This window comes from Myotis daubentonii, chromosome 15, assembly GCF_963259705.1.
Source record: "Myotis daubentonii chromosome 15, mMyoDau2.1, whole genome shotgun sequence".
Lineage (NCBI taxonomy): Eukaryota > Metazoa > Chordata > Mammalia > Chiroptera > Vespertilionidae > Myotis > Myotis daubentonii.
In genome coordinates, this window is record NC_081854.1 from 35,878,145 (window position 1) to 35,997,164 (window position 119,020).

General features: G+C 43.6%; 2 protein-coding genes across 2 annotated transcripts; both read left to right on the forward strand.

The window, feature by feature from the left end:
* Positions 1-10,632: 10,632 nt before the first annotated feature.
* On the forward strand, positions 10,633-86,198 carry LOC132216267 (polycystin-1-like protein 2). Its single transcript, XM_059665438.1, is given in 37 exon segments — positions 10,633-10,933; positions 13,214-13,378; positions 15,876-16,061; positions 17,282-17,392; positions 19,485-19,640; positions 31,689-31,827; positions 34,032-34,143; positions 36,053-36,108; positions 36,110-36,534; positions 38,438-38,487; positions 40,446-40,483; positions 40,485-40,564; positions 42,723-42,932; positions 43,027-43,203; positions 43,727-43,730; positions 44,278-44,397; positions 45,020-45,146; positions 45,844-45,975; positions 46,963-47,053; positions 47,056-47,184; positions 47,691-47,884; positions 60,259-60,489; positions 62,526-62,644; positions 64,984-65,206; positions 67,291-67,387; positions 70,242-70,379; positions 71,892-71,974; positions 71,976-72,072; positions 72,975-73,138; positions 73,140-73,306; positions 75,050-75,187; positions 77,283-77,409; positions 78,449-78,609; positions 81,874-82,084; positions 83,934-84,035; positions 84,575-84,706; positions 86,037-86,198. Coding segments are annotated over 37 exon segments (5,355 nt in total).
* Positions 86,199-94,971: 8,773 nt separating this feature from the next.
* GCSH (glycine cleavage system protein H) lies at positions 94,972-113,706 on the forward strand. Its single transcript, XM_059667310.1, has 5 exons — positions 94,972-95,267; positions 99,252-99,331; positions 100,540-100,603; positions 111,369-111,500; positions 113,069-113,706. The coding sequence occupies exons 1-5, from the start codon at positions 95,120-95,122 to the stop codon at positions 113,164-113,166; spliced, it is 522 nt and encodes a 173-aa protein (XP_059523293.1). The 5' UTR covers positions 94,972-95,119; the 3' UTR covers positions 113,167-113,706.
* The last annotated feature ends 5,314 nt before the right edge of the window (positions 113,707-119,020 follow it).

Here is a 119,020-nt window from a genome sequence, read left to right on the forward strand (position 1 = left end):
TCTCTCTTTCTCGTTCTCTCTCTCTCTCTCTCTCTCTCTCTCTCTCTCTCTCTCTCTCTCTCTCTCAGAAATCAACAAAAATATATTTTAAAAGAAAAGAAGAAGACCAGTCAGATTGGATGAGGGCCCAACCTAATGGACTCACTTTAACTTAATTACCCCTTTAAAAATGCTATCAGCCCTGGCCGGGTAGCTCAGTTGGTTAGAGCATCATCCTGATATGTCAAAGTTGCAGGTTGGGTCCCCAGTTAAGGCACATATAAGAACCAACCAATGAATGCTCATTCTTTAAAAAAAATCAATATTTAAAAATAAAGTGCTATCAGTCACATTCTGAGGTACTAGGGGTTTGGGCTTTAACATATGAATTTGGGGGTACACAATTCAGCCCATAACAATATCATGAAGGCTCAACAAGCTAATGGAAGATGCTTTGGCTGAAATTAACAAGAATATCTGCTGAACTCCTGAAAATGTGCATTCATCCTGGACATTATTTCATCTGTTGGGTCCTGGTAGCTCAGCAGCTCACCTGAGTCATCTCGTCAGGATCCATTCCATCCGACACATTGCCATCTTCAGAGAGGTGGTTTCTCATCCATGGGCTTGCTCGGTTTTGCTTATGAATGACTGCCTTCACTCCAGGAATCGTCCTGGCATATGCAAAAGCAGGGACATACCAGAAGGTGGGGACAAAAGAGGCATGTTCTCTTCACATCTCTCACCTTTAAAGCTAAAGGAAAATCTTTCCCAGAATCCCTGACTTTTTTCTTAGTCTCATTGACTGAACTGTGTCACATGATCATCCCAGGCCAATCCCTGGGGAGGAGGAACTGGAGTGCACTGATTTCCTTAAATCAGGAGTCTCTTCTGGGGCAGCAGGTTGTCACATGAATGATATCAGGATGTCATTACCAAGGAAAAAAGGAGGGAATGGCTAGAGATAGGCAACCTACAGGCAGTACAGCATTCATGCATTCTCACATTCATTCACATTCAACATATATTTACTGAGCATCTACTACATGCTATAAATACAGCAGCGAATAAAACACTAATTCTGTGCCTTCTTAGAATTCACACCGACTACACGCCAAGTTCTAGGGATACAGAGGTGATCTGTGAGACTCGATCTCTGCCTTTTTGGGCTCCCGTTAGGTTCTTTTTGTTTGGGGTCGAGTTTGCATATCCCAAAGGACATGAATTTCCCAGAGGGGTTAGGGACTGTCTTCATGTTGACCCTCCATCCTTCCTCTTTATAAACAGAGATAACAAGCAGCAGCTGCTCTTCCCCAAGAAGCTCTGGCATTGCTCTGAGCCTGAGGAAGCCTGATCACTGCTCTGAGGTGTTTACTAACATGGGAAGAGCAGGACTTGTTAGTCTCCTGGCCCATCCTCCAGCCTCTGACAAATGCCATTCACTGGACACTTGACACATGCCAAGTACTATGCTAAGCGTCTTATTAGCAGTCTTTTCTCTAATCCCTACCCATCCCTGAAAGGGAATCATTAGCAATTTTACTTTTATAGACTCAGAGATGCGGAGGGTCAAGGTCAACAGCTGGTCAATGCATAGTCTTTCCCACTACACAGTAGTGCCTCCCACCTTTTGAAGATCCTGGTTGAGGAGATATGAGAGCAAAAGCGGATGTTCCACAGACAATGTTTTTAGAATGTATTTGCTGCCTCAAATGGGATGAAAACTGGCCAGTGCATAAGAGAACACAGCAATGGGCACGTGAAGGGAGGTAACTCATCTTATAGATGGTTTCAGTCGGCCTTTGGAGAGTCTGAGTTGCTCACAGGGTGAGCCGGAAGGCTTTGTCTCCTCCCTTCAGGAGGGAGAAGGAAGGGTGTTCACCCCGCTCTGGATTTGCACACACCGTATCTTCTAATCCTGGCACAGGCCTGGCAGGCAATTATTAACCCCTTTGTATTGAGGAAGCAACTGGAGCTTGGTGAGGTTGTGCCCCTAGGCCAGAGATCACACGACATGTGGCGGGTAGAAGATTTGAAATGTGTCATCCTCTTACTTCATAAATTGGGGGGAGGATTCCAGAGGAGGAGGCTACCCTTCCCTGAGGCCACTTATTCCACGTATGTGTGATGTCCATAAAACAGTCATGAGGTGAAAAAGTGAAAGCTGAATTCAAAAAGAAACATTTTTGTGCTATAAAAAACAGCAGTCTTAGTTTGCAATTCTGTAGCTCCTATTACAAAGTTATTGCCTGAAGTGAGTTAATATTTCCCTTTCAGAGGTAATGTTATCATATCTAAATTACTTTGCAGTTTTCCAATTAAGTTAACTTCTAAATGGTACCTTTAATTAGCCAGGGTGATGAGCTGAGCAGATAATGTGGAAATCTTAGATAACAAGGTTCAAGGTGGCAGGCAAAGTCCCAGCAGAGGTGCAGCCACCTCCCTGAGGGAGAAGCACTGGAGGTGAGCTCCGGAAAACCCCAGTTCTCCGCAGGCCTGTGCAGGAGGGAGGGAGTGGTGGGAGAGCCGCCCTGGGACTCCTGGAGTGAACACTTCACCACTAAAGGAAAGACCACACATTAGGCAATTAACACTAAGAGCACTCATTAATTCCACAAAGTCCTACTGGACAGCAGAGACTAGTGTCATATTGGGTATTAGAGATTAAACAAAAGCGGGGGTAGGGGGGGAATCATAGCTCCTGACTTCAATGAACTCAGAGACTAACAAGGGAGAAAGGAATACAAATAGTAGTAGTAGTAATAATAATAATAATAATAAGCCACTCTTGGGAGGTAGAATTGATCAGATTGAAATACAATGGGTATTGCTGTTAGAAAAAGAAGTGCCTTCTAATGAATGAGCTGGAAGACCTACATTTTCCACTGTGTGCTCAGGCCCAATCAGTGAGGCTGGACAAAAAATTCAATTTAAATAATAACTCCTAGGTTATAGCCTGGATTGTAGTTCTGACATTTCTACTTCCTAAATAACCTTTCGGATTCTTTCTCTCTCCTCCAGCTCTCCAGCCACTGTCCTCACTACCGTGTGCCTCTTGGGAACAGCCTCCTCACGGTCTCCCTGACTTCAGTCCCAACCCCTCTAATCAACCTTCCTTGCTGTCACCAGGTGACCTAGCTGAAATCCACACCCAACCCTGTCACTCTCCTATTTAAAATCCAGAGTTGAGCACAATGCCTGGCACCTGGCCTCACTGTGCTATATCATGTTGCAGCGTGTCCTGGGGCTGCCTTAACAAAGAATCACAAACTCAGTGGGAACAGACCTGTCCAAGAATGGGCTCTCCCAGAAGCTGACCCCAAGGCAAGGATTCAAATGTAAGTGGTTTATTCGGGAGGTGAACCCGGGAAAGGCCAGCAGCAGATGGGGGAGTAAAACAGGGAGGGAAGACACTAGGTACATTGTCGTTGCCATCACGGACACTGAAGCTGTCTGGCTGGGGGACTCGGAGATGCTGTGAACCTACCATAGAGTGATTTTGAGGGACATGGGGGACTGGCCCACCAGTGCCAGTCAGTCAAGGGTGAGAGTTTCCCATGAGAGGTGTTAACTTCCATGCACTTCCATCCTGTCCCTCATATGCAGAGGAAGGCAAAGAGCCATGGGTGCAAAGAGCATTTAGAAGCCTTACATGGTAAGTGTGATGGGTTAAGGTGGAACATTGACAGTGTCTACGACAACCCTCAGGAGAGAACTCAGCCCAGGCTAAAGGGTAAATGCAAAAAGATGTCCAGTGTTGACTAGAATAGCAAAACTGAACACATGGTAAACAAATGATGAAAACCACACAAAATATCTAGCAATGTGGGGATGGTTTAGTGATGTCCATTTAAATAAAGGAGGCACAGCTACCACCATGCTGCTTTCAAAGCCCTTGAGCAGCATAGAAAAGACTCACCATCAAATGCTAAGTGGGAAGTGCAGGATGCAATGTGAACTAGTGATACATATACTATGGTTGTGTGTAGGTAAATATCTATCTTCAAGCAAGAAGCATTCAAGGGAACCACAAAGAATTGAAAATGTATGAAGGTGATGGGACCAGGAGAATTCTTTTGCTAAGTTGTCTTTTGAGCCGAGTGGAGAGCAAAGGTTTACTATGACTAATTAAAAACTCCAATTCACAAGAGAAACCAAGATGGCGGCATAGGAAAACACCTGAAATTGCTGCCTCGCACAACCACTTCAAAATTACAACTAAAAGACAAAACGGACATCATCCAGAACCATAGGAAGGCTGGCTGAGTGGAAATTCTACAACTAGAAGGAAAGAGAAAAGCACACTGAGACTCAGAGGAGGTGTGGAAGTAAAGTGCAGAGGTACCGAGGCGCACGTGGAAAGGGCTGGCAACTGAGGGCATGGTTGTCTTTTTCAATCGGGAGGGAGTCTCAAGCTCCCGACTGCTCTAAACTCCAGTTCTGGGCGAGTCTCTGGGGACCCAGACTCATACAGGGAGAAACTGGACTGTCTGGCATCGGTTAGAACTTGAGGGCGGCTTTCTCTCAGAGGTGCTTGTAGGGATTACCGCGGGACACTGAGATGCGGGGCCTCGTAGGGCAGGGCTGAGGATCAGCCATAGCTGTTTGCTCCACCCTGTTGATTTGCTGAGACCTAGCCTCACCCAAACTGTGTGCAGAGGCTTTTGCATATGAATGGCCTGGCCTTTTGCAATCTAAAATTACCTAACAAACTGCAGCTGGGTCAGACAGACCCAGAACATCCAAAAGAAAGCCCAAAGCCCCACAGCAGCTTGCATTGCTTCACAGCTGGGCCTCATCTGGGCACCTCCAAACCCCAAACAAAGAAGCAGATTCTGCAGATCTCTCCGTAGCTCCTGCTGGGTAGCCTCAGGCAGAGGATAAATTAGCACCTCCTTAGAGATCTAAGAGCCAGTGTACCCAGTGGTCAGAGTGGGACCACCCAGATTACAACTACTCAGATCCATAAGGGACACACTCAGGGGGCAGACTCAGTGAGCACCAAAGCCCCACTGAAGCAAGTCTTGCCCCATAAGGGTGTTTCCAGCACAGAAGTAGTTCTCCCACCATAGACACAGCTGATTCTCACAGCCAATTGGCCTGGAGGTCAATTCCTCCCAGTGATACCTACAACAATCAAGGCTTAACTACAACAATACTGTGCACACAGCCCACAAAGGGGTGCACCAAGAGTGTCCACCTCAGGTAATTGGAGAGGCTGAGCCACTGGGCCCTATAAGACACCTAGTACACAAAGCCAATCTATCAACACAGGGAAGCAGCCAAAATGCAGAGACAAAGAAACAGGTCACAAATGACAGAAATGGAGGAAAGCAAACTACTGGATATAGAGTTCAAAACCATGGTTATAAGGTTTTTCAAGAGTTTTCTAGAAACCACCGATAAATTTAGTGAGACACTCGATAAATCTAGTGAAACCCTCAAGGATATGAAAAAGGACCAACTAGAAATTAAGCATACACTGACTGAAATAAAGAATATTATATGTAGATCCAACAGCAGACTAGAGGATCGCAAGAATCAAGTCAAAGATTTGAAATATGAAGAAATAAAAATCACCCAACTGGAAAAGCAACAAGAAAAAAGAATCAAAAAATATGAAGATAGTGTAAGGAGCCTCTGGGACAACTTCAAGCATACCAATATCCGAATTATGGGGGTGCCAGAAGAAGAGAGAGAGCAAGATACTGAAAACCTATTTGAAGAAAGAATGACAGAAAACTTTCCCTACCTGGTGAAAGAAATAGACTTACAAGTCCAGGAAGCACAGAGAACCCCAAACAAAAGGAATCCAAAGAGGACCACATCAAGACACATCATAATTAAAAAGCCAAGGGCAAAAGACAAAGAGAGAATCTTAAAAGCAGCAAGAGAAAAACAGTTAGTTACCTACAAGGGAGTACCCATACGACTGTCAGCTGATTTCTCAACAGAAACCATACAGGCCAGAAGGGAGTGGCAAGAAATATTGAAAGTGATGAATAGCAAGAACCTACAACCAAGATTACTCTACCCAGCAAAGCTATCATTTAGAATTGAAGGTCAGATAAAGAGCTTCACAGGTAAGAAAAAGCTAACGGAGTTCATCACTGCCAAACCAGTAATATATGAAATGCTGAAAGGTATTCTTTAAGAAGAGGAAGAAGAAGAAAAATGTAAAGATAAAAATTATGAACAACAAAGTGACAACAAATACATATCTATCAACAAGTGAATCTAAAAATCAAGTGAATAAAAAATCTGATGAACAGAATAAACTGGTGAATAGAATCGAATCAGGGGCATAGAAAGGGAGTGGACTGACAATTCTCAGGGGGAAGGGGGTGTGGGGGTGTGGGAAGAGACTGGACAAAAATCGTACACCTATGGATGAGCTCACTGGGGGCAGTGGGGGTAAGGGGAGAGGGTGGGGTGGGAACCGGGTGGAGGGGAGCTATGGGGGGAAAAAAGAGGAACAACTGTAATGATCTGAACAATAAAGATTTAATTCAAAAATAAATAAAATAAAAACACCAATTCACATAGATCAATGTACTCCACACCCCCCTGCCACTGTTTCCTACTGGTGCTTGAATTCTTGTCTCAGTTAGCTTTTGGGGGAACCCAAACTCAAATTGGTCTATTCCCAGGACTGGGGTGTCTGGGCCACAGGGCATGAACATCTTTATGGTTCTTTTCATGGTTCAATTTAAACCAAACGCCTCTTTCTGTTTTCATTTGCTGATCCCCAAAATCAGCATCTGGCGGCTTAGACAGCTGCTTCAGATCATTGGAAACATGTTCACACGTGTCCAGCCATGTCCTGCTTCCTTTCTTCATGTACACAGAGGCTGAGGAACTTTGGGAGTTGACATCATCAAGACAGATTCTGTGCCCAGGAGCCTGCAATTTATCAGAATGTAAAGAATGTGAAAATGGAATTTAGCCTGCAGATTGTGTTCCTTATCAAATGTCTCCAAGCACGTTCCACCAGCGGCACAAATTAAGCCTTTACCCAGAAGATACATTATCTCTGTGTGAGGCCTTCCACATAGTTTTCTAATGGAAGTCATTAGAAGCTTGGCTCCCACAGATAAGAGACCAATTCTGCCCATCCTGTGAGTCAGCAATGACATCGAATCCTGCCTTGGGCTCTGTCTGGCAGGGATACTCCGGAGGGCTTGTAAGGGCTTCTGGGAAATCAAAGGGGGACAAGAGTCAGCCCCAGGGACCTGGGTGACAAATGTTCATTGAGTCCTACTATGTACCAGCCATGGGATAGATAGAGAGTTTAAGAGACATTATTTCTTCCCCTCAAAAAATTCACAGAATAAGACAACTCAAATGTCCATCAATGGATGAATGGATGAACAAAATGTGGTTTACTCATATGATAGGATATTATCCAGTCATAAAAAGGAATGAAGCACTGACACAGGCTACAAGATTGGATGAACTTTGAAGACACTGTGCTAAAGTGAAAGAAGTGGGTCACAAAAAGGTCATCATCATATTGTATGATGATGCCACGTATATGAAATGTCTGGAATAGGCAAATCCAGAGACAGAAAGTAGACGAGTGGTTCTCTGATGCTTGGGGAAGGAGGAAATGGGGTGAAAATGCTAATATATTTCCTTTTGGTGGGATAAAAATGTTCTAACACAACCTCGTGAATATACTAAAAAACATCGACTTGCCTTAGCCGGGTGCTCAGTGGTTAGAGCATCATTCCATGGACTGAAGGGTCGAGGGTTCGATTCCAGTCAAGGGAACATAATTCTGTTGCAGGCTCAATCCTTGTGTATGTGGGAAGCAACCAATTGGTGTGACTCTCTCACATCAATGTTTCTCTCTCTCTGTCTCTCCCCCTCCCTTCCAGTCTCTCTAAAAAAAAAAAAAAAAATCAATGGAAAAAATATCCTTAGGTGAGGATTAACAAAAAATATAAAACATTGACTTGTAAAGTTTAAATGGGTGAATTGTATAGCATGTGAATTATATCTCAGTAAAGCTTTTATTGAAAAAAGAGAAAAACATTCAGAGAAGAGAAGCATATTAGATGAAGCAAGTTCTACAAAGTTCACAAACGAAGTGAGATTTGAGCTGAATCTTGAAGGTGATCAGGGAAGGACTAGGAAGAAAGTGGCTCCAGACAGAGGGGACAGCACAGGAGCACCCAGTGTGAGGAAAGGTCTCCAGCAATCGATGAAGATAGAAAGAGCTGTGACTTTGAGCTTGTGGAGGATGGGGTGGAGGATATTTTTCCATTGATTTTTAGGGAGAGTGGAAAAGAGAGAAAAGACAGAGAGAAACATCGATGTGAGAGAAATACATCAATTGGTTGCTTCCCGCACGTGCCCCAACCACGGTCCAGGCCAGGGAGGAGCCTACAACCGAGGTATGTGCCCTTGACCGGAATCAAACCCTTGACTAGAATTGAACACAGGACCCTTTGGTCCGGAGGCCTACACTCTATCCACTGAGCCAAACCAGCTAGGACCATATATGTTTTTATATAAATGCATTCCAGTGGTTCTCAATCTTCTGGCCCTTTAAAGCAGTTCCTCATGTTGTGACCCCCAACCATAAAATTATTTTCGTTGCTACTTCATAACTGTAATTTTTCTACTGTTATGAATCGTAATGTAAATATCTGATATGCAGGATGGTCTTAGGCGACCCCTGTGAAAGGGTCGTTCGACCGCCAAAGGGGTCGTGACCCACAGGTTGAGAACCGCTGCATTAGACCATCAACAATGTCTCATACTTTGCTCTTAATATTAACAAAAATATTAGATATCCTTCCAAATTTGTATGCAATGAATTTGTTCATTTTTTAATGGGTATGTAGGATGTACCACATTTTGATAAACCAATTTCCTATCAATGGACATTTAGGTTGTTTCCAATTTTTCCTTCTTAAAAAATCTGCAATAAATAATCTTATACATAGTACATTTCACATATGTATGAATTTATCTGTAGGTGAAATTCCTAGAAGTGGAATTGCTACATTACAGTGCTTGTGCTTTTTAATTTTGTTTTCAGAGTTCAACTTTCTATTGAACGCGTTACAAAAGAAGTTTAGTCCAAAAGACCAAGGCCTGTGTCATCATCAGACTCCAAAGATTCTTCTTTCTTTGCCTCCACTTTCTTCTTCTCAGCTGGGGCAGCAGTGGAGGGGGCAGGACCATTGGTTGGTACAGCACCAGCTACTGGAGCAGGTCTGCCAGCCCCTACATTCCAGATGAGGCTCTTGATGTTGACGTTGGATAGAGTTTTGCAAACAAGCTGGACCAGAAGGGTTCAACTTTTACACCAGCTACTTTAATGAGGGCACTGATCTTATCCTCTGTGACCATCACCTCATCGTTTTGCAGGATAAGGTCTGAGCTGGTGTGGGTGGGCACTGGGTGAGTGCTGCCAGCCATGGTGCTAGTCGCTGGATGGAGTGAGGGCCTCACCCCAACTCGGCCTTAGCTTCATAGGAAGAAACCAGCATCTTACCAGCAGCTGGGGAGAGGGACTTAAATTTTGACAGATATTGTAACACTGATCACAATAGAGGTTGTGCCAATTTATTCTTCCATTGGCAATGGGTAAAAGAGCCTGGTTCCCCACCTTTTGGGGAATATGTTTGGAAATATTGTCAATTACCAGTTCATGGAGAGCCTTGTATACTATGCAAAGAAGTTTGAACTTGATCCACAGACCATGGACACCCACCGGAGGGTTTAAACACTGGATGAGGATGGATAGGTTTGAAGTTTTTTGTTTTGTTTTTTTAATTATTATTTTCTAAATATATTTTATTGATTTTTCACAGAGAGGAAGGAAGAGGGACAGAGAGCCAGAAACATTGATGAGAGAGAAACATCAATCAGCTGCCTCCTGCACACCTTTTACTGGGGATGTGCCCGCAACCAAGGCACATGCCCCTAGCCAGAATCGAACCTGGGACCCTTCAGTCCATAGGCCGATGCTCCATCCACTGAGCCAAACCGGCCAGGGCAGGTTTGAAGTTTTTAAAGCTTATTTGCATGATAACATCAAATTAATGTTGTAGGAAATTTTTATTCTCTAACAGACAATGAGTGGTAATGTGATGAATCAGAGAGGGTGAGGGGGAATCTCCATTAGGATTTAAGCCATGCTGGAGAAAATGTGATTATCTTTTAGGTACAGCAGCCATTCTAGATAATAAGATTGGATATGAGTGCAATCTGTTTTTTTTACAATCCCATAACTCTAACTTTCCTGCCACTTTTCTTTTATCACATCCTTCCCACATGCTGATGGCTTCTAATGAAGCATTTGGCCTTTAAGGGTGACGACATAAAACCAATAGCCAGGAATTTTTATCGGAAGCTAACAGTTGAGCAAACGACAAGAGGGCAGGTGAGATAGCTCCTTTATCTTTCTCTCGAAGAACATTCTGCAAATTAATTGTATTTAGAACTGGCATTAAACAAAGAGCTGGGGAAAACAAAACAGCAGACACATTCATCCTGAGTCATTGTTTCTTAAACAGGAGGTGCTCGCTGTTATTTGATGCAAAGAGAAAAGGAAGATGGATGGCAGATGGCTGTGAAGGCAACAGCATATGAAGGACGGACAGCCAGCTCCATCCAGACTCTCCAGCTGGTTCAAGGATGAGCGTAGCAGGCTTGGTCCTCCTGGGGCTTGCTCTGAGGTTGATGGCCACTCCTGCTAAGCCAGAGGAGAGCAGCGTTTGCTCTAAGAACCAAGTGGCTTTCAGAGACTCTTGCTACGAATTTGTGCCTTTCGGCCGCTCTTTCTATGGTGCCCAGAACTGGTGTGAGGAGCGAGGAGGCCATTTGGTCTTTATTCACGATGAAGGCACTCAGCAGTTTCTGCAAAAGCACATCTCTCAGGACAGGGAATGGTGGATTGGACTCACAGGGAACTCGGCTCAGAATGGAACTGCAGAAGGTAGGTGCTGTGATAACCATGTTTTATGGGAGCTAGTGGCTGCAATTCTCCCATTGCTTTCTACCCAGAGCTCCATAAAACAAATTAATATGCCCCGTTCTCATGGTAAGCAAACCCTCCTCTTTGGTTGTTTTGTGGATAAAATAATTCATGCACAGTATTTAGCACAGTGCCCGGCACAGAGCTGACACCAGAAACGTGCATTGCTTTGCATATGCCTCATATTCATAATATCTATGAATTCTTTGGTTCTTGTTAGAATAGTGTCCAGCACTATCCTGAGTGCGTCATGTCCATTATCATGTTGAATCCTCACAATAACTGATAATATAATTATTATTGTTGTCTCTATTTTCCAGGTGAGAAAACTGAGCCTCGGGAAATAATTACTAAGCTATTTTCAAAGCATTTCCACATGTCTTCCTCCCTATGAGACTGAAGCAGGTCAAGTGCTTAGCGTGGTTCAGTTCACATGGGATAGTCTCATGTTAATGATTCTCCCAGGAATTCTCACTTAGCCTTTCTCTGGGAGGGCTCCTTCCTCCAACCCCAGCACAACCAGTTGAGTCCTTCTCTATGTACCTGTAGGACCCTTTTGACATGACTTTAGTTATTTAGGTGTCTTCCCCCATAGACAATAAGCTCTCTAAGGGAAGGAACCATATTCTGGCCAGTCCCTCCCACCCCCAGTGTCCATACATATCCACGAATGGACACGTAAACCTTTGTATTTAATCCTTACACCGGCCCCACGAGGTAGGCTTTGCTACTCTTATTTTATGGGGGAGGAAAGTGGAGTCCAGAGAGGAACTGCCTTGCTCAAGAAAACACATCTAGGGAAGGGCAGTGAGGTCTTGAGCCAGTGTCCCGCCCTCTCAAACTGCTCTGTGGAAGATACTGGGTTTTAAAAAATAAAAGCTTGGTCTGCGCTAAGTACCTAGAGAAATATACCAGAGTGGATGGAAATGCTTTAATAAAGGGGCAGATGGGAAGCTCATTTGAGGAAGCTCACAGCCAAAGGGATGCAATTTCTACAGTGTGTCTTCAGCCAATATCTCTTGAATGGTTTTTTGCTTTGTAGATGCAGCAATTTGTGGATTTCCATTCATATGCATTTAAAGGAGTCGGGTCTATTTAAAGTATTCAGGGGATACTGCATGGCTTTACAGAAAATGAAGTAGATCTGAGTAGGCTGATATGTAACAGCTTTCAATAAGTAATGTTATTTGACGGTGCTGTGAGCAATATGATGGCACTTGTGATTCAGGTACTCACAGGTGCTGCTACATAGATAAAATGCAACATGGAACAACACGCAAGAAACAACAATAATGGGAGTGGTCCATAGGTTGGGAAAGGGAAGATGCTTTCATTTCATTCTCTTTTTACTCTTTAAAAAATTTTAACCATTTGTATGGATTTCTTTTCTTTAAAAAATTAATAAATAGCCCAACCAGCATAGCTCAGTGGTTGAGCACTGGCCTATGAACCAGGAGGTCACTGGTTCGATTCTGGGTAAGGGCACATGTCCAGGTTGCAGACTCAATCCCCAGTAGGGGGTGTGCAGAAGGCAGCCGATCAATGATTCTCTCTCATTGATGGATGTCTCTCTCTCTCTCTCTCTTTCACTCCCTACCTCCCTTCCTCTCTGAAATAAAAAATATACATTTTTTAAAAATCAATAAATACATTTTTGAGTCTTTACAGCAAATATTTTCTATGTAGTGTTTTCTAGATCTCTAGTGTCCTTGAAATGCCTCTGTATCTCCCTCCCTCCCTCCCTCTGTCTCTCTCTGTCACGCTCTTTCTCTCTCTCTCTCTCTCTCTCTCTCTCACACACACACACACACACACGCACACACACACGTAACATTCTTGGGTTCAAGGCTCTGAAGAGTCCTGAAGTAAGGAAAACTGTGTCTGCAGTAGCCCAGCAGTGCCCATTTCTATTTGTCAAGGGCCCCCTTTCTATGTGAAATACCTTTTAACTCCCCAGAGCACACTCTGTGCTCTTCTTTAGGTTACGGTTAGATAGAGCTGAAAGCATCATTTATTTAGTCAAGCCAACTTCTACAGGCTCTCCAACTTGGGTTCCCGGTGTTTAGGTCGAGTTCTTGTGTTTGAGTGTTGAAAGATAATGGGTAGGAAATGCTCCATTGCTGGCATGGGAGAGGCCTTCAGCACTGATTGAGCACCTACTGCTCACAAGGAGCTGAGCTGGGACAAGCCTTGTACATAAAAAGGATCAGAAAAAGTCCTGGTGGTTGTGTTCCCTCCCAGGACCGGGGATCTGGCTGGACACCTCAAATGTGAACTATAGCCACTGGCGCGGAGGGCAGGCCTCTCCTGCTCCCGACACCTGCGGTTACATCGGGAGAGACCCTTCTGCCAGGTGGGCTGCCTCAGACAACTGCGCACAGCTGTTCGCCTTCATCTGCGAGTTTGGTGAGCCTCTGTTGTAGAGTCTACTTCCTTTGCCCCATCTCTTTCTGTCTCTGTTTCCTTGTTTTCCTGTGTGTCTCTCTACTTCTATCTCTGTCTCTCTGAGTGTCTCTCTAAATGCCTACTTGTCTCTGTGTGATGCTCCATGTCTCTGTCTCTGTCTCTCTGTTTCTATCTCTGTTTCTCTCTAAATGCCCACCTACCTCTGTCTATGTGCTCAGTCTCTCTGTGTGTCCCTCCATCTCCCTAGCTCACATCCTTGCTCTCCCTGTCCATTTACCTGCCTATTAGTCTTGCTTGTCTCTCTCTGTCTTTCTTCCTCATATATCTGCATCTAGGGGGAAATGCCCACTCACCCTTAACTCCTGCTCCCTGGCCAGCCTGAGTCTGAGCCCCCATGCCCACATCCCACCAGCTCCCAACTGTTCTTCTCTTGTGCCCTTTCTAGCTGCTACCCATGCCCGACTCCCAATGTAGATGCTGGGGACTGTGTATAAGAGACCCTGCCGGAGTGGGATGTAGCCGTATACCAGGTCCTACCCACCAGGGGGGGACTGGGATTGGGGCCTGGCCTTAGAGCTGAGCCTCCTGGTCCCCTGACCCACAAGCCAGGCTTGATGGAACCTTCTGGGCTTTCTGGGTACAGTCCCCTCCCTGGCTCTAAGCTCCTGGTTCCCAGGCCCTGTCCTGGGTTGAACATTCACAGGAGCTCCTGCTCCATTCTTCTCCTCCCCTAGCTTTAAATAGATGCACTTTGCCCTGCCTGACTACTTCTGAAAAGGTGGAAGCGCCTGTGAAGCCCTCCCTGGTCTGTGCATTATGCAACTTCCCTCTTTCTATCACAGCCTCCCCAAGTCCCTGTCCCCTCCGCCACCCCAACTTCAAGCCTGTCTCTCAGACTCTGTCACTCCCAGGGCCTTGGAGCCGTGGCATGAGGTCACACTATGAAGAACTAATGAGTATCGAGCAAAAGTTCCAGCACTGAGCCAGACACTCCATGTACATTTATTCACCATAATAGAGGTCTGTCCACCATTCTATTGTAGGCCTATTAGAAAGCTAAAAAAAGTGAGACTCAGAAAGGATAAGTTCCTTGTCCAAGGCCAGAGAGCTGGGAAGTGACAGAGATGAGACCTAAAGCAGTTTAGCCTATGGAGAGAGAAAGAGAGAGAGAGGGAGAGGGAGAGGGAGAGGGAGAGGGAGAGGGAGAGGGAGAGAGAGAGAGAGAGAGAGAGAGAGAGACTGGCTTTGGAGATGGAAGAGGGGTCCACAATCCAAGGAATGCTGACAGCCTGTATAAACTGGACAAGGCAGGAAACAGATTCTCCCCTAGAGCCTTCAGAAAGAACCTTGATATCAGTGTAGTGATACCCATTTGTGGACTTCTGACCTTCATAACTATAATATTATAAATTTGTTACAGCAGCCATAAGAAAATGAACACAGATTTGGTCTCTCCTACTCTGTGGACTTCCCACCAGGCAAACAGGCCTGAGTGTGAATTCAGCATTTCCCACTTTCTGGCTGTGCATACCTGATCCAGGTCATTCTTTTGCAACAAATGTTTACTGAGTAGGTGCCAGGAAGCAGGGTTTGTGTGGGGCTCTGGCACAGTGACCCCACTGAGCCCCATGTTCCTAATGGCGAGAATAATAGCTCAGCTCATAGAATTGGTATAAAGACTCATTGAAATCACTCATTCATTCAACAAAAGCTTGTTTGGCATCTATCATGTACCGGACATTGTTTTCAAATAAGGCTCAAGGAAGGTACTTGAAATAGATAGAATAGTAATTGCTACTTGAATAGCCCATATTCTGAGTGTACAAACTCGTTTAATCCTCCTAATGACCATATGGAGTATGGGGTAGACTCCCCCCTATACAAAGGAGGCACAGAGAAGCTAAGTAATTTGCAGAGGTCACACAGCCACTGGGTGGCTAGGCTGGATCTGCCCTTGGGCAGTCTGGCTCCAGAGTTACTCTCATCCCTGCTGAGTCTGCTTCTGCTGTGTCCTTGCATCTCACAGTCCTGACCCCTTCCCATCAACCAGGCCAGTGGTCGGCAAACTCATTAGTCAACAGAGCAAAATATCAACAGTACAACGATTGAAATTTCTTTTGAGAGCCAAATTTTTTAAAATTTAAACTCTATAGGTAGGTACATTGTTATTAACTTAATTAGGGTGCTCCTAAGCTGGCCTTTGCTAAAAATGTCCTCAATCTGAGGGGTCGACCACAGCGAACGTACCCCCACTTCTTCTAACACCATTTCTTCAAAGTAGACTCGCCCAGGCCGAAAACCGACTTCTGCGCATGGGCCACGAAGTTTCAATTGCACTGTATGTGCACGCCCACACGTGGTATTTTGTGGAAGAGCCACACTCAAGGGGCTAAAGAGCTGCATGTGGCTCGCGAGCCGCGGATTGCTGACCACTGACCCAGGCACTTGCCCACCCATGACCATAGGCCTCCTATACATACACCTTACCTTTGTACAGGTGTCGGCCAGAGTCTGGCCTGCGGGGGCCATGATGCCACCATGCACTGTGGTTCCGGGGAGGTCATTCAGATCCGGGATGCTTTCTACGGGCGCCAGACTCCCCATTATTGCACCCAGGACACTGGGAGCCCCTTGGACCTGGAGCAGCAATGCAGCTGGGTCAGCGTCAAGGACGAAGTGGCAGGTAGGGCCCAAGGGCTCCACAGCTCTGGCTGTGAGCTCAGGACAGTTCCTGGTGTCCTGTGCCCAGCAACAGGTTCTGGAAGGCTCCACTAATCCTCACATATGACCTTGAGCCTCCAACATTGGGAAAACTAGCCAGTCTCCGCCACAGCACTGAGCTGGGAAGCAAGGGAGCTACAGCTCACTCCTTCACTTTTGCTCCCCACCCAACTTGGATGCAAGAAACATCACTTTCTTTTTTTAACTTAATTTAAAAAAAATTAAATACTTGAAATACATAGACAAGAATAAAAAATACTTCAATGAACTCCCATAGACCCACTACCCAACATTGTCAAATCATATTTGCTTAAAATTCCCTCATGAAGGAATCAAACACAGCATTGGATATACAGCCGACACTCCTGTGAAGCCCTCCCTGGTCTGCTCCTGCCATAAAGTCAGCGCTTGTTAATCGCATGGGTGGTTTTGTATTGCTGCCTTCTATGTATGCAAGAAGTATTGCTTTGCAGGTTTTTAGTGTTTATAAAAATTGTATCATATTGTATGTCATTCTGCAATGTGCTTTTTTTCTCTTTTCCTTCTTTATTTTATTTTTTGCTCAAAGTATTATCCATCTTGACACATGCTGTGTTAGCTTATCTGTTTCATCTATTGTATGTGCCAGAATTTGTCTCTTCCTCTGTTAAGAGTGTATGGGTAGGGTCTTAATCCTTGGTATTGTGAATAATGCTAAACAAATGTTTCTGGTGGCATCTCTTGTTCACATGGGAGAATTTCTCTAGGACCTGTTTTTCAAAATTAGATTAAATCTGCCTCTGAGCTGCCTTTGCCCCCTGGGAATGATTCGCTTTAGGCCATTTGACTAGATGCCACTGGACCAGTGTTTCTTAAAGTGGGGTTCCTGGGCCAGCAGTGTTAACATTACCTGGGAGCTTGTTAGAAGGAAATTCTCAAGCTGCCCTCCACATTGAGTCACAAGCCCTCCAGGGAATTCTAGCACAATCCACAGTTTGAGAACCAGTGGGATGAACTCTGAACTACTTGGGGATAGGAACCCTACTTCTCTCTCCCCCTGTACCTAGCACAGTGCCTGGTCTCCACCAACTGGTATTTGTTGGGCGGATGGTGGGTAAATGAATGAACGTGAGGTTATTCATCTGTGTGAACCTATGTCCTTCACACCGTTTCTGCTTCTGCTGGGATTCGGGTGCTTCCCAGAACAGTGCCAGGGGCTGCAGGCATGCCAGGTGGCCGCAAATGGGACCTTCTCTGGAGACCTGTGCCCCACCCAGGGCAGCTACCTCTGGGTGCAGTACCAGTTTCAGGAAGGTGAGTACCCAGCTTGCCTTGGCGTGGGAATTCCCTTCTTATTTTCACAACAGGCTCAGCAGAGAGAGCAGCTACCCTGGGGATTAATCTACTTGTGTACTAAGAGGAACTGACAAGCCAGAAATGTGTGTGTGTGTGTGTGTGTGTGTGTGTGTGTGTGTGTGTGTGTGTATATATATATATATATATATATATATATATATCATCTCTCCAAGTCACTAGCTTATTCTTTTAATAACTGTATAACATCCCAGTATAAGATTATGTCAAAATGTATTTAATCAGTTCCCCTGCCTGTTGATAAACATTTAAGTTGCTTCGGTCTTTTGTTGTTACATATCACTCTGCAGTGCTTTCTTGTACATTCTCGTGCATATATCTTGACATGTACCTGAGATTATTTTTAAAGGAACGATTCCTGGTAGTGGAAATGCTGGGTCACAGGGTCTGCATTTTATTTTAAATTTACCTTTCTTGTTAAAAGTATTACCGAAGACCCCCCTTACCCCCCCCCCCCATTGACCCCCTCTACCCTTCTACCCACTCCCCAGGCCTTCACCGCACTATTGTCTGTGTCCATGGGGAGTCTGTGCACTTTAAATGTTAACAGGTACTGCCCAATTACCCTTCAAAATTGCTGTATCGATTTATATTTCCACTAACAGTGCATGAGGGCGCCAGTGTCTCCTACGGCTGTGAAACCACATTATGCCATTTTCCAACACATTAATCGGTCAGAACAGCTACTCCGATTGAGGGCGTGTGTAATGATGCAAGGAGCTCTGAAGGGGAAAGATAAGTCAGTGAATGTTGGGATTCCCAGGGGCCATCCAGGAGAGCAGGGTCAGTGGGTATAGGAAAAGGGAGGACCACATGGAGGAGAGGGTACAGAAATGGGAGGGTGGCATGGAAGACACGTTCTACCAGGGACAGTAGTCTGCTGAGCACGCTTGGGTAGAAAAACAGTGAGCAAGGGGTCGCAATTCTGTTTTCTGGGAAGAGGAGGCCACATGTTTTGGCAACACATTCCATTTAGTGGTTTAGAGTGCCCTTTGATCTGCCAGGCCCGGTGCTGCTGTCATTGGGCAAAAGTGTAGCTCAGAGCAAGGGGCATGCTGGATTTAGCAACTACATGGTCCAGATTTTTTGCCCCAACTTTGTTTCAAATATCCTGTCCCCTTGTGAATCAGTGTGTTCTGATCACAATCAGGTTCTGATTTGTGAAAAGGGGAACTTTATCCAGACATCCCACCCCGACTGTGCCCAGAAGCGCCTGGTTGCATGTGACTTTCCTCAGGTAGCTGGGAATCTGACCTCCTGAAAGTCCTTTTTATTTGCAGTCAGCCTCTTTCCTCTTCCCATTTGTGCTCAGAAACAAAGATTATGCTGCACAAATTAGCCCAGAGCTGTGTGAAGACCCAGAAAATTCTGCCCTTCACCCCAACCTCCATGCCAACTTTTGAAGCTCAAGGTTTTGTAAAATTTAATGTGCATTAAATAGCTTACAATGAATCATCGGCCACCTTAGCCAAGTAGATTTTCTTAAAGGTGTTTAGCCTTTTGTCTTTTTAAACATTATAAAATGCATTTGGACAATCAATAGAATCCTGGCAAATAAATTATGGTACATTGTGTAGTTATTAAAAAGAACAGGGAAGCTCTAACTGAATTTATATAGAACAATATCCAAGATATACTAAGTGAAAAAAATGGAAGGTGTCAATTAATGAATATAGTATGCACCATTTGCATAAATAGAAAAGTACGTATGGGTTGTGGATATCTCTAGAAGGTGAAACGGGATATTGATAACAGTGGTTGCCTCTGGAAAGCAGAACGGGGGCGGGGGGGGGGGGGAGGCGGGGGGCTGAGGTTTGGCAGTGGGAGGGGGTGTACATTTCAAATTATTGGTCATATATTACCTATGAACAAAAAATAAAATTCAAAAGAACTTTAAAAAGTAAAACTAAAATTTTGAAAACTTTAAAAGTCCCACCTAAAGATGCAGGACAGGTGGATAGAAGGGAGTCAGTTTTTAACATGCAGTTTTGCTCTGCAAATGGCACACGGCCCTCTGTGTTTTCACCTGCAGGCCTGCAGCTGACAGTGTCCAATGAGAGCTTCGTCTTCGATAACATCACCATCTCCCTGGTGTGGCTCCTCTCTCCCTACACTGGAAACCTGTCCTGTATCATTATCACGGGGGATGGCCACACTTTTGATCCCTACTACCCCCCCACCCCCGCAGGTAAGAGGAATCTCTGAGCCTTGATTCAGGACGTTATCAAGTCAATTTTTGCTGCATAACAAAACATCCCAAAACTTATAATAGTATTTATTATTTGGCATGTGTCCAGTGGTCAGCTTATTTTCAGGGAGGGGCATGTGTTGCTCATCACCCAATAGGCCAGCTCAGGCTCACTCGAGTGGTGGCAGAAGAGTTTCTAGCAGCAAGTGAGAGCAAGGCCCAATGTGCAGGCATATTTCAAATCTACTTGGGTCACATTTTTTAATGACCCATTGGCCAAAGCGAGTTTCATGACCACGCCCAGATTCAACAGGTAGAGAAACAGACTATACCTGTTGATGGAAGAAATAGCAGAGCCATAGCACAAAGGGGCACGCATATGGGAATGGGAGAAATGGATGCTCACCTGTTTCTCATTATGGAAGCCACACAAACGGGCATGGAGAGCTGGTCCTTTTGGCTTGGCGCTGTGTAGAGTCTCTCCAGGGTCACTGTCTGAGGAGTCGGTAATGGGGTAAAGAAGATGCTCACCTGGGAGTGCTTTTCATTGGTAAGGATTATAAAAGTAATAGTAACAATATTCATAATAGTCCAGCCGGGCAGCTTCACACATAATCTCACTAGAGCTGTGCTGTCTAATGTAACAGCCACTCACCATGTGAGCTACTGAGCATGTGACATGTGGCTGTTCTCGGTTAAGATGGGCTGTAAATGTAAAGTACACGTGGGATTTTCAAGACTGAGTTCCCCCATCTGCCCAAAATGAATGTAAATATCTCACTAACAATTTTTTTCTCACTAATCATTTTTATATTGATTACACATTGAAATGATAGTACTTTGGATGTATTGGGTTAAAGAAAATAAATTAAAATTAACTTCACCTGTTTCTTACTTTTTTCAGTGTGGCTATTAGAAAATTTAAAATTACACATGTGGCTCCTACTATTTGTATTGGATGGTGCTGAGCTAGATAATCTTTATCTTGTTTTCATAAAGGTACAGTGGTGTTGCCCAAGCCACACAACGCTGTGATGCAGTCAGGACTGTCTAGCCTTGAAGGGAGCTCAGGCTCTGAGGTCCCTGGTGGATTATACAGCGCATTGTATCTGGGCCTGAGAGCACTGCCCCCACCAACTCCCCCCCTCCCCCAACACACACACACATCCTCCAGGAAACAGTTACCTCTCCAACCTGAGAGTAGCTAAACCCAATTCATAGTATTTCAAAGTCCTACCTGGGCCTGGATAAGCTCCGATGGCCCAGCAGAAGGGTGCCCCAGACTGTTTCAGAAAATCTAGGTCCTCTTTGGATTCTGAGGCTCCTTATAGGGACCCCCAGTTCAACATGGATTCCCTGGGAAAGCACAGAGGCCCAAAAGCCTCTCTTTGAATCCCCAGATACCTCCAGTTCTTCCCTGTGGGAGCTAGAGGTTCTGGCCCTGTGGGTGCCAGCATTCCCAATAGCACTGGTTGCAAATAGGGGGTCAGCCCTGTCCACAGCCCAAAGCTGCTCCAGTGAGTGCAGGTCTCAAATTCAACAGTGCTTTGAGGTCTCAGGCATTGTGCCAAACACACTGTGTCCCAGGCTGGGGTTCTAATCCCAGGCACTGCTAATGTGTCAGACCCAGAAACAATCCCTGGCCTTGGGTTTCTGTTTCCTTCACTGTCATATATATACACTAGAGGCCCAGTGCATGAAATTCATGCATAGGTAGGGTCCCTAGGCCTGGCTGGTGATCAGGGCCAACCGGGGCCTTCTGGCTGCTGGCCAAGTCAAGGCTTTCCTTCCCCAGCTGCTGGCTGCCAGCTGGGGCCTTCCTTCATTCCACACCACCCCCTGGTGGTCAGCACACGTCATAGTGAGTGATTGAACTCCCTAGGGGACACTTTGCATATTAGCCTTTTATATATACAGATGTCTATATATATATATATATATATATATATATATATATATATATATATATATAAAGCCAGCGACTGGAACACTGAAACAACCAGAATGACTGGAACAACTGGTCACTATGACGCCTACTGCAGCTGGCCAACCTCCTGCAGCCCCTCTCCCTGGCTGGCCCTCTCCCTGATCGGCTCTACCCACCCCAATCGGGGGTGTGGCCAGCTGGCCAACATCCTGCAGTCCCCCCCCCCCCCACCGCCAGCCCGGCCCCCATCAGGCCAGCTGGACCCCCCAACCGTGCAGGAATTCGTGCACCGGGCCTCTAGTGTATGTATATGACAGAAAAAGGAACAAATCAAAATAACAATAAAAATGGGTGGTATAAAAAGAACACAGGTTGTAAAACCAGAAAAATCTGAATTTGAATTCCTGCTTCATTGCATACCCACTGTACAACCGTCCACTCACACTCACTCTTACAATATCTATTTCCAAACCCATATAAAAATGTTTGCACTATCCACAAGATAGATAAGGGTGCATGAAGTTAAATAGCTCCAAATCGCATAGTAATATTATAGCCAGGAGGGGGATTAGATTGGTTTTACTATAAAGTCTATGCTCTTTCCATTACTCTAAAGCTACAATGAATAAAGCAGCAAAAAAGGAAATGTTTACATGAAAAATACACAAATCTAAGTGGACCCTACAGATCACCTGGACACTGTTCAAAGTGTCCAGGTATTTACCTTTTGTTTCACTCTCTAACCATTTATTGGACAACTACTATAATCCAAACATTGTGTCCAATAGTAATAGGTGACTGTCTATGGTGGCATCCCAGGACTGTCTGGCCTTGAACGGAGCTCAGCTACATGAAAGAAAGGAAGGAATCCAGGATCAGTTTTGTTTTGTTTTGTTTTGTTTTAAGGGTGGTCACAGAAATAGCACCTAAAAAGGAATGCCCACTCTGAGATTAGAGGTGATGGCACTGGAAATGAAGACTTCAATAAAGAAAGGTTGTGTCACATTTATATTGATGGCTGCCTTGATTGGAATAAAACGAGAAATTACACGTGAAGATGCTTAGGGAAAAAATGTTTAAGTAATACAAATATCATGGTATTTTCTGTAGGTTTCTTTACATTTGCTCCTATTTCATCAATAAAACAACAAATGCTAAGTTACATAATCCTAACCCCCACATTTTATAGAACTTGAATTTGGCATAAGTCAAAATGCAGTCTGTAGCCCTGCTAAGTCTTTCAGTTACATAAGGACCTTCTAGCAATAAACAAACAGTAGTTAAAAACTGGAGCAAATGGGACAAAATGCAAATATCTGTCAACTCTGGATGGTGAGTCCAAGGGTGTTTGTCATACTACTCTCTCTTTTTTTAAAAATATATTTTATTGATTTTTTACAGAGAGGAAGGGAGAGAGACAGAGAGTTAGAAACATCGATGAGAGAGAAACATCGATCAGCTGCCTCCTGCACATCTCCCATTGGGGATGTGCCCACAACCCAGGTACATGCCCTTGACCAGAATCGAACCTGGGACCCTTGAGTCCGCAGGCCGACGCTCTATCCACTGAGCAAAAACGGCTTTGGCCATACTACTCTCTGAATTCTGCATGTGATTAAATTTTTTCATAATCTGAGTCAAACAACAATAAATGATGCTTTACATTTGCAATTCCTTGGGCATTTGCTCTAAGTGAAAGCGACTGTCATTTTTTTTCTCTTTCAAAAGAAATAGATGGTGATATCCTCTGCCATCGCCCCACCTGAATACTCAAATTTCCTCTTCTTTAAAGACTTGTTAGACCTTGAAACTACTCACCCACCTTCTTCTATTATTTTTATTAAGATTGGGAAATATATTTCTGGTGCTTTCTAATCAGTCTTAGCAGCCTCAGAACTCAATTTACAATGAAAAAATAGCATGAATTTTAAGTCGAATATTTTGTGCAGATGTGACTGTGTTTTTCTTTTATTGTGTTCGTACAGACTCCTACTTCTGCTTAAAAACGGAGGCTCCATTTCCATCGTAGAGAAATAACATGAGCTAATGGGGAGAATCCAGCCTCCATTAGGAAAGGCATAATGAAAGTCAAACAATATCTCCTTGAGAAGTTCTTTCTCGCCTTGCACTCCCCATGTCTTGTGCACATTTGCATGGCAGGCTGTTTTGTTTCTCTGCTATGGAAAACTTTCTACATTTCTGAAATCATGGAACAATTTGCATAAGGTGAAATTTGTCCAAGTCTAGCATTAGGTAACTTAGCGCCACCTACTGACAGATCTAGGGATTGCTGTTATTCTTAGTCTATTCAGAGCCACACAGCCAAGTCTGGAGGTGGACGTCTCTGGAAATGGATCATTCAGAAGCCAGGATAAGCCTTAGAGTGACTGAGATGTACACAGGCTGTTGGGAAGCGCAGAAGAGAGAACTCTGTGAAAGCCAGGTCAGAAAAGACTGTAGAGCCAAAGTCCCTGGTGGGGGACCAGAAATAGGAGGCAGGAGCAGAGAATGTAGAGCAAGGGAAGTCATGGATTTGGAGGGTAACTGAGCACCTCACTATACTGGGAGTTCAGGAGTATGTGGGGAAAATGAAAGACGGAAAACGCAAAGGGGAAAGGTGATGAAGAGCCTTGATACCTGCCAGTATAAAGACATCGTTTTTAGGAGCGTGTGCAGGTTAAGCACCAGGACACAGGCTCTGATTTGGGGTGCAGGTTTCCTGGGGGATACTAAGATGGGGCAGGGGGAGATGCAGTAGCAGCACAGGCCCCCCTGACAACTGTGCAGCCACTGGATTCAGGATGTCCCGGGGGAAGGGATGTCACCTGGGAACAGACGGCTCTCTTTGGCTAAGAATTCCTGGAGGTGGTTCAGCTGTGAGCCCTCAGCTGCTATCACGCCAGGATGCTGGGCAGGAGTGGTGGGGTGCAGGCCTCGGTCTTGAAGGGTAGAATCTGGGTGACATGCCACCACATCCACTACAAAGGATACACAGGAATCTTTAGGCCACAGAGTTACAAGCTCTGTAATTATTAGTATTGCCAGTATCAACTAATTTCCACTGGGTAACTTTAAGTAGTAAATGGAACTACAGAAAATAACTGCTACAGAGTTGATTCTAAAAAATAGGTAATTGTTACTATTATATCAATATTACATGAAATTATATACTAATTTTATTTAATAGGCTAAGTGCATAAATGTCATCCTATTATACAAAAAGCTACAATATATGAGACTGTTATATGCCAGATACTTATTCAGCCATGGCCTCATTTGAACTTTACAGCCCAGCCAGGAATAGCTCTCACCTCATTTTATGGACAAGGGCACTGAGGCTCAGAGAGGTTAATTGAGTCATTAGGTTTTACAGGTAACCTTAGGAGCCCTAGGAGATCTCATTTCCAGTTTCCTACCCTTTCCGCTCCGTCACACTGCCCGATCTGGTCAGATGGCCTCATCCACCAAGCTGGCTGGCAATCTGTGAGCAACATAAATAAAATGACACAGATTATGGTGTTCTTAACAATTGGACATTATAAGCAAAGACCAAAAATGTGAGCTTTCTTCTCCACTTTCTTTTTAAGCTGCATCCCATTAACACCAACCATCAAAGCAGTATATACAAATCAGTGGATGTCAGAGTCTTGAACCAATTTTTAAACATTTTTATTTAATCATAATACATGTACAGGAAAGTGCCCCAAAAGATATGGAACAATTAATTTTTATACAATGAACCAGCACCTAGATCAAGAAATAAAACATGACCAGTCTCCCAGAAATCCCTCCTCCAAGGATTCTAACATCATCGAATAGTGTGACCTGTATTTGAAACGTATATAAATGGAACCTGATAAAGGACTGTTTATTCCAGGGGTGGGCAAACTTTTTGACTCGAGGGCCACAATGGGTTCTTAAACTGGACCGGAGGGCCGGAACAAAAGCATGAATGGAGTGTTTGTGTGAACTAATATAAATTCAAAGTAAACATCATTACATAAAAGGGTACAGTCTTTTTTTTTTTAGTTTTATTCATTTCAAACGGGCTGGATCCGGCCCGCGGGCTGTAGTTTGCCCACGGCTGGTTTATTCTCTTTTGTGTCTGACTTCAGTTCAGTAGTATGTTTTTGAGATTCATCCTTACTGTTGTGTATAATTAGGATTTCTTTTTTATTATCTACTTATATAAAAACTCTCGGTGTAACATAATGGCCAGAACTTCGACCAACTGGAAGGAAGTCAGTCCTGCAGGGGTTGTCTTGGAAATGGCTACACCCTCCTCCCTGAGCTTTTTCCCAGAGCTATTTCCTGTAAGGGTGGGGTTTGAGGCAGGAACCCACCCTCGGAGTGTGGAGGCATATCTTTATAAAGTGTGCCGTGCCAGCACAGCCAAGGGTGAACCTGAATGGGGGCAGCTGAAAGGCTTAGAAAAAACAGACAAGAGAATGAAATCTGGGTCTCAGTGGTACGCTGCTTCTCTGAGAGACAGTGCCCGCGCCCACAGCCCTGTCTTTATTTTATAGCAGATGCTACACGGCAAAGTAAGGGCGTGACCGAGATGTTTACAACATTCTCCTGGGTTTCAATCCTACTCAACTACATGCACCTGAACTCTATCAAGCCTACATCACTCAGGCACGTGGGGCCATGTGTTTGGACCATAGGTTCAAGCTTACAACTATAGCTGTTGGCTATAATTGTGCTGGGAGGGCCCTGCCCTCCAAGCTGGGACTTGCATGTGGCAATGAGAGGACTGTGCCCTCTCATCAGTCCAAGGCTTGAACTTGTCCAAAACACTGTAGCGGCTCCCCACAATAAAGTTTTAATACATTATATTAGAGGTTGTGGTGGTACTGTTTTACCCACAGCGTCTACAGGAATTGCTGCAAATTTACTTCTCGGTGGAAGAACCATTTATTCCCAATATAAATGACCAATTCAAGCACTCTGAAAGTGTTTTCACTCTTAATGTGGGTGTATAGGGAGATATTAGAATAAGTTTAATCAATTTATCAGTCACTGTTTGCATCACCGTTGGTTTTATATCATGTTTTTATTGTTTTCATATTATGTTTTTGTCATTTTTATATCATGCCTCTGTTGTTGTTATATCCTTTTGTTACTGTTTATTTATTAATAAATTTATATATTCTTTTCATATACATTTTACTAATTTCCTTTCATTTCTCACACTCCTATTATAGAGAAAGGGCAAATAGCAATATTAAAATATCTCCACTAATTAATTCCCTCTTTTAAAAAAATATATTTTATTGATTTTTTTACAGAGAGGAAGGGAGAGGGATAGAGAGTTATAAACATCGATGAGAGAGAAACCTCGATCAGCTACCTACTGCACACTCCCCACTGGGGATGTGCCTGCAACCAAGGTACATGCCCTTGACCAGAATTGAACCCGAGATCCTTGAGTCCGCAGGCTGATGCTCTATCCACTGAGCCAAACTGGTTAGGGCAATTAATTCCCTTTTAATGTGCACAAATTTTGTGCACCGGGCTACTAGTTGCTGTATAGCACCTCATTGTGTGAATATATCTCAATTTACCTGTCCATTTTAGCACTGGTAGGCATTTTGAGTGATTTCCCACTTAGAGTATTATAAATTGGGCCGTCATGAACATTTTAGTGCTTGTCTTTGGTGCACATCATACACATTTCTGTTGGGTTTATATCTAAGAGTGGAATTGCACAAATCCATAGGATTATAACACAAATTTTTGAGTTGTTGTCTCCCTCTCTTTGTATTCCAAGCATATCTCCCATATGCTGGCAGCAGTTTCTAAAACCACTTTTAGGGTTCTCCTTTAGTGAGATCAGTGGGAGAGAAATCAGAAAAAAAAAAAATCAGTTTCTCTGCTTTTCAGTGCTGGACAGTTTCAGTTGGTACCAGAGTTTAAAAAACTTAACAAATTGCTTTTTCCAGACAGATCACTGAAAAACTGGCTGGAATTTGCTATTCAAAACCATCCTTCATATATCCACAAAGAGTTAGCATTTTCTTGTTCTAAAATCTACATTATCTGATATTAACAATGGTCACTGCAGCATTCTTCTGATTAGTGCCGGCTGGTAGATCTTTCTTCCATCCTTTTATTTTTTTTAACCTATCTATATCATTATATTTATAGTGGGTTTCTTGTAGACAATATATGGCTGAATCTTGTTTTTTTAAATATCCCATACGGAATGTTAAGAGCATTTACAATTAATGTAATTATTGATTTAGTTGAATTTAGATCTATTATTTTGGTATTTGTTTTCTGTTTTCCCCCTGTTTAATCCCCGCCCCTGGTTCATCTCCTTTCTTGACTTCTTTTTGATTACTCAATATTTTTAGTATTCCATTTTAACTTAACTACTGGTTGTGTGTTTTTGTTTTGTTATCTGTTATATCTCTTTGTATTACTTTTTTTAGTAGATACTTTGGGAATTTCTGGATACATGTCTAACCTTTCACAGTCTACTTAGAGTTACTATTATACCACTTCAAGTAAAATGTTGAAGCCTTGCTAGCATATAGGTCCATTTGCCTGCCTAAGTTTAAATTAATTGTCATATGTAGGACATCTACATATATTGAAAACCCTTTCAACAATCATACATATTTTAAAGAACTTAGGAGGACAAAAGTCTATGCAGTTACCAAGATGGCCATTCCTTGTGCTCTCCCTTCATTCCTGAAGTCCCAAGTTTCCTGGTATAATTTCCCTTCAACTGGAAAAACTTTTTGCTGTTGTTAATCCTCACCTGAAGATATTTTTCCTTCACCATTTCTTTTTTTTTAAAATATATTTTATTGATTTTTCACAGAGAGGAAAGGAGAAGGACAGAGAGTTAGAAACATCGATGAGAGAGAAACATCGATCAGCTGCCTCCCACACACCCCCCACTGGGGATATGCCCGCAACCAAGGCACATGCCCCTGACTGGAATCGAACCCAGGACCCTTCAGTCCGCAGGCCGACACTGTATCCACTGAGCCAAACACGTTAGGGCTTCACCATTTCTTTTAAGTCAATTTCCTGGCAACAAATTCTTAGAGAGTTTCTTTTTTTTTTTTTTTACATATATTTTTTTTTATTATTAGTTAAGGTATTACAAATGTGTCCTCATCCCCCCCATTAGCCCCCAATCTCCCCCACACACACAAACTCATGCTCCCATCCCTCTGTTGTCCATGTCCATTGGTTTGGCTTATATACATGTATACAAGTCCTTCGGTTGATCTCTTCCCCTTACCCCCACCCTCCCCTACTTTCCTTCTGGGGATTGATAGCCTGATCGCTGTTTCTCAGTCTTTGGGTCTGTCCCTTTTCATCAGTCTATGTTGTTCTCTATAATCCACAAATGAGTGAGATCATGTGGTATTTATCTTTCTCTGACTGGCTTATTTCACTTAGCATAATGCTCTCCAGTTCCATCCATGCTGTTGCAAAAGGCAAGAGTTCCTTTTTTTTTACCGCAGCACAGTATTCCATTGTGTATATGTACCACAGTTTTCTAATCCACTTATCTGCTGATGGGCACTTAGGCTGTTTCCAAATCTTAGCTATGGTGAATTGTGCTGCTATGAACATAGGGGTGCATATATCCTTTCTGATTGGCGTTTCTGGTTTCTTGGGATATATTCCTAGTAGTGGGATCACTGGGTCAAATGGGAGTTCCATTTTTAGTCTTCTGAGGTAGCTCCATACTGTTCTCCACAGTGGCTGCACCAGTCTGCATTCCCACCAGCAGTGCAGAAGGGTTCCTTTTTCTCCACATCCTCTCCAACACTTGTTGTTTGTTGATTTGTTGATGATAGCCATTCTGACAGGTGTGAGATGATAACACATTGTCGTTTTGATTTGCATCTCTCGTATAATTAGTGACTTTGAGCAGGTTTTCATATGTCTTTCGGAGGAGAGTTTCTTTACTGCTGAGAATATCTTTATTTTGCTTTAATCCCTGGAAGATATTTTTACTGGATATAGAATTATGTGTTGACAATTCTTTTCTTTCAACACTCTAAAGATATTGTTCACTGTCTTCTGACCTCTGTGGTTTCTAAGGAGAAATCTATAGTCATTTAAATCATCAGTTTCTCCATATGTAGTGAGTCATTTTGTTCAGGCTGATTTTAAGATTTTTTATTTTAAGCAGTTTGGTTATTATGTGTGTGGGTATTGTTTTATTTTTTCTTTAAAAATATATCTTTTTTTATTTCAAAGAGGAAGGGAGAGGGAGAGATAGAAACATCAATGATGAGAGAGAATCATTGATTGGCTGCCTCCTGCACGTCCCCTACTAGGGATCAAGCCCGCAACCCTAGCAGGTGCTCTTGACCGGAATCAAACCTGGGACCCTTCAGTGCGCAGGCTGATGCTCTATCCACTGAGCCAAACCACCTCAGGCTGGATATGGTTTTAATGTGCTTTGTTTTGTTTTTCCCTTTTAGGGATTCACAGTGCTTCTTGAATCTCTATGTGTTTTGCCACATTTGGGAAGTTTTCAGTTATTATTTCTTCAAATACATTTTTTCTCTACCAATCTCCCTTCCCAGTGGTGCTCAAATGACACATGGTTTCCATTTTTATATTATTACACAGATTACTGATGCTCTGTTCATTTTAAAATTTTAATATTTTTCCTCTCTGTTCTTCAGATTGGATTTCTCTTGCTCTATCATCAGGTTCACAGACTTTTTCCTCTGTGGTCTCTATTCTGCTATGAATTTTTTAATGGGGATTTAGATGTCTGCATCATCCCATATGGTCTGTGTAGCTTCGAGAGAGCAGAGCCTGGTGCAGGGCCAGGAGAATAAAATGAAAAAGAAACAGCACAAAACAAAAACGGGTATTTCCTCTGTATTCTCAGGCTCACTTGACTGGATCCCTTTTCTTGGTTCTCTGGCTAAACGGAGGGGATTTATTTGGGGGTTTTTGTTTTATTCACTTACTGTGCAGTTCCATGACTCGGGCTACTACTCTGGGGACAAAGCCAACAGATAAAGGAGATTTTTTAAAAAGGCACAAAACAGGAAACTCCCTTCTTCATAGGAGAAACGCCAATCTGCCTGCTATTTCTACTTGTTTTTTTACTTTTGAGTCCTCAGGTAGTTTCTTTTTTAGTTCTGTCCAGGTATTTAGTTGTGATCAAAGGAGGCAATAGGCTATGGTGGGCTTACTCCATTTTGACTGGCACCAAGAATCAGGTTACGTTACTGTTTTCTAAGCTTTTTCACAAATATGCTCATTTGTCAATGATTTCTCAAGCACTATGTGCTAGGCTCTGTGCTAGGTGCCAGGTATATAAGAGAGAGCTAGACAGACACTCTGCTAACAGCCTAGCAAGGAAGAATGACAGTGAATAAGCAAGCACACAAGGCATGAGTATCACTTAGGAGAAGCAGCAAAGCTACAGCAGGAAAGGGAACCTAGGAGAGGACTCCCTGAGGAAGTGATGTTTAAGCTGAGAACCAACGGAGGAGTGTGAGCCAAGACCAGTGCACTTTCAGGCCTTGAGAAGAGCAAGAGGTGGCATGTTCTAGAAACTGAAAAGGAGGTCTCAGTGAACATGTACTAGGGAGTTAGAGGAGTGTGACAGAAGATGGGGAGAAGGTCAGGAGAGGAGGTCATGTGCATCTTTGCAGACGATCTTGGAGATTTTTAATTAGTCCCCTAGGGAAAATGAGAAGCAAAAAACCCATAATTTTGATATGTTTGGAATCTGACTCCATTTCACAGATGGGAAGAAGAAGACTCAGAAAGGTAGGCTAGGGCATAGTATTTTACAGATGAAGCAAGAAGACCCAGAAGGGAGATTTATGTGAGCCACAGAAGGAATAAATGGTAGAAAACTGACTTGTAGCCAAATATTCAACTCCCTGGTTGGTCAGTGCTATTTCTTCCACTCTCACTTGCTCCATGACGTCTCACTGTCACCTTTGCAAGCACCAAGAGCTTGGTTGTGTAGCATCTTTTTCTTCACCTGTTTGTCTTTGCAGTGCAGAAAAGGTGCGGGGTGGGTGACTGCAGCTGTGCACGCATGTGTGCATGCATGTGTTTGCATATTCCCAACACTGGTAACATTTCTGTTTCCGGCAGTTTGTCCAGCAAAGTGATCCATCAATTCACATCTCCTGGGGAATTCACTGTGTTTGCTGAGTGCACAACTAGTGAGTGGCATGTGACGGCTCAGAAGCAAGTGACAATTTGAGACAAGATGAAGAGACTCAGGAAACCAAGATGGCAGCATAGGTAAACACCGGAGAGTGCTGCCTCGCACAACCGCTTCAAAAATACAACTAAAAGATGGAACGAACATCACCCAGAACCACAGGAAGGCTGGCTGAGGGGAAATTCTACAACTAGAAGGAAAGAGAAAAGCATACCGAGACTCAGAGGAGGCGCAGTGCAGAATTAAAATACAAAGGTGCGGAGGTGGGTGCGGAGTGGGCTGGCAGCTGAGAGCGTGGTTGTCTGTTTCAGTCGGGAGGGAGTCTCAGGCTCTGAGCTCCAGTTCTGGGCGAGTCTCTGGGGACCCAGACTCAAACGGGAGAAGCTGGACTGTCTGGCATCGGTCGGAACTCGAGGCCAGCTTTCTCTCCAAGGTTTGCAGCGGTTGCTGGGACACTGAGAGGCAGAGCCTCTGGGGACGGGACTGAGAGCAGCCATAACTGCTCCCTCCACCTGCCTGGTTGATCCCCTGGGACCCGCCCTGCCCAAGCCTTGCACAGAGGCATTTGCAGGATAGCCTCAGGCAAAGGCTAGATTAGCACGTCCCTAGGGGACAGAAGTTCTCCCACTGCAGACACAGCTGATTCTCACAGCCAATTGGCCTGGAGGTCAAATCCCCCCCAGTATTACCTACAACAATCAAGCTTAACTACAACAAGACTGCGCACAAAGACCACAAGGGGGTGCACCAAGAAAGCATAAAAAATGCGGAGACAAAGGAACAGGACACAAATGACAGAAATGGAGGATATAGAGCTCAAAACCACACTTTTAAGGTCTCTCAAGAACTGTCTAGAAGCCGCCAATAAACTCAGTAAGGCCCTCGAAAAGACTGGTGAGACCGCCGATAAATATAGTGGGATCCTCAAGAAATCTAATGAGACTGTTGATGTTGTGATAAAGAACCAACTAGAAATTAAGCATACACTGACTGAAATAAAGAATATTATACAGACTCCCAACAGCAGACCAGAGGAGCGCAAGAATCAAGTCAAAGATTTGAAATGCAAAGAAGCAAAAAACACCTAACCAGAAAAGCAAAATGAAAAAAGAATCTGAAAATACGAAGATAGTGTAAGGAGCCTCTGGGACAGCTTCAAGCGTACCAACATCCAAATTATAGGGGTGCCAGAAGATGAGAGAGAGCAAGATATTGAAAACCTATTTGAAGAAATAATGACTGAAAACTTCCCCTACCTGGTGAAAGAAATAGACTTACAAGTCCAGGAAGCGCAGAGAACCCCAAACAAAAGGAATCCAAAGAGGACCACACCAAGACACATCATAATTAAAATGCCAAGAGCAAAAGACAAAGAGAGAATCTTAAAAGCAGCAAGAGAAAGAAAGTCAGTTGCCTACAAGGGAATACCCATACGACTGTCAGCTGATTTCTCAACAGAAACTTTGCAGGCCAGAAGGGAGAGGCAAGAAATATTCAAAGTGATGAATGCCAAGAACCTACAACCAAGATTACTTTATCCAGCAAAGCTATCATTCAGAACTGAAGGTCAGATAAAGAGCTTCACAGATAAGGAAAAGCTAAAGGAATTCATCACCACCAAACCAGTATTATATGAAATGCTGAAAGGTATCCTTTAAGAAGAGGAAGAAGCCGAAACCGATTTGGCTCAGTGGATAGAGCGTCAGCCTGCGGACTGAAGGGTCCCAGGTTCGATTCCGGTCAAGGGCATGTACCTGGGTTGCGGGCACTTCCCCAGTGGGGGATGTGCAGGAGGCAGCTGATCGATGTTTCTCTCTCATCGATGTTTCTGACTCTCTGTCTCTCTCCCTTCCTCTCTGTAAAAAATCAATAAAATATATTTTTTTAAAAAAAAAAAAGAAGAGGAAGAAGAAGAAAAAGGTAAAGATATAAATTTTGAACAACAAATATGCATCTATCAACAAGTGAATCTAAGAATCAAGTGAATAAATAATCTGATGAACAGAATGAACTGGTGATTATAATAGAATCAGGGACATAGAAAGGGAATGGACTGACTATTCTTGGGGGGGAAAGGGGTGTGGGAGATGCGGGAAGAGACTGGACAAAAATTGTGCACCTATGGATGAGGACAGTGGGTGGAGAGTGAGGTCGGAGGGTGGGGTGGGAACTGGGAGGAAGGGAGTTATGGGGGGAAAAAAGAGGAACAAATGTAATAATCTGAACAATAAAGATTTAATTTTAAAAAATTAAAAATTAAAAAAAATTAAAAAAAAAGATGAAGAGACTCTGTGACTGGGTGCTCTGGCCTGTCCAAATTAGGAGCCAGCCCTCTCTGCCGGGTTGTCTTCGGGGACCCTATGTGGATTCAGGTGGAGCTCAATGGAGGTGAGTTTGCAGAAATGGTCAAGGTCAAGGTCAAGGCAACCTTGATATCCCCCAAATTTATCCATCCAACTCCCAGGCTTTAATAAATACTAACAGCAATCGCCTATCATTTATTTAATTATTCATTTGTTTAGCACCTCATGTGTGCCAAGAACTGATCTAAGTATTTTACATATACTGGCCCACCCAGTATACTATTATTATGTCCATTTTACAGATGAAGAAATGGAGGAAAGGTTCAGAATCAAAGGTTCAAAGTCTCAGGCTATTAAGCTAGTGAGAGCTTCCAGCTTTCCAAAGGTTCTTCTTTGTATGCCCATAGTCCTATCTCAAGAATTTAATTTATAAGACACTCCTTGCTGGGAGTATTTAAATGGGACTGGGAATGCTACCAACTGGGTCCGAGCCCATCTCAATGCAGCCGGCATTGACCAATTTGGTCCAATTATGTTGTCCCAAGTAAGGGCTCATATTCGGCTGCACACACTGCTACAGCCATAGCAGCTGTTATGACTGGTGTCCATTCTCATTGGTCACAGTTTCTTTTCTGATTGGTCACAAAGGCCATTCTAATCATGTCCATTCTGATTAGTCAAAGTGTCCATTCTGATTGGTCATAGCAATGTTTCTCATTGGTCACAATGTCCATTCTGATTGGTCACAGCGCCCATTCTGATTGGTCACAGTGATCGTTGTGATTGGTAACAGCATCTAATCTATCTGATTGGTCACAGTACCCATTCTGATTGGTCACAGTATCTATTCTGCTTTATCAGAATACCCATTCAAATTGGTTTGTACCCATGCAGTTTCAGTGTTAAATATTTTGAATACCACCCCTTCTCTCAGTAGAGACCTTCCCAACTAAAATCCATCCTCACCCAAGCCAGCATCTTTCCTCAAGGCACAGGTCCAATTTGAGATCTAGATAGAGGCCTGTAGAGGTGAAAGCATGACCTCACGTGACCTCACACTACCTGAAACCTCATTCAGAGCAGTGACTTACAGGAACTCTAACCAGGCTTTACATACAGTACTTGGGACTCCTGTCTGTGTGGTGTGTTTGTTGGCTGAAGATGGTGGCTGTGTGTAACTGGAGAAGCTTAAAATAATCTTTCATGTGTTTATTCAATATACAAATACAATTGAGAGCATACTCTTTGCCAGGTATGGGAAAGACAGCAGTAAACCTGAAAGTCAGGATTCCTATTCTCGGGGGCTTATTACATCATCATCATTGTCGTCGTCGTCATCATCATTATCATCATCATCATCGTCATCTTTATCATTATCATCATCATCACTCAAACAAGAAACACACTAGCCTAATTACTTTCGGAAAGAATCCTAATTTGTTGGTTGATATCATATTTTAAGAGTCAGCCACAATATTTAGCATTCAGTAAGGACAACCAGCCCCACCCAGCCCCAACGTGATGTCAACAGGCTGACTTCTCCTGTGGACAGGGTTTCTGGCAGTTAGCTGTGGGAGCAGAAGGAAATGCTTCACCTGCTCCTGCCTGAAACAAGACTTGAGGTTAATCCTCATGCATATACATCAGCTATACCCTTAGCCTTCCCTTTTTAGCCTTCCTCTCTACAAAAATATGGCAACAAGTAATCTAATACTTTTATTACAAACTTTTAAGTTTTTAAGTAACACATTCATAGTATAAATAAATTAGAATATACAAATGAGCAGAGAGGACCCAAAACTCATGAATCCAATACTCAGAGATAATCACTGTTAATATTCAGGGGCAAGTATACCCTTACTTATGTCTTTATAGCTATATCCATATCCATGTCTATTCCCAGAATCTCACTTCAGAGCTTGAGTTTGAATTATCTCAGTATAATCAACTACATGGTTGTTATCACATTCCTAAATGTTTCTTGCCCCACCTAGAAATGGAGGTGACTTACACTGTGCTATCAGATAACACAACCCTGGCTGAATCCATCACACACCGCCCTGCTCCCCTATAACCTCACCCTGGACAGAGCAGCCCAGCAGGGTGTGGGTCCAGGGATGCACCACCTGGAGACCCGAGCCACCAGCAAAACCACCACCTCTGCACCCTCCACAAACATCACGGTGCACTTCATGAAGCCTCTGCCAGGGCTGCAGGCCTCCTGGGCTTCTGACCACTTGGAGCTTGGACAGGATCTACTGGTCAACATCTCAGTGGCTCATGGCATCCCAGAAGAGTTGACCTTTGAGGCAGCAGGACTCAATGCATCCTCCTCCCATGAGGAAGAGAGCCTTGGGTGGCCATCTGGGATTTACCATGTAGCAGGTCCTCTTGAAGGTACTTGGGATTGGTAGCTCCCTTCCAAATCTCCCTCCTCTTCCCTTCCTAACTTAGAATCCAGGCTCCTGCCAGCCAGTTTCCAGGGTGTCCTGGTTAAGAGCATCCAACCTGAGTCACAAAACAAGACAGAGACCGATATTATCTGTCCTCATGAGCATATTGTGACAGGGGTTCTCAACTTTGGCACTTCAGACATTGGGGACTGGATCATTCTTGGTTGTGGAGGCTGTTCTGTGCATTATAGGATGTTCAGTAGCATCTCTGGCTTCTATTCCTTAGATGCCAGTAGCACCAGCCTCCCAAGTCTTGGCAACCAAAAACATCTCCAGACAAAGCCAACTGGCCCTTGGGGAACAAAATCACCCTCACTGAGAACCATTGGGGGAGAGCAGGAGTATTCCAATTTCTTCCATCAGTTCTAGAAAATAGTGTGTTTGGGAAACTGCAGCCCATGCCCGTAGGGGCAAGAGAGGTAAACACTGAAGCATGGAAAGAGAAGAGAGAGGGACAAGAGAAGAAGTGTCATAATTCTTACTGGAATAGAGACAGGGCAACTGACTGGCTGGCAGACAGACTGGCTGGCACCAGCCAGGGGAGGAGGCCACGCATACATTTGCTTTTAATATAAAAGAACAGGGTCCTTGAGGGCAGTCAGGTTAGCAGGCAGGAATGTGATGAGGGCCCAGAGTCTCCAGCTCACCCAGGACCCTGCCTACAGCATCCTCTGCCCTCAATCTCAGAGGTGTGCAAAATAGAGGGTAATATTATGCAGGTGTAGGCCTAGCATGCTGTCAGTAAGGGATCTGGCAAAAGAGATGACAGAAAAGACAATAGATTCAAGAAGAAAAGCATAGGAACTTTGCCAGATAATAAAAGTCCAGTTTGGAACAGGAAGAAGCCAAAATGAAATGATGATGGAAACTATACATAATAAATAGACTATAATTCAAAAAAAATTAATTTTTGTCTCCTATAAAAGTTACTCAGGGGATAATAGATAAATTTTAAGCATGCCCTGTGACTTTATGGCTTACTCTTAGATCAGGGATGAGGAACACCCAGCCTGCTGGCCATATAAGGTCCACAAAATCATTTGGTCTGGCCCTGCCAAGGCATTAGGGGTGAGTTAATTAAATGTTTGACCAAAGATAGCAGGCTTATTTTGTTGTTGTTAATCCTCGTCTGAGGATATTTTTCCATTGATTCTTAGAGATAGTGGAAGGGAGGGAGAGAAACAGAGAGAGAAAAACATCTATGTGAGAGAAACACATTGATTAGTTGCCTCCCGACTGGGGCTGGGGATCAAGCCTGGAACCCAGGTATGTGCCCTTGACCGGAATCAAACCTGGGACCCTTCAATTCATGAGCTGTCACTCTATCCAGTGAGCCAAACCAGCTGGGGCAGCAGGCTAATTTTAAGTTGATAATTTTGTATGGCCCACAAATAATGTTATAAATATCCAATGGCAGTAAAAAAGGTTCCCACCTCTGTCTTAGAAGGTAAGCAATCTTCTCCCCACAAGAAAAACAGACTTGGATGACTCCAGTGATGAAGGGGGCGAGGAGGAAGGCAAGGGAACAGGTAGGACAGGAAGGCTCTCACTTGGAGGGGCTGGCCCAGTCCTGGCTGGCCTTGGTCTCAGGGCCCACCACATATTTGCAACTATCTCTGTAAGAGCTTCTCTGGGCTCTCAAGGCCCCGGGCTGCGCCCCTCTGTTCCAGGGCTGGGTGCCACCTCTCCTTCAGCTGGTCACATCCTCCCACATGCCTCTTTCTTTATTACCAAAGAGGTGTCTTTAGCTCACTGGTAAACATAATGGTTTGCTTTTGATCATTTCCCTATGACCTGAATGTTTGCTATGTTCCCTAAACCATTTCCAAAGACAGGCAGATTCCCCAAGATCTTCAGCATACCTTGTGACTTTGTCTTTTGGCAACTTTATCAATACCACCAAAGTCTGACACCTGTTCCGACTGTGTTCACAGCTCCTTCCAGTCTCCAAGAATTATCTGGAACAAATGCTGAGGAAAAGAATGTGAGTATTTTTAAAAACACTTAACCTCACAAGAAAAAGATGTCCAAGCACTCTGTTTTTTTGGGGGTTTTTGTTTTTTTGGTTCTGGTTTTTCAGAACACTAGGAATCACTGATATTTCTTCTGCTTGAAGAGAGACCCAGATGGATTGAAATTAAACAAAGCATGCTATTTGTGTTATAAAACAATAGTAAGATATCTAGGATATGTACATATCTTTTAGCCATCTTGGAAATGAAACATCACACTTCTAAAAAAAATTAATGGGTAAAAGAAAAAAATCACAAGGGAAATTTAAATATATTTTTGAGTGATAATGACAATACAACCTTCCCAAATTTGTGGGATGCAACCAAGGCAGTGCTCAGAGGCAAATTTATTTCTTTTAATATGTATATCAGAAAACAGGCTTGCTTCTTACAGGGCTTTGATATTTCATCTTCAGTTAACACTTTGAGATGAGATCTGCCTCTTTTTTCTCATTAGCTATTATAATTAAAGTACTACTGCTTGGTCCCAATTCCATGATAAAAGTGCATACATGGGCAATGTGATGGTTTTTATAGCAAGACTAAGTCTTCGACTCCTTGCTGTTGACATTGCTCATGCATGCATTTATTCAATAACAAAGACTTATTTTGCATCTACAATGTTCGAGGCTTAGTATTAGGGGCTGGAGATACAATGGTGAATAAAAAGACATGATCCTGCCTTCATGAACCTTACTGGGTGAGATTAACAAACAAATTAGCATATAACTAGGAATTTTGATATGTCTAACTAGAACTAATAGGGTGCAATGAAAGCAACTAATAGAGAGTGATCTAGCAAATGTGATTAGACAAGGACTTTGTTTTAAATTCTTTATTGTTTAAAGTATTCCACATGTCTCCTTTTCCCCCATTGACCTCTCCCTGGACGTTCCCACCCCAGATAAGGAGTCTTAAGAGGTGACATTTAAGGGGGAACCTACTGGAAAGTAGAACAAGAGCTTTCTGGGTGCATGGATTAGAGGGCTCTGAGGCCTGTGTGGAGGAGGGAGAGGATGTAGAAGATAACACAGAGATGGACAGACGTCAGGTCACATGGGGTCTAAGGTGCCAAGGCAAGAGGTTTTGAGTTTTATTATCAAGCCATGGGAGACCACTGGGGTTGAATTCTGCTGTAGCCTCATGTTATTCCAGGTCAAGCCCTATGAGCATAAGCTGTTTAACAGGTCCTTCCAGAACTGACTCCAGGAACACACTGTATGCTGGCTGACCCCTCTTCCTAGAATACACATGCTCTCCATTGTTGCCAGCTCACCTTCACTCCTCCTCATAACAGCTCTCTTTGGGGTCCAGTCCTCTAGGGAATCTTGCCCTGATGCCAGCTGTCTGCTTTGTAGAGGCAACAGCTCGATGCCCTCCTCTGCACTAGACACAAGAGGAAACACATCACTAGTGTCTCTCATTTGATCCACAGCAATCTCGGGAATCAGATGTTATCAAACCCTCAGAGGGACAGAAGCTAAGAGGCTTAGATACTGGCCAGAGGTCTCAGGGCCAATGATTCAGCCTGAGATCTGGCTGCCCCAAGGCCTACATTCTTAACTTAATGCCCCCCTCTCATACATTCTCTTAATCTCCTGGGCCCCCTCTTCTGCAGCAGTGAGCACTCTGTGTTTTAATCATTTCCTTGTCTGTCTTCCCTACTAAATGGAAGGACAGAGGCCTGGTCTATATTCCTGTTTGTCTAGACATCAAGCACAGGGCCTGGCTAGAGCAGGTTCTGATAATGCAGTTGAACACATGGTGGACCTTTAGCACTGAGCCCACATTCCAACTAAAGTTACTTACCCAGTGACTATCCCAAGGGGAACCAGGCAGATCAGACAGACCTTGGCACAATTGCTCTGAAGTAGAGAGTGGGATGCTAACTGTGGAGAAGTGTCTTACAAACCAGCTGCTTTTTCTGCAGAGAGATAAAGGGGATGTGGAGGTATTCGTGGAACCTGGTCTATGTGGATCCTTTCACGACAGTGACTCTGCACTGGCTGGATAGTGACAAGGATTTACGCTTCCACTGGTCATGTGGTAGGTGGCGTTAGAGCTCTGGAGCTGTCCTATTTCACCAAAAAGTGATGGATAGCGGTTAGCTTTGCTGTTCTTTTTCTTAACTTCACACCGGCATACTCATGCCTGACATTTTGTATACACTGTATATGCCAGAGGCTGCAAATTCCAATGGAAATAAGAGGTAACAGTGAAAAACCAAGGTGGGGTTGGTCCTACAGGCACGCAACAAGGAGATGCATTTAACTGTAGAGAATTTAAGAACTATAACAAACCTGAAAGTCGGTCTGCTTTTGTATTATCACTACAAACAATGCCAGTGGCAAAATGCTCCTCCCTCTTTGGTGGGTCCTTCCTTTCACCTCCATGCTTTAGAACAGAGGTTCTCAACCTGTGGGTCGCAACCCCTTTGGCGGTTGAACGACCCTTTCACAGGGGTCGCCTAAGACCATCCTGCATATCAGATATTTACATTACGATTCATCACAGTAGCAACATTACAGTTATGAAGTAGCAACGAAAATAATTTTATGGTTGGGTCACAACATGAGGAACTGTATTTAAAGGGCCAGAAGGTTGAGAACCACTGCCTTAGAAGAAGAAAGTGATGAAGCATTTTCTGGCAAACCAAAATTGTAACAATAGTGCTTATTTTTAAGAAATGGCTGTCCTGGTCCTGGCTGGGTATCTCCCTTGGTTAGAGCACCATTCAATATGCTAGTTGCAGGTTTAATCCTGGTCAGGGCACATACAAGAATCAATCAGTGAATACATAAATGAGTGAAAAACAAATTGATGCGTTTTTTTCCTCTCCCTCTCTTTCTTTCCTCCCTCCCTTTCTCTAAAAATGAATAATTTTTAAAAGTTACAACAACAAAAAAAGAAATGGTTGTCCTCCTTTTCATAAGGATATATTCTTGCTACATACATATTTTTTAGAAAGAAAATGAATGTCATTCATACTGTACATATTTCATTTGCTACCCTTTTTAATTGAACAATATATCCTACATACTTCAATATCACAGTACCTTTGTCTCCATCTTGATATTCATAGTAGTTGTATAATGGACTGTCAATTGATGCATGATCATTTATCCACGATTGCCTTCTTTTTGGACATTTTGGCCATTTTCAAATTATGTGCCTTTACAAACACTGTAATGAACATCTTTATAGCTGAATCTTAATTTGCATCAATGGTTACTTTCATAAATACATTTGTAGAAATGCAATAACTGGGTCAAAGTCATGAAATTTGAAGGGTTTCTTTTGGTTGGTGTTGTTAATCCTCACCTGAGGATATTTTTTCCATTGATTTTTAAAGAGAGTGGAAGGGAGGGGGAGAGTCAGAGAGAGAAAAACATCTATGTGAGAGAGACACATCGATTGGTTGCCTCCTAAGTTACATGCCCTTGGCCAGAATTGAACCTGTGACCCTTCAGTCCGAGGGCCGAGGCTTTAACCACTGAGCAACTGGCTAGGGCTAAAATTTTAAGGCTTTTGACATCAATTATTAAGTGGTCAGAATGTCCTTTTGAGTATTAGTTCTTGTTATCTAAATTAATAAAGGATACCATGCAGAGTTTAGGTAATTGAGCTGATGACCTGACCCCTGGACATGTCTTCGGAATGACTATCATATTTGGGGCAGGGGATAAACATCAATAAACAAATTTGAAGGGTAAAGAATACAGAGATTTACTGAGCTGGTTTCATAAAGCAGAAAATGACACTGCAGTCTCCCAGATGGAGGGACAGCTCCCCAAGTCCCCAGTGCACCCCACAGTGACATACAGCTGTGGACAATTACTTCCATGTGGAGTGAGAAATACACCAGTGACAAAAAGCTGCCCTGGACATTCTCCCAGGCGGCACCTCTCATTATATGCCAGCCTGCTCACCAGCGCCAGTTACTGGCACAAAACAAGGCAACATATTCTGCAGGTTTGCTCAGAGTCTGGGTGAAGCACAGGTCATTTTCCCAGAAGTATCTTTCTGCAGTACCATTCCTGCAACCTGCAAGTGAAATTTTAAAAAAATACATCAAAATCTCTATTTGAAGCTGATTTTCTTATCTATGACCCTTTTCTTCTAAAAACCCCAAACCAGAAGGTAGCCACATGTGTGAAGTTCAGAGTTCCTGGATGGACAGTGTTTGCCCATCTCTGTTTCTCGGGCCGTTGCTGGGCTCAGTGGAACGACTGTGTTGAGAGCCAGCTGCTTTGCACAGACCAGAGGGAGCTGGTGGTCCCGCCGTCCTGCCTGCCACCACCCAATTCTGCAGTCACCCTGCACCTGGCCATCTGAAGAGGCCAGGAGCTGGAGAAGCAGGAGGAGCAGTGCCTTTATGTGTCCGCCCCCCGGGAACTCAAGCCTCTAGTCAGGTGGGGCTGAGAGAGCGAACTCCTGCAGTGATGAATTCATTCATGGTGGGGTTAGTGTGACCCACACAGCCCTAAGCACCCTTTGTCTTCACTTCCTAGCAATGACCAGGCATGTCTACGGGGAGGACACCTATGTTATCAGCTCTCTGCCTCCCCCTGAGGTGCCCACCTGCATCATTGCCCCGGAGGAGGGCACCGTTCTAACAAGCTTCGCCATCTTCTGCAACACCTCCGCGGTCCTGGGCCCCCTGGAGTACTGCTTCTGTCTGGAATCAGGTACTGGCCAAGGCTAGGCTCCTCCTCAGCACTCGGGCTCCTCCTTTCCCAGAACAGGGCCCGTCTCTCTCTGGAAGCTGCAAAGAATATGTTCCATGTATGAGAGAGGTTTGCAAGATGAAAACTCCCCTAAATACCCCATCCCCACTGCACAATACCCTGTCACCACAACCCAACCCAGGACAGCAGTAGGGCATCAGCAGGAGAGATGGGGTGAGCAGCCACACTGCATCTGTTCTCCAGTTTAGGGATGGTTGATCCTTGGAGAGCTCATATGCATCTTTGTCTCCTCCCAGTGGGTTTTGGCATTTTGGGACCCTCCCATGAGCTCTGAAAATATTCTAGTTAGATTAAAACTTTCTTCCAAACCTGGACATCAGGAGTGTTGCTGGGGCACTCTCCAATATTCAGCACTGAACACTATAAAGATATAAATTGAGTGCCTTGACCAGGGAAAGGTGGACGTAAGCTATCCTGCGAGTGTGGTTTTCATGGGGTGTCCCTCTTCGGAGGCCAATGGCAGCCAGGTAGGTGTCCCAACCCAGATGCAGACCTCACACCTACCATATGCCCAGCTCACACCAGCTTTTCTAGGTGGATCTTTTACCACATCTTGAAGATGAGGAAATTGAGGCGTGGAGCTGAAAAAATGGTTCCAGAGACCATAACTTCTGAGAGGCAGTATGGTGTAGCAGGCCAAGAGCAGGCTCTAGTCTAGAAGGAGACAGACTGACTTCAAATCCTGCCTCTGTTGCTTGCACGCACCTCCCGCACAGAGTTAGTTGTCTAAAGATGAAAAGGGTTCATATAAGTCAAGTGTTAGAAGCTTTATAAGTGCTTACCCTTTGTTCCCTCAATTAATGGTGTCCCATCATGGTCTGCCTCACTCCTCCACCCTCTCTCAGTCCCTGCTGAAGGTCCCACACTAGCCTCGTGACAGTAACCAAAGGTGGCATATGGAGACAGGTCTCTCTCCTTTCTCTCTCCTCTCTCTTCTCTTTGTCCTCTCTCTCCCCTCCCTTTCCTCCTTCTTTCCCCTCTCTCCTTTCTACACACTCCTGTGTTCTTTTCCAGGCGGCCACAGTGCCTCAGATGCTCAAAGTTGTGGAGCCAGGACGCCCTCCTGCTGGGGAGACTGCCCACGGGCCTTCCAGCCACACTGGCCACCCCCTCCATTTTCGTGTACACCAATAGGTAACCAACTGCACTGCAGGTCCCCAAGAAAGCCCGTCCCCTGACCTGGCTCATTCCACACCCACATCCCAAGACCCTGCGGCAGGCAGAGCCCAGGAGACCAGCCTTGGAAGTGGGAGAAGTGACAGGACCTAGAAGTGGAAAGGGCTTCTCACTGAGAGATGGTCCCGGTGTTGGGTTGCCCTCTTGGATCCCAGAACAGTTTCCCAAAGCAGTATCCTGATCACACACAAGGTCAAAGGTTATAAAGATGGGGCTGGGAGCCCATAACATCAGAAGTCAAGTGGATAGGGAAGATAAGCCTGGAGAAATGTCCACATCACAGCTCACTTATCCACTCAACAAAATATGTATTGACCACCAGAATGTTCCAGACACTGCTTTAGGCACTGGGGGTACAGCAGTAAATGAAGCTTGCTAAAGCCCTGTCCTCATGGAGCCTCCAACCCAATGCAGGTGTATTGGCGGCCTTTTATGCTGCTGCTACTGACACAAACATGCAGAACCATATGAGGGGATTGAAACAGAGCAGCCTATTCTGATGGTAACGCAGGCCTCAGCTCTTCCTCTGACGCAGGCTCTCTCCTCTCTCCCGGCACCTCTGCTCTTACCTTATGGCCAGAATTCAGCACCGGAGCTGGCAAGACTCCTCTGTGCACATTGCTGCTGCCATCTCTGCGACCTTCACCCTGGCTGCTGCCTCCTCCCTTGGCTTCATGCAGGACTGTCAGGAGCCCATGGACATACGGGTAACAACAGTAATAACCGGCTTGGGAACAGCCCTTTACAGTTTGCAAAGCACTTTCACAACATCTGCTCAGTTATGTTGCTTGATCACAGTCCTGTCAATTACTCAGTATTATGATGCCCATTTTACAGATGAGATTCAATGACTTGCCCAAGGCCACGAGCAAAGTGGGAGAGCTGGGATTCCAGACCCAGGCCTTCTGACCTCCAAATCCAACTTTTTCAACTATGGTCTGGAATTTCTCCAGCAGCCTTGGTTCAATTAGTCATTGTAAATGGAGCTCTTTTAACTTCATTCCATAACTAGGAAATGGCAAACCAGGGCTCTTTTCCATTTCCAAATTAGTGTGTACCTGACTCTTTGCTCCTTGAGCCCCACTGAAAGCAAACAAACTTCTTTCTCTCAGAGACTTGTTAGCTTTGCTAGAAGAAAGGCTCAGACTATTGTACAGCCTAGTAACTGCTCAGCTATAGCCAATCTGGTTAGGTTGCCTATGCCCAGCTTTCTGAGTCTACAGCGCTGAAGGGCAGATACACACTAGGAAAAACAGCAGCAGCTAAAGGCAGGGACCCCATTTACCCCTAAGAGTGAGGGCCCCTTGTCCATCCCATCTTAAGATACCTCATAATTTCCATAGGGACCTTGTCACCTTCCAGCCTTTGGGGTCCTGGGCCAACACTCCTTGTTCTTGGTTCCAGATGATAAGTTTCCCAAAAAACCCTTTCCCAGCCCAAAGTCACTTTGATGTCAGTGGAACTGTTGGGGGCCTCTCTCTGACCAGCTCTAGTGGACAGCTCATACCCATGAAGAATCTGTGGGAGAATATGGAGGTAGACATTCGGTGTGCTGTCAGAAGTCAGGTGGTACTTCTGCCTTTTTCAACTTGGTTGGGACTAAAAGTTGGTTGGCTATGGAAAAAATATATTAAAGAGTATAATCATTAAAAGTGATCCTTACCCTGCCCGGCCGGTGTGGCTCAGTGGTTGAGCATTGACCCATGAACCAGGAGGTCACATGTTCTATTGATGACAAGAAATTGAGGCTCCTAGAGCTGCTATAGGGCAGACCTCTCTGCCTCTACTGCCTGTGCTCCTAACTTGATCCACACTTTCACCAATACTACCACTAGTTCACAGGGCACCTTAGTGCAAATTACAAAAAGTCTCTGCTCTTTCTGTGCAGCCGCAACCCTGAGCTGTGGTGCAGAGCTTCATGACCATGGCAAGATGAATAAAGACCCCAAGAGGTCCATGTTCTCATCCCTGAGCCTGTGAATATGTCACCTAACATAGTGAAAGGAACTTTTGCAGATGTGACTTAAGTTAAAGATCTTAAGATGATCCTGGACTATCTGGATGGGCCCAATGTTATCACAGGTCCTTATAAAAGGGAGGCAGAGGGGGAGATGACTACAGAAGAAGAAAAGGCAATTTGATTACCGAAGCAAGAAGGCAGGTGATGCGAGGAAGGAGCTATGCGTCAAGGGGTGTAGGCAGCCTGCAGAAGTGGGAAAAGGCAAATAAGTGGATTCTCCCAGAGAGCCCCTGGAAGGAACCAGCCCTGCCAACGTTAGCTCTATGAAATGGATTTTGGACTTCTGGCCTCCAGAACTAGAAGATAACAAATTTGTGTTGTCTTAAGCCACCAAGTTTGTGGTCATTTGTTATAGCAGCTCTAGGAAACTAATCAAATGAGCAAAGCACAGAGTGGATTTCAGTTCCCCCAGTGCTCACCTTGCCCAGCTCTGCCCAGCAGCCCTGATGCTCACTGGCATGCCCACCCGGGCTCACCCCTGATTTGGTTGTTTCCGATGACAGATCCTGCTGCCTCGGTTTTCAGAAGGACACAGTGAGCCAACTGTGTTGAATCTGACCAGTCCTGAACCTCTGTGGGTGAATTTGACTTCAGGGGTGCAGCTTTGGGGATCCAGCTGCACTGGAGACCTGACATCCCACTCACACTCAGCCTGGGCTATGGCTACCACCCCAACAAGACCAGCTACGACGCCAAAGCTCACCTTCCACTAGTGACTTCTCCAGGTAGTCACATCATCAGACCAGTTTCTCAAGCTGCTTCCTGGGAGTGTGAGCAGCTCAAAACTTGAGCATCAGAAGCCAAAGGGAAAAAAGAAAAAGAAAAAAAAAACACACTTGCTATATTAGGTGAGTACTTACTATATGCCCTGATAAGCACTCACAGAACTGACCTCATTGCAATCATCCTAACCCTCAGGAATGGGAACTATTGAAATCTCCACTTTCCAGATAACAGCAGAGAGGTTAAGCAACTGGTCCAAAGTCACACATTCAAGAAGGACAGAGTCAGAATTTGAACCCTCATCTGTTTGACTTGGCAGCCATGCTCTGCACACTAACTGGGAGTGCCTCGTTTAAGCTCCTGATCTCAGGAGGAGAGGGTACTGCTAGCACATTGGGGAGACCATCAGGGTCAGCTTTCCTGGCAAATTATCTCAGTCCCCCTTTTCTATGATGTTAGCCAGGTCTCCACAAGGCTTCAGGCTGACCCTAAGCCCCATTTCCTGCAGATGGACTGTCCACATGGAAACTGAGCCCAGAGGTCCTGCACTTTGGATAAGGTGTCTACTATCTGACTGTGATCCCCGAGTCTGACCTGGAGCTGACCCCTGGCAGAGACCTCACAGTTGGCATCACCACCTTCCTTTTCCATTGTGTGTTTTGGGATGAGATCCAGGAAACTTGGGACAATTCTGGGTGCCATGTAAGAGGAGGAAGTGAAGAAGACATAACAGCTTGGTGGGGTGTGTCCTGCTCCTTTAGGGTCCTATTTTAGTGCCTCTGGTATACCATCAGCTCCTCCATGGGGCCTTTGCATATGTGCCTGGGAATGTGTCCCCAATCCCCATTCAGTGAAGTTAACTCCTCCATCACATTCCACCTGAAATGTCACTTCCTCCAGGAACTTCTCAATGCCCTGGTTAGCTCAGATTTCCTAATGTGAACATTCAGAGCACATAGGCCCGTCTCCTCCATGGACTAAGCAGAATAGTAGTTCACATCCACTCAGATCACTGAACAATGTCTGTACCCTCAGTGCACTGGGAGTCACATGAGACAGGAACAATGTGCTTTGCTCACTGTTAGGAACAAATGACCACAGAACACATGGACAAATGGCTGGGAAGCCCTGCTGACTCGGTTGCGGAGAGAGGCCAGAGTGTCATGTCCAAAAAGTCCTCTATGCCATGGTGCTGTGTTCCATGCTTTCTTGTGTTATCTCATCAAATCTTCACAATAACCCTCTAAGGTAGTTGGTATTCACATTCTACAGATGGTAAAACAAAGGCTCAGGAAATTCAACAAAGGCTCAAGGTGACCTGGGATGAGTCACCCCGCCTCTTTGAGCTTTCCCATCTGGAAATGAACACAAAGATTCTTGTAGTTGTAGCCCTGAATTTCTCACCTAGTAGGTAGAAGAGTTGGGACTCAAACTCAGGTCTGTCTGCCTCCAGAGAATAAGCCTTAGCGATATGAGGCACTGTTTCTCCGGAGCCCCGCCCAACCTCACTGAGCCCCTGGGATGGCATGTGGCTCTATTAACTGAAATTAAATCCCTGTCTCGGGTCAGTTCAGCTCTTCTCCCTAGGAGGCAAATGTGCTGGTAGCAGCTATTGGCTTTGATGCCATCAGAAGCCATTGCTGTGGTATCAGTATCCCCCTCACCCTTCTGTGCTATTGTATATGCTGTTCTCTTTCCTGGAATGCCCTTCTTGCCTATAATACCTATTCACCCTTCAATCTCCCACTCCATTGCCACTTTCTTTAAAGAGCTTCTCAGATGCCTGGAGTCTCCCTCTGTTGGATTTCCACAGCACTTCATATCCTCCCCAAGAACAGCAGCCTCCATTTCTAGCTCAAATTTATCACACATCTGTCTCCACCTAGAGACCATAAATGCCTTATTTCATTTATTCTACAAATAGCTACCATGTGCCTGGCCAACTGGTGGGGATATAATGGTGAGAAAAACCAGTGAGCTTTCAGTTTAGCAGAGGACACAGACAAGAAACTGATGGCACATGCCATGTCAAATTACACCAGTTACAAGTAGTGTAAGAAGTCAGGTTGCAACAGAGTCACAGAAGGGGACTCAGAGCAAGCTCCTTCCAGGTCTGTTTCTGCTGCCATGTCAACTCCTGCCCTGGCTTCCAGCTCCACACATGGGGAGCTCCCAGAGCACAGGAAGAGATGAGAGGACACTGAGATGTCCAAGGCACAGCACCTGTAGCACAGGCCTTTGTTCCTTATGAACAATACCCTGGTTGTGTTGTGACCTCCTAGAGTCCTTGCTCCCAGAGGCTGTTTGATCCCCATGTTGCTGGCACAGAGTGCCCACTACAGGCTGCCCTCAGATGCCCGAGGCTCAGAATGCGTAGGGGCTGGCAGCAAGGGCTCCACCATTAGACAGACTTGGGTCCAATCCCACGTCATCAATTCTAGCAAGGTGACCTGGGATGAGTCACCCCGCCTCTTTGAGCTTTCCCATTTGGAAATGAGCACAAAGACAGTTGTAGTTGGAGGCGGGAACTTAGATGAGATTAGGGGTATAAAGTACTTAGTGTGGTGTCTGGCACACAGTGAGTGCTCCAAAGATTAAAGAGATGGCTATGTTAGCCAATCTGAACATAGAGAAGACAACACTGTACATAAAATAGAAATCAAGGAGACAATGAACATGGGATTCAGCATGGTGGTTAGGTGGGGAGAAGCATGAGAACAGGTTTGGAAAGGACCACTTCGCTAAAAGTAGATTATTGGGAAGTTCATAGCTTTTGAGTTGTGGGTTCTTGGGTGCTTATTATGTTATTAAAAATATATACTTACTGCCCTAGCTGGTTTGGCTCAGAGGATAGAGCATCCACCTGCCGACTGAAGGGTCCCAGGTTTGATTCTGGTCAAGGGCACATGCCTGGGTTTCAGGTTCGATCCCCAGGTGGGGCGTGTAGGAGGCAGCCAACGAATGATTCTCTCTCATCGTTAATGTTTCTATCTCTCTCTCTCTCCTTTACTCTCTGAAATCAATACACACACACACACACACACACACACACACACACACATACATGAATGTGGATGTACAAAGGTCATATGTGAAAGTGTGTCACAGACCAAAAGTACCCAATATTGTGCACTTGCTGCTCATTATAGATAGATGTAAATACAGATACAGATATATAGAGGTCATTGAGGACCATAAATAAGTAAATGCGATCATCAAGTTTGCATGGAAAACCACCAATGAATCCTCTAAATAGCTAAATAAGGTTCCAAATCTATGGACTACAGACCTTATCACGGGGTAAAGGCAGAAATATTGCAAGGGGTCTGAGAGCCATACTAAAGGCGCAACTACTGTTGCAAGAGGATGCACAGATTAATTTCAAATTTTCAACGAGGTCCTCATGCTGGAAAAGGTTGAGAAAGTGGCTTTTCCTTCCTCTCCCCAGGAGTCTTATGAAAACCCAGAACAGCAAAGATCTTAGACATAAATCAGATCTGGTCTCAGGGCTCTCAGCACTGAGATGGTCTTGTTACTGGCACCTGCTTGGGTTTCTTCTCTGAAATTAGCCCCACCCCTTCCGGGTGTGCCAAGTGTTCCCACAAGACCCACAGCTGTATGCCAAATGCTCTGGCCAGAATTGGGAAACAGTGAGAAAAACAACAGAGCACACAAGGGACTAAGACCGATGTGAAATCCACCAATGAACAGTTGGTACCATGCCTTTGCTGGGTGGCTCATTTAAGGGAAAGGGGGCATGTTTGGAATATGGCAGATTCTTCCTTACCAGGCATTGAGCAGAGTACTTTCCGCATGCCAGTGTTTTCTGCTTCCTCCTACCTTCACCTTGTGGTGGGCCCTGAAATGAATAGGTGGTTCTGGGTTGTGGGGTTGAATTAAATCATCTTTGCCCACCAAATGGCCCTGGGGGGAGAATTCAAACTGGCCGAGGGCTTTAGGGAAGGCCTGCTTCTAAGTGCAGGGTATACATTAAGAGTATAGCTAAGGTTTCTGCCCTTACCCATTCCTGTCTCCCTGTCCCCAACCTCATTGCCCCATACCACACGGGACAGCGTGCTAAGCTCCATCCACATGCCCCGCCCACTCAAGCTGATGATCCTGAGGAATAGGTCAATGTGGGTCCTAGAAGCAGAGAATTCTGAGGCTCCAGGTCCCCACGCCTCAGTTTAAAAGTGAAAGGGTAGGATAAGTCAAGTGAGGCACCGGGAGAACAAAATTTAGGGAGGACTCATTCTCAGGGTCATCCAAGGCCCTTGCCCTAGTCCTAGCTGGGTGGTATGTGCTGTGGTGGGAGTGACTCCTCAGCCCCAACGCCTCATCCTGTGTAGAGGGGCACAGCCCAGGGACAGCTAGAGTGGGACCCTTCTAAGGAGAAGCCCAGGACAAGGGCTCCAGGTGCCTACAGCTAAGGAGGGGGATCAAGTTTAGGGAATACTTTCCTGTGCTGAGACACCAGCTTAGAATGAAATATTTACCCTTCCTTTTTCCTTTGCTGTTCAGTGTAAGATGACCAACTTAAGATGTTCAGTTTGAAAAGCAGGAAAGTCCCTAGCAAACTGAGATGCATTGGTCATCTTGGATGTCCTCTCAGCACCTAGCCCATTGCCTGGCCTAGATTTAGCATTTGACAAATATCTGTACAATGAATGAGCATCAGGTGAGAGAATGGACTGGAATGATGCACACCAAAGTGTGATAATGGTTGTTTGTGGAGGGTGAGGGACAGAGGGGACTTTAGCTTGCCCTGCAATACTTATCTAAAAAAGGCAAAGCAGACTGACAAGGTGGACAGTTGCCCATTGATAGGGATGGATGCAAAGATGTTAGTTAAAGGTAAGATTCTCGAGGAGAAAGATGGCAGCGATATAGGCAGATGCGTCCCAGGTTGTGTCCCGGAGCAAATGGAGTGAGCAGCTGAAACTAGTAACACCCACCCCGAATTGGCGAAATTGCTCAGCTGGTGAGACGGTTTGCAGCCGGAAGGGCAGAATTCCCCTGGAAAGGTAAAAAAAAACAACCCAGGGATTTGGGCAGGAAAGTTTGCCAGACCTCTGAGCCCAGAGGGTCGGAGGGAGACCGCGTGGCAGACAGCCGCGTCCCTTGGGACAGGCACAGCCCCTGACGGGGGGGGGGGGAAAGGAGATCTGCGGGATTCCTGGCACCGCTGGGGGATTTGAGAACTGGGTTCTGTGATCGCGGAGGACTGAGCCTAAGGGGGGCAGCCTGAAGAGCTGACCTGACCATGCAGTGCCCCTAAAAGAAGAGTTTACAGAAACCAAGCCTTCCCCATTTCCACAGCCGGCGTTTGTTTGTTTGTTCTCACCGAATCCTGTTCATGGGACACTTCGGATACAGACACTCACCTGTGCTGAAGAGAGGGAGAGTGTGCGGAGGAGTGGAATCTGGGGAGAGACTGGGGAGAGAAGGGGGGCCGGGAGAGGTGGCAGCGAATTGAGTGCTGAGACACCCCTGAGCCCAGGACTGGGGCAGCCATTCTCTCCAGAGAGTGAGACTCCTCCCCCCAGCCCCCAGGCAAGGAACACAGCCACACCCAGATTCCACCCTGAACAAGATCAAGGATTAAAATAATCTGATCAGTCCCTGGGAGTTAACAGGGTCTGGCCTATAGAGGGATTTTCAATACCGTATAGCCTCAGAGGCCAACCCCAGAACACTGCCACCCAGAGGCTGAGCCACAAACTGACTCTTTGCTAAACACAAAATAAGGCAGTCTGGGAAACAAATACGGCCTGCTTTAAAATCAGGACTGTGGTTTACAACACAGAGGAACAGTGTATCGCAGGGAAACTCAACATTCTCCTGAATACCTGGCAGGACTAAAGGTGAGCCAGACTGAAGAATAGAAGAACCGAAGGACCTTCACTACTGCAATTTTTTTTTTCTTTTTTCACCTTTTAACTAAGAAACCAATTTTTTATTTCCTTTTTTTCCTTTTTTTTTTCGTCTTCTTTTTTTTCTTCTTTTTCCATCACCTGATTTTACCCTTTTAATTACTGTAACCTTCTTATTTTTACCCAGTATTATTACTGCTACCATTTTATCATCTTTTAAAGTGCCATTTTATTTTCTCTTTATTTTATTTTGGGATTAGTGTTCTCCATTCTATTTTCATCGTTATATTATTGGTTGTTTCTAGTTTGCATCCATCTACAGGGAGCTGCTGCTGGAATTTGCTGGGATTAGTGGCGGTTCTATAGGAGTATTCTCCTCATATAAAAAGTCTCTTTCCCGCTTCCACTTCATTCTCTCTTTTCGCTCTTTTTTTTCTTTTCTTTTCTCGCTTTTATTTTCCCCCCTTCTTTTTCCCAATTTCATTTTTGCACTCCTTTTTTTGGTCCCTACTTTTCTTTTTTCTCTTTTATCTTTTTCTCTTCCTTCTTCCTTATCCCCTAATTCTCTTAATTCGGGTGGTCACCTTTATTTGGGGTTATTAATATCGTGAATATATTTGTGTTTAGTGCCTGGTACGTGGTGCCTTGTTGTGTTGTATTTTGTGCCCTTAAATCAATGCAGCAGATCCAAGCAACAGCAGCCTCCTGAGCACCACACCCTCTGCTAAGGAACAGTAGCTGTACGTGAAACCACCCCCCAGCAGCCAGAAGAGCCACCACAGCTGTAAACAGCACCCACCAGAGGAGCTGCTGCCAACTGAAGAGCAGCTGCTACCGCAACCGCCCAAAGAGCAACCACAGACCAAGGAGTCACTGCCACCCAGGGAGCAGCCACTGAACAACTCAACGTCTAGATATGTCAGTGAGATCAAACATGGGTAGACAAAGAAACCCCCAAAGGAAAGAGAAGGAGGACTCTCCAGAAAAGCAGCTAAGTAATACAGAGGCATGCAACATGACAGAAAAAGAATTCAGAATAAGGGTCCTAGAGTGCATAAACCAGATGGAGGAAAAAATCGACAACCTCTGCAAGAAGCAAGAAGAAACAGATGAAAAAAATCAATAACATATGGAAGAAGCTAGAAGAAACAGATGACAAAATCAACAACTTAAGACCCAAGAAGAAATGAAGAGTGATATAGCTGCAATAAAAAACACCACTGAAAGTATCAACAGCAGACTAGGAGAAGCGGAGGACCGAATTAGTGAATTAGAAGACAAGGAAGCAAAACACACCCAAAATGTACTACAATTGGAGAAAAAAATTAAAAGACAGGAGGAGAGCCTAAGGGAGCTTTCGGACAATATGAAACGAAACAACATACGAATAATAGGGGTACCAGAACAACAGAAAGATGAACAAGGATTAGAAAACCTATTCGAAGAAATAATATCAGAAAACTTCCCTGAGGTGGGGAAGAAAAAAGTCACACAAGCCCAGAGAGTCCCAAACAAGGTGAACCCGAAAAGACCCACACCAAGACACATCATAATTACCATGGCAAATGTTCAGGACAAAGAGAAAATCTTACAGGCCAGAAGAGAGAGACGGAAAGTCACATACAAGGGATCTCCCATTAGATTATCAAATGATTTCTCAACAGAAACACATCAGGCCAGAAAAGAATGGACGGAAATTTACAAAGTGATGCAAAGCAAAGGACTGAATCCAAGAATACTCTATCCAGCAAGGCTATCATTCAAACTTGAAGGGGAAATAAGAAGCTTCACAGACAAAAAAAGGCTAAGGGAGTTTATCACCACCAAGCCAGCAATGCAAGGAATGCTAAAGGGTCTGGTATAAAAAGAAGAAATAAAAAGCTCAGAAAGAAAACAGCCACACACAAAAAGAAATGGCTACAAACAAGTACCTTTCAATAATAACTTTAAACGTAAACGGACTAAATGCTCCAACCAAAAGACATCGAGTGGCTGAATGGATAAAAAAACATGACCCATACATCTGCTGTCTACAAGAAACCCACCTCATTAGAAGCGACTCACACAGACTGAAAGTGAAAGGATGGAAAAATATCTTTCAGGCAAATGGAAAGGAAAAGAAAGCTGGGGTAGCAATACTTATATCAGACAAAATAGACCTCAAAGTGAAGGCCATAACAAGAGATAAGGAAGGCCACTTCATAATACTAAAGGGATCAATACAACAAGAAGATATAACCCTGGTAAACATATATGCACCCAATGCAGGAGCACCCAAATTCATAAAAAACTCCTGGAAGATATCAAAGGAGAGATCGACAACAATACAATCATAGTAGGGGACTTTAATACACCACTGACAGCACTGGATAAGTCCTATAGACAAACAATCAGCAAAGATACAGCAATCCTAAATGACCCACTAGATCAGATGGACTTAATAGACATCTTCAAAACATTTCACCCCAAAGCCAGGGAATATACGTTCTTCTCAAGTGCTCATGGGACATCTTCAAAAATAGACCACATATTGGGTCACAAGCAAAGTATCCCCAAATTCAAGAAGATTGAAATCATAAAAAGCATCTTTGCAGACCACGATGGCATAATATTAGAAATAAACTACAATAAAAACAACCCAAAATACTCAAACACCTGGAAGCTGAATAGCATGCTATTAAATATTGATTGGGTTACCAATGAGATCAAAGAAGAAATTAAAATCATCCTGGAAACTAATGACAATGAAAACACAACAATCCAAAACCTATGGGACACATTGAAAGCAGTCCTGAGAGGGAAGTTTATAGCTCTACAGGCCTATCTCAAAAAACAAGAAAAAATGGTAGTAAATCATCTAACTCTACAACTCAAAGATTTAGAAAGAGAGCAACAAGAAAACCCCAGAGTGAGCAGAAGGAAGGAGATAATAAAGATTAGAGCAGAAATAAATGACATAGAGACCAAAAAAACAATACAGAAAATCAATGAAACCAAGAGCTGGTTCTTTGAAAGGATAAACAAGATTGACAAACCTCTAGCCAGACTCACCAAGAAGCAGAGAGAGGACCCAAATAAACAAAATCAGAAACGATAGAGGCGAAATAACAACAGACCCCACAGAAATACAAATGATTGTTAAAAAATACTATGGACAGCTCTACTCCAACAAACTAGACAACCTGGAGGAAATGGACAAATTCCTAGAAAAATACAACATTCCAAAACTCAATCAGGAAGAATCTAAAAATCTCAACAGGCCAATAACTATGGAAGAAATTGAAGCAGTCATCAAAAAGCTTCCATCAAACAAAAGCCCAGGACCAGACGGCTTCACAGGGGAGTTTTACCAAACATTCAAGGAAGAACTAAAACCTATCCTCCTCAGACTACTACAAAAAATTCAAGAGGAAGGAACACTTCCAAGCTCATTCTATGAAGCCAGCATCGCCCTAATACCAAAACCAGGTAAAGACAACACAATGAAAGAGAATTACAGGCCAATATCCCTCATGAACATAGATGCCAAAATCCTCAACAAAATCTTAGCAAATTGGATCCAGCAGTACATCAGAAAGATCATACACCATGACCAAGTAGGATTTATCCCAGGGATGCAAGGATGGTACAATATCTGCAAATCAATAAACGTGATACATCACATAAACAAATTGAAAGAAAAAAACCACATGGTCATATCAATTGATGCAGAAAAAGCATTTGACAAAATTCAACACCCATTTTTGATAAAAACTCTCAGTAAGGCGGGAGTAGAAGGATCATACCTCAACATAATAAAAGCCATATATGACAGGCCCACAGCCAGCATCATACTCAATGGACAAAAACTAACACCATTTCCCCTAAGAACAGGAACAAGACAGGGATGCTCCCTCTCACCACTCCTGTTCAACATAGTACTGGAAGTGTTAGCCATTGCAATTAGGCAAGAAGAAGAAATAAAAGGCATCCAAATTGGAAAAGAGGAAGTAAAACTGTCCTTATTTACAGACGACATGATATTATACATACAAAACCCTAGAGACTCCATCAAAAAGCTACTAGACTTAATACATGAATTTGGCAATGTAGCAGGATACAAAATTAACCCCAAGAAATCTGAGGCATTTCTATACACCAATAGTTGCCGGGAGCCGGTCCATCCTTGCTGTTTCAAGGGACCTGGCATATATAGCATACGGTTCTTAATATGTTTGCTCCCCTTAGCGCTGTGTGTTTTAACCAAGGTCACCTCTCCGAGAAAGGTTGTTTCCCCAGGTAGGAATTTTTCCCTGAAGTCAGGGAGGGGATGAAACTCCTTAACTAAGTGCCAGGCGGGTAGTTAATCACTACAAACAATCATGCTTAAGCTACATAATCTTTACTCCCTGGAATGGAGATAAGAAACGCCCTAACCTTTGTAATAGAGATTGATAGGATTGAATCAACTGGTATAAATACAGATGTAACAAGACAGCAAGAGACAGAACTTAGGAGACAGGGCTTGGAAGACAGGACCAAGAGAGACAGAGCCTAGGCACAGAACCTACACAGAACGTTCTCTAGAGACAGAAGAACTTCGCTGGAGAGAGCATGCCGGAGGATCCTGTACAGGGACTGGCCTCAGAGCCTGGAGGCGGAGCCTGGAGAGAGCATGGCTGGGGATCCTGGACTGAACCTGACTGCGGAGATTGGCAGGAGAGCCTGACTGGAACCTGGTGACTGAGCCTGGCTGGAGAACCTAGTACAGAACCTGGCTGGAGAACCTAGCAAGACAACATGGACACAGAACCTGGCTGGAGATCTGAAGCAGAACCTCTCTGGAGATCGAGACCAGAACTTGGCTGGAGATCCTGGCTAGGCTGCTGATCAACTGAACGCTGTCTCCGTGTCATTCCTTCTTCGCCGACTCCGTCTACGCCTTTGGGAACCCCTGGACCTGCTGGGGTTGGACCCCGGCATCTGGCGCTACAGATCCTGGCTGGAGGACCAGCAGAACCTCTCTGGAGATGCAGACCAGAACTTGGCTGGAGATCCTGGCTAGGCTGCTGATCAACTGAACTCCGCCTCCGTGTCCTTCCTTCTTCGCCGACTCCGTCCACACCTTTGGGGACCCCTGGACCTGCTGGGGTTGGACCACGGCAAATAGTGAACTTTCAGAAAGAGAGATTATAAAAACAATCCCGTTTACCATCGCACCAAAAAAATTAAGCTACCTAGGAATAAACTTAACTAAAGAGGTAAAAGACCTCTACTCAGAAAACTACAGGACATTGAAAAAAGATATAGAGGAAGACATAAACAGATGGAAGAACATACCGTGTTCATGGATTGGTAGAATAAACATCATTAAAACGTCCATACTACCCAAAGCAATCTATAAATTCAACGCACTTCCCATTAAAATACCAACGGCATACTTCATAGATCTAGAACGAACTCTCCAAAAATTCATCTGGAATAAAAAAAGACCCCGAATAGCTGCAGCAATCCTGAAAAAGAACAAAATAGGTGGGATCTCAATACCAGATATCAAGATGTATTACAAAGCCACTGTTCTCAAAACTGTCTGGTACTGGCACAAGAATAGGCATATAGATCAATGGAATAGAATAGAGAGCCCAGAAATCGGCCTGAACCAATATGCTCAATTAATATTTGACAAAGGAGGCAAGAACATACAATGGAGCCAAGATAGTCTCTTCAATAAATGGTGTTGGGAAAATTGGACAGATATATGCAAGAAAATGAAACTAGACCACCAACTTACACCATACACAAAAATAAACTCAAAATGGATAAAGGACTTAAATGTACGACAGGAAACCATAAAAATTCTAGAAGAATCCAAAGGCAACAAAATCTCAGACATATGCCGAAGCAATTTCTTCACTGATACAGCTCCTAGGGCACTTGAAACTAAAGAGGAAATGAACAAATGGGACTACATCAAAATAAAAAGCTTCTGCACAGCAAAAGAAACCATCAACAAAACAATGAGAAAACCCACTGTGTGGGAAAACATATTTGCCAATGTCATATCTGATAAGGGCCTAATCTCCAAAATTTACAGGGAACTCATACAACTTAACAAAAGGAAGATAAACAATCCAATCAAAAAATGGGCAAAGGACCTAAATAGACACCTTTCAAAAGAGGACATTCAGAAAGCCAAGAGACATATGAAAACATGCTCAAAGTCACTAATCATCCGAGAGATGCAAATCAAAACAACAATGAGGTACCATCTCACACCTGTCAGACTGGCTATCATCAACAAATCAACAAACGACAAGTGCTGGAGAGGATGTGGAGAAAAAGGAACACTTATGCACTGCTGGTGGGAATGCAGACTGGTGCAGCCACTATGGAAGACAGTATGGAGTTTCCTCAAAAAACTGAAAATGGAACTCCCATTTGACTCTGTGATCCCACTTCTAGGAATACATCCCAAGAAACCAGAAACACCAATCAGAAAGGATATATGCACCCCTATGTTCATAGCAGCACAATTCACCATAGCTAAGATCTGGAAACAGCCTAAGTGCCCATCAGTAGATGAATGGATTAGAAAACTGTGGTACATCTACACGATGGAATACTATGCTGCTGTAAAAAGGAAGGAACTCTAACCATTTGCAACGGCATGGATGGAACTGGAGAGCATTATGCTAAGTGAAATAAGCCAGTCAATGAAGGAAAAATACCACATGATCTCACTCATTAATGGATAATAGAGACCATTATAAACTTTTGAACAATAATAGATACAGAGGCAGAGCTGTCTCAAACAGATTGTCAAACTGCAGTGGGAAGGCCGGGGAGGGTTGGGGGGCAGGAGGTAGGGGGGTAAGAGATCAACCAAAGGACTTGTATGCATGCATATAAGCATAACCAATGGACATAAGACACTGGGGGATAGGGGAGGCTAGGGGACTGTCTAGGGTGGGGGGGGGAATGGACACATATGTAATACCCTTTGTAATACTTTAAGCAATAAAAAAAGGGGGGGTAAGATTCTCCTCATTTTAAAATTATTTTTTAATTAAATTTTTAAAAACCCAAACAGAATCCTGAAGCTGGTTTCCCAACAGGCGCTCCAGCCCCTCCCCAGGACAGTGTCCACTTCTCATCGCTCTCCCTTGGGCTCGAGCCATTCTGGAATGTACTCGCATTGCCACCAGAGCCTCTTTGCAGTTGCAGGTGGGGCCACGAACCACTCCCTTCCAGACACACTGCCTCTGCAACCATCTTACCTTCTTTGGAAGCACATTCTTGGTGATGCCCAATGCTATTGATGTCTGCCATACCAGAGAGCTCTTTGCCACCTTTGAGGACAATCCTGTGGTTGTGACTACCGTGGATTGTCTCATCGTGGACTATGCATTGGTGGTGATCTGGGCAAGGAGGAAGGATGTTCAGGATCAGGCCAAGGTGAGATTGTATGGTCCTGGGGAATGGGAGGGAGAAGCAGGTGTGAACCCTTGCAGGAGCTCCAGGGAATGGAGCCCAGATGGGAAGCCAAGAGGCTAGATGCAAATCTAGGCCATGGCCTCTGTAATCATCTCAGGCAAGCCAGTCCCCAGCCTCTTTATCTGTAAAAATGTTCTTTTTCATAAAATTATCACAAGGATTATGATACTGATCATTTATTGAGGATTTACTATATGCTAGGCATTACCCCATTTAATACTCACAATAGCCCTAAGAAGAAGGTACTGTCTTGATGGTCCCCAAGACCACCCTCAGATTCAATGCTTTGCTAGTAGGACTCACAGAACCTCAGAAAAGCTGTTATACTCATGATTATGGTTTATCACAGTGAAAGGATACAGATTAAAACCAGTAAAGGGAAGGGTCCATGGGAGATCAGGCAAGAGCTTCCAGTTGCCCTCTCCCAATGGAATTGTACAGGACAATGATGTGTGACAATATGTGCAAAGTATTGCCATCAAGAAAAGCTCACCTAAACTTTGGTGTCTAGGGTTTAATTGGGGGTCAGTCATATAGGTATGGAGTGCGCACATGACTGACTTTCCTTACATAGTCTCCAACAGTCTGACCCTGCCCAGGGTCAAATTGATACAGCATGGCTAAAAGCCCGCACCATAAATCACATTGTTAGCACAGACTACCTGCTGTGGCCCATGGCCCCAGGTATTGAAAGACACACTTATAATACTGGATCTTCTGGGGAGTTATAGATTATCCTTCAGGATCTGGACAAAAGTCGGTCCTTTCTTTGAAATGTGCAGAGTTTGGACAACCCAAGCTTGCTGAGTTCACCCTTTACTGCACAATACCTCTATCATCTTACAGAGGAGGCAACCAAGGATCAGAGAGCACAATTAACTGGTCAAGAGCTACCCTCCCGGGAGGCAGAATTCAAACCTTGAACTCGGATAATAAATCAGGTCTGAGGATAGAAACAAGATCAAACAACAAATTGTGCAACAAATTACAACAAAGTTCTGATTATTTTTCCAATATATGCCCCATGCCTGACACATAGTGAGCCTCCAATAAATATCTGTGAGTGAGTGAGCACATAAATGAACACTAGTATGCAGGTGCAAAGCTCTGAAACATTTCCATTCTCTGCCCTCTCCCCACATAACAACACCTCTTGGATGTTAAGATGATATGGCACTTAAGATAAATAGCTGCAGCATTTATACTGCTGTCTTTGATTCATTCAAAGGATTAAACATTAATACTTTAAGTGCTTAGCTGTAGGTTGATTCCCACAAGGCAGAGTCTGAGATGGAGTTTAGCATGCAGGGTGTTTATCAAGCAATGCCCGGGATCAGCCCATGGGAAGGCAGGGAAGGAGATAGGATGAGTAGAGGGAGAAGCTGAGCTGAAATTCAGCCCACTGACTGCTCTGCTGACCCAGAGAGAACTCCAGAGCTCTCCAGAATTGGGTTGAGATGCCCAAGTCTTGATTACACCTGGGCACCACATCAATCTGCCATTGGATGCTGGCCTCCCCAGGGGGTACCTGACCTCAACAGAGGTGGTTGTTGCATTCCTGACAACAGCACCTCAGCAACTGGGTAACATGCCCTCCCTTGACAGATCTGAGCAGCTCATCACAGCTTTTGAAAATATTTTTTATTTTTTGCTTAACCACCTTAACATTCATTCCTTTTAAAATCCCTCAAAGGCACAATATGGTTATCAAATACTACAACAAATTATATATAAACAGAGTTTGTATCATTCATCAGATTAAATATTCTCAGTTTAATAATACCAAGTTCATTTCCTGACTACTTTGGGTCATATTTAATAACAAATGCATTTTGTACTTTTTCTTTTAAAAGTGTTTGTTTTTCCCTGTTCTCACCTGATGGACTAAGTAAATAGCATACATAATTTTGCTTCCTCCCTCTAATTGTCTCTGTTGGCTGCTGTGAAGTGGAAAAACCCACTGAGCAGAGCCCTCCTGACTTAATCCTTCTGTCCAGGTGAAGGTCACAGTGCTGGAGGACAATGATCCCTTTGCACAGTACCACAACCTGGTGACAGTCTACACTGGACATCGGAGAGGGGCAGCTACTTCCTCAAAGGTACCTGACCATTCAAGGTGGCTCAGTCAATCAGCATGAGCCACTCAGCAAAGTGCTTGCCAGTCCATTGTTGGGTTACTTTAGCAGAGTGGATTTGGCACTGTAGAGTGTATGTTTCTTGTTGTTTTTTTTATCTCTTGCTTTTTGTTTTTTATAGAAAACTTTTTGTCAAATAAAATATCACCCCAAGTCCTAATATTTAAAAAGAAAAAGGAGTTGGTTAATGGAGAGTTAGAGTCTAGCATAGTGCCAATGGTCACCTCTCTTATCCCTATCAAGGAATAACTCAGTTAGTTGGTTACCTGCATGCAAATTTGCTCACATATGAAGAACAGTCAATAAAATGATCAATGAATACAGGGAAAATAGAATTTATAAGAGAGAGGGGAGAAAGGAAAGAGAAAAAATGCCCACCATTTGAAAACAATGAGTCTTAAATTATATATATATTTTATTAATTAAATCTTTATTGTTCAGATTATTACATTTGTTCCTCTTTTTTCCCCCCACAACTCTCCTCCACCCAGTTCCCACCCCACTCTCCGCCCTTACTCCCCACCCACTGTCCTCATTCATAGGTGCGCGATTTTTGTCCAGTCTCTTCACGCATCCCCCACACCCCTTTCCCCCCAAGAATAGTCAGTCCATTCCCTTTCTATGTCCCTGATTCTATTATAATCACCAGTTCATTTTGTTCATCAGATTATGTATTCCCTTGATTTTTAGATTCACTTGTTGATAGATGTGTATTTGTTGTTCAAAATTTGTATCTTTACCTTTTTCTTCTTCTTCCTCTTCTTAAAGGATACCTTTCAGCATTTCATATAATACTGATTTGGTGGTGATGAACTCCTTTAGCTTTTTCTTATCTGTGAAGCTCTTTATCTGACCTTCAATTCTGAATGATAGCTTTGCTGGATAAAGTAATCTTGGTTGTAGGTTCTTGGTATTCATCACTTTGAATATTTCTTGCCACTCCCTTCTGGCCTGCATAGTTTCTGTTGAGAAATCAGCTGACAGTCGTATGGGTACTCCCTTGTATGTAACTGACTTTCTTTCTCTTGCTGCTTTTAAGAGTCTCTGTCTTTTGCTCTTGGCATTTTAATTATGATGTGTCTTGGTGCAGCCACTATGGAAGACAGTATGGAGTTTCCTCAAAAAGTTAAAAATGGAACTCCCATTTGACCCAGTAATCCCACTTCAAGGAATATATCCCAAGAAACCAGAAATACCAATCAAAAAGGATATATATGTACCCCTATGTTCATAGCAGCACAATTTACCATAGCTAAGATTTGGAAACAACCTAAGTGCCCATCAGCAGATGAATGGATTACAAAACTGTGGTACATCTACACAATGGAATACTATGCTACTGTAAAAAAGAAGGAATTCTTACCATTTGCAACAGCATGGATGGAACTGGAAAGCATTATGCTAAGTGAAATAAGCCAGTCAATGAAGGAAAAATACCACATGATCTCACTCATTTATGGCTAATAAAGACCATTATAAACTGATGAACAAAAATAGATACAGAGGTAGAGCAGCATCAAACAGACTGTCAAACTACAGCAGGAAGGCGGGGGAGGGTTGCGGGGGTGGGGGTGAGGGGGGTAAGAGATCAACCGAAGGACTTGTATGCATGCATATAGGCATAACCAATGGACACAGACACTGGGGAGTAGGGGAGACCAGGGGGATGTCAAGCGGGGGGGGGAAAAGGAGACATATGTAATACTCTTTGTAATACTTTAAGCAATAAAACAAAATTAAAATAAATAAATTTAAAAAAACACATATATAATTACATATTTTTTGTGATTAATCACTATGCTTTAATTATGTTCAATTTGTAACAATGAAAATATATCCTGCATATCAGATATTTACATTACGATTCATAACAATAGCAAAATTACAGTTATGAAGTAGCAACAAAAATAATTTTATGGTTGGGGGTCACCACAACATGAGGAACTGTATTAAAGGGTCCGGCATTAGGAAGGTTGAGAACCACTGGCCTAGACGAAAGGTAATTTTGCCCTGTTTTAACATTCCAAAGGATAGAGGAGTAGGATGTGCAAGGCAGTTCCTCTGGGATGGTAACTCTGACTCAATTTTGAAGTGGTTCTGCTGATATTATTTTTACAATATGTATACTGGGTAGAATATAGAATAGCCCTTTGAAGTGGGTACAAGATATAGAAGAGAAAATTGAGTGTCTAAGAAGTCAGGGAGCTTGGCTAAGGTCAACAAGCTTGGCCAAGGTCACTCAGCTAATGGGGTGGAGTTGGATTTGAACTTGAACCCCAGTGGGTGGTGTCACCCTGACTATATCCACTTTCTATTACAGCTCCCTGAGATCAAGCAAGCCCCTTCGCGGCCTGCCCTGGTGGTGTGTCCTGGTGGGCTGGCTCCTGGTAGCCGCCACCAGCAGTGTGGCAGCCACCAGCGGTGTGGCAGCCTTCCTCACCATGCTATATGGTTTGCACTACGGGAAGACCAGCTCCCTCAAGTGGCTCATCTCCATGGCTGCCTCCTTTGTAGCGAGTGTGTTTGTCACCCAGCCCCTGAAGGTCAGGACCCCTTACTTTCTCTCCTGCCAGCTGCCATGTTCTAACTTCAGCTGTTCCTTCATCTATTTGTTCAACAAAACTTCATGGAACACCACCTCTGTGCAGGTCCCAGGGCAGGAACAATAATGAAGATGAGTACCATGATGACCCAAGCTTTTGGCCACTCACTCTGGGCCAGGCTTAGTGGTTTACTGAGATGCTGGCATTTCATCATCACAATCACCCTCAGGAAGGACATTGCCTCCATTTTATAGATGAGAAAACCTGAAGTTAGAAGTTAAGGTCAGCCTTAGCTGGTTTGGCTCAGTGGATAGAGCATCGGCTTTCAGACCAAAGGGTCCCAGGTTTGATTCTAGTCAAGAGCATGTACCTTGGTTGCAGGCTCCTCCCTGGCCCAGACCCTGGTCAGGGCTCATGCAGGAGGCAACCAATTGATGTGTTTCTCTCACATCGATGTTTCTCTGTCTTTCCCTCTCTTTCACTACCCTAAAAATCAATGGAAACTATCCTTGGGTGAGGATTAACAAAAAGAAAAACAAAATATCATAGAAAGGATATTTTTTTAAAAAAGAAGAAGGTAAGGTCATCCAGCCAGTGAGGCTCAATGGTTAAGTGTAAACCTATGAATCAAGAGGTCATGGTTTGATTCCCAGTCAGGGCACATGCCTAGGTTGTGGGCGCAATCTCCAGTAGGCAGGGTAAAGGAGGAAGTCGATCAATGATTCTCTCTCATTGAAGTTTCTATCTTTCCCTCTCCTTTCCTCTCTCTGAAATCATAAAAGCACTAGAAAAGAAGAAGTAGTAGTAGTAGTAGTTAAGGTCATAAGCATCCTGCCCTAGACTACATATATAAATAGGAATAACATCAAATTTCCTTAATTCTAAGATGCTTTTACTTGTAAAACAGGCCAGCAATTTACAGGAATTTGACCTTCAGATAAAAAACCCAAGTCAACTATTAGAAGATGCAATCCTATTTCTGAAATGTAAAGTTACTGTCAGAGTAGACGAAATACTGAGCCCTGGCCTGGAGTTCGAGGTCACAGCTTTCCCTGGAAAAAAATCAGGTGGTAGGAGTACTGTGTGTGGGGGTTAGGGGAAGCTAAAGAAAGGAGGAGGCATTTTCAGTGAGTCTTTACGCCTGTGAGACTCACCAAATCCCCTACCCCATTACCTCCCCTTGGCCCTCTGCCTTGTCATCAACAGCCTTTGTCAGAAGATTTCAACAGTTCCTGACACCTCCCCCAACCTAGTCTGAGAATTTTAAGAACAGAGTCCTGGCCTTTCTGTTTCTAATCAAACCACACAATCCTATTATACTGTGTACTGTGGTACTGTTGGGGAGGAATAAACTTTCCTCTACCCTCAAGGTGCTTTCAGCTGGTCTAAGAGTTAAATCTACGTGAAACAGATTAACAAGAGGAAATAACCAAATTTAATACACACATATGAATGGGAACCTGATATACACGAAGGAGTCAGAGAACCCACATACATGAGAGGTTCAAAGACAGAGAGGGAAAATGAGATATTTATGACACTCTGAGCTAAGAATCATCTTGGGGTTTCAGAGGGGAGGAAGGTCATTGCAGGATGATAACAGCAGGTGTTCAGCAATTAGTTTACCTTGCCCTACAAATAAGTCCTAAAAACTGTGATAACTCTTACTATAGGCAAGGCCCCCGATTTAAATTAAGAGAGAGGTAAAAATTGCTCATGAGCTTGCAAGGCCTTGATTCCCTCAACTCAAAACAATTCACATGCCAAAGAAACTTATTGGAGAGGCCTGTTCTGAATCCTTACATCAGAAATAGTATAAGGGCTAACCACTTAATACAGGAAGAAAGGGAGGAGGGAAGCTTAACTCACCACACTGGAGTATAAGCCAGGTGCATGCAAGCCCTGGCCCTCGCCCTTCATAAACATGTGCCCTCTCTATAGAGGACGGGCTAGTTCCTACCTGACTTCCCCAGAGTATGGCTCCTGGGACAAGGATATAAAAGTGGCCCCAGTCCTACCCTCTCTCAGACCAGTAGTTGATAGTTTCCAACTTGGGCTTGGGGTTCACCATGGGTATTTTCCAGGTGCTGGGGTTTGCTGCCTTCTTTGCACTGGTCTTAAAGAGTGTGGAGGATGAAGAGGAACCTATGGCCTCTCTCCTGGGATATCTATCCAGCCCAGGTAATGGTGCAGGCAGGGGTCTGGAATCTGATAAAGCTGAGAAAGCCCTAGAGAGCCCAAGCACTGAGTGAGTGGTCCAGGCCTCAGATCTTTGCTCCCCATCTGCTCTTCTCCCCTAACTGGTGAAACATCCCCAAACCATCCAGAATAAGTGACTCCATTGTTGCTTGAGCAATCTTATTCCTTCTCTACTGGGCCTTTCTATCTGACACCTAAGCATGACTCCTTGGCCATTAGAGGCACATCTGGGGCCGTGCTCTGTGCTATCATTCTCTGTGTAATCTCAATCAAGTAGCTTTCTTCTCCAAGGCTCAGCTCCCTGGTCTTTAGAATGGAAAAAAACACACACACACATACACAAAAGCATGTGGGTGGGCTGCGAAGATTGCTATAAGTTAGAATTCTAGGAAAAGGATCTGCAAACCATAGCCAGGGACCCGAATCTAGCCCAACCCCTATTTTTGTAGTTTTACTAGAACATAGTCAAGATGAGCCCTGTTGGAGGAGCCCCATGACCAGACCCCTTCCCCCAACCTGATTTCTTACTTCCCAATAGAAACTCCTGAGGGTGCTGACAATAAGAGAATTACAAAAGCAAACAAGCAAACAGAACAGAATCAACACTCTTATAGTCTATGCAGTTCTCTTGAGCTTCAGGGAAAATAAAGCAGGAACTAACAAAAGCCCATGTATCTACGTCATTATGCAGTGTGGTTTTTACCCACACGGGCCTGTATTCTTCCATTCTAAATTAGGGTTTTGGCTTTGCAAATCCAAAGGTCCATTAAAATCTTCTTCCTAAGACAAGAGTAATTTTTCTCCAAGGAGAGGCCACCCTCCAGACTAATTAAATATTCATTAAGTCATTCCTTTGGCAATTATTCAGGGAGTACTTGCTGTGTGCCAGACAGTGTGATGGTCTGGGAACATAATTTATATGAAATCTACTTGTAATGTATAATTCATTGATTTTAGTAATTTATAGAGTTGTGCAACCATCATCACAATTAAGACTTGGAAAAGCTTCATCACCCCAGATTACCTCTTGCCCATTTGAAGTCAATCTCTACTCCCACCCCAGCCCCAGGCAACACAGCATTGACAAGATGGAACAGGTTGCTGCCCTCGCAATGAACAGCTCATGTGGGGAGACACATTAAATAATTAAATGCACAAGTAGACATATAAGTGTGAATTGTGATGAGAACTAGGTGTGGGAGAAGAAGAGAGAGCAGGCCTCTCTGCTGAGGTGGTACCTAAGCTGGCTCCTGGAAGATGGGGGCCAGGAGGGGTTATACACTGGAAATGTGCAAAGGCCCTGAGGTGATATGCAGCTTGTCATTTTATAGCAATTATTGACAGTGTGGGCGAATCATTTGGGATTGGGGGGGAGAATGGTTCAAGATGAGGGCAGAGAGGTGGGTGGGGAGCAGGTCACTCAAGGGCCTTGTAGTATCTGGGTCAATGTTAGGGTTTCAAAGTGTTTTAAATAGGAGAGCAGCATGGCCTATTCGTGATTTTAGAAAGATTACTGTGGCTACTCTTGGAGAACAGAGGTATTATGTTAAAAGTGGAAGTGGGGAGGCCAGAAGGATGAACATCAAAATGGTCCAGACAAGAGATGACATGTGCTGGCAGTGAGGGTGAACAGAAGGGAATGGATTAAAAAAAAAAAAATAGTTGGGCTAATACACCCCTTTCAGAATGGCTAATGTGAAAAAAAGTGGTATCACCAAAGGCTGACAAGGATGAAGAGAAACTGGAGCATTCATGCATTGCTGGTGGTAACATAAAATGGTATAGCCACTCTGGAAAATAGTTTGGCAGTTCCTTTAAAATCTAAAAATAGACTTACCATATGCTCCAGCAATTGGACTCTTGGGCATTTATCCAAGAAAAACAAAGACTTATATTCACATAGGAACCTGTGGCCAAATGTTCATAGCAGCTTTGCCTCATTTGAAATAGCCAAAAGGTATTTGGCCACTCCAAAGAATTTAACCAAGAGAAATAAAAATATATGTCCACACAAACACCTGTACATTTGAATGTTCATAGCAGCATTATTCATATTAGCCAAAACTAGAAACAATCTAAATATCCATCAATGGGTGAATGGAAAAACAAAGGTAGTATATCCATACAATGGAATACTACTCAACATTAAAAATAAACTAACTGCTAATATATACAACAACATGGATGAACTCCAAAAATTGAAAGATGCCAGATACAAGAAACTAGGTACATATGATTCCATTTATATGAAATATCTTGAAAAGGAAAAGCTTATAGAGGCAGAAAGCAAATTAATGGGGCTCAGGGTGGAAATAGAGTGAAAGTGGGAACTGACTTCAATGGGACATGAGGGAACCTTCTGGGGGTGATGAAAATGTTCTAAAATTGGATTGTTTTAAATTTACTAAAATCATTGAATTGTAGACTTCCAATGGGTGGATTTATGAAAATTATATCTAAATAATGTGGTCTGAAAAAGAAGAGGCTGGAATTAGACATGACAGGACTTTGAAATACTAGTTACCCTCATTCTTCCATTCTTCAAAGTTTTGAAAGTGATGGGATCCATCTTAGAAACCAGGAATGCAAGGAAGATGGCATCCAGGAGTAAGTAACCCTTCAGGGAGGGGAAGGCATTCATTTTTAGTACCAGGAGAATTCCCCACATGAAGAAAAAGGGATGGAGTTCTGGGCACTGGAACAGCATGGCAGAGCATGGAGGGCAGTGTTGGGTCCCACAAAGGAGGAACTGTGAATCCTAGCTGTACCTGGTTGCAAATGTAAAGCCTGATTTGACTGCCCATGGGGGAACTGTCCTTGTGTTCTGCTTTCACAGACCCCTCCACCTTGTTCCGAGTACGAAGAAACAGCAGAAAGGATGTCTACCAGCTGCCTCTGGCTGCCAACATTGAGAAGAAGAAAGCCACTCACCTCAAGGAACAGAAAGCATTTGCCTTAATCAGAGAAATCTTGGGTAGGCAGCCAAGATTACCCATGAGCAATCTTCCCACTTGGCTGGTTCTCAACACAGACTTGAAAAGAAACTGTGCAACCTCAGATGAGCCCCACACTGCATCTTGGACATTTTCCCAAGATATTAGCTCACTCCAGCTTCTGCCCAACACTTAAATTCTTTCAATGGCCCTTCAGATCAAATTCCCCACTGTGGCTCCATCCACAGCAGGTCACCTCTCTCGGCCCCTTGTGCCCTGAGCTCCAGTGACACAGGATTCTACAGCTTCTGGGATGCTGTGCCCGCTCCCAACCCCAGGCCTTTGCCCAGGCTGTTCCATCTAGTCTGCTAGATGTGCTTATCCCTCCTCCCTACATTTTCTTATCGCTAAGTCCTCTTATTCTTTCATTCTCAGCCCAAAGACCATTATATCTTCAGGCAGGCTTCCTCTGACCAAAAGCTTTAAAGCCTATGTATATCTTAGACTGGGTTCCCCACAAGCAGATTTGGGTACATATGGTTGGTTTGGGAGGTAATTATGGGGAACATTGGTAGGGAAGGGGAAAGTGCAGGGGGAGAGAAGAAAGCCAGTGGCAAGTGGGGTGATGAGTGGTTTCCATGTGGACAACTGGGGCTCAGTCCTGCTGGGGACCTCAGTGGGAGCATGTAGTACACACCCCCAAGTTGTAACCCACTAGGTCACTGGTGAAGGCTGCTCCTGAGGAGAACACAGGCCTTGCAGCACTCCTGGCCTGCCTTCCCACTGGCTGATCATGATCCTGGCCAAAGCAGAGAGCAGGGAGGCTTGTGCAGGAGGAGTAGCATGTGCAGAATGAAGAGTTCCAAGGGTGTGTGGGCAAAAGCCCTGAGAAGTCATCGCAGGAAGAGGTTTCCATGATGCAGATTCCCAGGCCCTGACCCCAAGATTCTGATTCAGTAATGCTCCTCATTCCCCACATGATTCTGATATCTGACCTCCTAAAATAAATCTTTGTACCTTCTTTGGCCCTTACATCACACTCACCAGTCTCCTACAAGACAGGTGAGCTCCATGAGGGCAAGGAACACATCTGTCATCTTCATCACTCTATCCCCAGCATTACAACATGGCAGATGCCCCATTTTTTAAAAATTCTATTTAGGAAACACTTATATAACATGAACTTGAGCAGGCACTACTTTAAGTGCTTCATAAATATTAATTTCTTGACTTCTTTATCACAACCCTGTATAATATAGTTATTATCCCCATTTCATCGATGAGGAAAGTAAGGCACAGAGGGTTAAATCACTTGGAAAGGGCATATAGATAGAAAGTGACAAAGCCAGGAGTTGAACCTAGCAGAAGATTCATGATCTGTGAACTCTTTCTTTCTGTTGTCTCTATAAAAATCAGTTCCGTTGTCACCAGAGAGGTGAATAATTGGTCTATAAAACCTCAATAGTTCTGATCCCATTTGCCATTCTGTTTCCTTCCTGAGCTTGATGGGAGTGGGGACTCTGCCTGACCAGGGGCTGTGCTTCCTTTCCCAGCATACCTGGGCTTCCTGTGGATGCTGGTGGCCTATGGACAGAGGGACCCCAGTGCCTACCACTTCAACAGACACCTTAAGCATAAGCTTCACCCAAGGCGTTTCAGCTGTCCTGGGCTTCCAGGAGTTCTTCATGTGGGCCAACACCACCCTTGTACAAAACCTGTATAGTCATCACCCAGGTATGGTCCCCTTGCCCCAGGACCTGTGTCAGCCACCTGGTGGACTGTTCTTTCTAGGAACAAGTGTGGGTCTCTGTCAACAACAGCCTTAGGACCATATGATTTAAAGGAGAAACACTCGGAAGACTGTGTGTAAACAGAGAAGGGCCCTAACCCTCTCCTGATGCAGAGTGGAGAACTTCCTAAATGAGAAGTACCTGAGCATGAATCTGCTAGGTGGAAATGGTGTCCCGGGCAGAAGAAACATGAGAAAATATGAGGCATGGCACATTCTCAGAACTACAACGTGTTGTTTGGCTGCAGTGTGGGGTAGGAGTTGAGTAGCAGAAGAGAGAAACGGGGGCCAGATCAGGAAAGGTCTTGAAGCTCATATTTTATGCTCAAGGAAATGAGGAGCATTGATGGTTTCTACCTGAAGGAGTAACATAATCAAACTTGTAGTATAATCAAACTTCCAGAAGGATCATTCTGGAAATGTGGAATTTGGAGTACAGGGTAGGTAAGTTAGTATGCTGGGGAGAAATAATACAGCTGATGCAAGGCTAAGGGACAGGAGAGATGGAGAGACAAGGATGGATGAAGACAACAATGAAGAGGTAGAATTGATGGCCTTGTTGACCATTAGGATGAGGGTGTTGAGGGAAAAGGTACAGATGGTCTCCAGATTGATGAATAGGTGGTGAGGGTGCCATTCCCTAAAATTAGGCAAGAAGTAGACCATGTCCTGGGTGGGGAGATGGTGGAGCCTGTGATTAGCCATGAACTTCTCTTGGCTGTCTCCACAATGGGTACACTGAAACTTACATTAGCATCCAGGCCAGGAAGCTTGGAATGTGCTAAGATAATTTTGCTTACTTGATTTACTCATTTGCTTACTTAATTAACTTATTATCGATCTTCAGGTTTCATCACTGACGGGAACTCCAAACTGGTTGGCAGTGCTCAGATTTGCCAAGTGAGAGTCCGGGAAAACTCTTGCCCTCTTGCTCCCGGGTTGTGGACTTCTCTCGATGGGTGCCATGCACCATATTCCCTGGATGTTGAAGACCTGTCAGACTATGGGGAACAAACGCTGGAATGCCTCCAACCTCAATAGCAGCAATGGCTTCTCCCAGGCTTGGCAGTACCAGAGCCAGAGCCAGCGCCAAGGGTATCCCATCTGGGGCAAACTCACTGTGTACCAGGGAGGAGGTTACATTCTCCCCTTGGGCACCAATCGCCAAAGTGCAGCAAGGTAAGGCTAACTTGATCCATGTGAAGCTGAGGAAAGACATTTGCTGGAGTCCAGCTCTGAGTGTCTTGCGCAGGCTTCAAAACAGAGCTGAGCCAACGTCATTTATGTCATTGTGGGGGATTCAGAATCATTCAGGTCATATTTTTCAGGACCCTGGAAACTGCAATCTCGGAGTTGGAAGGGAAGTGCCCCTTCAGCATTCTCAGCCTGGTGATCTCAGTCTAATGCAGGGATGGACAGCTCACACTTACACAGAGCTGTCCACCAGGCAAGTGAGAAGTGGTCAAGGCTTAACCTTACAAAGAATCATACAGGGTCTATATGCTACTGTTTCATGGATGTTGGCAGAAGACATGAGACTCCTGAGTTAGAGACAAAGGACTTTATTACAGCAAAAGCTTGTAGCAGAGCTTCGTGGTAGTTTGAGTCAGTTCCCTGCCTAGGGCCATGGTGGATATTTGCATATGCAGTGAGTTGCAGGACCAAAGAGAAACAGTGAGCTTGGAAGTGTTCACAGTTTTCACAGCGGCGGAAGGCTGCTGTTTGTCCAAACAAAAATGCCACCTCATCCCTCAAGGTTGTCCACTGCAAACACAGCCCTGAGAAATGGCCTGGGTGAAGCTTAGCCAGGACCTAGCATTTCTGGAACACCCAGCACAGGGACGGTCAGGGCCCATGCAAACTGCCTCTCCCCGTGCATTCTAGAGTCAGAGAGCCCTGGATTGAAACCCTGGCACTGCTCCTATTAGCTGTGTAGCCCCAGTCTCTGACTCTGTATTATTACAACACTGAGGTTGTTTATGATGGCAGGGCCCCCATCCTGCCTACAACACAGGTAACAAACCCCTAAGAGAAGAACTGGCAGGCGTCCTCTGAGATTAAGGACAGGCCCAAAATAGTCTATTTCTGATTGAGGTCTTTTCCTACCACTTGGAATAACTGATCCTCTCTCCCTGCTTCAATGTACCAAGCAAGATGCAGACACACAGGAACAGGGCACATTTTAAAACAGTCCCATCATTATTGTTCTAAGTAATAAAAGCTATCATTACTTTGCACACATACACACACCCATTCCATTTTCTGTGCACAATGATCCTGATGCTGGTGTTAACACCATTGTACAGTAGATGAGGAAACTGAGGCCTAGAGAAGTTATTAACTTGCCACAGGGAAGTTAGGATTTGAGGTCCCTCCAGCACATGCCCTTTCCACCACATGAGCAGGCAGATCTCTAGGAACTAGTCTCATGGGCGTTGCCAGCCCAAGATGAACATCAGCAGCTGTAGGTGCTCCTGCCTAAGCCCCTGATGTCTTATGTGGCTCCTCTAACACCACGGTCCTCAAACTTTACAAAGCATCATAATCCCCTAAAGGGCTCATCAAAGCACAGATCCTCAGGCCCCATCCCTCACGTTTCTGATTCCTGAGGTCTCGGTGGGGGTTGAGAATCTGCATTTCTAACAAGTCTCCAAATGATGACAATGCCAATGCTGCCAGTCTGGGGACTCCACTTTGAGAACCTCTGCTGTAACAGTTAGGAAACACTGGTGCCAACACATTACACCATGGAATGGGAAACTGGGACCACTCCCAGGAGCAGCCCTAAGGCCTGGTGGCCCAGGGAGCAAAACAGAGGCAGAGGGAGTAGTTTCAACAGAAAGCCCTGGCCTCCTCCCCAGGGCTGAGGGGACAGGGAGCCACTTAGGGAGCAGATGCTCCTAAATGCCCCTCTTCCCGCAGAATTCTCCAGAATCTCTTTGACAACACCTGGCTGGACAGCCTGACCAGAGCTGTGTTTGTGGAGTTCACCGTCTACAACGCCAACGTCAACCTGTTCTGCCTCATCACTCTGACCCTGGAGACCAGCGCCCTGGGTGGGCATTTGCCTGTGAACCCATCTGCAGTGTTCCAGAAGATAAACCCTCCCCTCCCTCTGGGCTAGGGCCCAGCCCCCCATTGCCAGAGCTCCAGGGCAAATGGCGGTCTGGGAAATTCAGGGGTGGTTCTTGGTTCTCCCTGGGCACCAAAGGCAAGGCTTTAGGGTTGCTCCATCCTTATTCCTAGCTGCCCCACACCCCCCTCTTTGGCCTTGTCTCTCAAGTTATCCTAAGAGAACTAGTTGGGGTTTGAAAGCAGTTCATATCCCTGAGCTTCCCACTCTGGTGGTGGTGGGGGGCTGGCAGTGAGGGGCAAGAAGGGGGTGATCTGGTAACAGATACCTTCACCTTAAACAATATTTTACTTGTACCTCAATCTACAGTGTGAAATACATTTTACATCATAATCCAACACACACAAATATACACAACTGAGATAACAGCTTCAAAAATATTTCCCTTAACTACGTGATACACTGATATTTTGCATTCTGTTCCGCTTTCTATTCTAGTTCTTTCTCCCCATCCCCCCACCTTTTACCATCTTTTAATGCTAATCACAATTTTTTGAAAACATTGACCTAAGGTCTCTTCAGCTAATAATCAATTTGTCTAAATGTCAACCACCTTTCTTTTGATAAGGAAACATTTTTAAAACATGTATTACTTTTATAAAACACTGTAATGTTTGTAGATTTTTAAAATTTTCAGAACTTTGAAAACACCTTCCATTATCATTATCATATCAATTTCCATTACCATTCCCCATTTGTCAAAAATTTATTTCAAATCCTTATTTCGAGCTTATTTGTATCTCTTTTATTTTCCCATTTATTTTTGTCATCTTTTTGGCTTTTAAAAAAAATATGTTTTTATTGAATTTAGAGAGAGAAAGGGGGAGGGGGGAGAGAGAGAAACATTGATGGATGAGAGAGAACCATCGATCAATCGATGGTCTGCCTTCTGCACACCTCTACCAAGGATGGAGACTGCATGTGTCCTGATCAAACTGGTGACCTCCCAGGGCATGGAACCATACCCAACCAAATTTGCCACATTGTCCAGGGCCATCTTTTTGGCTTTTTCAGGACCTCTAAACAACTTACACCTGATTCAATTATGTATTTCTACAAATAGAAAGTGTGAGATAGATGTCAGATCTGATTGATGCAACAGGCCACTGATGTCAGTAAGGACTCAGGCTGTTTGCATCTTTCCATCTGCCATTCTTTGGGTTGGCTTTGCTTTTTAAAAAAAAAAAAAAAATCCTTACCCCAGGACATGTTTATTGACTTTTAGAGAGAGGGGAAGAGCAAGAGAGAGAGAGAGAGAGAGAGAGAGAGAGAGAGGCTTCAATGTGAAAGAGAAGCATCAATTAGTTGCCCAATCAGGCCAGGGATTGAACCTGAAATCAGCTATGTGCCCTTGTGCCCTGACCAGGAATCAAACCCATGACCTTTCAGTGTATGGGACGATGCTCCTGTATGCTCCTATAAACCCAGCCAGGGTGGCTCCTGGCCACCCAGCCAGGGCTTGGCTTTGTTTTTGTAGGCAGTAGCCTTATTAATCAACTTAGTTTTTAAAAAATAATTTCAATACAAAAAAAAAGAGGGGAAAAACACAAATAGATAAAAGATGATTCGGAAGAGGGTTGAAGTTTAGGCATATTGGTCAATAGATGAATGGATTCTTGGTGAACTGTATTTAGATGAAATGTCTTTAAATGGGCCACTGTGAAGTAAACTGATGCTAAGTGGGTGGGTATGCTTTGGCTGAAGTTGACTGAGTGCACACACAGCAAGCACCAAATGCAGAGGGGAAGGAGGAAGGTCTTCCACTGCAGCTACCTTTGTCCCTTCTGATCTGCCCATTATCTTTGACATCAGTAATTGTCCCCGTTCAGTCTCTTGGGTTTGTGGGTCTGAAGGACGTCTATCTTCTCTTTTGCCCCCAGCCAGCCTCCAGAAAGGCTTGATTTTGAGTCATCCCGCTGATGACTTCTGGTTAGAAACGATGGCTCTGATTGGGAGCGGAGGGTGGGAGTGGGGGCAGTTGAGGGGGGGTGGTGGTGAAAGAAATGCACTCTGCTTCCCAAGAACCTTCTTTACATGCACAGACCTACAGAGCCTGCGCCTGTATCCCTTCATTGATGGCTGGCACCCCTTTGTGGTGGCGGCAGAGGTAATCTACCTCCTGTTCCTCCTCTACTACATGATCATTCAGGTGAAGGTGGACTTGTAGCTCTATGTGCAAGGGAAGGAGATGGTGCTGTGCCCGTTCCCTCTCCCATCCTTACCCTCTTCCCTGGAGTGGGGTCTGAAAGAGGGGGAGGAAAAGGTTCTGTTTACCTGTTTGTCAAGGCAACCTTTGGGGGGCCCTTCTGCTGGTCCTGAGGGCTGAACTACTTCAGGAACCCAACTTTGGCACCTCAGAGGAATTAAGAACTCAGAGGGTGGTCCTTCCTGGGTAAGGAAGGAATTGGAGCAAGGCTCCCATTTCTGCTGAACTGAGACTTTCCAAAATGCTGGAGGTGGATATTCTCCATAGCTGGGGTTTCTCTGAACTCATATTGTGGGGGTTCTTAGCACTTTTGTTCTCACGGTGATCCCTGAGAATTAAGAAACATTCCCCTTGCTACCTTTACCACCATGTTGCACAATGAAGTACAGATGTTGATAATGACGATGGGAACACATCCAAAGCATATTAGATGTTGTTTTCCAAAAATGGAAACCAGATACCTAAAAGGGGCATCTTAGCCCCCCAATTCCCTGCTCCAAACACCACCACAGCAACCACTTTAAGAAATATACTTTGAGGGCTTACTAAGAGGCAGGGGTTTTGCTAAGAACCTTATGAGGATTTTCTCCTTTAACACCAGGAGAAAGGTCCTATGGATCCATTTCAGAGTAGGAAGCTAAAGTCCAGATGTGAAGTAATTCATCCAAGTTCAGAATTAAATCCTGAGAATCTGACCCCAGATCTTGATACTCAACCCCTATGCCACACCATCAGTCTCAAAACTGGCAACACACATGCTCTCTGAGCATCCAATTCAAACTCACCAGTCAACAGTCATCAAATAGCAACTTATGTCTTATTGTTTCTCTAAGAACATCATAGGAGGCCCATTTAACAACTTTCTGAGCTTCATTCCTCTTCTCTCGATTGCCCCTAAGATGGTTCAGGGAACCACCTTGGGAGTAAAGACAAGCACAGTTCCGGCCACAGCCTTTGATAGAACCTCTGGTTCCTTTCCCAGGGCAAGCTTAGGAGGAAGCAGAAGTGGCGCTATTTCCACAGCAAGTGGAACCTTCTGGAGTTGGCCATCATTCTGGCCAGCTGGAGTGCCCTGGCAGTGTTTGTGAAGAGGGCCATCCTAGCGGAGCAAGACATCCAGCGATATCGGAAACAAGGGGAGGAGTAAGTGGCTCTGCCTCAGTCCCAGGTCCCACCTCTGGCCCTGCTTCCTCCAGCTCTGTGTAGCTCAGGGTTGAAAGGGGGCCTTTAAAGTTCTGTTGACCCCCAAAGGATAAAGGGGCACTCTAAAAATTAGCTATAGCTATCGCTTAGATTTAAGTTTGTGGTCTGAAGACTCTAAGACAAAATAAAACAGGATCTTTTGCAAATCTTACTAAACAGAGGACCCACTGACTCTGTTAAGATCCCTCCCAGCCTGCTGAGCAGGGTTTTTCAAGTATTTGTGTGATCAACTACATCTGCTACCATTTACCCAGTGTCCACTCTGTGCTAGGCAGGATGCTCTAACCAATCAGATCCTCATGAGAACTGATGGAGGTAAATGTTATCATTACCCCATTTTATAAATAAAGAACTTGACATTCAGAGAGATAATATGACTTCCCCAAGGTCACACAGCTAAAAAGTGGCAGAGAAGTAATTTAAACCTACCTTGTATGTCTCCAGGATCCCAGTTTTTACTTTGAACCACTGCGTTTCTTGACTCACTGATTTTATAGATAGAGCTAACATTTATTGAGTTATTGTTGGATGCCATACACAGTCATAACGACACCACCTTAAAATCATCTACTTTCACCTTTCTGAAACTTCTGAGATATTATCATCATCCCTTTTTCACAGATGAGAAAATTGAGGCTCAGAGAGGTTAAATTGTCTGTGCAAGGTCACACAGCAAGGAAACCCAAGGCCTAGAATTTGAACTCTACCCTCCTAACCTCTACTCTAGAATGTCTCTTATTCAACAAACCCAAATTGAGTTCTACTTTGTGCCACACCCATGTTGCCACACCAAATATACAACAAAAACGCTACCCTCTCTAAAAGCCCCTGTCCATAAAAATGCCTCAGTATCAATAGAATTCTTTGAGCTCAAAAGTTATCAGAAGTACTTTTATTTTTATTTAAGTTGATTGTAAACCTTATACAGAACAGTTATTTTAAAAACTTAAATATGGTTTAGCTTTTGAAGGGGTCTGCAAAAGATGACACAGGAGCTAAATCCAGCCCACCACCTGCTTTTGTAAGTTATGTTTATTGGAACACTACCTCACTCATTCATTTATGTGTTATCTATGGCTGCTTTCTGCTAAACTGGGTTAAGTCACTGGGACGGAAACTGGCCCCCAGGGCCTCAAATATGTGCCACCTGGCCCTTTACATTAAAATTGTCTACTCCTGCTGAGAGAACAAAGCCTGAGTTCTAGGAAGGGACAATGGTGAGTCTGTTTTAGGTCACGCATGACTGAGATCATTGGCAGCCAGTGTGATTGTTGTACTGTCCCCACACTAGCCATGCTTTATGATTCCTTACAATGATCTAAGCACGTTCTTTTTTTGACATTCACACAAACTGGTTTCTTGATTAGATGAATTATAAAACAATTTTACAGCAAGAGAGTACTCTTTTTTACATTGAGTGTCAGAAAACAAAAGAAAACTGCCACTTTTAATAGAAACCTGAATATAGTTAAGTTTGGCATTATAGGAAACCCTCAGTTGTATTTGGATTAGTCAAATAACCAAAGTTCGTGTTTATTTCAGAAACTGGCAAATTTTGTTTTCTTGTTGAAATAGATAAACCATTTTATAGTTAGATCCTGAATTTTAAAAGTACTTTTTAAGACCAAATTATATGCTTCATATTCATATTCTCCCTTTAACCCAATGGTTCTCAGGCCTAGCTCCTCAGCAGAATCACTCAGGGGGATGATTCAACTCTGATGCCCAGGCCTACTAAATCGGGATGTCCGGGGACAGAGCCCCAGCACCAGTATTTTTAAGGTTTTCCTGTTTTTTCTAAAATGTAGATGAGTTTAAGCTCGCTGCCTTAATTAGAGCTAATTGCCATCATAAAACAGGGCTTACATGGTTATTATTTCCACATATATGAACAATTAGATGACATGAGAGAAGGTTGGGTATTTTAAAAGGGGGAGGAACAAGGTGCTGCAGGAGCCGAAGGAGGAGGCCACCATCCATACAAGCCATCCCAGTCTGCTCAAAAAGGGAGGAAAGTTCTAGAAGGCAGGAGATTAGGTAGAAGAAAGACTTTCACTAGGGCATCATATATGTATATGAAATGCTTTTAAAAACTTGAGATCATATAATTTTATTCTATAGACTGTTCCCATCTGTGTCATTAAATATAAATCTATGCCATTTTTAATGACACACCAACATTAAGACTGAATTTAGAGCCCTAACTGGTTTGGCTCAGTGGATAGAGCGTCGGCCTGCGGACTGAAGGATCCCAGGTTTGATTCCGGTCAAAGGCATGTACCTTGGTTGCGCGCACATCCTCAGTAGGGCGTGTGCAGGAGGCAGCTGGTCGATGTTTCTAACTCTCTATCCCTCTCCCTTCCTCTCTGTAAAAAAATTAATAAAATATATATTTTTTAAAAAAGACTGAATGTAGAGGGCAAAGGCATGAGAGGGGCATGAACGGCAGGGTGGGATAGGGGAAGAACCTGGATTTTGGAATCAAGACACTCCTGGATCCCAACTGTCATTCTTCCACCACCAGTTATGCCTCTAATTATGTCACTAGCTGTGTGACATTATGCCAACTCTCTGTCCTTACCTGTGAAGGGAGACAGCATACTCCCTCATCCGGTGGTTTTCAGTCAGATGACACAATGCAATTACTAGTAAAGTTCATTAGGCCCTCACTTAGCACAGCAACTGGATGGTACTTCCATCCCTCCTTCAAATGTAAAGGCAATAGGGACATTCAAACAGGAGAAAGTGGCATCTAGTGACCCCGAACCAGGAGGGGAGGTTCATAGTACTCTCTCATCTTTGTCCTCTTGACCTGGGGAGGATCCCTCCTTTGTCATTCTTCCATAGCCCTGCAGCCATTAACCAAGACTGCTAGGTAACGGCCTCACGAACTAACTGCTGAGGCCCCGTGACCATCATCACCATCACTATCCCTATCATAATTATCCTCATCATCCTCATCACCATCATCATCACCACTGTCGTCTCTATCTCCTTCATCATCATCATTATCACCATCATCCTCAGCATCACCATCTCATCATTACCTGGCTTGGGGGATTGGGACAGCTCTGTCTCCCAGACCTGTTGTAGGAAGTGGTGGCCTTTGAGATAAGTCTGATCCTGGGCTGAAATGAGTCCAAATGAACTCTGGCTGAGCTGTATACAGTCTCTGAGACCCAATCTTCCTTCTTGGTCCCAAAGGGGTATCAGTTTCAGTGAGACAGCCGCAGCTGACGCTGCCCTTGGCTACATCATTGCCTTCCTGGTACTGCTGTCCATGGCAAAACTTTGGCATCTGCTCAGGTCAAACCCCAAAATGAACATGATCACATCAGCTCTACACCATGCCTGGAGAGACATTTCAGGCTTTGTCATCATCATCCTTATCATGCTCCTGGCTTACTCCATTGCGGTGAGTGGCTCCTTTGGGAAAACCTCAGGGCTGGTCTCCTTGGAAGCAAAGGCTTCTCAGTGCTAGGGGATTGGGAATTAGGGTAAGGGAAACCCTGGGAACCTGAGGGAGATGGTGAGTCTTCTGAACCTAGGGCCTTTTAGCTGGGAGCTCATGAACTGGTCACTCCAAATGGAGACCTCAGTTGGGTAAGAGTGAGGAGGTACAGTCTCAAGACTGAGAGGGCCAACTATCTCCAATGAAGGATTCCTTTCTGTATCCAGACCCTGCCTGGATGTGCCAGTTCTCCCAGTTGCTCAAACATGCACAAAGCGCTCCTTCTGTGTCAGGGGATGTGGAGATGAATTGGGCAGTCCTGTTCTTGAGCTGGGGCAGAGATGGGGAAGTGAGGATGGATGTATCTGCAGGCCATGTCAATGCGTGATTCCCTACACATGAGGCATGACTTAGTAGGGCCAACGCCATTTTATTCAGCCCCTTAACACTGAGAGCATTTAAAAATTCACATTTCTTTTGTGACTGAAAAAAAAATTAAACTATCAACTCTTTTTCTATATCAAGAAATGTGAGAAACAAAGACCCTATAATACAGTGGTTCTCAATCTTCCTAATGCCGCGTCCCTTTAATACAGTTCCTCATGTTGTGGTGACCCCCAACCATAAAATTATTTTCGTTGTTACTTCATAACTGTAATTTTGCTACTGTTATGGATCATAATGTAAATATCTGATATGCAGGATGTACTTTCATTGTTACAAATTGAACATAATTAAAGCATAGTGATTAATCACAAAAACAATATGTAATTATATATGTGTTTTCCAATGGTCTTAGGCGACCCCTGTGAAAGGGTCGTTCGACCCACAAAGGGGTTGCGACCCACAGGTTGGCGACACACAGGTTGAGAACCGCTGCTCTAATACATCCTGATCTTCATCTAAATATGCTCCCCAAGCTCTCCAAGTCCATGATTCTCATCATAACCCTGGCTCCCACTCCTGACACTGTTCAATCTTGACTCACTCCTCACCCTAACCCCTTTCTGAATTATCATTCTGGTTGCATCCAGTCTCTCACGTTACACCATGCCCTGATCTCCATACCATCTAATAATCTATCTTATCCTAGTCCCCACTCATCTCTCCCTTCCCATTCCTGATTCTTTCCCTGACTATCACCTCAACCCTGACCCCCTACTCCATCCCTGACCTCACTCCATCTTCCTTTCTCACCCTCAAAAATAGGGTGAAATGCACTGATGGAGTGTATATGCCGAAAAGCTGGAGTCTGCTTTTGTCAAAAGTACTCCATCCAACCTCTTAGTTCATGTGGATTTATTCAGTCCTCCATACCCAATGCACAGACTGCAGGGAATTACAGTGTCCTCTGGGAATAAAGTCACTGACTCAGAGCCAATGGAGTGCAGGGATTCCCTCTGACACAGCCCCCTGTGGAAATCTTTGGGGTGGAGAATGTGGTGGTGAGGGAAAAGTACGGTGTGGAGAAAGTCCTGTTCAGCAGAAGAAGCCTCTTGTCCATCCAACCCAGCTCCCCCTGCGCAAGAAGGATTGGGCCTCAGAGAGCCATTTCATTACTGAATTTTAGAACAGCCATCTGAGGGAATGTAGTAGGAGCCTAGTGGGTGGTGTGTGAGCCCCAGAAGTGCACAAGCATCCATGCAAAACTGGGTGTGTACTTCCACCAACTTCCATGCCGCAGTAGGTACCAGTAGCTTAGTCAGGCCAGGCCAAGGATGTGGCTAACTCAGACCACTGGCTCTGTCAAACAACAGGCTTTAGGGAACTTCATGTTTTCTTTTGCTGCTCATGAGGACTCTTTCCACAACAGTCAGACTTGATATTTGGTTGGAAACTCCGCTCCTACAAAACCCTCTTTGCTGCAGCAGAAACGATGATCAGCCTTCAGGTAGGAATCTTCAACTATGAGGAGGTAATGGGGTAGGGCAAGGGAACATGGTCACTGCTATCTACACCAAGCCTTTACAAAAATTAGAAAAAGCAGTCCCCTCAAATGCCTTCCCAGTGGATATCACCCCTGTGTCCATGACCTGGCAAGTGCATGGTAACTATGGACAAATAAAAAGGCTCCCCTTTCTCCAGGAAGACAGCCCCAATCTAAGGCCCACAGCTCACCCTGGGGACCCCAGCTTACAGAAGAACATCAGGTACTGGCTACTCAGGAGAGGGCTGTGCTAGGGGGTCCCTGGAAGGGAATGCTCCTGACCCTAGCCAGAAATGGTACCGTATTTGGAAAAGGCAGCCGTAAGGAGTAGGGATGCTGCCCTCTCACTCTCCTGGCAGCTGTTGAGAGCACTGCCCATACTGCCAGCCTCCAGGCAAAAAGGACCCTTCTGGCTCAAGGCTCTGCCTAACTCTGAGGACCAATTTTCCTTCTGAGGATATCTAGTGGGTGAGGTGGCCAATAGGACACAGGACCCCCAGGGATGACTCTGGATTTCTTCCTAACAGGTCCTGGACCACAGCCCAGTGCTCAGCTCCTTCCTAATTGGGTCCTGCATTGTTTTCATGACATTTATTGTGCTGAATCTACTTATCTCTGTCATCCTGGTGGCCTTCAATGAAGAGCAAAAATACTATCAGGTGAATTCCTTTGGCCTATTCTTCAATAGTCATTGACCTTGAAATAGAAAAAGGTTGGCTAAGCAGCATTAGACATTAGGAGAACTTGAGAGACCTTGAGAGACCATTGTAGCTTAAAGCCTTCATTTCATGGGAGGGGAAACTGAGGACCAGAAGAAGAAAATTACATCACTAAGATCATAAGCAAATGAAGGACACACTAGAAATGGGTCTCCTGATTCCCAGTGTGGGACTGTTCCTTACATCGGTGATTCTCAGCTCTGATTGTACATTATAATCACCTGGGGGCTTTTGGAAACTACTACTGTTGCACCTGAGACCACCAAAAACAGAATCCCTGGGTGAATGATGCAAGCATGGGTATTTCTGAAATCTCCCTGTGTTATTTTAATGTTCAGCCAAGGTTGAGAACCCATCTATAATAATAAAAGCATAATATGCAAATTGACTGAATGGCCAAACAGCAGAACGACCATCCAGACAAACTTCCGGACAAAGCCGGCAGCCAGGGCTACAGGGGCTGAGGCAGCCGGGAGTGCAAAGGCCTACTCTTGCACAAATTTTATGCATCGGGCCTCTAGTTATAAATAATGAAAGAAAACTTAGGTGATACAAGCAAAGTTTAATACTTCATGAAGTGATCAGTATCCATTCAGAGAACTGCAAGGTAGGGTGTAAGGCAGGAAATTTTTATAGGATAAAGAATAAAAATTTTAAAAAAGGAAGAGAAAAATGAAAAATATCGATTGGCTGGGGCCACAGAGTCAACCTGTTTGGGGTGAGAAGGAAAAAGAAATAAGTACGGATAGAGCCCAGAGTTGGGTTGGTGTTCGGGGACTGGCTGACTGCAGTACTGCATTTCTGTCAAGGGGAGCATTTACCGGGACACATATGTTGTCTAAATTTCAGTTTTTTGACATGGCACCCTGGGCAGGAGCAGCTCCACCCTGGGCCTAGAAATTTATTCCAACAAGTCATATGGTGACTTTGGTTCAAATTTTGAGAAACTGCCAAACTGTTTTCCAAAGCAGTGGAACCATATCACATTAACAAGAGCATACATTCCTAATCACGTCTGATGAAGGGGTGGAGGAATTCTGTCATTTTCATCAGAGGGGAAGAAGGAACCCCTCCTTGGGATAAAGTGGAGAGAACACAACCTTGAGATTCCCAAAGAGATGAATCCCTGGATTCACAAAAGCAAGTCAAAAAGTCAAAGTGACTTTGGCAGGGACCAAGTTACACAAGAAAACCATGGTTTCCCCTTAGTAAGAAAAGCCCCCAAAGAGGATGTATCTATACATGTTGTGTGTTCTTTCTCCCTCTGCAGCTGTCGGAGGAAGGAGAGACTGTCGATTTGCTGCTGATGAACATACTCGGTTTCCGGGGCGTTAAATGTAAAAAACAGGAGTCTGGAAACTGCAGTGAGCAGCCCAAGTTGCTGTCAGAGGCCCAGCCCCCTCCACCTGCACCAGTGGCGCCCCAGGTTTAAGCTGTTCATCTACACACGATCATCTGTAGAGTCAGCAGAAGGCCAGAGCATTGGGCCTACGCTTACCATTGATTCTGTAATCTCTCCAAGTCAATATTTTCTGTATCCATGGATAAGTTACCAAGAATGGCATGTAAAAAAAGCCAATAAAAAATGTATATACATACACATACAATTGCCACTACTGTGATATACTGTTCAAATGTATTTCCTGTCTAGGGCGGGGGGATAAAATGGATACATATGTAATACCCTTTGTAATACTTTAAGCAATTAAAAAAATGTATTTCCTTCTAGAAATAAAAATAGTGCGGACTTCGAGGGGGGAAAAAAAAACTCTTTTACAGACTAATTATTTCATTAGTCTTTTACAGACTAATAATTATTATTTTCTTAGTCAGGGTTTGCCTTTGAATGGTTCTAGTTCAGGGTTTCTCAAACTGTGTCTGAGAGATGCTGATGGATGCCATTAGTTTGCTAGGGCAGCCGGAACAAAGTACCACAAACTGGGTATTAAAACAACAGAAGTTATTGTCTCAGAATTCTGGAGGATAGAAGCTCAAAATCAAGGTGTCAACGGGGCCACGCTCCCTCTTAAGGCTCTCCAGAGGAGTCTTCTCTTCTAGCTTCTAGCATTTGCCAGCAATGCTCAGTGTTCCTTGGTTTGTAGATGCATCACTCCAATCTCTGTCTCTGCCATCACTTGGCCTTTCTCCTATGTCTTTCTCTGTGTCTTTTTCTCTTGTCATATTGGATTGAGGGCTCACTCTACTCCACTATAACTTTGTCTTAATTAATGACAGTTCCTATTTCCAAATTTGGTCACATTCTGAGGTAATGGGTGTTAGGACTTCAATGTATCTCTTTAGGGGGCACAAGTCAACCCATAACAGGTATCATGACCCCAAAAATGTTTCTGGATCAAATAAATGTGGGAAACACTGGATTATAAAAGGCTATCCAAGTTCTTTAGCATGGGAACTGTCAGAGCTTTTTTTAAAAATTATTATTACTTTATTTTATTTTACTGTGTGTGTGTGTGTGTGTGTGTGTGTGTGTGTGTCAGAGCTTTTAATATGGTAAATGTGCATTGTGAGTCTCCTGGGATGACATGAGCAAGAGCACCAAAGTGTGTAATGATTCCCAAACATCTTTGACGAAGGCTGCAGTCAGTGATTCTCAACCTTGGCTGTGTGCTAGAATCCCTACACTTCATCCCAATACATCAGAATCTCTGGCTGGGACCCAGGTGTCAATATTTTTTAAGCCACCCAGGTGATTCCAATGTGCAGTCAGACTTGATAACCATGCCCCTAATTCTGAGAACTACAAATCTAGATAGTAAAAGGCTTTCAGATGTCTGTGGATAAGTGCATATTTCCCCTCCCCCATGCAGGGGAAGCACCTCACACATCCTCTCCAGGTCACCCTGTCTTGTCCCTCCTCACATATCCATTGTACCAGATACCCTAGGTTGCCTGCTCCCAATCCATTCTATGCTTTCCTTCTTGCTATCAGAATCTTTGAGACCATGGGGAACAATCTGAAGATGGCAGAGCAGAAAGATGAGAGGAGCATGCATCCCTGATGAAGTCTTTCAATAGCTGATGTAATCAGGCTGGAGTCAAACTACTACCTTTTATCTGGACGAGAGAGCTTAAACGTCTTTTTATAATGGTTCAATCAGTATCAGACCCTGATACCCTGACAATCAAAAACCTACAATCTACACTAATAAAAGAGAAACATGGTAATTAGTGTCACTCCACTACCCTTCCCATTGGCTAATCCCCCTGTCACTCACAGAGTAGGGCCGAGATATGCAAATTAACTGGCAGCCAAGACGGCGGCCAGCAGCCAGGCAGCTGATGCGAACAGGGAGGCTTGCTTGCTTCAGTGACAGAGAACTCCAACGTTCCCCACCTGACTTGCCGGCCTCTCAGCTGCAACTCTCAGCAACTATGTTGTGAATAAAGAAGCTAAAAACCCCCCAGAAACCTGCTTTACTCAGCGGAGCTTCAGCCAGCTGGACCGCAACATTGTATCAAATACAGACGGTAAACAAAGGCCAGAAACCTGTTTTCAGCAGCCGAGGCCTCAGAGCTAAAGCTGGCCCAGAATAAAAAAAAGAAAAAGAAAAAGAAAAAAAGGAGCGGTTGGGAGCTTCAGTCCCAGCCTGAAAACAGCCCTCAGCCCCTCAGCCAGACTGGCCAGGCACCCCAGTGGGGACCCCCACCCTGAAGGGTGTGTGACCAGCTGCAAACAGCCATCATCCCCTCACCCAGACTGGCCAGGCACCCCAGTGGGGACCCCCACCCTGATCCAGGACACCCTTCAGGGCAAACCATCCAGCCCCACCCATGCACCAGGCCTCTATTCTATATAGTAAAAGGGTAATATGCCTCCCAGCACTGGGATCAGCGGAGCTGAGAGGCCTCCTGGCACCGGGATCAGCGTGACGGGGCAGCGCCCAAACCCCCTGATCGCCCTGCAGCTCTGTGTGTGACAGGGTGCAGCGCCCCAACCCCTCCGCCCCCCATGGGCCCTGCTCTGTGTGTGACGGGGTAGAGCCATAACCTCCCCATTGGCCCTGCCCTGAGTGTGACAGTGGCGGCTCCCCAATCGCCTGATCGGCCCTGCTCTGTGGGTGATAGAGGGCAGTGCCCCAACCCCCTGATCCGCCCTGCCCTGAGTGTGACAGGGGGCGGTGCCCCAACTCCCCTATCGGCCCTACTCTGTGAGTGACAGGGGGGAGCTCCTCAACCCCCTGATTGACCCTGCTCTGTGCATGACAGGGTATGGAGCCCCAACCCCCATGATGGGCCCTCCTCTGTGCGTGACGGGGTGGCGCCGCAACCTCCCCATCAACCCTGCCTTGAGTGTGACGGGGCGGTGCCCCAACCCCCCAATCGGCCCTACCCTGAGCGTGACTGAGGGTGGCATCGCAACCTCCCAATCTGCCCTGTTCTGTGCATGACAGGGGAAGGCGCCCCAACTCCCCAATCGGCCCTGCTCTGAGCCTGACCAGGGGCTGCACCTAGGGATTGGGCCTGCCCTCTGCCACCCGGGAGCAGGCCTAAGCCAGCAGGTCGTTATCTCCCGAGGGGTCCCAGACTGCAAGAGGGCACAGGCCAGTCTGAGGGACCCCCCCTTCCCCCCGAGTGCACAAATTTTTGTGCACCGGGCCTCTAGTCTATTATAAAAAGAGAGCCATATAACATGCAATATACATAAAACCTTGGTGATTTCATTATCTTCCATCCACCCAAAATCCCATGACTATTCTCTATTGTGTCAGGTATGGATACAAGCTATATATGGAGAGATGCTCATCAAATAACCCATAGCAAGGTGTACACACGTCTCCTGATAAACCGGTACAGAAACCTACCCAGAGACACACAAAACAGTCTATTTTAAATAGGAAATCTGGAGAAGTTGTAAATTCTTCATTTCTCTTTCTCAACTTTCCAATCTACTCTCCACTTCTCTATTGACTGCAAATATTCAAGCTGCCAACTCTTTCAACCACATTATGTATTAAGGAGAGACTGTACCATGATGTGAACCCTGACAACCTTGAGTTAGCTAGATCCAGGCCACAGGAGATTGCTTCCCTTAAATCTCCTCACAGACTATCTGAGCCATCATTCACATATGCCCCAAAGCTTGCTGGATCCTAGAACAGGCTGTCACCATGCCCAGGGCAAATAGGCATTTCTCCCTACCTGGAGCAGATTATGCCCCAGTACACCTACCCATCCTGCTCTGTTCTATATAGTTCTTATCACCTGCCATGCCCCACTTCACTCCTAGGCAAGTTAGTTAAATGTTTTGAGCCTCCAGCTCATCTATGAAATGAATTTAATACTTACCAGAAAGGAGTTTGGCAAGGATTAAAGATGTCTGCACAGTCCTGTGGTGAGCAGTTAGACAGACATGAGCAGAGCAAGGACAATGGGCCAGGTACAGAAGGTCACCAAGGCAGAAAGCCCTGAGTGCCTAGCAATTGTAGGGTGGGACCTGGTCCTCAGAGTGACTTTTCCTCCCCTGGTATTCCCCTGGTTATGCGGTTTGGACCCCCTGACTTTTCCTCCCTAGAGATAATATCTAGGCCTCAGTAGTATTTCAGTTCCAAGCCCAGAAATGCAACACAACCAGACAAGCAATGCCAAGGCTGACCTCAGGACCCACTGCACTGAATCAATGACCCACCTGCCCTGGCACCAACCAACCAATCAATGAAGACCCTGACCCTGAAAGGACACACCTAGAAAGCTGCTGAATATTCTATTGTTATCTTCACCTGGACCACCCTAAAATCTACACCCTTAAAGCCCTTAGGACAGGACCCAGGGAGCTCTCCCTCCTCTGGGGGCCGCCATCTTGAAAAGGCAAAGGCCAACCCTTCCCTTTGAATTAGCCAATTGAGAAAGACTGTGCACCTGAGCTCCAATCAAGAGTGAGGGACAAGTCACATGCATCATGGATTATAATGCTGAGAGGACCACCTGCTCGGTGTGTGTGTGCTCCCAGGCCATATATGCGCACCCTTCTACATAGAAGATATTTGCCTTGCTGCCTGGCTCCTGAGTATGTTTTGTGTTCTACCAGAACCCCTAATTGGGGGGCTTGCCTTATTTCTTACACCTCCAGAATTTAGCAATTCTTACTTCTAATAATGGCAATACATTTCTTTGCATGAACTCAATAATGCTAGTTTCCAATTGTGGTTTTATTAACCAAAACTTTGACTAGAATGTCATGTCTAAGAGAGAGCAGAAACACACAATGAAGAAAAGAAAGTCTCTTTAATAAAATTTTTCTCTTGAAAAATTGGAAAGCCACATGCAAAAGAATGAAACTAGATTACAGTTTGTCCCCATGTACAAAAATTAATTCAGAAGGATCAAAGACCTAAATATAAGATCTGAAACAGTAAATTACATAGAAGAAAACATAGGTACTAAACTTATGGACGTAGAAAACATTTTATGAACTTGACCCCAAAGGGAAGGGGAGTAAAGGCAAAAATAAATGAATGGGAGTGTTTCAAACTAAAAAGCTTCTGCACAGTAAAAGAAACTGATAACTAAAGAAAGAGGCATCTGACAAAATGGGAGATATTTTCAAACAATAGCTGCAACAAACATTTACTATCCAAAATATATAAAGAACTCATAAAACTCAACACCAAACAACCCAATTAAAAAATGGGCAGAGGACCAGAATAGACACCTCTTCCAAGAAGACATACAAACAGCCAACATATACTTGAAAAGACGTTCAACCTCACTAGCAATTAGGGAAATCCAGCAAAAATAGCTCAGTGGTTGAGCACTCCACCTATGAACCAGGAGGTCTCTGTTCGATTCCTGATCAGGGCACATGCCTGGGTGACTGGCTCCATCCACAGTAGGGTGCGTGCAGGAGGCATCCAATCAGTGATTCTCTCTCATCATTGATGTTTCTATCTCTCTCTCTCCCTCTCACTTCCTCTCTTAAGTCAATAAAAATATATTGGGGGGAAAAAACCTACAATTAGATATAGCCTCACACGTGTTAGAATGGCTATTATCAACAAGACCAGCAATAACAAGTGTTGGAAAGATTGTGGAGAAAAGGGAACCCTCATTCACTGCTGATGAGAATGTAGAATGGTACAGCCACTATGGAAAACAGTGACAAAATTGCCTGATTCCTCAAAAAATTAAGAATAGAGTTACCATATGACCCAGCAATCCCTCTCCAGCAATCCCTCTCCTTGGTATGTATTCCCAAAACTTGAAAACGTATATTCACAAGATATATGTATGTGTGTGTGTGTGTGTGTGTGTGTGTGTTTTTCTTATGTTGGCCTACTCTAGCCTCCTTGCCAAGATGCCCTTGCCAGCCACAGCCTCGATGCTGGAGACACTGTGGTGAACCTACTCTGCTGCTCCCACCTCCCCTGGCCTCCACCTCAGGGGAGGGGTGCTTTGCTGTGTTCTTTGGCAGAGCACATGTAGGATGGGATGTAGAGTCAGAGGGGAGAATGACCCGGTCTCCAAATCTATATCTAGACTCTCTGTGAATTTAACTCCTCTTATTTTTCTCCCTAACCTCAGTCTTGATGAAATTCCAAGTGTGTCCCCTGAGGCTGAGCTGGGGAAAGGGAGAGGATGACATGTATTAGCCATGCACTCCAGTGTCCTTTCTCCCTTATCTCTGTAGTCACCCAAGAATGCAGACTGGTGCAGCCACTGTGGAGAACAGTATGGAGTTTCCTCAAACAACTAAAAATGGAGCTCCCATTTGACCCAGTGATCCCACTTCTAAGAATATATCCCAAGAAACTAGAAACACCAATCAGAAAGGATATATGCACCCCTATGTTCATAGCAGCACAATTTATAATAGCTAAGATTTGGAAACAGTCTAAGTGCCCATCAGCGGATGAGTGGATTAAAAAACTGTGGTACATCTACACAATGGAATACTACACTGCTGTAAAAAGGAAGGAACTCCTACTATTTGCAACAGCATGGATGAACCTGGAGAGCATTATGCTAAGCGAAATAAGTCAGTGAGAGAAAGATAAATATCACATGATCTCACTCATTTGTGGAATATAATGAACAATATAAACTGATGAATAAACATAGATCCAGAGACAGAGAATCATCAATCAGGCAGTCAAACCTCAGAGGGAAGGTAGGGGAGGGTGGGGGTAAGGGGGAGAGATCAACCAAAGGACTTGTATGCATGCATATAAGCATAACCAATGAACACAGACACCAGGGGGATGACGGCATGAGCTGGGGGGGGGGGGGGCGAGTAGGGAGCGGGAGGGCAGTGGGGGATAAGGACACATATGTAATACCTTAATCAATAAATAAAGAAAAAAGGGGGAAAAAAAGAACAAGTATTGACTGACCATTGTAATAGACTGAATGTAAAACGAATTCCAATTCTCTGCACTTTTCTATGCTCTTTGTAATGAGACATTCAGCTCTTCCCATTAAGGAGTGGAATCTCCCCACCCCAGTGAATCTGGGATAGCCTGTGACTTGACTGGCTTTGGTTTGGCTGAAGTAAGAGTACTGTATGTCTGTTCCAAGCCTGAGTTCCACTCATTCTCTTGGCTCCTCGGCCATGCCCTGAAAACAGCCTGGGTTAGAATGCTGGCTGATGAAAAAAAAATGCTTCAGCCCATAACCAGACCAGAAGAGCTGCCCTCTCTGCCAAACTCAGCCCTTGTACCCCTATGTTCACTGCAATTTTATTCTCAGTGGCCAAGGTATAGAAACAACCAGTGTCTTGTGATAGAGAATTGGATAAAGATGTGGTTCATTCACACAGTGGAATACTACTCAGCCATAAGATGAAATACTGCCATTTGCAACAATATGGATGAACCTTGAGAATATTATGCTAAGTGAAATAAGTCAGAAAAAGTTAACCATATTATTTCATGCATATGTGGGATATAAAACTTAAACTTTTTAACACAAAGAGCAGTATTGTGGTTGCCAGCGGGAAGGGAATGGGAGTGGTAGGGAGTGAAGGGGGCCTTATGTATGGTAATGGAAGATTAATTTGACTTTGGGTAGTGGGCACACAGATTCTGTATTATAGAAATACTAGAGGCCCAGTGCACAAAATTCCTGCACTGGGGGGGAGGGAGGGGTCCCTCAGCCCACCTGCGCCCTCTTGCAGTCTGGGAGCCTTCAGGGGATGTCTGACTGAGTGCTTAGGCCCACTCCTGGCAGTAGGACATTCCTAGTGCTGCCGCTGAGACAGGAGAGGCTTCTGCCACCCGTCGCTGCGCTCACCACTCGTGAGCCTGGCGCAGGGCTTCTAGCTGATCAGGGCTCCCCTGGTGGGAGTGCACTGACCACCAGGGGGCAGCTCCTGCATTGAGCATCTGCCTCCTAGTGGTCAGTGTACATCATAGTGATCAGTCCTTCCCCATTCAGTTGATTTGCATATTAATTAGCCTTTTATTATATAGGATACCCTTAAAACCTATATGATCTTATTAACCAGTCACCCCAATAAATTTACTTATTTTTTTTAAATATATTTTCTTGATTTTTTACAGAGAGGAAGGAAGAGAAATAGTTAGAAACATCGATGAGAGAGAAACATCAACCAGCTGCCTCCAGCACACTCCCTACTGGGGATGTGCCTGCAACCAAGGTACATGCCCTTGACCAGAATCAAACCTGGGACCCTTGAGTCCGCAGGCTGAGGCTTTATCCGCTGAGCCAAACCAGTTAGGGCCACCCCAATAAGTTTAATTTAAAAACTGTAGTTATGTCAGCATCCCCTTGGGCAATGCCATCTCCTGGAATGATTCTGTTTAGACTTGACTGAATACCACTCTGCCTGCCCTGGAACCTCTGTAGGAGGTCAGGATCGCATCCTTTAATAACTGGGATTGCCCTGCATTCCCTGGCCCAAAGGCTAGGGAATGCCTACAACCCTGGGGCCTATCTGCCCAGGACTCAGGCGAGTTGGGGAATGGGATTTGCTGATCCATCACTTCAACTGCCTGGAAGCAAGTCCAGAGGTGTAGCCCCACCCCTCCTGGGGAGGCCCCGCTCCGCAGCCCAGCAGCCCAGCAGCCCAGCAGCCCAGCAGCCCAGCAGCCCAGCAGCCCAGCAGCCCAGCAGCCCAGCAGCCCAGCAGCCCAGCAGCCCAGCAGCCCAGCCTGGTCCCCGACCATCGCTCTAGTCCTCTTCCCTCTCCTGCTGCCCCTTCCGGGCTTGAGGACCTTCAGCAAGTTCACGCCCTACGCGTCGCCCTACCAAACCCCGCCCCCTGCACTTCCAGGCTCCGCCCCCGCGTGCGGGCCACCTTCGCTCCAGGGCTGCCCCTGCTCCCGCCTCAACCCGCCAGGGCGGCCTTGGCGCAGTGCCGCAACTCCTCCAGCGAACATGGCGCTCCGAGCCGCAAGGGCCGTGCGGGCCGCGGCCTGCAGCCTGCGCACCGCGTGGGCGCCAGCTGCGCCCTGCCCGCCGCGGCCCTGGGGCCTGAGGGCGGGCGCCATCCGGACCCTGCGTACCGGTCCCAATCTGCTGTTGGGTAAGCTTTGAGTGGGCACGTGGGGCCAGCTGGGCTGCCTCGGGTGGGGGTGAGCTGGGACGCTTCCCCCCTCGCCTGATCCTTATCTCAAGTCCCGGTTGCCGATCGCCCGGGGTCTAGCAAGCCACGCGACTCCTGAGCACACTTCTTTTAAGCTGGGATCTCTAATTGTGCAGCCCCTCCTCCCCTCCCTAAGTGGCGTGGCTGACACGCAGCCTTTGTCCTGCAGGTTAGGGAGGCGGGAGGGGTGTGGGGAGGGAGCCTGGAGCACGCGTGATCGCAGTGTCCGGGGCAGGAGTCTGCCGCTGGCTCCTGGAAGATCCGGCCAGTGCCCCTAAGCTTCTTGACCTTAGGTTCTCTCTCATTTGTGGGCATCGTGGACCCTAAAAGTGGCGACTAATAATAGGCTTTTAGTTTGCTCCACGGATCATATCAATAACTCTAAAGTAAAATTAAAGCAAGAGCACTAATTGAAGTGAAAACACTGGATCTAGATTTTTACTAGTTAAAGCGAGCAAAACTTTTGAGTCAGTTTCCCTCATCAGGAAAATGGAAATGATAGTCTTACCTCACAGAGTTGTTGGGAGGGTGAAATAATAGTAATGTAACTGTTGTACATAAAGCCTGGCACATAGTAAGTACTTGATAAATGTTATTAAATTTTAGTTCATAGAATCAAATAAATAGCAAAAAATGGACCGATGTTAATATATTTTATCTGCCTAGTGACTTTGAAAGAAGGGAAATACAAACCTTTCATAGGTCACTCAAAACGCCTAATTTTCTGAGGCTCAAAGCTCAGTAAGAAAGTAATTATTTACACAATCTCCTGTCCACTTTTTTCCTGTTGGGTCAAGGGTTAAAGAATTGTGCTAATCATTGAACCTAAACAGGCTGGCCTAGAAAAATGGCTTAGCAATGTTGCTGCCTCTTCCTCTAAACCAGTGGTTCTCAACCTTCCTAATGCCGCGACCCTTTAATACAGTTCCTCATGTTGTGGTGACCCCCCATTTCATTGTTACAAATTGAACATAATTAAAGCATAGTGATGAATCACAAAAACAATATGTAATTATATATGTGTTTTCCAATGGTCTTAGGCGACCCCTGTGAAAGGGTCGTTCGACCCCCAAAGGGGTCTCGACCCACAGGTTGAGAACCACTGCTTGCTTGCTCAGTTGCTAAATTGAATGTGAGAACCATCTTATTCTTAAGATTATCTTTACAATCAGGTAAAATGGCAAGTCCAAAATCAGGACAATGGTCTCAGAGAAGTCATATTTATAGTTCTCCAGCCTTTTAGAAGGTATGTTAGGTTTAAACAACCTGTTCTAGAGTTGTAAGAGAATGATAGGGAGAATTCAGTATTGTAGCCAAATAATTATATACTAGATATTTTGCTCAGAATCCCTTTTACTTAAACTTTTAAAAATTCACTCCAACTTTTAAGAGTTTACTATATGCCCAGCATTGTTTAGAAATGGGAGTACAAATAAAATAAACGCTGCACGTGTTTGCTTTGTACTTATAATCTACCTTCCTGGGGAAAATTGATAAATGGGCTATATCTGTAGTACGTTAAGTTCTATGAGTGTGTTTGGGGTTATGGTGAGAGGAGCGTAGTGCAGAGTTCTCTGGGAATGTGCTGGATGGACCCAGGAACCCAGTCTTGAAGGGCTAGACTAGGCTTGTGGCAGGAAAGAGCTTCTAAACTGAACTACGAAATAGTCAAGAAAAAGTGAAAGGTGGGGACAGTGTTGCAGTCAGAACATCAAGTATAAACCTTAAGCTTTTTTTTTTTTTTAAATCCTCACTGGAGGAATGAAGATTTTTTTCCATTGACTTTTACAGAGAGTGGGAGGAGGGATGGTGGGAGAGAGACACACACATCGATTGGCTGCCTCCCAAACTCAAGCCCCCACTGGGGGCAAGGGATTGAACCTGCAACCGAGGTATATGCCCTTAACTGGCAATTGAACCCAGGACCCTTCAATCAGCGGGCCAATACTCTAACCACTGAGCACACCATCGAGGCCAAATCTTAAGCTTTTTAATAGAAGGATTAGCCGAAACTGGTTTGGCTTGGTGGATAGAGCATCGGCCTGCGGACTGAAGGGTCCTAGGTTCGATTCCAGTCAGGGGCATGTACCTGGGTTGTGGGCACATCCCCGGTGGGAGATGTGCAGGAGGCAGCTGATCGATGTTTCTCTCTCATCGATGTTTTTAACTCTATCTCTCTCCCTTCCTCTCTGTAAAAAAATCAATAAAATATTAAAAAAAAAATAGAAGGATTAGATAAACTGAAGCATTCAGTTATTTGAAGTGGAACAAAGTAAAGCACATTCCTTTGTGACAGATTTTGCAACTTTTTCCACTGAAGAATATAAAATTAAAAATTTTTTAATGCTAGAGGAAAAGAAAGGAATAAGCTCTGCTCTATTTACATTCTGTTGCGCATCAGAGCTGTGTAATCAAAGCAATTTAATGCTGTTTTAAGTATAACTATCTTTGGGTAAGGGAGAAGAGTGAACCAGCAAGGCTTACTTTAAAACAGTATTGGAATTAATGAACCATTTTCCAATTCATTTCTGATGCATTATTTTTGGAAAAAATACTTGATTTTGGAAAGTAATATATATTTAAGATAGTATATACTTTTAAAAAATTACTTATTTCTTAAAGCAAGAACTTTTAACATTAAATCCTAAATAATTTTTTCATATCTCTTAAATTTTGGTCAATCTTTCTTCCAGGAATTGTTGAATATTTGACCATATCTTTTTTTTTAATAAACTTTTTTTTTTATTGATTTTAGAGAGGAAGGGGGAGGGGGAGAGAGATTGAAACATCAATGATGAGAAAGACATTGATTGGCTGCCTTCTGCGCCCCACCCCACATGGGATCGAGCCCGCAACCCCAGCATGTGACCTTGACCAGAATCGAATGCAGGACCCTTCAGTCTGCAGGCCAATACTCTATCCACTGAGCCAAACTGACTAGGGCAGTGATGATGAACCTTTTGAGCTCGACGTGTCAGCATTTTGAAAAACCCTAACTTAACTCTGGTGCCGTGTCACATATAGAAATTTTTTAATATTTGCAACCATAGTAAAACAAAGATTTATATTTTTGATATTTATTTTATATATTTAAGTGCCATAGAACAAAGAAAAATCAACCAAAAAAGTGAGTTCGCGTGTCACCTCTGACACGCGTGTCATAGGTTCGCCATCACTGGACTAGGGCGACCATATCTTTGAAGAGAAACTCACAGAGAAAGCCAAGGGCTAACCTGTCCAATGAAAGATCAATAGAACTTGACTTTCCACCTGTTCATGGCTTAGCTCTGAGTTGACTGTTGAGTTATCCTAATAGTTTGCTTCTTTAAATGATGGTAGCCTATTTCTTCCACACAGGCCTGAATTGCAGTAAAATGGAATTTTAAGAACTTATTTAATTTGTAATTTACTAGGTCAATTTCATTCCTGTAAGATCCCACTTTGCCTGCAAGTAACCAACTTGCAGGGAAGCTGTCTTAGGTCAACTTTAAAATGTTACGTTATTTTTTTAGCTTAAATAATTTATGAACAGTCTGTGCTCATTCCAAAACTTCATCACTCCAAATCTGTCTTCAGAGGGACAGACTTTTCTGCAAGACAGACCAATTAATAGATAAGTATACATTTGAAATAGCCTCAAATTTTTTGTGTGTGATTTAGACTAAGTAAGGTTAGAGCAGATAACCAAATCTCCAAAAGATGTGCAAGGTGTTCATATCAAGCCATCTTTGTCTAAGTGATAGCACTGTTAAGATGTACCATCTAGTTGCGATCATTTTTTCCAGGGCATGTACTATTGAAAGGCAATGTCAATAAGTCAGACCAAATACTGGGAAAGTTTTGCCTTTTGACAGCATTGATATAAAAAATGCATTATAAGAAGTGATGCTACTGCTTTTCTGAAATATTGGTCTTCTATTTTAGTGCGTAAATTCACAGAGAAACATGAATGGATAACAACAGAAAATGGTATTGGAACAGTGGGAATCAGCAATTTTGCACAGGTATTGGACTGTCTCGAAATAGTTAAAGTAGTCTACTTTCACCTAAATTGGGTTGTCTCTGTCTTTTAAAATTTGTTTATTCTGCCCTTAGTGTTTTAGGCCCTTAACAGGCCCTTAGAGAAACATCATTCATAAGTGAAAAACATAACCTGGTCAGGAGAGTATGTAGTGTTAGAGATATTGAAAGGTTAACATTTAAAATTGAAGGTAGGAAACAAACCTTATTCAAGAAGGAAATGTGTTCGTTTCATATTGGGGCAGTTAAGGAAAGAAGCAGCAAAAGGGTAGAGTGTTGATAGTGTTTTGTGGATACAGTGATACACACATGACAAGGGGAGATGAAGAGGGGAAAACCTAGATTGGCACAGATTACGCAGAGGGAAACCTTTTATTTAGCCTATCTATTTCTCTATTAACTCCCCTATTCCCACTGATCCCATATTTGAAATATTGTGTAAAAGAAAACGTTAAGTCAAATGGCAGCACCAGTTAATAATTTTAAACTGGATCTCTGGGAGGTGAGGCACTATGGGGAAAGGGGATGATAACTGATGGAAATATAAAATATTTTATAGAAATGTTGGAATATCAGGTATTGAAAGTCAATGACAAATATATCTTCATTAGTATATCTGTGTACCTACTGAAGTCCAATACAGGGTGCTTGTGAAATATTGTGTAGTGTCCATACCTCCTGGAATTTATCTATGAGTGTAATTACCTACACGGAAAATGACATACAAAACATTACAAGATGGATAACCTGAGTGGTGAAGTGGGTGGTAACCTGATGGAGAGATAATTTCTTATTGGAGTCAAGGTCTTCAAGGCGTATAAGGCATGTGACTATGCGTTGAAGAATTAATGGGTAAGATTTAAGCAAATGCTGAGGGAGAAATGGCTGCAGAAGTGAAAAAATGTGAAGTGTGATTCTTCTCAGGGAAGATAGTAATCTTTTGGAGGATATACGGTTTGTAACCAGTCAGTATAGCTGTGGGAAGTCCAGCTAGTGGCCTGTTTCTTTGTAGGTCCTGAGCCAAGAATAGTTTTGTGTTTTAAAGGGTTGTAAGAAAAAAACACAAAAAATGTGGCCCATCAAATGTAAAATTTGTGCAACTATCTGAAATTACAGGGGATTCGGTGTTTGGCTTGCTCCTATTAGGAGGTTTAATTATATTTCTTAGAGTTTTTTTGTTTGTTGTTTTTAGGAAGCATTGGGAGATGTTGTTTACTGTAGTCTGCCTGAAATTGGGACAAAATTAAACAAGCAAGGTGAGTATTTTTCTTACCTTGGTTTGTCATCATTCATGCCATAAATTTTCTTTACCTAACCTTTACCTTGAATAACTTTTTTAAAAATCTTCACCAGAGGATGTTTCCACTAATTTCAGAGGGGAGTATGGGGGGTAAGAGGGAGGGAGGGAGGGAGGGAGAGAGAGAGAGAGAGAGAGAGAGAGAGAGAGAGAGAGAGAGAGAGAGAGATCAGTTGCCTCTCTTACACACCACTGGCCAGGGCTTGAATAACTTCTATGCACCCAGGATCAGTTAGAGTGCTTTTCACTCAAGTAACAGGAAACTTAAAAGAGTGAGGAAGGGAGAGGGAGAGAAATATCAGTTGTTTGACTGGAAGTTGAACTGGAAACCCTTTGGTGCACGGGACGATGCTCAACCAACAAAGCCACACTGACCGGGGCTAGGGATTTATATCTTATACTAGTTTAAATGGTCTGGACATAGGTGGAGAGAGGATTGGTTGAGTGGCTCAGTGAAGGACATGACCTTTTTTAGTACTTTTTCTTTTCTTTTCTTTTCTTTTTTAGTAAATCTTTATTGTTCAGATCATTACATTTGTTCCTCTTTTTTCCCCCCATGGCTCCCCTCCACCCAGTTCCCACACCACCCTCTGCCCTTACCCCCCCCCCCACTGTCCTCATCCCTAGGTGCAAAATTTTTGTCCAGTCTCTTCCCACATCTCCCATACCCCTTTCCTCACCAAGAATAGTGAGTACCATTCCCTTTCTATGTCTCTGATTCTATTATAATCACCAGTTCATTCTGTTCATCAGATTATTTATTCACTTGATTCTTAGATTCACTTGTTGATAGATGCATATTTGTTGTTCATAATTAGTATCTTTACCTTTTTCTTCTTCTTCCTCTTTTTTTTTTCATTAAATCTTTATTGTTCAGATTATTACATTTGTTCCTCTTTTTTTCCCCCATGACTCCCCTCCTCCCAGTTCCCGCCCCACCCTCCGCCCTCACTCCCTACCCACTGTCCTCATCCATAGGTGCACGATTTTTGTCCAGTCTCTTCCCGCATCTCCCACACCCCTTTCCCCCCCAAGAATAGTCAGTCCATTCCCTTTCTATGTCTCTGATTCTATTATAATCACCAGTTCATTCTGTTCATCAGATTATTTATTCACTTGATTCTTAGATTCACTTGTTGATAGATGCATATTTGTTGTTCATAATTTGTATCTTTACCTTTTTCTTCCTCTTCCTCTTCTTAAAGGATACCTTTCAGCATTTCATATAATCCTGGTTTGGTGGTGATGAATTCCTTTAGCTTTTCCTTATCTGTGAAGCTCTTTATCTGACCTTCAGTTCTGAATGATAGCTTTGCTGGATAAAGTAATCTTGGTTGTAGGTTCTTGGTATTCATCACTTTGAATATTTCTTGCCACTCCCTTCTGGCCTGCAAAGTTTCTGTTGAGAAATCAGCTGACAGTCGTATGGGTATTCCCTTGTAGGTAACTGAGTTTCTTTCTTTTTCTGCTTTTAAGATTCTCTCTTTGTCTTTTGCTCTTGGCATTTTAATTATGATGTGTCTTGGTGTGGTCCTCTTTGGATTCCTTTTGTTTGAGGTTCTCCGCGCTTCTTGGACCTGTAAGTCCATTTCTTTCACCAGGTGGGGGAAGTTTTCTGTCATTATTTCTTCAAATAGGTTTTCAATATCTTGCTCTCTCTCATCTTCTGGCACCCCTATAATTCGGATGTTGGTACGCTTGAAGCTGTCCCAGAGGCTCCTTATACTATCCTCGCATTTTTGGATTCTTTTTTCATTTTGCTTTTCCGGTTGGGTGTTTTTTGCTTCCTCACATTTCAAATCATTGACTTGATTCTTGCGCTCCTCTGGTCTGCTGTCGGGAGTCTGTATAATATTCGTTATTTCAGTCCGTGTATGCTTAATTTCTACTTGGTTCCCCAATATAACATCGAGGGTCTTATTAGTTTTCGTGTAGATCTCATTAAGTTTATCGGCAGCTTCTAAACAGTTCTTGAGAGACCTTAAAAGTGTGGTTCTGAACTCTATATCTTCCATTGACAATTTTGTCCTGTTTCTTTGTCTCCGCATTTTGTTATGCTTCCTTGGTGCACCCCCTAGTGGTCTTTGTTCGCAGTCTTATAGTTAAATCTTGATTGTTGTAGCTAATTCCAGGGAGGGTTTGACCTCCAGGCCAAGTGGCTATGAGAATCAGCTGTATCTGCAGTGAGAGAACTTCTGTCCTCTAGGGAGGTGCTAATCTAGCCTTTGCCTGAGGCTATCCGGCAAATGCCTCTGTGCAGAGCTTGGGGGGGGGCGGGTTGCACAGGATCAAGAGGGTGGGCCGGAGAGAGCAGTTATGGTGGCTCTCAGTCCTGTCACCAGGGGCTCTGCCTCTCTGAGTCCCAGCACCCGCTGCAAAGCTGGGAGAGAAAGCTGCACTCGCTCTGACCGAAGCCAGACAGTCCCGCTTCTCCCATTTGAGTCTGGGTCCCTAAAGACTCGCCCGTATCTGGAGCTCAGAGTCTGCAACTCCCTCCCGATTGAAAACGCCAACCGCGCACTCCACCGCCAGCCCGCTCCCCGCACTCCGCACCTCAGAATTTGACTTCAGCACTGCGCCTCCTCTGAGTGTCCGTATGCGTTTCTCTTTCCTCCTAGTTGTAGGACTTCCACTCAGCCAGCATTCCTGTGGTTCTGGGTGATGTCTGTTCTGTCTTTTAGTTTCACTTTTGAAGTAGTTGTTCAAGGCAGCAAACTCCGGCGTTAACCTATGCCGCCATCTTGGTTCTCCAAATCTTGTCCTTTTTTAGTACTTTTTCTGCCTCAATGTGTCACAGTTCACAACATGGCAGCAAAATCTTAAACATTGTCACATTCTCAAATGACAATGTCCAAAAGCAGGAAGAGACAGACAGGCTTTCATTTTTATTCTCTTACATCTCATTAGCCAGATATGGGTTATATTTGCTACCCCTAGTTGTAGGGATGATGGCAAAGAGAAAATGAGCATTTTTAGACATCATAATGGAAGGTAGGAAGAAGTAGAGGGAAATGGGTGTTAGCCTCTTTGCTCTCCACTCCACATATTCATATTGAGGCCTATTAAGTTTAAAAAGTAAAATCTGCTTTTCTTTGAGGTAGTAAAGCATATGAGCTAAAAGGGGTCAGAACCTGGTTTTCAAGCCTGGTCTCACAATATATTAGCTGTGTGATTTTGAGGAACAAACATAATCTAGGTCTCATCTATAAGTTAGGATAATAATAATAATAGTATCTACTTCATAGAGTTATAGTATTGAATGAAATTTAGCATAATGTAAGTATCTTTGACAGTATTGGCCATCTCTTTTTCTGCTTAAACTTTCCCCATCATTTATCTTGTTTGATATTTTTCTGCTTCCTGTCTCTCAACATCCTGGTCAGTCACATCCCTCTTTTTGAGGGGCTTCCTAGAAACCATTTCTGATGTCATAATAAAACCCCCGGGGTGGTTAATGATCTTTTTTTCTATACAACAACGCACAGTTCTCATTTTCTCAAGTTCTTTTATTTACTGTACCTGCTTTGCTACTCAAGCAGACCATAAGTTTCAGAACATCTCTTTATAGTAAGTGAGCGTCATGAGCCTTTTTGTGCATTTAAAAATTCTACTAATATAAATATACTGGTAACATACTTAACTTAAAAATGCCTTTTAAAAACTTTCTACAAAATGTATTTTTAAATTGATACATATGAAAATACATATATCTTAAATATACAATCCAATGGCATACTGCATGAATCTTCCCAATTGTCTGATTTCTTTTATCCAATGTCATGATTTTTGATATGCATTCATGTTGATCAGTTTTTTTTATTGATTTCAGAGAGAGATAGATAGAAACGTCAAAGATGAGAGAGAATCATTGATCAGCTGCCTCCTGTGCACCACCCACTAGGGATTAAGCCCTCAACATGGCATGTGCCCTGACTGGGAATTGAACAGTAACCTTCTGGTTCAAAGGTTGACGCTCAACCACTGAGCTACTCCAGCTGGGCAGTCGTTCAGTTTTTAGTTGCTGAAGAGTGTCCCACTGTATGAATAGACACATTTTTATCCTTTCTCCTGTTGATGGATTTTCATGTTATTTCTAGTTGCGAGTTATCATGAATAAAGCTACTATAAACTGTTTTGTATGTCTCTTTTTGTGAATATATGTACTCATTTCTCTTGGGTAAGTACATACAGGAGTAGTATTTCTGGCTCATAGTGTAGGTATATGTTTAACTTAATAAGAAACTGCCAGTTTTCCATGTTTGTACCATTTTACATTCTCATCAACAATATGAGACTCAGTTTTCCAGAAGCTATAGATCTCATTGTGGTTTAAGCTTGAATTTCCTCAGGAACATTATTGTTGAGCAACTTTGTGCTTTTTACTAACATCTTTATTTGTGAAGTCTCTAGTCAAGTCTTTTACCAATTTCGTTTTTGTGGGGGTTTTTTTACCATTGACTTTTAGGCATTCTTTTTGTTTGTTTATCCTCATAGAAGGATATTTTTCCATTGATTTTAGAGACAATGGAAGGGAGGGTGGGAAGGAGAGAGACAGAGACAGAAACATTGATGTGAGAAAAAACATCAATTGATAGCCTACTGCATGTGTCCCAACTGGGGCCAGGAATCAAACCTGAGACCTTTCTATGCATGGGTCAGCACTCTAACCACTGAGCAGCACTGGCCAGAGGTAGGCATTCTTTATATATTCTAGATACAAATTCTTTATCAGATATATATTTTGTAAATATTTTGTCATAGCTTGCGGTTTTACCTTTTCATTCCTTTAAGCTTTTTATATGATAAGCTTTTTAAAATATATATATATATATATATATATATTGGTTTTAGAGAGGAAGGGAGGGAGATAGAAACATCAAGGATGAGAGAGAATCATTGATCAGCTGCCTCCTGCACGCCCCTTATTAGGAAACAAGCCTGTAACCCAGGCATGTGCCCTGAATTAAACCGTGACCTCCTGGTTCATAGGTCAATGCTCAACCACTGTGCCACGCTGGGAGTTTTCTGATTACTGCTTCTACTTCATCAGTTGTTATTGGCCTATTCATGTTTTCTGATTCTTCTTGATTTGCTTTTGGAAGACTATTTTTTTAGGAATTTGTCCATGTCATCCACATCATCCAATTTGTTGGCATATAGTTGTTCATAGTATTTTCTTACAATCCTTTGTATGTCTGTGGTGCCAATTGTTACTTCACTGCTTTTGTTTCTGACTTTAGTTATTTGGTTCCTGTTTCTTTTCTTTTTTTTAATACATTTTATTGATTTTTTACAGAGAGGAAGGGAGAGGGATAGAGAGTTAGAAACATCGATGAGAGAGAAACATCGATCAGCTGCCTCTTGCACACCCCCTCCTGGGGATGTGCCTGCAACCAAGGTACATGCCCTTGACCGGAATTGAACCTGGGACCCTTGAGTCCACAGGCCGACGCTCTATCCACTGAGCACAACTGGTTAGGGCTCCTCTGTTTCTTGATTAGCCTGGCTAAAGGTACATCAATCTTGTATATCGTTTCAAAGAACCAGCTCTTGGTTTCATTGATCTTTTGTATTGTTTTTCTAGTCTCTATGCCATTTATTTTTGCTCTAATCTTTATTATTTCCTTCCTTCTACTTACTCTGGGCTTTTCTGGTTGTTCTCTTTCTAATTCTGTAAGCTGTAGGTAGTTTATTATTAATTTTTCTTGTTTTTTGAAGTAGGCCTATAATGCTATGAACTTCCCTCTCAGGACTGCTTTTGCTATATCTCAGAAATTTTGGATTGTTGTACGTTTGTTTTCATTTGCTTCCAGGAAGTTTTTAATTTCTTTCTTTATCTCATTGGTATCCCATTCATTGTTTAATAAATGTTATTTAGCCTCCATGTATTTGAATGTTTTTGAGTGTTTTTACTGTAGTTGATTTCTAATTTCATTCCATTATGATCTGAGAAGATGCTTGATATGATTTCAATCTTCTTGAATTTGTATAGACTTGTTTCTGTCCTAACATGTGATCTATCTTTGAGAATGTGCGTGACCCATGTGCACTTGAGTAGAATGTATATTCTACAGCTTTGGGGTGAAATATTCTACAAATGTCAATTAAATCCATCTGATCCAGTGTGTCCTTTAAAGTTACTATTTCCTTGTTAATTGTTTTGTCTGGAAGATCTATCCAGTAAAGTCAGTGGGATGTGAAAGTCCCCTACTATGACTGTATTGCTGTTGGTCTCTCCCCTTAAAGTCTTCCAGAAGTTTTTTTTATGTATTTAGATGCTCCTATATTGGGTGCATATATGTTTACCAGGGTTATATCCTCTTGTTGGATCGATATCTTTAGTTTTAAGTAGTGACCTTTATCGTTTTGTGGAATGCCCTGCTCGTTTCCATTTGCATGGAAAATTTCCATCCCTTCACTCTCATCCTGAGTCTTTTGTTTTAAGGTGGGTCTCTTGTAGACAGGGTATAATTGGGTCATATTTTCGTATCCATTCAGCAATGCTATGTCTTTTGATTGGAGCATTTAATCCATTTACATTTAAGGTTATTATTGACTAGAGGTCTGGTGCATGGATTCGTGCACATTGAAAAGAAATTAATTAAAAGGTGGCCAGCGGGGTGAGACTGGGTGAGAGGGGCCGGACACACCCTGGAGCCAACCTCCCGTGCTGGTGACACCTGGGGTGGCGCTAGGGCTCGAAGGACGTCTGCAGAGTGAGCGGTGTCCCTCTGGCAAGTGGGGTTCCTTGGCTAGCCTGCAGGGATCAGGGGGAAACCGGCAGTCTGACATCCCCCAAGGGGTCCCAGAGTTCGAGAAGTCACTCAGCAGCTCCTGCATTGAGCATCTGCCCCCTCATGGTCTGTGCATGTCATAGCTACCAGTCGGAGCTTCTTCCCCCTGGTGGTCATTGCGCATCATAACTACCGGTCAGACTGTCGCTTTGGCTTTTATATATATAGATTAGAGGTCCAGTGCACGAAATTCATGCACGGGAGGGGGTGTTGTCCCTCAGCCCAGACTGCACCCTCTCCAATCTGGGACCCCTCGGGAGATATCCGACTGCACGTTTAGGCCTGATCCCACTGGGCAATTGGACATCCTTTTCACAATCCAGGACTGCTGGCTCCCAACTGCTTGCCTGCCGGATTGCCCCTAACCGCTTCTGCTGCCAGCCTGATCACCCCCTAACCACTCCCCTGCCAGCCTGATCGATGCCTAACTGCTCCCCTGCTGGCCTGGTCATCCTCAACTGCCCTACCTTGCCATCCCAGTTGCCCCCAACTGCCCTCCCTTGCCAGCCCAGTTGCCCCTAACTGCCCTCCCTTGCCAGCCTGGTCACCCCTAACTGCCCTCCCCAGCAGGCCTGGTAACCCCCAACTGCCCTCCCCTGCAGGCCTGGTCCCCCCCAACTACTCTCCCTTGCAGGCTTGGTCCCCCACCATTGCCCTCCCCTGTAGGCCTGGTCGCCTCCAACTGCCCTCCCTTGCAGGCCTGGTTGCCCCCAACTGCCCACTCCTGCAGGCTTGTTTGCCCCAATCTGTCCTCCCCTGCAGGCCTGGTTGTCCGCAACTGCCCTACCTTGCCATCCCAGTTGCCCCCAACTGCCCTCCCTTGCAGGCCCGGTTGCCCCTAACTGCCCTCCCTTGCCAGCCTGGTCACCCCTAACTGCCCTCCCCAGCAGGCCTGGTAACCCCCAACTGCCCTCCCCTGCAGGCCTGGTCCCCCCCAACTGCTCTCCCTTGCAGGCTTGGTCCCCCACCACTGCCCTCCCCTGTAGGCCTGGTCGCCTCCAACTGCCCTCCCCTGCAGGCCTGGTATCCCCCAACTGCCCTCCCTTGCAGGCCTGGTTGTCCCCAACTGCCCACTCCTGCAGGCTTGTTTGCCCCCATCTGTCCTCCCCTGCAGGCCTGGTTGTCCGCAACTGCCCTCCCCTGCAGGCCTGGTTGCCCCCAACTGCCCTCCCTTGCAGGCCATCTTGTGACCACATGGGGGTGGCCATCTTTGTGTGTTGGAGTGATGGTCAATTTGCATATTGCCTCTTTATTATATAGGGTGGGTACTTATTTGTTGCCATTTTAATTATTTATGCCTATGTTTCACTGTCTCTTTATTCTTCTCATTATAGCAGTCCCTTTAGCATCTCATGCAGTGCTGGTTTGGTGGTAATAAACGCCTTTTGCCTTTTTTTTATCTGGGAAGCTTTTTTTTTTTTATATGTATTTTATTGATTTTTTACAGAGAGGAAGGAAGAGAGACAGAGAGTTAGAAACATTGATCAGCTGCCTCCTGCACATCTCCTATGGGGATGTGCCTGCAACCCAGGTACATGCCCTTGACCGGAATCGAACCTGGGACCCTTCAGTCCGCAGGCCGACGCTCTATCCACTGAGCCAAACCGGCTAAGGCATCACCATCTGTTTTGAATAATAGCCTTGCTGGATATAGTAATCTTGGTTTCAAATTCTTGCTTTTCATTACCTTGAATACTTCATGCCATTCCCTTCTGGCCTGTAGAGTTTCTGATGAGAAAACATCTGACAGCCTTATGGTTGCTTTTCTCTTGCCGCCTTTCATATTCTCTCTTTGTCTTTAATTTTTGGCATTTTAATTATGATGTGTCTGGGCATGGGCCTGTTTGGGACACTCTGTGCCTCCTGAACTTTATGACTTTTTCCTTCACCAAGTTAGGGAAGTTTTCTACCATTGTTTCTTTAAACACGTTCTCTATCCCTTGCTCCCTTTCTTCCCCTTCTGGCATATCTGTTATGTGGATATTGTTACATATCCCAACAGCTCCCTTAAGCTGTCCTGTTCTTTACTTTTTGGTTCTCTGATTGATTTTTTTTCTACCCTGTCTTCTAATTTACTAATCCAATCCTCAGCTTCCCCTAATCTACTGTGTGTTCTTTCTATTGTTCTTTATTAGTGCTATGTCGTTCTTCATGTTTTCTCATGCTGTTAAGCATCTTTGCCATCATTATTCTGAACTCTATGTCTGATAAATTTCTTATCTCCATTTCATTTAGTGCTTCTTCTGGAGAATTCTCTTGTTCTTTCATTTGGGGTTTTGTTTTATTTTGGGGGGTTTTTTTGTCTCCCTATTTTGGTTGCCTGGACGGGTTTGTGAGTATGTATTAGGTAGATCTGTTATGCCTCCCAATCTTCAGTGCAGGACAGTGTATAATGCTGTTTCTGACTAATTTGATTAGGCAAAGACTCAAAGCCTCCAGAGACCCACCTCTGTCTGCAGACTGATTGTATAGTCAAGATGTTCTTTTTAAACGAAAGCTAAAGACATTAATCTCCTTCTAAGCACCATTTTAGCTATCCTATATAATAAAAGGCTAATATACAAATTGTCCCCTCAGGAGTACTACCAACCAGGAGTTCGACCACTCGCTATGATGTGCACTGGTCACCAGGGGGCAGTGCAGAAGGCAGGAAGGCTCCAGCCAGCAGCTGGAAGGCCCTGATTGGCCCTGATCGCTGGCCAGGCCTAAGGACCCTGCCTGTGCACAAATTTCGTGCACTGAACCTCTAGTGTCCCAAATATTTTGGTATGTTGTATTCTCATCATTCACTTCCTACCACTGGATATTGTCTTATAGGTGACTAAGGCTCTATTAATTTTTCAGCCTTTTAAAAATATATATATTTTTATTGATTTCAGAGAGGAAGGTAGAGGGAGGGAGAGATTGAAACATCAATGATGAGAATCACTGATTGGCTGCCTCTTGCACACCCCTACTGGAGATCAACCTTGCAACCTGGGCACGTGCCCTTCATAGGAATGGAAGCTGGGACCCTTCAGTCTGCAGGCCTGATGCTGTATCCACTGAGCCAAACCAGCTAGAGCCAGCCTTTTTTTTTTTTTTAACTGTTCTTTAGATTGGTTAATTTCAGATTATCATTCTTCACGTTCACTGATCCTTTGTTTTACTATATCCAGTCTGCTGTGTATACCATTCAGGGGATGTTTTGTTTTACGTTGTTTACTTTCTGTTCTAAAAAGTTATTTACAAGTATTCCTCCATATGTTCACTTATTATGATGATCAGGTGGGTCTGTAGGTTGTTTGGGGATCTTTCTGCTGACTACTTTTTCTCTTTTCCATCCTCATTTTCCAGCCACGTTGGCAGCCCCATACTTCATCCTTTGACCCTTCAAAGAAATAAGACTGGTTTTCTACTTGTGTTCTAATTACACTGTGGTCTTTGGATAGCATGGTGTTATCAGTGTATGCATTGTATAAAAGAAGATCTCAGATTGGGTCCCATTTTTTTTTCCCAATCATTAACTCTCCTTTTGGTTATCCTAGAGATCCTTCACATAATTGTTTTTTGTTTGTTTGTGTTTTTTTTGGTGTATCTGTAGAAAGGTGGGTCTGAGGTGTACTGTACTGCTACTGGAATCTTCTGAGTGTTTTTTTTTCCTGAACCTAGTAAATTGAAAGATTGAGTTTTTGTGAATTCAAGCACTTCTGGTATTCAGATACATCACCATTTGTTTACTCTGTCTAAAAGAAATAGGTCTGCTTTATTGAGGATATTGATACTCTTCTCATAGGTGATACAAACATGACAAAATCTACGATTTTATTTTTAAATAAAGATACTTGGAATTTTATCATGATTGAACTTGAAGTGACCAATTTTCTATATTGGCATTTTCAGGTCATTAACTTTTGACATTTAATATTTTCTTTCATTTTCTTAATTTAGATGAGTTTGGTGCTTTGGAAAGTGTGAAAGCTGCTAGTGAACTATATTCTCCTCTGTCAGGAGAAGTAACTGAAATTAATACAGCTCTTGTAGAAAATCCAGGACTTGTCAACAAATCTTGTTACGAAGACGGTAAGTTGTTAATCTAAGGTTAAAAGCAAGTTTTAGCGAATTGACTTTATCTCTTTACACTTTTTAGTACTAAATAGAGATGTTCTGCTTTTAATAAAAAAAGCACAGATTAGCTGAATATCTAAGGTTATGTTTATTAAGATCATTGTTGATAAAATAAAGCATGGCCTTGTTTTACAGGGTTCTTAGTATTAAGCACCTGCAAAATATTTACTTCTTCAAACATAAAGTGTCTATATTGGGATGTAGGGGATAATAGAATAATACTTATTTCATTTATTTTCAGTTTTCTCACATATTCATCTTTATAGTTACCCAGTGAGGTAGGCTAGTAGCAATTTTCTTCATTTTGTAGATGAAATGAGGCCCAGAAAGGATTTATCTGTTAAGGTCACACATCCATAAATGGTAAAATTAGGATTAGGTTGTAGTTCTCTGTTGCCTATCACCACGCCCTTCTAACTCTCTACTTTCTATGTCCTTCACATCAGTAGTTAACAGTATTGGTGTTCCTCTTATTAATGAAAGATATATCTAGTCTCTTGTATAACTTGGATCCCTATTCAGTGTCATTTGTTGATGCTTATTATAATCTAACAGTTCTTAATCCATTATAGTGGAATCTATTCTAGTTGTAATCTTTTCGATAATGATATGCAAGGATATTAATTTAATTCTTAATGTTAAAACTTAAAATTCCTTGAACAAATGAGTCATTGAGGTAAATAATACTACATTAATTTTGAGGCACTAAAGAATTTATTTTAAAACAAGTGTTGGTAAGGATGTGGAGAAATGGGATTCCTATTGGAGTGTTTGTGGGAATGAAGATTGGTGCAGCCACCATGGAAAACAGTATGGAGTTCCGCAAGAAATTAAAAATGGAACTACCTAAAGACCCAACAATTGCACTACTGGGTATATAGCCAAAGAAACCCAAAATATTAATTCAATAATATATGCACCCCTATGTTCATTGTATATTATTTACACAAGTGCCCATCAATAGATGAGTGGATAAAAAAAGCTATGGTACACATATACATTACTCTGCCATTAAAAAGAATGAAATCTTATTATTTGTGACAACATGGATGGACCTAGAGGATATTATGTTAAGTGAAATAAGTCAGGCAAAGAAAGACAAATACTATATGATTTTACTTACATGTAGAATCTAACAAATAAAATAAATGAACAAACAAATAGAAACCAACTCACAGATACAGAGAACAGACTGATGAAGAGGGGCATTTGGAGGGTTGGGTGAGAAAGTCAAGAGAATAAGAAGTACTAGTTAGTAGTTACAAAATAGTCAACATAGGAAATCAAATCAATCAATAATATTGTAATAATTGTGTATATGTTAGGTGGGTACTCGAAACGTCAGGGGGGAGGATCACTGTATAAAGCATATGATTGTCTAACCACTATGCTGTGCATCTGAAACAAATCCAAAATAATACTAAATATAAGCTAATTTAAAATAAAACTATTTTACATTTTTTAATGAACTTAGCTCTTTAAAAAGGTAATTTGGAATATAAGATACTTTTCTTTGGTTGCAGGTTGGCTGATCAAGATGACACTGAGTAACCCTTCAGAACTAGATGAACTAATGAGTGAAGAAGCATATGAGAAATACATAAAATCTATTGAGGAGTGAAAATGAACCCACCTAAATAAAGTAGTCTGAAACAACTTATCTAGCATAGTTGTCTTAAATTAGTGGTGGACAGAAGATTTAATAATTCCAATGAAAAAAGAAACTACAACAATGCTACTGGATGAAAATACCCCTTAACCATCTAATGATGGCAGATAAATACAATGTGCATCTTTTCCACAACTCCCTATGGTTTTTAGGCTAGGCTACAGTTATAATATTCAGAATTCCTGAAATTATCCATGGTAAAATCTAGTAATAAAAATTATATATTTCAAGGATAACATTGTTATCTTAAGCTTTATATAATACTGTAATTTGCTTACTTCGGTCTCTGGATTTGGGTCACAATACTTAATGATCTTTCCATTGGAAATAACAGGCAATAGATAAAAGTTTTTGTTGTTACGGTGTCATGTGATGAACAATACTGTCTCAATTTAGCAATTACTGAGTTTGCTGGTGCTATTTTTATACACTGAAGTAGCAGCCTCGCAGGAAAATAAGAAAGTTTAATAATAAAACATTCAACTTCATTAATATTTTTTGTTTTGCTGTTAATATATCATTTAGTGACTATGCTAGTATTTGTGAAATTTTAACTTATTGAAAGTTTTTGTTTGTTTTAAGGTAATTGAAGCCATAACAAGGAAAGATTCCAAGAAAATGTTTCCTTTTAGTTATTCATAAATGTGATTTTTCTTAAGCAAAAATCTAATTGCCTGATAATATTAAGTACTTTTTGGTCACCTTTAATATCATGAAAAAGAAACCACTGATACTGTTTTTCTGTCATGCTAAGTTAGAAAAGAGAAGAGGAAAAACAAGGAAAGGTGAAAGTTTGATGAGTAAGGCACATAGATGGCATCCTTAAGAAAGTTAAATCATTCAGGTTTTCACTTAACGTAATCGGAACGGAAGTGAAACTTTAACTGACTTAGATAGTTAATGTTCTTTATAGTTTAAGCATATTTACAATCCCAAATGATATTTTAATTCAGCCAACTATAACGTGGATATTTTTGGGATATTATATACACACGTAAATATAAATACTAGGTATACCAGTTAATAATGCGGATTTTTTTCAATAGATGGAGTTACACATGTTGATATATATGCAATTTGATGTGTATGCTATTTTGTTGTTCTGACAAGCTTCAAAACTTCATATGTCAAATTTGCTGAAGGTGTTAACATCATAGATATTTTTACGCTTAAAAATGTCGAATATCGTGCCAAAAAAAGCACTTGTGGGAAGTTTTAATTCATTACTTTATTTTGAAGAAAAGTGCTGCTAAATACTTCGGGAAGCTTATGGTGAATATGCTCCATCTCAAGATACTTGTGAACGCTGGTTTAAAACGCTTTAAAAGCCAAAACCGGTTTGACTCAGTGGATAGAGCGTCGGCCTTCGGACTGAAAGGTCCCAGGTTCGATTCCGGTCAAGGGCATGTACCTGGGTTGCAGGCACATCCCCAGTGGGAGATGTGCAGGAGGCAGCTGATCGATGTTTCTCTCTCATCGATGTTTCTAACTCTCTATCTCTCTCCCTTCCTCTCTGTAAAAAATCAATAAAATATATTTAAAAAAAATAAAAAATAAATAAAACGCTTTAAAAGTGATGATCTCGATGTGAAAGACAAAGAACGTCCAGGTCAACCAAAAAAGTTTGAAGACCAACAATTACAAGCATTATTGGATGAAGATGCGTGTCAAACTCAAAAATGACTTACAGAAAGATTAAACGTTGTTCAGCAAACAATTTCCGATCATTTATAAGCAATGGGAAAGATTTTAAAGTAAGGAAAATGGGTGCCACATCAACTGAATGAAAGACAAATGGAAAACCGAAAAGTCATCAGTAAAATGTTGCTTCAGCGGCACAAAAGGAAGTCTATTTTGCATCGAATTGTGACTGGTGATGAAAAGTGGATTTATTTTGAGAATCCCAAATGCACAAAATCATGGGTTGATCCAGGTCAACCATCAACATGCAAGGCCAAATCACTTCAAAAAGAAGACAATGCTCTGCATTTGGTAGGATCAGGAAGGTGTGGTGTGTTATGAGCTTCTAAAACCAGGTGGAACTGTTAATACTGATCGCTAGCAAATAATCAATTTGAACCACGCTTTGATCATGAAAGGACCAGAATGTGCTAGAAGACACAGCACAGTAATTTTGCTTCTTGATAACACACCATCACACACTTCAAAACCAGTTAAAGACACATTAAAAGGTCTTGCCTGGGAAATATTAACCCACCCGCCATATTCACCAGACCTTGCTCCTTCAGATTACCACTTGTTCCGATCGATGGCACACGCACTTTCTGAGCAGCACTTCAAAGCGTACGAAGAAGTGGAAAATTGGGTCTCTGAATGAGTTTGCCTCAAAACAAGAAAAGTTCTATTGGGATGGTATCCACAAATTACCTGCAAGCTGGGGGAAATGTGTAGCTAGCAACAGACATTACTTTGAATAAAGTACTTTTGATGTTTCTCTTGAAATTATCGTGTTTTCTTTGATTAAAAATCCGCATTATTAACCGGTACACCTAGTATATATATATGTACTCACACAGCAAGAGCACACGAATTCTTCCATCATTTTCCTCTTACTAGAGGAAAAAGAAAGTATTCTGACTAACATGTTCTGATGGTGAATGAACAGCAATGAGACTCCAAAGGGAGTAGAGAAATAAATAACATCTTTCCTGCTCCTCAGCAGACAGAAACCATTCTTTCCAAGACTGCCAATGGCCATATCACTGTTGAGATGTATCGTTGCACTTTTAGCAAGAAGGAATCCAAGATACCCTGGATGATTGTCTTTCTATTTTTGTAATTATTATTCAGGGTAATTAATTTGACTATCTGCTTTGGAAATAAAAATGGGTGAGTAATTATATACATTTTACTTTTTTGTTTTGAAGGTGCTCTCATATATTACCTTCTTTAATGCTCATAATAATAACCAGAGGTAGATAGCTACCACCATTTCACAGATAAGGTGATGGAGAGAATAAGAGATTGTTAAAAAGCTGGGCAGTCATGGTTAGGATTTTCACATTTCCTGGTTCCATCTTTATCAATTTTTTAGCAAATGTTACTATTAAAAAAATACTTAAATGGGAACGGGGGGGCGGGTGGGAGGGGGAAGGATGAATGTTCTATAAAGGTGGGAAACAGAAATGGCCTTTCTAAAATGAAAGTACATCAGTGATTGTAGTCTGAAAGAGATGAGCAGTTTGATATCATCTCCCAGTATTTTTTGTTTGTTAATCCTCACCCAAGGATATTTTTCCATTGATTTCTAGAGAGAGTAAAAGGGAGGGGAAGAGAGACACAGAGAGAAACATCAATGTGAGAGAGACACATTGATTGGTTATCTCCCTCAGGCCAGGCGCCCCAACCAGGGCTGGGGATCCAACCTGCAACCCAGTACATACCCTTAACCAAAATAAAACCCAGGACCCTTCAGTCCCTGGGCAGTCATTCCATCCACTGAGCCAAATGTCTAGGGCAGTGGTTCTCAACCTTCCTAATGCCACGACCCTTTAATACAGTTCCTCATGTTGTGGTGGCCCCCCATTTCATTGTTACCAATTGAACATAATTAAAGCATGGTGATTAATCACAAAAACAATATGTAATTATATATGTTTTACGATGGTCTTAGGCGACCCCTGTGAGTCGTTTGACCCCCAAAGGGGTTGCGACCCACAGGTTGAGAACCGCTGGTCTAGGGCCAGTTGACAGTATTTTTAATGAAAAACCACTAGGGGGCTCTGCATAGGCATGCTAACGTGAAAATGAGGCTGGTATTTCAGATCAACTTAGCAAAATAGAAATTCTGAATTTTTCTAAATTTCCACAATTTTGGGGGGGCTGATAAAATGTACTGCTTACTTTCAGTTTATAGACAATCATGCTAACTATAACTGCCTTCATTACTGCTCTACAATCTATTACAGACTCAATCACACATTTCCCTTCCTCAGAAAAGGCCCTCACTTTACATCAAGATTAAAATCTTTTTCCTGCAACATGGCTTTAGTACTGACCACCTACCACCAGTATTTTCCCCCCTCTAAATAGACTTAATTTTTTAAGAGCAGATTTAGGCTCAAAATTGAGCACAAAGTATAGTTTCCATATACCTCCTGACCCCATCTTTCTCTGTTTTGGGAACATCCCTTTGCCAACTCTGAGATACTGTACTAGAACTGATGATATCTTGATTCAATCTATATTAGCTTTTTATAAACAACTGGCCAAACACACTCATCCCTTAATGTTTCTACTCAATCATGCTAGCAGGCTTCTACCTGCTAGATTTCATTAGTGATTACTAGTACATTTAAAATATGCAGGCCTAACTAGTGTGAAGGAAATCAGTTACCAGATCTTCCAACTTTCACATGTACTTTCAGTCAAGAAGTTTAATTAATCATTTAGTGAATCTTAGTTAAGACTGGTATACTTCTCAGAAATTGAGAAAGTAGGTTTAATGAGTGGATAACATTCTGCTAAACAGATGTTTTTAAATTTTGTTTTCAATAGAACTAAAGGAAGACCCAACCAAACTGTCAGCTGGTAGATCATTAATTTTTTTGTTGTTGATCACCATGTGATTTCTGGTGTGGAAAGGAGTTTTTTAAAAAGTTAAGAGACTGCTATAACAAAACCACTTTCATGTGCATCTTTATATGAACAAGGTATCTCAGCTTACATCTATGAAAAACCTGGATATTAGAATAAAATTCTGTGGAGGATGCGGAATAAAAATGAAATTATGAACTTAGGGAGAAAAAGCAAAAGAAAAATTTCCATCTTTTAGTTTATTCATGCATTTTAAAATAAATGTTGATAGGTATCAAATTGTCATTAAATTTAGATTTCTTTCAATACTCTTAAAAGAGTAATGTAACATTTTAAAATGCATGCTTTCATGATACTCTGCATGTTACATCCTTGGCTACTATTTATGTTTAAGATTAAAATTTTATGTTTTGGAAAAACCAAGATGGCGGCATAGGTTAACGCTGGAGATTGCTGCCTCGAACAACCACTTCAAAAAACAACTAAAAGACGGAACGGACATCATCCAGAACCACAGGAAGGCTGGCTGAGTGGAAATTCTACAAGTAGGAGGAAAGAGAATATTATACCCAGACTCAGAGGAGGCACAGTGCTGAAGTGAAATACTAAGGTGCAGAGTGCTCGCGGAGGGCGCGGTTGTTGTTTTCAATCGGGAGGGAGTTTCAGACTCTGAGCTCCAGATCCGGGCGAGTATCTAGGGACCCAGACTCAAACGGGAGAAGCGGAACTGTCTGGCTTCGGTCGGAACTCGAAGGCAGCTTTCTCTTAGAGCCCCTAGGGATGGAACTGAGAGCAGCCATAACTGCTTGCTCCGCCTGCCCTGTAGATCCCCGGGGACCCGCCCCGCCCAAGCCCTGCGCAGAGCCATTTGCCCGATAGCCTCAGGCAAACGCTAGATTAGCACTGCCCTAGAGATCCAGCACAGAAGCTCTCCCACTGCAGACACAGCGGACTCTCATAGCCAGTTAGCCTGGAGGTCAAATCACCCCCGGTATTGTCGACAACAATCAAGGCTTAACTACAACAAGACTGCACACAAAGACCACTAGGGGGTGCACCAAGAAAGCATAAAAAATGTGGAGACAAAGAAACAGGACAAAACTGTCAATGGAGGATATTGAGTTCAGAACCACACTTTTAAGGTCTCTTAAGAACTGTCTAGAAGCCGCCGATAAATGTAGTGAGATCCTCAAGAAATCTAATGAGACCCTCGATGTTATGATAAAGAACCAACTAGAAATTAAGCATA

Bases quoted from the DNA above. Each gene is read 5' to 3' on its own strand.
- GCSH (XM_059667310.1), top strand. From the start codon at position 95,120: ATGGCGCTCCGAGCCGCAAGGGCCGTGCGGGCCGCGGCCTGCAGCCTG. The intron at 99,332-100,539 runs GTATTGGACTGT...TGTTGTTTTTAG, and splicing joins GAATCAGCAATTTTGCACAG to GAAGCATTGGGAGATGTTGT. The intron at 100,604-111,368 runs GTGAGTATTTTT...TTCTTAATTTAG, and splicing joins GACAAAATTAAACAAGCAAG to ATGAGTTTGGTGCTTTGGAA.